The sequence below is a fragment of the Scomber japonicus genome, chromosome 20, assembly GCF_027409825.1.
Source record: "Scomber japonicus isolate fScoJap1 chromosome 20, fScoJap1.pri, whole genome shotgun sequence".
Taxonomy (NCBI): Eukaryota; Metazoa; Chordata; class Actinopteri; order Scombriformes; family Scombridae; genus Scomber; species Scomber japonicus.
The window spans coordinates 3,365,155-3,509,333 of record NC_070597.1 but is presented as its reverse complement, the minus strand read 5'-3'; the positions used below and the strand labels follow the sequence as shown (position 1 = coordinate 3,509,333).

Below are 144,179 nucleotides of genomic sequence, written 5' to 3'. Positions count from 1 at the left end.
TCATCTGACTCCATTGAATCCAAGTCCTCTCTGCTGGATATTGAAGCTTCCCTGAAGGTCAGCTTCATGAGTGGACTGATTGAAGTTGGAGGATCTGCCAAGTACCTGAATGATAAGAAGAAATTCAAGAATCAGAGCAGGGTGACCTTACAGTACAAAACTACCACCAACTTCAAGCAGTTGTCCATGAATAAATTTGCAATCCTGGACGAGCAACAGAAAGTTGATATTGAGAAGAGCTCAGCCACACACGTGGTCATTGGCATCCTTTATGGAGCAAATGCTGTCTTTGTATTTGACAGTGAGAAGTTAGATGCGAGCAATGTTCAGGAGATCCAGGGCCACATGGAAGCTGTGATAAAGAAGATACCATCATTTGATATTCAGGGGAAAGTTGACATAAAGCTGACTGAAGAAGAAAAAGCCCTGACAAACAAATTCTCCTGCAAATTCTTTGGAGATCTCATTCTTGAAAGCAACCCTGCAACATTTGAAGAGGCAGTGAAGACCTATGTAGACCTTCCAAAGCTCCTGGGAGAAAATAGAGAGAACGCTGTTCCACTTAAGGTCTGGATGATGCCGTTGAAGAATTTGGATTCTAAAGCTGCTGAGCTGAAGGCTGAGGTCAGCACTGGATTAGTGAAGAACGTTGAAAATAATGTCGAAGATCTTGGGACGGTCGAAATGAGATTAAATGATTGTCTGGCAGACAGCGTGTCAAAGAACTTTCCACAGATTCGTAAAAGTCTGATAAGGTTCCAAAAACAGCGTAATAATTACACATCTGGACTCCAAGAGGCCATAGCGAAGACAGTCATCTCCATCCATGAAGGAAAAGAAGATGAGAGCTCACTGAAGAAACTCTTGGAAGACAGAGACAAGTCACCATTCAGTCATGAAAAACTAAGCAAGTGGCTGGATCAAAAAGAGAGAGAGATCAATGTCATTGGGTCCTGTGTAGACATGATGAAGGGAACAAACACAAAGATCGTCCCAAATCAGTCAGAGTTGGATGAAGAGGTTCTTGCTCCAGGTGTAGAAGATGCTCTGTGCTTTGTCTTCACCTCTCTGGAAAGTGATGACAGTTGCCTTAAAGCGATGCAGAACTACTCACGTTCACTTGAATTAAGAAGTTCTGATGAAGAACCCTGGTACTTCTCAAATGAAGTGTTAACCAAAATTAGAGAAAAAGCCAAAGCTTTCCATGATCTTGCCAAACCTCTCAAGGACAGCAGCACTGTCCGTTTCATTGCAACAGCCATAGCAAATGAGAAACACAAAGGAGCGACCATCTACCATTACAATGAGGGCATTCTGGTCACTGATGACTTTTCAAAGCCTCCCGTCCCTCTTGTGGAGAAGATCAAAGACAAAAGTGTTTTAATGTGGTGTAAGTAATTTTTCATGCATTTTCTTTACTTTAATACTTTTTTAGTTAAGCATTAACCATAAACTGTTTTAAAGAAATGGACGTAACATTTGTGAAGTCACCCATTGGTTTGTGGACTGCTGCTCGGAAGCCAGTAGTTTCCAATCTGGGCAGTGCCATCTTGAAAATTTCAGGTGCATGCTGGGAAAAAAACAACATGGATTCTACTTATATGGGCATGAGGCGGGGCCATGGGCGAAGCGGGGAGGTTGCTATGGTTGCAAGGGCTGGATCTCGAGGACATTGGTCAATCAACCTGTCAATCAGGACGTAGCCACATCCTAATGCATACCCTGCTTTATCGTCACATATAAAATCAGGGAGGCCACAATGTCCCAAATGAACATCATACTGCATTGAAGAAGGCTTTAAACTAGCGATTGAGACCATAAACACATTTTGAAAACGTTTACTGAGGTTAGAAATCAAGTGAGAAGTTGATGAATTCTCCATTGACTTGTATAGAGACGGTCGCCCCCTGGTGGTCTTTTGATAGAATGCAGCTCTAAGTTACTTCCGCTTTGGCCTCATTTCAGAGGACCGGAACCGGTATTAACTTAATATTAAGTATTTTATATGTAATTTGTTCAAGAACATACTGTACATACAGTTTCCCATGTGGTATATGAAGTAGTGAAAACAGTAGTTAACTACATATTCACAATCCGATATGTATCTAGATACATGGAGTACGATATGGATTCAAGAACGATATATTTTGAAATGGAATGAATTGGTTTGATACAATTCAATTTGATGGGATATGACGTCATCTGATGTAATCTGAAAGTAGACATTCATTTTACATTATGAATTAAAATAAGTTAATCCTATAAATGTGGCATTGCTTACCTTCAAACAGATACATTTTATAAAAGACCAGGGAACAAGTATTTTTGTTATTTTTGACATGTATCAGTTCAGAACCATGTCAATGTGTTTATGACCTTAATATATTGCATGTTGAGAACTTTGCAAAGCCCCTCTGACAATGAAAACAAACTAAATATTCAATCTTCATTATTGGCACAAATTAACAAAGAAACTAGTAAAGGAGGTGAAAGGAATAAAACATTTTCTGTGTAGGTTCAGATCAGGGGCGGTTTTTGCTATGGGCAATGTGAGCAACCGCCCAGGGTGCAATCTACTTTGGGGCGCATGAGCGCCCTCAAAAAAAAAAAGAAAAAAAAGTGCGTCCTCAAAAAAAACAAAAAAAAACCGCCAGTTTTCTAGACTAATACCACTCATTTCCACATCAAGTTGGTGCAGTGGGCGATGAGGAACCCCTACTATCACGTCAACTTGCTGCTGAGAGGTTGTGTGTGTCAGAAGAAAAGGCAAAGGGGAGGGGGCGGGGTATCAGCGTGTGCCTGCAGAGGCTGTGAGCAGGTTGTGAGTGAGTCTCACTCTCAGAGGAAAAGCAAAGGGGGGATGTGATGATTGTGATCCCAGGCCACACAGCACAAACTGCTGCTTCCAAATAAATAGTAATACATTTATAAAATTAATACATGTAAGTTATTGGGTGAAAATGCAATAAATAAATAAATAAAATGCCCCCCCCGATCTGAACCAGAGGCGGTCCTCTGGTTCAGAGAATGAGCTGCTGGGGTAGAAAATGATAATAACACAATTTAAAAATACATCCCTTGTCTCATTTTGTAATGTCATATGTGCTCAACCAACAGAAGAAAATTAAGGCAAATTCTGTATCCAACCTGACATTTCATGAAAAACTTAAAAATCTGCAACTATCAATTTTGGAAACAGACAGATGACTATTTATTTGAATGCAGCTTTGCTCCTCTCTCACCGCGGTCTGATGCTGTAAATTGGAGCAGGATGACACAAAGACGTGATCTGTTTAGATAGGTTTGTCTCTCTTTATTATACAAAGACGCTGAAACTTTGTTCTCTATTATAATCTAAAAAACAACAAAGTCAGTGAATCATTCAGGCTTCAGATCTGAGGCCTGTACTACGAAGCTGGATTTTCTCTTATCGAGGCAACTTCAGGGTTAACCCTGGGTTTTCGTACTACGAAGTTGGTTCAATTCTTACCGGGGTAAATCACCATGGTAACTTATGCTGAACGGCTAACCTGCTCCTGGGTTCAATTACCGAGTTGATAACCAGCTTTGTAGTACCGCTTATCCTAGATTGCGAATGTCTGGGTAAGTCAACCCAGGTAACGGAGAGATATCCTGGGTATGTTAATCCAGCTTCGTAGTACAGGCCTCCGCACTAATACTGTGTGTTACTGCCACAGTGCTTTTACACACCACTCATCAACAAGGTAGCAATACATTGCTTTGAATATATAGCCAACACACTGCTATATATAGCAACACAGTTTTTTACTATACCATTTACCATGTTGACATATATGTATAAAAATGATGGTGTGAATATCATTATTATGAGTGCTTTTGTAAACTTCTGTGGATGGTGATGATGATGAAGAGTAACAGATTGTGTTTTGCTCTCTCCATCAGATGCCTGTGATCTCTCCCTGGACCCAAACACAGTAAACTACAACCTTACTCTATCTGATGACAACAAGAAGGTGACATATGGGGCAAAGCAGGACTATCCTGATAACCCAGAGAGGTTTGATGTTTACCCTCAGGTGTTGTGCAGAGAGGGGCTGAGTGGGCGCCATTACTGGGAGGTAGAGTTCAGTGAGGATTATAATGAAGAAAAAGCTGTAGGTGTTGCATACAAACAAATTGGCAGGAAAGGGAACAAGTACATTCATTTAGGAAGTAATGCTCAGTCTTGGTGTTTTGGTATTTTGGCTGTCAAATCAAAGCTCTTTTCAGCACACAATGATAAGTGGTGGACTGGCCCTATTCCCTCTACTGGCTTCAAACGTGTTGGAGTGTATCTGGACTGGCCTGGTGGCACTCTGTCCTTTTACAATGTCTCCTCTAACAAACTGAGTCACCTCCACACCTTCAGGGCTCATTTCACACAGCCTCTTTACCCTGGCTGCCGCATTCTCACCAAAACCGGATCTCTGTTCTTTCGCCCCGTTGACTAAGAACAGTGACAAAGTGTTGAACTGTCTTTAAACTCACCAACCATGGTGGAGTGTAACTTACTTAGTATATTTACTCAAGCGTTGTATTCTCTCTGTACTTCTACTTTACCACATATCAGAGGGAGATATTATACTTTTTAACCCTGTACATTTATTTAGATCTCTTCTATAGTCACTGGCTACTTTTAAGATTTAATATTTGACGCATAAAACATATGATCAGTTTGTAAAATATTTGTTATTGAAAAGACTACCCAATAGAAACTCAAGTGTCTCTTTTTTATTTAGAAATTGCTCTTATTTTGGTTGAATTTCATGATAACCAGACTCCACATTTGGGAGAGATAACATGATTTTTTATTTTTTATTTAAAACTTTACATTAGCAGCATTAGTTTAGACTTGAATAATACATTTAAATATTTTTTCAATTTTGAAGTCATATCATACTATAATGATATGTGACTATTTCTTATTTCTAAGTTCATTTGATATATGTGGTTTAACTGTCTTCCGCTTTTATCAATATGAAATGAATATTTGCTACATTACACATTGATTAGCTCATGCAAAGCAGTTATGTTTGTATCTACTAATATATAATAATGAACAAGGAGAAACATTGAGTAGCTGAAGCGCCTGTATCTTAATATTATAACTGTTCATTTATCTTTATCTTCATTTACAAGAGGTGTATTAATGCATGTGAAGTTGGGGAAGGGGAAGGAAAGAGGAGGGAAATGTTTTTGGTCTTTACTTTTAAACATGGTTAGACATTAAGTAACTCAGATAGTGGTGAGAGGTGACAAAGTTTTATCTTTTGTTTTTTAATGTTCAATTGTTGCTGTTTTGTTTTTATGCACACAAAAAAATAAAAGAAGAAAAAGCAAAAAAAGTGAATGCATTTAAAGGATCTATATTACCAAATATCAACAATGAATGACAAAGTGATGATTCCAGTTTTATGTTTTAATCTTTCTAACACAAGTATAATGTACCACTCAGGAAACCTCTGCTAGTCTTTGTTTATCTGGTTGTGGTTCTGGACCTTCTGCTCTGAGCCTGACCAAGAGTCCATTTACTCACTGTGGTGATCTGATGCTGCAGTCACAACATTGGCTTTAACATGGTGTTTGGATTTTGAAAATGTTGCTGATGTTTATAGAGCTGAACATCTGCTGGATTGTAATTTAATAACATTTCTGTAACACCTGTTGGACATCTGTAAAACACCAATAAAGTTGAGTCCTGAGTTGACCACTGTGTGCAGTTTGGTTATTTGCTGTTTGTTGGGGAAATACAGTTTGGAGTAAAAGCCAGTGGACCAGTCCAGATACAAAATACATTTTTGTATCTGGACTGGTCCACTGGCTCAGACCAGAGTGTCCTGTAACACAATGACACACTTCTACACCTTACACACCAAATGCACTGAGTCTGTTTATCCAGTTATGCAGATCTGGTTGAAATCAAATAATCTTGTCCTGAGTTTTAAATAGGAGCAGTAAGAGCACAAACATTTTGTACATAGTTTTTGGTTCATTTTCTACTTTGTGGGGCTTTTTTAGTGCCACAGGTTTGCAGCTCCGAGGCACTCCTCTCCAGCAGTAATGCTGCAGAGGAGTGCCTCGGGGCTAAGCACTCTCATAATCTTCTCCATACTTATTATTTTTTCCGCCAAATTCCAGCAAATAACTCGTCCACAGCTTTGAGAAAACCCTGACAATATATAGATCAAAACGTGTGGCTCGATTGGGAAAGAGGTGCTATGAATTTTGGTGTTGAAATTCCAATTTTTCCAAAAGTTATTAGGAATAATTCTCCATTGGAAATGAATGGGAACCCACAAAATTTCCCCTTAATTTCACCTTTTTTCAGAGTCACCTTGCTCTCTCATACCTGCACATGGAAATGTGATTCAAACTCTAAAACAGAGTAAAACTTGTGCTCTCTCCAAAATACGAAACTGTTTTTACATAACATGTAAACTTTTTAAACTATGAGCAGTCAAACGAGGAGTGGAAATCACTTTTTCTTCAAAGTTAGAGTGGAAGCGCCAGAGTGCGAGAACCAGTAAAAAATAACCTTAATTTTTATTTTTAACTCGAGCTCATGGCCAAACCGTAAAAATGAGACAAATAATTTTTTAAGTCAAAATGTAGACATAGGTGTTGGGATTCATAAAATGTGACGTTGACAGGCGGGGTCTGCACAAAATTTAAACGGGGGGCCGAGACCGGCAGCGATACCTGTCTCGCTCCCCATTGACCCTAATGTAAACGTCTTTTTTTTAAAAAAGAATCTCACTCTGTGTTCGCACTGAGCTTACTTGCTTATTTTAAGGAATATCTGAATAAAGTAAACACTGTCAGAATCTGCTGGCCTCTGTGTCTCTCACGGTGTTTTCGGTTTTTGGACAGGAGTTTTGTCAGTATTGTCACAGGGACCTTGTCAGAAGCCAAATTCTGGGGACATTTTGAGAATTTTTCCCTAGCAGATTCTCTTATCGCCATAGCAACCATAGGGCCTTAGCTGCCCATAACAACCATAGGGCCTTAGAAACTTTGATACAATGTAACAGTAAATCTATAAGCTATACAAGCTGTACACTTATATCAAAGTTTAATTTCTATAGTGTTGTCCCATGAAAGGATATAATAAAATATTTGCAAAAAAGTGAGGGGTGTACTCACTTTTGTGAGATACTGTATATACACTGCAGCTTGATGAGTAGATGAGGATCAGTTAAATATGATTGACTGGGTGTGGAATGTGATGCAGGTGAATGGAGGCGGAAGTCAGCAACCAGAGAGAGAAGGATCCGCCCACAACAGCAGCCTGACACATAACACAGAGACTGACAAGGACAGAGAAACATTGGGGAAGGCGAAACACAAGAACACACGAGGAAATGTTAGATGTGGACGGAGCATCCATGACAATCACAGACTGCTTGGGAACTGGCACTACAGTGTATGTCTTTAGGCAGGTGGGAACAGTGTAGTGAGATAGGGAAATAATGCAGATATTTGTAAATACCTTTGTTAATTCCACAGCACAGTTTCTGAGGACCCATCCTGGGATGCCATCCAGGCCACCTGCGTTCCGTACATTAAATGTACGGCGTGTGCATGTGATGTCCACAGTCTGTATGATGAGGCAGCTGGCGTCTATGGATGGAGCAGTGGTCGTGACAGCAGTGGTCAGGTTGGTGTTGTTTTGTTTTCTGATGTGCTGTACACCTTGCCATGCATGACGGAGGCTTGAGTTATCATAGTGACCATCACCCTCCTCTTGTAGGCTGCTTTAACATCTCTCTTCAGTTCCGACCAGACAACACTGTTGTGTTACTGCACTGGTAATCCCTGTTGTAGGCCTTCAGCAGGAGTCGGACGTCTTTTGTAATCCATGGCCTGCTGTTGAGGAATACATGGATTTGTCTTGTAGTGGTCACTGTGTCCACATGGCTTTTTATGTAAAACAGAACAGTGGAAATGTCAGTGTCATCATTCTTCAATATGGTCCAGTCAGTGCGAATGAAGGAGTCCACAAGCTGTTCAGAAGCTCCATCTGAGCACACTTGTATCACCCTTGCAGTTGTTTTGACTGTGTTGATAACAGGTCTGTATGCTGGGGTTATAAACGGGGAGATGTGGTCAGACTGACCTAGGTGTGGAAGAGGAGAGGCTTTAAACTCATGCTTAATGTTGCTATAAACATGGTTGAGAGTGTTTTTTCCTCTTATGGTGCACTGGACATGCTGATAGAATTTGGGCAGGACAGTCTTCAGGTTTGCATGCAACCAAGTTTTTCAGTTATGATTGATGTGGTTCATCATGAACACAATTTTCTGCCGAAGTGTAGAACAGTTTGGATAATTATACCTATTTATTTTATTTCTGTACTTCAGTTTTTCTTATGAGCCAGAAGTTTTTACAGTTTAGAGTAACCGACTCTTCATAATTATAATAACCTAAATTATATTTTGCAGCTATATCCGTACATTTTCTCATGATAAAGTTTCACTCTGCATCTCCCACCATACATGGGTATTATGTTTTCTACTTGTTCCTCTTTTTGGAGGTTTGATACTTTGTGCATGTGCTCACGTAGACTGTGACTGAATATGGAAACTAAGGGGGGATGGGGCTGTACAAAAGTGAGAGATGTCAAGTGTTTGTGGTTTCTGAAAGATGCACATATTCAACAGGAGGAGAGACAGAGCTGAGGTCAAATGTGTGACAGAAACTTTATCAAGTTCAAGTCTCACATGATTTGCGTTGCATTTACCATGCAGGTGTTGAACAGTTGCACTGCCGAGAAAGCATGAGATGTAATAATCATTAAACATATGTGTATAATTTACATTTTTATGTGAACAATGTGTAAAAGCGCCATTTTCAGTAACTTAATTTAATTACAATACTATCTTTTGAGTCCCTTTAGTGTGGATATAACTACCTGTAATTCTCTGTTTATAGAATTTACAATACAATTTTAAATGTCTCAGCTCTTATGGGATACCTTTACTGATTGATGTGGTGTTTTTACAAATCATATTACAACAGTATTTTACTTACAGTAGAGTACTTTATTTTTACATCACAGAAAGTCAACATAGCATAGCATGTAGTTTACATTTTGCATGACGTTTCAGTCTTTTTCTCCCCATTTAGTTTGTTAATGCCAAGATCGATGAAAACACAAACCTCAGTCTGAGCCCTTCTTTCTTTTAGGAACCTGTGTTTTCTCCTCCTCTGCCTCCTCACCTCTCTGCATCAAGGAAGAACAGTAGGTTAGTACTCCGTTACTCACGTGCTTCGTCATTAATCCGACGGTTAGTTATCATGATTTAAAAAACAACACACAACTGCTCCAAAAATACACGCTGTCCCTTAACGTGCAAGTGACCATTTAACCACAGACCGATCTTTATCTAACCAAGTGGCTTTTGTAAAGCTGGTCAAATACAGGAAGATAATACAACGACGACAGTAAAGGCAACACGTCATTATCAGACACTGATCATGTTTGTCACCAGATAAAACGGACTGTTTATATTCGCCTTACTGGGGTCTTTCGTTAAATTTGACGTCATGTTTAACATAGGAGGATTTAATAATCACGTTATAAACATCGTGCCGACTTGCGGTGTTTCCTCATGGGGCGAAAAACCCTAACAAACTTATTTAACTTACTTCACAGAAGGAAAAAGAAGCACTGAAGTGTGTATTTCCGGAGTGGTTTGTTACACATACTTGTTACTAACTAGTAACGTCAGTTTATGTGAGATAAACACAGCCAGCCTTTAAATGAGAGAGTTATGAGAATCACCAGGAGCTCGTTTATAACACATCAGCTGTTCCTCTTACCTGTACAAGTCTCTTCCTCGTGAATGAATGTTGTGCCCCTCTCGTGCTCGTGCAGGATCACGTCCAACCTGGTAACTTCATCTCAGGGAGGAAGGGGCGAGGAGAGACAGCTCTCTCTTATGAATGTGGGCTGCAGTACCCTTCCTAAACGCTTGCTGTCAGAATTACATATTCAACATTCCCATGTCCTGTTGATAGGAAATGCTGATTTTGACACACATACTGTACAACTGGCGACATATTAAAAAAAAAGGCTGAGTCAAGAGTATAAAGCTAACTTTAAAGTTAGTTTAAAGTTCCTAACTTGATCATTAACATAATTTGGGCACCATTAGGTTTCTTTTCAAAGATATTGACTGTTGTTAGATAGTGTTAAGAAGTAATGTTCCCATGTCACAGTTGCAAGAAGGCATACTAAAAAAGATATCAAGTGAGTTTCAATATAAAGTTGTGAGATGTATGGCATACTTGTGACATACTTGTGTTATTTTCTATTTCAATCTGAAGAAATGAATCATGACATCTATGCTGTGCTGGAGGTGTGTCAAGGGGCGAGTCCAGAGAGGGCTGGATCATCTACTAGAATATAAGTCACCATATGAAACCAGAACAGACAGATCAAACTGGCAGCTCCAGTTCAAAGCCACACTGAAATGATCTGAGCTACACAACTTTTCCAGGTAAGGACAAACTGGTGGAGAGACAGGGAGAGAAAGTTGCAACATTGATTGAGACAGTTTTAACAAATGTAGATGTAGATGAAATATGGCATTAATTTTATGTTTTCCTCAGGTTGACAACATGACAACCTCTAATCCAATAGAGATGGCTGCCCTGGGTCGACCTTTCACCTTGGGGATGCTCTATGATACTTGTAAAGGTGTACTGGTCCCAGGTAAAACATTACTCATATTACATTACACTGCAAGCTGTATAACATAACAGGTCCATACTTTTTGTTTCAAGCTGTTTTGATGTACTCGTGAGTAATCGAGTATTTCCATGTGATGCTACTTTCTACATCTCAGAGGGAGATATTGTACTTTCTACTCCACTTCATTTATTTGACAGCTTTAGTTACTTTTCAGATGAAGATTTGACACAATGGATAATATAGCAGGCTTTTAAAATACAACACATTATTAAAGATGAAACCAGTGGTTTCCAACCTTTTTGTCCTTTGACATTTCACAAAAAGCAATGTGTAGTTACGTTCACATGCCTGGTTTCAAACTACATATGCCTGATATCAAGGCAGGCATGCGTTCATAAGTAACGTTATCATTAAACAAACATAAGTGAGTGAGACATTACTATTATTGTTATTATTATCATTATTATTATTATTATTGTTATGTAGGAATCAGTCATACGTTTACAACTAAATCTTATTTAAATCCCATCACACACAAAATAAAACTTCTGGCCATTACTAATTCATTATTAAGCACATACACTATATGGCAATAAAGGTAAATATAGATTACAAAATGTTTTTAACTTTAAAAGCATTTTAAGCTGAAGTTATCATTAAGTCCATCTGAGGCCTGTACTACGAAGCTGGGTTAACATACCCAGGATATCGCTCCGTTACCTGGGTTGATTTACTCAGACATTCACAATCTAGGATAAGTGGTACTATGAAGCTGGATATCAACTCGGTAATTGAACCCAGGGTTTTCCAATCTGGATCACTGTGCTCACATAAAGGGGAGGAGCCTGCAGCATCTGACCAATCACAAACATGCAGAAACCCTGCAGAGCAGATTACTTTACCATGGAGGAGCAGACAATTATAATACAGATAATTATTCAAACATCATCCAGACCAAAAGCAACTGCTGCTGCAACAAAAGGCAGGAAGGAGTGCTGGCAGAAAATTGCCGACTCTGTTAATGTGTAAATACTTGATATTAATTTATATAAACGGACAGCACTCTGATGACTCAATGTCACTTTATTTCGGGCAGAGCACTTTCTCGCTGCCCTTCGTAGCGACATTAAGTTAGTTTAATATTCAACATTCAAAATACAAACCTATTATGACCCATGACCCTAACCCTAACCCATTTGAGTGAATGATGTCAAACCAACTGTATAACATACAGAATAATATCCCTCATGTGCCTCAAGGATTATTTTTTAAATATATATTTTGGTCAATTAAAAAATATGAATAGAATTCTGCTTTTCTGCAGTTTTGCAGCGATTACTCTCAAGATGTTCTTATTGAGACTTGTTGTCAGGTTTCCTGACACAAGTTCTGAAACTGGAGTGGTGGTGAGGTTATTTATTTATTTATTTATTTTAATTGTAAATTAAAATATTTTTGAGGCACATGAGGATATCCCTCATGTGCCTCAAGGCTTATTTTTCAAAGTAAGAAGTGAACCCAGGGTTAACCCTGAAGTTACCTTGATAAGAGAAAATCCAGCTTCGTAGCACAGGCCTCTGGTGTCACGGTATTGAATGTTTATATCCAAAAGATTTCTCTCTGGGACAGTTTCTTCACCTCCTCTAGTGGACATCATGACTTTCTCAATCCCATATAATTTTAATGAAGAGGGTGAACTATGATTTGCTTCAGCATAATGATTTCCAATTTATTTTTGTCTAATCTGTGCAGTTTTGGCAGCTGCAAAAGTCATGCAATTTTTTGTGAATTGCCATGTTTTCTCAGCTTTGGTTTTTACTCATTTTAATAGACTGGTGATGGTTTTTATTTTCTACAGGTTTCACGTTGTGGGATACCAAAACTTTACAAGAGAACACAGTTGAAACCTCTCAGCGCTGTAGTGACTTTCACATTACAGCATCTGACTCCATTGAATCCAAGTCCTCCCTGCTGGATGTTGAAGCTTCTCTGAAGGCCAGTTTCTTGTTTGGACTGATTCAAGTTAAAGGATCTGCCAAGTACCTGAATGATCAGAAGAAATTCAAGAATCAGAGCAGAGTGACCTTACAGTACAAAACTACCACCAACTTCAAGCAGTTGTCCATGAATAAATTTGCAATCCTGGACGAGCAACAGAAAGTTGATATTGAGAAGAGTTCAGCAACACACGTGGTCATTGGCATCCTTTATGGAGCAAATGCTGTCTTTGTATTTGACAGTGAGAAGTTAGATGCAAGCAGTGTTCAGGATATCCAGGGCAGCATGGAAGCTGTGATAAAGAAGATTCCATCATTTGATGTTGAGGGAAGAGTTTCGATCAAGCTGACTGAAAAAGAAAAAGCCCTGACAAACAAATTCTCCTGCAAATTCTTCGGGGATCTCATTCTTGAAAGCAACCCTGCAACATTTGTAGAGGCAGTGAAGACCTATGTAGAGCTTCCAAAGCTACTGGGAGAAAATAAAGAGAACGCTGTTCCACTGAAGGTCTGGATGATGCCATTGAAGAATTTTGATTCTAAAGCTGCTGAGGTGAAGGGTGAGGTCAGCACTGGATTAGTGAAGAACGTTGAAAATACTTTCGAAGATCTTGGCACGGTAGAAATGAGATTAAACGATTGTTTGGCAGACAGCGTGTCAAAGAACTTTCCACAGATTCGTAAAAGTCTGAGAAGTTTCCAAAGACAGCGTAATAATTACACATCTGGACTCCATCAGGCCATAGCGAAGACAGTCATCTCCATCCGTGAAGGCAAAGAAGATGAGAGCTCATTGAAGAAACTCTTGGAAGACAGAGAAAAGTCACCATTCAGTCATGAAAAACTAAGCAAGTGGCTGGATCACAAAGAGAGAGAGATCAATGTCATTGGATCCTGTGTAGACATGATGGAGGGAACAAAGACAAAGATTGTCCCAAATCAGTCACAGTTGGATGAAGAGGTTCTTGCTCCAGGTGTAGAAGATGCTCTGTGCTTTGTCTTCACCTCTCTGGAAAGTGCTGACAGCTGCCTTAAAGCGATGCAGAACTACTCACATTCACTTGAATTAAGTACTGATGAAAAACCCTGGTACTTTTCAAATGAAGTGTTAACCAAAATGAGAGAAAAAGCCAAAGCTTTCCATGATCTTGCCAAACCTCTCAAGGACAGCAGCACTGTCCGTTTCCTTGCAACAGCCATAGCAAATGAGAAACACAAAGGAGCGACCATCTACCATTACAAGGAGGGTATTCTGGTCACTGATGACTTTTCAAAGCCTCCCGTCCCTCCTGTGGAGAAGATCAAAGACAAAAGTGCTTTAATGTGGTGTAAGTCAATTTTCATGCTTTTTCTTTACTTTAATGCTTTTTTAGTTATTTATTAACCACAGACTGTATAAAAGAATTGGATGTAACATCCGTGACATCTCCAATTGGTTTGTGGACTGCTGCTCAGATAGTTTCAAATCTGGGCAGCGCCATCTTGAAAATTTCAGGTGCATGCCGGGAAAAAAAGAACACAGATTCTACTTATATGGGCATGAGGCGGGGCCATGGGCGGAGCCATGGGCGGAGTGGGGAGGTTGCTATGGTTGTGAGGGCTGGATCTCGAGGACATTGGTCAATCAACCTGTCAATCAGGACGTAACCACGCCCTAATGCATACCCTGCTTTATCGTCAAATAAAAACTAGCGATTGAGACCATAAACACATTTTGAAAACGTTTACTGAGGTTAGAAATCAAGTGAGAAGTTGGTGAATTCTCCATTGACTTGTATAGAGACGGTCACCCCCTGGTGGCCTTTTGATAGAATGCAGCTCTAAGTTACTTCCGCGTTGGCCTCATTTCAGAGGACCAGAACTCCCCGCCTGGTATTAACTTAATATTAAGTATTTTATATGTAATTTATTCAAGAACATACTGTACATACAGTTTCCCATGTACTATATGAAGTAGTGAAAACAGGAGTTAACTACATATTCACTAGTGTTGTGCATCTGTCCAATATAACACAAGCCGATATGTATCTAGATACATGGAGTACGATATGGATTCAGGAACAATATATTTTTAAATGGAGCGATTTGGTTTGATACAATTCGATTCGATGGGATATGATGTCATCTGATGTAATCTGAAAGTAGACATTCATTTTACATTATGAATTAAAATAAATTAATCCTATAAATGTGTATATTTTATAAAAGACCAGGGAACAAGTATTTTTGTTATTTTTGACATGTATCAGTTCAGAACCATGTCAATGTGTTTATGACCTTAATATATTGCATGCTGAGAACTTGCAAAGCCCCTCTGACAATGAAAACAAACTAAATATTCAATCTTCATTATTGGCACAAATTAACAATAAAACATTTTCTGTGTAGGTTCAGATCAGAGAATGAGCTGCTGAGGTAGAAAATGATAATAACACAATTTAAAAAGACATCCCTTGTCTCATTTTGTAATGTCATATGTGCTCAGCCAACAGAAAAGAATTAAGGCAAATTCTGTATCCAACCAGACTACTACTATTTTGAAAACTTCAAAATCTGCAACTATCATTTTAATTTTGGAAACAGACAGATGACTATTTATTTGAATGCAGCTTTGCTCCTCTTTCACCGTGGTCTGATGCTGTAAATTGGAGCAGGATGACACCCAGAGGTGATCTGTTTAGATAGGTTTGTCTCTCTTTATTATACAAAGATGCTGGAACTTTGTTCTCTATTATAATCTAAAAAACAGCAAAGCCAGTGAATCATTCAGGCTTCAGATCTGAGGCCTGTACTACGAAGCTGGATTTTCTCTTATCGAGGCAACTTCAGGGTTAACCCTGGGTTTTCGTACTACGAAGTTGGTTCAATTCTTACCGGGGTAAATCACCATGGTAACTTATGCTGAACGGCTAACCTGCTCCTGGGTTCAATTACCGAGTTGATAACCAGCTTTGTAGTACCGCTTATCCTAGATTGCGAATGTCTGGGTAAGTCAACCCAGGTAACGGAGAGATATCCTGGGTATGTTAATCCAGCTTCGTAGTACAGGCCTCCGCACTAATACTGTGTGTTACTGCCATAGTGCTTTTACACACCACTCATCAACAAGGTAGCAATACATTGCTTTAAATATATAGCCAACACATTGCTGTATATAGCAACACAGTTTTTTATACTATACCATTTACCATGTTGACATATACGTATAAAAATGGTGGTGTGAATATCATTATTATGAGTGCTTTTGTAAACTTCTGTGGATGGTGATGATGATGAAGAGTAACAGATTGTGTTTTGTTCTCTCCATCAGATGCCTGTGATCTCTCCCTGGACCCAAACACAGTAAATTACAACCTTATTCTATCTGATGACAACAAGAAGGTGACATATGGGGCAAAGCAGGACTATCCTGATAACCCAGAGAGGTTTGATGTTTACCCTCAGGTGTTGTGCAGAGAGGGGCTGAGTGGGCGCTGTTACTGGGAGGTAGAGTTCAGTGAGGATTATAATGAAGAAAAAGCTGTAGGTGTCGCATACAAACAAATTGGCAGGAAAGGGAACAACCACATTCATTTAGGAAGTAATGCTCAGTCTTGGTGTTTTGGTATTTTGGCTGTCAAATCAAAGCTCTTTGCAGCACACAATGATAAGTGGTGGATTTGCAGTATTCCCTCAACTGGCTTCAAACGTGTTGGAGTGTATCTGGACTGGCCTGGTGGCACTCTGTCCTTTTACAATGTCTCCTCTAACAAACTGAGTCACCTCTACACCTTCAGGGCTCATTTCACACAGCCTCTTTACCCTGGCTGCCGCATTCACACCAAAACTGGCTCTCTGTTCTTTCGCCCTGTTGACTAAGAACAGTGACAAAGTGATGAACTAAGTCTGTCTTTAAACTCACTTCACCATGGTGGAGTGTAACTTAGTATATTTACTCAAGCATTGTATTTTCTCTGTACTTCTACATTACCACATATCAGAGGGAGATATTATACTTTTTAACCCCGTACATATTTTTAGATCTCTTCTATAGTCACTGGCTACTTTTTTAATATTTGATGCGTAAAACATATGATCAGTTTGTAAAATATTTGTTATTGTAAAGATCCTAACCCTACCCAATAGAAACTCAAGTGTCTCTTTTTTAATTTAGAAATTGCTCTTATTTTGGTTGAATTTCATGATAACCAGACTCCACATTTGGGAGAGATAACATGATTTTTTATTTTTTATTTAAAACTTTACATTAGCAGCATTAGTTTAGACTTGAATAATACATTTAAATATTTTTTCAATTTTGAAGTCATATCATACTATAATGATATGTGACTATTTCTTATTTCTAAGTTCATTTGATATATGTGGTTTAACTGTCTTCCACTTTTATCAATATGAAATGAATATTTGCTACATTACACATTGATTAGCCCATGCAAAGCAGTTACGTTTGTATCTACTAATATATAATAATGAACAAGGAGAAACATTGAGTAGCTGAAGCGCCTGTATCTTAATATTATAACTGTTCATTTATCTTTATCTTCATTTACAAGAGGTGTATTAATGCATGTGAAGTTGGGGAAGGGGAAGGAAAGAGGAGGGAAATGTTTTTGGTCTTTACTTTTAAACATGGTTAGACATTAAGTAACTCAGATAGTGGTGAGAGGTGACAAAGTTTTATCTTTTGTTTTTCAATGTTCAATTGTTGCTGTTTTGTTTTTATGCACACAAAAAAATAAAAGAAGAAAAAGCAAAAAAAAGTTAATGCATTTAAAGGATCTATATTACCAAATATCAACAATGAATGACAAAGTGATGATTCCAGTTTTATGTTTTAATCTTTCTAACACAAGTATAATGTACCACTCAGGAAACCTCTGCTAGTCTTTGTTTATCTGGTTGTGGTTCTGGACCTTCTGCTCTGAGCCTGACCAAGAGTCCATTTACTCACTGTGGTGATCTGATGCTGCAGTCACAACATTGGCTTTAAGATGGTGTTTGGATTTTGAAAATGTTGCTGATGTTTATAGAGCTGAACATCTGCTGGATTGTAATTTAATAACATTTCTGTAACACCTGTTGGACATCTGTAAAACACCAATAAAGTTGAGTCCTGAGTTGACCACTGTGTGCAGTTTGGTTATTTGCTGTTTGTTGGGGAAATACAGTTTGGAGTAAAAGCCAGTGGACCAGTCCAGATACAAAATACATTTTTGTATCTGGACTGGTCCACTGGCTCAGACCAGAGTGTCCTGTAACACAATGACACACTTCTACACCTTACACACCAAATGCACTGAGTCTGTTTATCCAGTTATGCAGATCTGGTTGAAATCAAATAATCTTGTCCTGAGTTTTAAATAGGAGCAGTAAGAGCACAAACATTTTGTACATAGTTTTTGGTTCATTTTCTACTTTGTGGGGCTTTTTTAGTGCCACAGGTTTGCAGCTCCGAGGCACTCCTCTCCAGCAGTAATGCTGCAGAGGAGTGCCTCGGGGCTAAGCACTCTCATAATCTTCTCCATACTTATTATTTTTTCCGCCAAATTCCAGCAAATAACTCGTCCACAGCTTTGAGAAAACCCTGACAATATATAGATCAAAACGTGTGGCTCGATTGGGAAAGAGGTGCTATGAATTTTGGTGTTGAAATTCCAATTTTTCCAAAAGTTATTAGGAATAATTCTCCATTGGAAATGAATGGGAACCCACAAAATTTCCCCTTAATTTCACCTTTTTTCAGAGTCACCTTGCTCTCTCATACCTGCACATGGAAATGTGATTCAAACTTTAAAACAGAGTAAAACTTGTGCTCTCTCCAAAATACGAAACTGTTTTTACATAACATGTAAACTTTTTAAACTATGAGCAGTCAAACAAGGAGTGGAAATCACTTTTTCTTCAAAGTTAGAGTGGAAGCGCCAGAGTGCGAGAACCAGTAAAAAATAACCTTAATTTTTATTTTTAACTTGAGCTCACGGCCAAACCGTAAAAATGAGACAAATAATTTTAAGTCAAAATGTAGACATAGGTGTTGGGATTCATAAAATGTGACGTTGACAGGCGGGGTCTGCACAAAATTTAAATGGGGGGGGCCGAGACCGGCATTGACCCTAATGTAAACGTTTTTTTAAAAAAAAAGAATCTCACTCTGTGTTCGCACTGAGCTTACTCGCTCATTTTAAGGAATATCTGAATAAAGTAAACACTGTCAGAATCTGCTGGCCTCTGTGTCTCTCACGGTGTTTTCGGTTTTTGGACAGGAGTTACGGTATTGTCACAGTTTGCAATTGTTCGGGACCTTGTCAGAAGCCAAATTCTGGGGACATTTTGAGAATTTTTCCCTAGCAGATTCTCTTATCGCCATAGCAACCGTAGGGCCTTAGCTGCCCATAACAACCATAGGGCCTTAGAAACTTTGATACAATGTAACAGTAAATCTATAAGCTATACAAGCTGTACACTTATATCAAAGTTTAATTTCTATAGTGTTGTCCCATGAAAGGATATAATAAAATATTTGCAAAAAAGTGAGGGGTGTACTCACTTTTGTGAGATACTGTATATACACTGCAGCTTGATGAGTAGATGAGGATCAGTTCAATATGATTGACTGGGTGTGGAATGTGATGCAGGTGAATGGAGGCGGAAGTCAGCAACCAGAGAGAGAAGGATCCGCCCACAACAGCAGCCTGACACATAACACAGAGACTGACAAGGACACTGAAGCTTTGGGGAAGGCGAAACACAAGAACACACGAGGAAATGTTAGATGTGGACGGAGCATCCATGACAATCACAGACTGCTTGGGAACTGGCACTACAGTGGATGTCTTTAGGCAGGTGGGAACAGTGTAGTGAGATAGGGAAATAATGCAGATATTTGTAAATACCTTTGTTAATTCCACAGCACAGTTTCTGAGGACCCATCCTGGGATGCCATCCAGGCCACCTGCGTTCCGTACATTAAATGTACGGCGTGTGCATGTGATGTCCACAGTCTGTATGATGAGGCAGCTGGCGTCTATGGATGGAGCAGTGGTCGTGACAGCAGTGGTCAGGTTGGTGTTGTTTTGTTTTCTGATGTGCTGTACAACTTGCCATGCATGACGGAGGCTTGAGTTATCATAGTGACCATCACCCTCCTCTTGTAGGCTGCTTTAACATCTCTCTTCAGTTCCGACCAGACAACACTGTTGTGTTACTGCACTGGTAATCCCTGTTGCAGGCCTTCAGCAGGAGTCGGTCGTCTTTTGTAATCCATGGCCTGCTGTTGAGGAATACATGGATTTGTCTTGTAGTGGTCACTATGTCCACATAGCTTTTTATGTAAAACAGAACAGTGGAAATGTCAGTGTCATCATTCTTCAATATGGTCCAGTCAGTGCGAATGAAGGAGTCCACAAGCTGTTCAGAACCTCCATCTGAGCACACTTGTATCACCCTTGCAGTTGTTTTGACTGTGTTGATAACAGGTCTGTATGCTGGGGTTATAAATGGGGAGATGTGGTCAGACTGACCTAGGTGTGGAAGAGGAGAGGCTTTAAACTCATGCTTAATGTTGCTATAAACATGGTTGAGAGTGTTTTTTCCTCTTATGGTGCACTGGACATGCTGATAGAATTTGGGCAGGACAGTCTTCAGGTTTGCATGCAACCAAGTGTTTCAGTTATGATTGATGTGGTTCAACATGAACACAATTTTCTGCCAAAGTGTAGAACAGTTTGGATAATTATACCTATTTATTTTATTTCTGTACTTCAGTTTTTCTTATGAGCCAGAAGTTTTTACAGTTTAGAGTAACCGACTCTTCATAATTATAATAACCTAAATTATATTTTGCAGCTATATCCGTACATTTTCTCATGATAAAGTTTCACTCTGCATCTCCCACCATACATGGGTATTATGTTTTCTACTTGTTCCTCTTTTTGGAGGTTTGATACTTTGTGCATGTGCTCACGTAGACTGTGACTGAATATGGAAACTAAGGGGGGATGGGGCTGTACAAAAGTGAGAGATGTCAAGTGTTTGTGGTTTCTGAAAGACGCACATATTCAACAGGAGGAGAGAGAGAGCTGAGGTCAAACGTGTGACAGAAACTTTATCAAGTTCAAGTCTCACATGATTTGCGTTGCATTTACCATGCAGGTGTTGAACAGTTGCACTGCTGAGAAGGCATGAGATGAAATAATCATTAAACATATGTGTATAATTTACATTTTTATGTGAACAATGTGTAAAAGCGCACAGATGAGCAGCTTTTATTGAGCTGTGACAGTGACACACAGTATAAGCACAGATCTGAAGAATAAAAGATTCACTGACTTTGTTTTTTCACTGGATGGAACAGAGGATGATGCGTCCGGGGACAGTGAGCTTGGTGAGACTTCCTAAGATTTGGCCGCAATATTTGTGCACAGCAACAGATCTGATTAATCTTTTTTTTTAGTCACAGTTACACACTTAAATATGTAAAGTTACTGTGTTCTTGAAATGACTGCTGCTGAGGGAACATGGTCAGAGACTTCAGGGTCTCTGCGGCTCCAGAGATCATAACTGCTGAACTACAGCCTTCTATAAACTCCACTCATGTTTCGTCTGCTACCCCCCAACATCCAGCACCAGCACAACCTATAGATCCATTTCACACATTATAATAAATGTATGTTTTCATATAAAGTCAGAGTTGTTGTTAATTGATTTTCCATCTCTAGTGTGTGTCTTCATGTTCATTCAGTGAGCAGCAACTGTTATTTGGTGGTTTTGGTGGTTGTGTCTGAAGTGTTTTGGGGCCACCAAAGTCCTAGGGCCGGCCTTGACCTCAGTGGTACTAATTTGAGACTTTATAAGCAAAAGTATAATGAGAAGTCAAAGCCAGCTGTCTAAAAATATGACTTGTGGAAAATAACATGGATGTGGATATTTAGCAGACCTGTAGACTGTACCTACTTGTTTCATGTGATTGCCTAATAATAAAAATCCCCATCTCAGGGCCCAATTCTGTTTTATCCATGGACTACTGGCTTTGACCTCAACATGGTGGTTTTTGTGTGTTAAGACTGACCACATCTTGACAGCAGAGGAATTACCTCCAATTCAAGAATCCACAGCTATACTGATGGTCTCTTATTATTATTATAGTGAATACTTTATGTTGTTTCAATGGTTCAGCTCTTACCAAACCAACCATTAGTACCACCACCTCTGTGCATAATAGGCTACTACAGAAAGTGTTATGTATAATGAGAAGACTCAAAAGTCACAATTTACATGTTTTCGTCACTATGTACATGATCCATTCATGAGACTATACAAGACAAATACCAGAAGATATAGTTCATACACTCACTCTAAAAACTGAGAAAATATTGTATCCGGCCAAATTAAAATCTTCAGGCTCACATTCTCTACAAGAGACTGACTGGCAGAGGAACGCCCAGATGAGGGACACTGATGAGCCCACAAGGCTTGACCTGCTTCTCCCTGTACCAACCAAAGTCAGCAGAGGTCTTTATACGTAGCACCTTTCTTTTTCTTGGGCTTAATGAAACACAAGGCCTGATTGTATGTATGACATCAATTAACCCACAGACACAAACTACTACCCTTTCTTTACTACATCACTCTGTGCTAAAGAACTAGTCCACAGAACAAAGCAAAAAATGCAAAAAATTGCAGTCTCAGTGCTAGCTTTCCAGACAGACTGAGGAGCAGCAATGCCACTCAGCGTTGGAGTGGATTCTATTGTGTGTAAAATGTTTGATTATATCTATATAAGATTTTATAAATAAGGCCCCTTCACTTTTTGACACTTCTTACTGTTATTTTAGTCATGCGCCGCAAATTACTTCTAAGAAATAGTTCACTCATCACTACTCTAACTCTGTCACAACCATTTTCAGTAACTTAATTTGATTACAATACTATCTTTTGAGTCCCTTTAGTGTGGATATAACTACCTGTATTTCTCTGTTTATAGAATTTACAATACAATTTTAAATGTCTTCTTTCTTTCATCCGCTCTTATGGGATACCTTTACTGATTGATGTGGTGTTTTTACAAATCATATTACAACAGTATTTTACTTACAGTAGAGTACTTTATTTTTACATCACAGAAAGTCAACATAGCATAGCATGTAGTTTTACATTTTGCATAATGTTTCAGTCTTTTTCTCCCCATTTAGTTTGTTAATGCCAAGATCGATGAAAACACAAACCTCAGTCTGAGCCCTTCTTTCTTTTAGGAACCTGTGTTTTCTCCTCCTCTGCCTCCTCACCTCTCTGCATCAAGGAAGAACAGTAGGTTAGTACTCCGTTACTCACGTGCTTCGTCATTAATCCGACGGTTAATGACGAAGCACGATGATTTAAAAAACAACACACAACTGCTCCAAAAATACACGCTGTCCCTTAACGTGCAAGTGACCATTTAACCACAGACCGATCTTTATCTAACCAAGTGGCTTTTGTAAAGCTGGTCAAATACAGGAAGATAATAAAACGGCGACAGTAAAGGCAACACGTCATTATCAGACACTGATCATGTTTGTCACCAGATAAAACGGACTGTTTATATTCGCGTTACTGGGGTCTTCCGTTAAATTTGACGTCATGTTTAACATAGGAGGATTTAATGATCACGTTATAAACATCGTGCCGACTTGCGGTGTTTCCTCATGGGGCGAAAAACTTATTTAACTTAGTTCACAGAAGGAAAAAGAAGCACTGAAGTGTGTATTTCCGGAGTGGTTTGTTATACATACTTGTTACTAACTAGTAACGTCAGTTTACGTGAGATAAACACAGCCAGCCTTTAAATGAGAGAGTTATGAGAATCACCAGGAGCTCGTTTATAACACATCAGCTGTTCCTCTTACCTGTACAAGTCTCTTCCTCGTGAATGAATGTTGTGCTCCTCTCGTGCTCGTGCAGGATCACGTCCAACCTGGTAACTTCATCTCAGGGAGGAAGAGGCGAGGAGAGACAGCTCTCTCTGATGAATGTGGGCTGCAGTACCCTTCCTAAACGCTTGCTGTCAGAATTACATATTCAACATTCCCATGTCCTGTTGATAGGAAATGCTGATTTTGACACACATACTGTACAACTGGCGCCATATTTAAAAGAAAGCCTGAGTCAAGAGTATAAAGCTAACTTTAAAGTTAGTTTAAAGTTCCTAACTTGATCATTAACATAATTTGGGCACCATTAGGTTTCTTTTCAAAGATATTGACTGTTGTTAGATAGTGTTAAGAAGTAATGTTCCCATGTCACAGTTGCAAGAAGGCATACTAAAAAAGATATCAAGTGAGTTTCAATATAAAGTTGTGAGATGTATGGCATACTTGTGACCTACTTGTGTTATTTTCTATTTCAATCTAAAGAAATGAATCATGACATTTATGCTGTGCTGGAGGTGTGTCAAGGGGCGAGTCCAGAGAGGGCTGGATCATCTACTAGAATATAAGTCACCATATGAAACCAGATCAAACAGATCAAACTGGCAGCTCCAGTTCAAAGCCACACTGAAATGATCTGAGCTACACAACTTTTCCAGGTAAGGACAAACTGGTGAGAGACGGGGAGAGAAAGTTACAACAATGATTGAGACAGTTTTAACAAATGTAGATGAAATATGGCATTAATTTTATGTTTTCCCTCAGGTTGACAACATGACAACCTCTTATCCAATAGAGATGGCTGCCCTGGGTCGACCTTTCACCTTGGGGATGCTCTATGATACTCGTAAAGGTGTACTGATCCCAGGTAAGACATTACTCATATTACATTACACTGCAAGCTGTATAACATAACAAGTCCATACTTTTTGTTTCAAGCTGTTTTGATGTACTCGTGAGTAATCGAGTATTTCCATGTGATGCTACTTTCTACATCTCAGAGGGAGATATTGTACTTTCTACTCCACTACATTTATTTGACAACTTTAGTTACTTTTCAGATGAAGATTTGACACAATGGATAATATAGCAGGCTTTTAATACAACAAAATAGGATTCAAGGATACTTTATTATCCAACAACATATGCATGGACATGAGGAGGTATGAAATTAAGAACTGAGGCCCGGTCAAGACAAGAGCAAATAAAATGACAATATAGAAATAGATAAATAACAATAGAAAATAAATAAATTATCAGATAAAATTACATTAAAATTGTGGTTCCCAGCACCATTTAGCCAATATTGCACATGTGCAGGGTTTTAAAGGGACCAACAGAGTTCAGCAGCCTAACAGGTTGTGGATAGAAGCGGTTGTTGAGTCTGGTGGTTCTGCTCCTGATGCTCCTACACCTCTGGCCTGAGGGGAGAGGGGCAAACAGTAAGTGTATGGGGTGTGTGGTCCTTTATGATGCTGGAGGCCCTTTTCCTGCATCTGGCAATGTAAATGTCCGTGGTGGTGGGTAGGCTGGCTCCCACAATTCTCTGTGCAGCTTTCACCACCCTGTGCAGGGCCTTCTTCTCTGCAGTAAAGCAGCTCAATATGTCTCATAAAGAGCAGTGTAGTTAGGTTCACATGCCTGGTGTCAAGCTACATGCCTGATATTAGGGCTGGGCGATATGGATAAAATCATATATCACGATATTTTAGACCAAATACCTCAATATCGATATTACAACAATATTGTAGAGATGACTGTCGATGCTTTCACAAAATATTTACACGATGAAATCTTTGATAAATAATCATCAGTAATGTAGATATAATGAAAAAGTGGGTAAAAGGTCAATAACAGAATGGCTAGAACAGTCTGTTAAGTTCAGAAAATTACATATTTTACTGTAATGCAACATTTAAATCAAGAAAAGACAATTCTGATGACATATCACGATATCACGATATCAAAAATTGAAGACGATATCTTGTCTCATATCATGATATCGATATAATTTCAATAGATTGCCCAGCCCAACCTGATATCAAGGCAGGCATGCGTTCATAAGTAACATTAATGTTTTTTCATTTCTTTATAGCACCTTCCTCTTATGCACCTGCCACTACTCAGGTGTGCAGAGATTCCTTTCTTCATTTTTTAGACAACCAAAAATTAAAGACGAAGAATCAGAAAAAGTGTTAGTTAGCTGGATTCATGAGATCACACGAGAATCCTCATAGCATGCTGACGATCTGAACCACTGGTGGTTCAGTTATGGACACAAGTGCACAACTTGGAGCCTGATAATACGTATTGCAATATCTCATGATGTTGTTGTAATGTCCATAAGCAGGCCATTATAAGTTATGGTCTCTGTGACTGTGTTGTAGTCTGTTTGCACCCCCTGCTGGTAGAAGGTTCATACATCAGCTACGTGGTTAGGCATTTATGTTGAGTCAGGAAGCGGTCTGCCATGTGTAAACAAACCCTGCCAGGCTTCACTGAAGCTACTGTTCACTACAGTTGATGTCTGTCCATTTATTGATGAGTATTGAGTGTGTTCTGCACAGTGGCTGTTTAGGTAATACATTTGCATTATGATAGTCAAGTGAAGCCCTCTCTATATCAATGATACTCATTTCACCATCTCAAACTGCTTCTTGTGAAATAATGTTGCTTTGGAAATGTCTGTTCAATCCCTCACTGATTTTATTTTTTTATCAGTTGAAGTCATTACCATGTCTCTCCTCTGGCATTTGAAATGTGAACTATAGTTTAAATAATTAAAGACTATTTTAAGTATGCGTTTATTGTAATTGATTATTAATATTATTATTATTATCATTATTATTATTATTGTTGTTATTCATATTATTATTATTATGCAGGGACCAGTCATAAGTTTACAATTAAATCTGATTTTCATCATACACATAATAAAACTTTTGGCCATTACTAATTCATTATTAAGCACATACACTATATGGCAATAAAGGGACATATAGATTACAAAATTTCTCTCTGGGACAGTTTCTTCAGAGCATCACCTCCTCTCGTGGAAATCATGACTTTCTCAATCCCACAACGATGATTTGCTTCAACATAATGATTTCCAATTTCGTTTTGTCTCATTTGTGCAGTTTTTGCAGGTGCAAAATTCTTTTTATGAATAACCTGACAGCATTCAAATTCTGTGCCATGTTTTCTAAGCTTTGGATTTTACTCATTTTAATAGACTGGTGATGTTTTCTGTTTTCTACAGGTTTCACGTTGTGGGATACCAAAACTTTACAAGAGAACACAGTTGAAACCTCTCAGCGCTGCAGTGACTTTCACATTACATCATCTGACTCCATTGAATCCAAGTCCTCTCTGCTGGATATTGAAGCTTCCCTGAAGGTCAGCTTCATGAGTGGACTGATTGAAGTTGGAGGATCTGCCAAGTACCTGAATGATAAGAAGAAATTCAAGAATCAGAGCAGAGTGACCTTACAGTACAAAACTACCACCAACTTCAAGCAGTTGTCCATGAATAAATTTGCAATCCTGGACGAGCAACAGAAAGTTGATATTGAGAAGAGCTCAGCAACACACGTGGTCATTGGCATCCTTTATGGAGCAAATGCTGTCTTTGTATTTGACAGTGAGAAGTTAGATGCGAGCAATGTTCAGGAGATCCAGGGCCACATGGAAGCTGTGATAAAGAAGATACCATCATTTGATATTCAGGGGAAAGTTGACATAAAGCTGACTGAAGAAGAAAAAGCCCTGACAAACAAATTCTCCTGCAAATTCTTTGGAGATCTCATTCTTGAAAGCAACCCTGCAACATTTGAAGAGGCAGTGAAGACCTATGTAGACCTTCCAAAGCTCCTGGGAGAAAATAGAGAGAACGCTGTTCCACTGAAGGTCTGGATGATGCCGCTGAAGAATTTGGATTCTAAAGCTGCTGAGCTGAAGGCTGAGGTCAGCACTGGATTAGTGAAGAACGTTGAAAATAATGTCGAAGATCTTGGGACGGTCGAAATGAGATTAAATGATTGTCTGGCAGACAGCGTGTCAAAGAACTTTCCACAGATTCGCAAAAGTCTGAAAAGTTTCGAAAGACAGCGTAATAATTACACATCTGGACTCCAAGAGGCCGTAGCGAAGACAGTCATCTCCATCCATGAAGGAAAAGAAGATGAGAGCTCACTGAAGAAACTCTTGGAAGACAGAGAAAAGTCACCATGCAGTCATGAAAAACTAAGCAAGTGGCTGGATCACAAAGAGAGAGAGATCAATGTCATTGGGTCCTGTGTAGACATGATGAAGGGAACAAACACAAAGATTGTCCCAAATCAGTCAGAGTTGGATGAGGAGGTTCTTGCTCCAGGTGTAGAAGATGCTCTGTGCTTTGTCTTCACCTCTCTGGAAAGTGCTGACAGCTGCCTTAAAGCGATGCAGAACTACTCACGTTCACTTAAATTAAGAAGTACTGATGAAGAACCCTGGTACTTCTCAAATGAAGTGTTAACCAAAATGAGAGAAAAAGCCAAAGCTTTCCATGATCTTGCCAAACCTCTCAAGGACAGCAGCAGTGTCCGTTTCCTTGCAACAGCCATAGCAAATGAGAAACACAAAGGAGCGACCATCTACCATTACAATGAGGGCATTCTGGTCACTGATGACTTTTCAAAGCCTGTCGTCCCTCCTGTGGAGACGATCACAGACAAAAGTGCTTTAATGTGGTGTAAGTCATTTTTTATGCATTTTCTTTACTTTAATACTTTTTTAGTTAAGCATTAACTTACCATTAAGTCTTTTATACTTAATTTATCCAAATACTATTATGTTGTATTTAAAATATGTTCATAATTATCTATGCTGTAGCTTTTAAGAGCATACATACAGTTTCGCATGTACTAATATGAAGTTAACTACATATTCACTAGGGCTGTGCATCTCTCCAACAAACACAACCCGATATGTATCTAGATACAAGGAGTACGATACAATGCTATAAATGTGGCATTGCTTACCTTCAAATAGATATATTTTATATATTTTACAACCATAATACATTGCATGTTGAGAAATTTACAATTGGCAAATATTAACAAAGAAACTAATAAAGGAGGTGAAAGGAATAAAACATTTTCTGTGTAGGTTCAGATCAGAGAATGAACTGCTGAGGTAGAAAATGATAATAACACAATTTAAAAGGACATCCCTTGTCTCATTTTGTAATGTCATAAGTGCTCAACCAACACAAGAGAATTAAGGCAAAATCTGTATCCAGCCTGACATTTCAAGTAGAAGAAAGATGCTGTAAATTGGAGCAGGATGACACCCAGAGGTGATCTGTTTAGATAGGTTTGTCTCTCTTTATTATACAAAGATGCTGGAACTTTGTTATTATAATGTAAAAAAACCAACAAAGTTAGCAGATCATTCAGGCTTCAGATCCGTGCTCATAGTGTGTGTAACTGCTGCAGTGATGCACTTTTACACACCACTCATCAACATGCTGCTGCGGGTCAGTTTGGTCTGTAAATACTGAAACATCACAACAACTAGTGTCTGAAATAGTTCTGATCAACACACTGAATCAGCACCAACCTTCTGCTTTTCTTTTTATTTCTTTGACAACGTACAGCAGTAATATCAAAAATCTCAGTCGTAAATGCATCTTGAGCAAGCAGCGCGTGCTTGACACTGCTGTTTACAGGATGTTATAGTTCATATAGTGGATGCTCACATCGTTATTATAGTTCATACTATTTTACACTCCTTACAAATTGAAGAGTAACAGATGTGGTTTGTTCTCTCTATCAGACGCCTGTGATCTCTCCCTGGACCCAGAAACAGTAAATGACAACCTTATTCTTTCTGATGACAACAAGAAGGTGACACGAGCAGCAAAGCAGGACTATCCTGTTAACCCAGAGAGGTTTGATGATTGCCCTCAGGTGTTGTGCAGAGAGGGGCTGAGTGGGCGCCATTACTGGGAGGTAGAGTTGACTGAGGATTATAATGAGGATAAAGGTGTAGGTGTCGCATACAAACAAACTGGCAGGAAAGGGAAAGAACACATTCATTTGGGAATGAATGCTCAGTCTTGGTGTTTTGGTGTTTATGCTTTCAAATCAAAGCTCTTTTCAGCACACAATGATAAGTGGTGGTCTGGCCCTCTTCCCTCAATTGGCTTCAAACGTGTTGGAGTGTATCTGGACTGGCCTGGTGGCACTCTGTCCTTTTACAATGTCTCCTCTAACAAACTGAGTCACCTCTACACCTTCAAAGCTCATTTCACAAGGCCTGTTTATCCTGGCTGCTACATGTTCACCGGAACTGGCTATGTGTTCTTTCGCCCCGTTGACTAAGAACAGTGACAAAGTGATGAAGTGAGTCTGTCTTTAAACTCACTTCACCTGTGGCAAAGTCCACAGTTGGGTTAGGTATGATTTTTATTTTTGCTTTTACCTTAACTACTTAAAACTTCACATTAGAATTAGTTAAGATTTAAATAATTGCATTTAAATCATTTGATAATTTTGAAGTCATCCAATTATAATGTAATTATGTGTGAATATTTTTTGATTCCAAGTAGATTTTTTGTGAGTGTAATAGCTACATGGTAAATAACATTATGTCACCAACATGGTGTCTACAGGAAATCTGATTATGTTTTAGAGAAACATGATATATGTGGTTTAACTGTCTTCTACTTTTCTCAATAAGAAATTAATATTTGCTACATTACACATTGATTAGCTCAAGCAATGTACTTAATTGGAGAAACATTGAGTAGATGAAGCGCCTGTAGCTTAATATTATAACTGTTCATTTATCTTTATCTTCATTTACTAGAGGTTTCATTTATGCATATAAAGTTGGGGAAGGGGAAGGAAAGAGGAGGGAAATGTTTTTTGTCTTTACTTTCAAACATGTTTGGACATTAAGTAACTCAAATAGTGCTGAGGGGTGACAAAGTTTTATCTTTTGTTTTTTAATGTTCAGTTGTTGCTGTTTTGTTTTTTATGCAAAAATAATAATAATTAAAAAGAAGAAAAAGCAAAAAAAAGTTAATGCATTTAAAGGATCTATATTACCAAAATATCAACAATGATTGACAAAGTGATGATTCCAGTTTTATGTTTTAATCTTTCTAACACAAGTATAATGTACCACTCAGGAAACCTCTGCTAGTCTTTGTTTATCTGGTTGTGGTTCTGGACCTTCTACTCTGAGCCTGACCAAGAGTCCATTTACTCACTGTGGTGATCTGATGCTGCAGTCACAACATTGGCTTTAACATGGTGTTTAGATTTTGAAAATGTTGCTGATGTTTATAGAGCTGAAGATCTGCTGGATTGTAATTTCGTAACATTTCTGTAACACCTGTTGGACATCTGTAAAACACCAATAAAGTGGAGTCCTGAGTTGAACACTGTGTGCAGTTTGGTTATTTGCTGTTTGTTGGGAAATTACAGTTTGGAGTAAAACAGAAATGTATTTTGTATCTGGACTGGTCCACTGGCTCAGACCAGAGTGTCCTGTAACACACTGACACACCAAATGCACTGAGTCTGTTTATCCAGTTATGCAGATCTGGTTGAAATCAAATAATCTTGTCCTGAGTACGTTTTAAATAGGAGCAGTAAGAGCACAAACATTTTGCACATAGTTTTTGGTTCATTTTCTACTTTGTGGGGCTTTTTTAGTGCCACAGGTTTGCAGCTCCGAGGCACTCCTCTCCAGCAGTAATGCTGCAACATGTGACTGTCAGGTGACCTGGGTCTTTGTGTATTTAAGTAATGTTGTGTTCATTTCATTTTAAACAATTTTGTGTTCCCCGTCAACAATTTTAACATTAAGACATAAACACTGTAATAATACATATATTATCACTACTTCTTTTGTTAGGTTCTTTTATCAACTTAAGTTTTTGTGAACATTACAAGTTTTGAACTTGTACTTATTTGTGGCCTGTATGCCTCACTGATCTGAGCTTATACATCTTGAATTCAAATTCTAAAAAGCGTAATTTCTGGATTATTTTGACTAAAAGAAATAATCAGATGAAACATAGCACACTGTTTATGTAGTAGGTTGAAAACATTTATGTATACAAGCACGCTCCATATATTTTGTTAATAATTAAACTATTCTAACAATTTTTTAAAAATATATATATACATTTTTCGCCTTTAATGTACAGGTAAGCAAGTAAGGAAACTGGAGGCGGAAAGGGGGGAATGACACGCAGGATAGGACTCCTCGGCGCGGGATTTGAACCGGGGTCGCTTGCAGCGAGGACTATAGCCTCAAACACATGAGGCAGGTGCTCTACCCACTGAGTTAAACATCGCCACCATTCTCACATTTATTCAAATAACTAACATTTTACAAAGACATTCAGGTACATTCATACGGTTTTACATCAAAGTAATACACGTTTACGCCATTAGATGGTGCTCTAGTACGGCTGTGGATCCATTAGGGAGACTGAAGCTACCCAGCTCAGCTCATGCGCAGCTCAGAAATAAACAAGTTCAGGCCAGGGGTGGATTGGCCATTGGGTACGGAAGCGCATTGCATTCACTGGTTAAAAAAAAAATAGACACCTTATGGAGAAAAGATCTCGTAATTACGAGATAAGAAAAAGGTGCCACATTAGGCGTTACACTGTACAGTGGGGGTCGACTGATTATCACCCAAATTGATGATTGATTAATTGATTGTTTTTATCAGTCGGTTGCTTTTATAAAAAGTGAAATCTGGACAAATAAAACAAAGATTACCTGTATAGAGTAAAAATAATCATAAATAAATAACATTATATTCTGCCTTTGTGTTTTCACAGCTATTGAAATGCAGCTTGTTTTCCTACTGTCACTCATCTTTGTGTTTGCACACTCCTCTCTCTCTGCTCCTCTCTCTCTCTCTCTCTCTGCTCCTCTCTCCCGAGGAGCAGAGAGAGAGTAATACGAGATAAGGTGTCTATTTTTTTTTATCCAGTGAATGCAATGCGCTTCCGTAATAATAGGCCAATGACTGCCCGTTTTTTATTTTGTATTTGTTAATTTATGTTTTGCTGCGCCTTGCCATGGTAACTCTCCCGGCCCAGGGTCAGAGACATGCACCGGCCCACAGAGCTCCCCTGCAGCCTGCAGACACAGCAGAGGCCCATTGGCTTGTCTGTCTAAAGAATACCTGGTCCAAGGGCCCTATGCTACAGAGACCCAGGAGTCCCACCCACGCATGTTCTAGACCTCCCTCGTCCAATCACCTTTAATGATAAGCAGTCATGATGAGAGAGCGAGGGAGAGAAACAACAACACACCAGCACACGAAAAACAAAGCGGGAATTACAAAATGGAAAATACGGGTTTAAAAACGAAAAGGCGGAGCTGAAAAACGGAGAAAAGAAAAGAAAAGCTCTCGCGACCGATGCTGCTAAGAGCAATAAACTGTCAGAAGTGTTTGCTGCGGGGCCAGCGTGGCCAGCGTGGCCACAGCTAGCAGCAGGATCCTCTCAGCAGCAGGTGTGTCAGAGTGAGGCTCCCGCTGCCATGGTGGTACAGCAGCAGGTTGAGGAAGACTCTCCACCATGTGGAAGTGGTGATACAGTCTTCAGCAGGTGTGATCCTGCCAGCATGGTGTGGATAAACACTCATTAAATGTTCGGAACGGTTACTTAACTGTCTATGAACTTTACTTGACATAATAAATAGCAAACTCTGCATAGTGTGGTGTGTTACAACTAGGCCTAAATCTAGTTATCTAAAGTACTGGAAAACAATCATATTCATATACTATCCTGATTAATTGATTAGTTGCTTTTATTAACCACTATTTTCATCAAAGGATGAAACACATAATAGCAAATCTGCAAGCTTACAACTCACATGTTGCAATGTGAGGTGGTTTGAGCATGTAGATCTGCTACTTTCACAATTTTTCTTCTACCTATAATGACTTCCCCCAAATCAGGTCACCAGAGTTAAAGTGTTTTAAGTGTGAACATGCACCTTTCTTTGTGCCCACAGTCCAATGTGTTCATGAAGGACATTGATCTAACAACATAACACATATGTAGTCTATGATGCTTTACATGTTTGTTTCAGTCAGTGTTTATGGTTTATAGCTCGTTCAACAGTTTCACATTATACAGTTAAAACTAATTCAAGCCTATTCAAGTCTCCAGAATATAAGGGATATTGTTCAGTATACTACTGTTATTAAGGTTGTGTGTGTTTAAATGTACATCAACGTGAGTTGGCACAGTATCTGCGCACGGATTGTAGTGGGCCGGTCTGGACCAACAAGTCCAGGGCCAGGCCAGGCCAGTCCAGGCCTGGTTCAGGCAATAGTAAAACGCTATCTTTGGTCCTCTCTCTATAATCCACAGGTACGGTAAAACTCGTTTTTCTGAATTCAGCATTGTTCAATATATAATGTGAATGTGTTAGAAATTGTTTGGTAATGTTGTGACATGACTTTGAGACATGTAGTATGTTTAGTAAGCTCGTTTTGTAGTTAATTGTACCGACGTGCATCGGCGGGTTAAATCGTTTTTCACTTTCGTTTTTACTGTAGTTTTGTAAGTATGAGTCTAATTCTTCTGTAGTGTTGTAGTTTTTAACGAGACCGGTCAAGACCACCGCGGATAGGCTTTTTGTCCATGCCTTACTGATAAGAGTGAAAAAGGACCCTCTCAAAAACAGCTAATAACTTCATATCATTGGTAGTGTAAAGATTTCCCCCAGCTACAGCTGTTGCCCGGTGTCAGTGTCAGAGTGACTGGCACACAGAGTTTGGACACAACAGGAGGAAAGCGACAGTGTGCCAACTCGGCTATAATTAAATGTGGTTTATAAATAGGGCGTATTTAGTCATTGGGGCTCTCCACATTCTCCTACTGCACGGACAAAAGTTTTATTCTCACCTCAACACAAGGTCTTCAATGTGGGCAGCAGCAAGTAAGTTCAGCCTGGATATTGTTGTATCTCGTGTCACTAAAAAAGGAAGACATCACAAAAGATAACAATGTCAATTATGAGAACAAACATTTTAACAGTATAATTTTATCAAATTTACCTTTTGTCTTTCTTTCCTTCTCCCTTTTTTCTTTGTGATGTTTTCTTCATCTCCCTTTCTCTGTCTTCCTGTCCCTTTTCTAATTTTTTCTCCTTTGTGTTCTTCCACTTTTTCTTTCCTTTCCTCTTGTACCATCAGGTCGTATTTGTTTGTTTGTTGTTTTTTAATATTTATTATCCTTTACTTTTATTAATATTTTGAATCAACTAAAAAATGTGAATTTGAGAAAATTCTCCTATTTCCTAGCTAGCTAGATAAAGTCCTTAAAATCTTTCTGGAGGATTATTATCAAACAAGTGAATCATCTCTTTGCTTTTACTGTAATTGATATGAACATTCATCAGCATTTAATATAGTTTACCATTTCGACCGCTTTAACCCTCCTGTTGTGCTCCCGGGTCAAATTGACCCTATCTCTTTTGACTGTTCCTCACTTCCTTCCTCTTTTCCTCCTTCCTTCCTTCCTTCCTTAATCATTCCTTCCTTGCTCATTTCCTTCCTTCCTTACTTCCTTCCTCTTTTCCTCCTTCCTTCCTTCCTTCCTTCCTTCTTTCCTCCTTTCCTTCCTTCCTTCGTTCCTTCCTCATTTCCTTCCTACTTTCCTTCCTCATTTGCTTTTATCTCACTTCATTCCTTCCTCATTTCCTTCCTTCCTTCCTCTTTTCCTTCCTTCCTTCCTTCTTTCCTCCCTTCCTTTGTTCCTTCCTCATTTCATTCTTTCCCCACTTCCTTCCTTCCTTCGTTCCTTGACCTGAGCACAACAGGAGGGTTAATACTCACATCTTCGTGATGAAAAGGGCCACTTGTGTCACTCTCCACTTCACCTCCTCCTCGGCTGACACTGACAGCAAAATCTAAATACTTTTGGATTACTTTTAGCTTACTTCAAAATGGTCTAGTTGAACAGGTTTATCTGGGACACTGATTTTAGTTAACACTTGCTTTACAGAACAATCTTATTTCTGTCTTAAGAGAAAAAGTTATGCAAATACACAAAACACAAATGTGGTCCGTTTTGTCCTGCAACTGATACTATTTAAAGAAAAATGACATCCAAGAGTCAACATTCATCAGTTTCTTTTACCATTATTAATTTCCACAGCTCAGAAATTAGGGAAATTAGAATTAAAATTTTTATTCTTAAATATTGATGAATGAAGAAAAAAATTGGGCTCCAGCAGCAAGTTCACACCTTCCAGGAAGTAGTGCTGTTGGCTAAATCTGTCACAATAGCACAGTTAAACCACTAGATGGAGACAAAGACCGTGTTTGCATTGAGGACAACGAGGCAGGTTATCTGCAATTCATCTTCCATGGAAGTTGTATATATGACTACTTGTATATCCGTGCTTGTTTAACTTCCCTGAGACATTTTTAAGTTATGGGGGGCGCTGTTGCCCCTGTCGGCGGGGGCTCTCGGGTTTAAGAGATTAATAGTTAACGGGTTAATTTCTCTGTTGTCACTCGTATTTTGTATTTTAAACACGTAACGCCATTACATGTAATCCGTTACTCCCCAACCCTGGGCTTGTTGAGTACCTAGATTGGGTGTCACTGTGAAAAAGGTCGACCTCTTGTTTACTTTCCTCTCGCCTTCTCCTCTTCTCCGCTCCATTTTTCTCAACTCAAAACGTCTCAAAACCGCGCCAACAAGTTTTTTTTGTTACAGTCTTCCTCAATCAAGCTTGCACATGCGCAGTAACATGGAATAGTCCATTGCATGAGAAGGGAGGGAGGAGCAGTCAAAACCATCATGATAGATAGCATTTTTATGTATTTTTAAGTGCTAAGACTAAAAACAATAATAATTACTTTAAATCGAAGAACCCTTTATTAATCAGTTTTTATGAGATGTTTGGGGCCCCTGGAAATCTCAGGGCCCCAGGCAATTGCCTGTGTTTGCCTAATGGTAAGTCTGCCTCTGTTTATAAGCAAACTTAAATAAAAAGAAAACTCACATTTTGATGTTTTATTATGATTTTCCTTCGATATATATGGTCTTGGTCTCGTCTCGGCCTCAACCTCTAAAAGTCTTGGTCTTGTCTCGGTCTCAACCTCTAAAAGTCTTGGTCTTGTCTCGGTCTCTGTACTCTCTGGTCTCTGTAATGTCTTGGTCTCGGTTGGTGCGGTCTTGACTACAACAGCACCAGATAAGGAGAAACAGGGTGACAATATTTTTTCTTTATATTTTAACTTGTATATTTACAAGACCAATAAGCTGACTGTGCATCTCTGTCTTGATTTTGCCCTCTCTGTCTGTGTATGTGATACTAACTTCAGATGATTAATCAAATACTGAAGGTTTTTTAATCTGTGTTGTATCATGTTCACCAACAGGTTCAAAAACATGCCTGAAGAAACCGTGAATGTAGCTGCGCTGGGTCGACCTTTCACCCTGGGGATGCTGTATGACGCTCGGCAGGATAAACTAATCCCAGGTAAAACTTGATGAACAGTGATGTAATTACTTATTCTGCCTATCTGAAATCTACTGACAAGAATTTAAAATCAGCTTAAGTGAAAGTTTAATTCTTTAGTCAGTCTAAAGATTTGATTTGATAGCACATAACTGCTCTTCACTGACGTGACTGTATGTGCATAACGTGTTCAGAGCAGACAGCGCGTCACTGATCACCAAAACACGTTCAATACTGAATCAATCAGAGAAATCTCAGACTCAGTCTTCACACAGCCAGCGGGCCAGGCAGTGTTTCACCAGAGACTTTTTCTGAGAATGTTACAGCACCGTGAATTTCGCAATATTTACATCTGCAATCTGTAGCTGAGAGCAACACACAGTCACAACTGTTTCACAACTGGCTGCAGCATCATACAGCATAACATCATTCACATCAGATCAATCAGGATCTAACTGTGATTAATGAGAGCACAGTTAACACCAACTCTCTGAACACGCTAATATCTCCACCTAACTGCTTATAGGAATTTGCACTGGTCTTTGTCTATTAGATGTTTTTTGCAGCTGTTATTTGCATAGAAGTTGTTTTGTTTTTTTTGCACCGAGAGGTACATGAAAAAACATAACTTTTTGTTATCTTGATTGAATATCCTGTGTTGCGTTAACCTCTGTGTTAGTTTGGTTGACTTGGATTTGATAATTGTTTTAACTGCTTCGAGTAGTTGAGCTTGCAAATCTATTTTAGCTTTATTAAAAGTATATTTTCATTTGAATTAAATGAATTTATTGAACTTATCCAACATTTCTTTTAACTTAATTGTTCATTTCAACATAAATAACACTTTACCTGAGTTAAAATAGATTTGTATTTTGTATATTATTAAACTCCATTTCCAGATGTTCAGACTAAATTTTTTTTAAAAATGTAACAAAATAAGTATGACAGTAACCTTTAATTAATTGCTAGAGCAAGTTTGTTTCAAAGGGGAAATATGACACCAGCAACTAAAATGCAACCAGTAAAACATTTATTGGTGCAGATATTTTGTCAGTCAACAATTAAAACTCATTAAAATGCAAAGACAACACTTTGAATTCAAGAATAAGAACAAATTCTCTTAATGATCTCCTTTTACAAGCAAAATATTTTTGGTTCATTTGCTATTCCAAATGCGCATTGTATATTTATTCATATTGTCATCAAAGGTTAAACACAGCTCTGGACAGAGGGCACATGGAGTCGTGAGTGTGGACTTTACTAATTAATTCACTTTAAACTGAGGAATTCAGGAAAAAACATAACTGAAAGCTGGATTCTACTTGTTGTTTCGGTTTACCACATTTCAGATCAAAGATTCAAAGATCCATTAGCTTTACATGTGGCTAAATGTTAAAAACATCTTGTTTTCTGCTGTAATACATGATTGATGTTTAATTTCTACAGGTTTCAACTTGTTGGATCACAAAACTCTACAAGAGAACACAACTGAAACCCCTAATCCCAGCAGTGAGTTTCAGATTACAGCATCTGACTCCATTGAATCTAAGTCTTTTTTGCTGGATGTTGATGCTTCTCTGAAGGTCAGTTTCATGAGTGGACTGATTGAAGTTGGAGGATCTGCCAAGTACCTGAATGACCAGAAGAAATCCAAGAATCAGAGCAGAGTGACGTTTCAGTACAAAACTACCACCAAGTTCAAGCAGTTGTCATTGACTTCTCTTGGAAACACACAAAAATCAGATGTTATTAAGAAAGGTCTTGCAACACACGTGGTCACTGGCATCCTTTATGGAGCAAATGCTTTCTTTGTATTTGACAGTGAGAAGTTAGACACTAGCAGTGTTCAGGAGATCCAGGGCAGCATGAAAGCTGTGGTAGAGATGATTCCATCATTTGATGTTGGGGGGAAAGTTTCGATCAAGCTGACTGAAAAAGAAAAAGACCTAACAAAAAGATTCTCCTGCAAATTCTTCGGGGATCTCATTCTTGAAAGCAACCCTGCAACATTTGAAGAGGCAGTGAAGACCTATGTAGAGCTTCCAAAGCTACTGGGAGAAAATAGAGAGAATGCTGTTCCACTGAAGGTCTGGATGATGCCGCTGAAGAATTTTCATTCCAAAGCTGCTGAGTCAAAGGGTGAGATCAGCAGTGTAATATTGAAGAAAGCTGAAGATACTCTAGAAGATCTTAGGCAGATAGCAATGAGATGCAACGATTGTCTGGCAGACACAGTGTCAAAGAACTTTCCAAAGATTCACAAAAATCTGAGAAGTTTCCAAACACAGTGTAATAATTACACATCTGCACTTCAGCAGGCCATGGCGAAGACACTTCCCTCCATCCGTGAAGGCAAAGAAGATGAGAGCTCACTGATGAAACTCTTGGAAGACAGAGACAAGTCACCGTTCAGTCATGAAAAATTAAGCAAGTGGCTGGATCACAAAGAGAGAGAGATCAATGTCATTAGGTCCTGTGTAGACATGATGGAGGGAACAAACACAAAGATAGTTCCAAATCAGTCAGAGTTGGATAGAGAGGTTCTTGCTCCAGATGTAGAAGATACTCTGTGCTTTGTCTTCACCTCTGTGGAAAGTGATGACCCCTGGCTTAATGTGATGACTACACACTACTGCTCAAATGAAGTGTTCACCAAAATGAGAAATAAAGCCAAAGCTTTCCATGATCTTGCCAAACTTCTCAAGAACAGCAGCAGTGTCCGTTTCCTTGCAACGGCCATAGCAAATGAGAAACACGAAGGAGCGACCATCTACCATTACAAGGAGGGCATTCTGGTCAATGAGGATTTTTCAAAGCCTGCCGTCCCTCCTGTGGAGAAGATCACAGACAAAAGTGCTTTAATGTGGTGTAAGTAATTTTTTCATGCATTTTATTTACTTCAGTAAAAGAAGAATAACAATAAAGATAATAACATAAAAATAAAGTATTTTATGTTATTTGTTTACAATATTTTGATAATTATCTATGCTGCAGCTTTTAAGAATAGACATACAATTTTATATTTACACACTAGTGTTTAAAAGTTGGGAATCCCTCAGAAGTATAGATATTAGTAGACATAGTATAGACACATTGCTAAAGTTACAAATTTCACTATCACTATACTGACATATCAGTATTAGAAAATGTGCATGCTCTTGTAAACTGCTGTGAATGATGATGACGATGAAGAATAACAGATTGTGTTTTGTTCTCTCCATCAGATGCCTGTGATCTCTCCCTGGACCCAAACACAGTAAACAACAACCTTATTCTATCTGATGACAACAAGAAAGTGGCACGAGGAGCAGAGCAGGACTATCCTTATCACCCAGAGAGGTTTGAGGTTTCCTATCAGGTGTTGTGCAGAGAGGGGCTGACTGGGCACCATTACTGGGAGGTAGAAATGAGTAATGGTTATAAAGAAGATAAAGCTATAGGTGTCGCATACAACCAAGTTGTCAGGAAAAACGATGGTAACAAATTTTTAGGAACTAATGATAAGTCATGGTGTTTTGGTGTCAATATGGGTCGAAATGTACCAGCACTTTTTTCAGGGCATGACGGAGCGTTTTACCATTACCCTCTTCCCTCTACTGTCGTTAAACGTGTCGGAGTGTATCTGGACTGGCCTGGTGGCACTCTGTCCTTTTACAATGTCTCCTCTAACAAACTGAGTCACTTCTACACCCACACAGCTAAGTTCGCACAGCCTCTTTACCCTGGCTGCTACATTCACGGTGAAACTGGCTCTCTGTTCTTTTGCCCTGTTGACTAAGAACAGTGACAAAATGATGAAGTGAGTCTTGATCTGTCTTTAAACTCACCAATCATGGTGGAGTGTTACTAAGTATATTTACTCAAGCGCTGTATTTTCTCATATTATCTTTGTACTTCTACTTTACTACATATATAGATAGAGAGATATTATACTTTTTAACCCCGTACATATTGTACTGGCTACTTTTAAGATTTAATACTTGATGCATAAAACATATGATCAGTTTGTAAAATATTCTTTGTTATTGGAAATACAACCCAACAGAAACTCAAGTGTCTCTCTTTTAATTTAAAAATTCACCACTCACTCACTAAGCTCAGTTTCCCCAGTTGGGTTAGGTATGATTTTTATTTTTGCTTTTACCTTATTAAAACTTTACATTAGCATTAGTTTAGACTTGAATAATTGTATTTAAATCATTTGTTAATTTTGAAGTCATCTGATTATAATGTAATTATGTGTGAGTATTTTTTAATTTTAAAGTTGATTTTGTGGGTGTAGTAGCTACATGGTAAATAACATTATGTCATCAACATGGCGTCTACAGGAAATACTGTATAATCTGATTATGTTTTAGAGAAACATGATATATGTGGTTTAACTGTCTTCTACTTTTATCAATAAGAAATTAATATTTGCTACATTACACATTGATTAGCTCAAGCAATGCACTTAATTTTGTATCTACTAACAAGGTGAAACATTGAGTAACTGAAGCGCCTGTAGCTTAATATTATAACTGTTCATTTATCTTTATCTTCATTTACAAGAGGTGTCATTTATGCATGTGAAGTTGGGGAAGAGGAAGGAAAGAGGAGTGAAGTTTTTTTTGGCCTTTACTTTCAAACATGGTGGACATCTGTAGAACACCAATAAAGTCCTGAGTTGAACACTGTGTGCAGTTTGGTTATTTGCTGTTTGTTGGGGAAATACATTGGCTCAGACAGAATGTCCTGTAACACACTGACACACTTCTACACCTTACACACCAAATGCACTGAGTCTGTTTATCCAGTTATGCAGATCTGGTTGAAATCAAATAATCTTGTCCTGAGTACGTTTTAAATAGGAGCAGTAAGAGCACAAACATTTTGCACACAGTTTTTGCTTTTGGATTTTTGGTGTTGAAATTCCAATTTTTCCCAAATTTATTAGGAGTAATTCTCCATTGGAAATGAATGGTAACCCACAAAATTTCCCCTTAATTTCCCCTTTTTTCGGAGTCACCTAGCTCCCTTATACCTGCACATAGAAATGTGATTCAAATTTTAAAACGGAGGAAAACTTGTGCTCTCTCCAAAAATACCAAACTGTTTTTACATAACATGTAAACTTTTCAAACTATGAGCAGTCAAACGAGGAGTGGAAATCACTTTTTCTTCAAAGTTAGAGTGGGAGCAGCAGTTAGCTTGAGTGCGAGAACCAGTAAAAAATAACCTTAATTTTTATTTTTAACTCGAGCTCACGGCCAAACTGTAAAGAGAAGACAAATAATTTTAGGGGGGGGGGGCCGAGACCGGCAGCGATACCTGTCTCGCACCCCATTGACCCTAATGTAATCATCTTTTTCTTTCAAAAGAATCTCACTCTGTCTTCGCACTGAGCTTACTCGCTCATTTTAAGGAATATATGAATAAAATAAACACTGTCAGAATCTGCCGGCTTCTGTGTTTCTCACTGTGTTTTCGGTTTTTGGACAGGAGTTACGGTTTTCTCATAGTTTGCAATTGTTCGGGACCTTGTCAGAAGCCAAATTCTGGGGACATTTTCCCAAGCAGGTTCTCACATCGCCATAGCAACCATAGGGCCTTAGCTGCCCATAGCAACCTGTTGCTGGGCAGAAACTGAGCTACTTTTTTGTGATTGGCTAATTCCTGTCTGTCTGTTTTGCCAGTTAACTGAGCTAGCAGCTTAATTTTGATCTAAACAAAATGCAGAGCTGTAAAATGTACTTGAATCTGTGTTCTTTACTTTGTTTTTTCAATATTTTATCTTTAATAAAAATGATATTCATAATGTACTGGTTTCAACCTGGTGCTCCATATGATCAATGCATTATTTACACAGTGCAGTTAGATGTTAGCCTGGCTAACGCCAGACCCTACCACAATTGAGGTAGGGTCTGGAGAGGAGCCGTTCATTTCCTCTTATTTCAGGCGGGATCAACCAATGTCGATTAAATGCTTCTGTACACTACTGAAGCTTGTCCAAAAAGGCCAAACATAATCACCAGAGTCAGTTTGTCCGTCAAAAATAATGCATTTATCAAGAAAACGCGAACCAAGAATCTCCAACTAAGGCTGATGGGTGAGCCAAAATTAACAAAAAGAAGGGAAGACCCCCAGACCAGCCCACATAGGGCCGTAGGATCTGGGCTCTTCCCTCTAACCTAAAACAGATGAAAAACAGGACTACCAGTCCCATCAAGCCAAGAAAAAACTAAAAGAGGCAAACTAAAAAAAACTGTTGCTGATATTGGTTCAGGTCCCTCCCCTGTCCTCTTTACAGGTGCTGCAACAATCATATCAATAAATATGTATATAAATATGAATAACATGTCATGTAAAACTGGTCCAGCAGGGGAGAGTATGTTACACTGACACCCACTTTGTGCAAAAGTTTTTTTCATGCATAAAAAAGTGACAAAAACACAACTAAACACTGAAATGATCGATCTTGCCAAAACATCAAGAACTTTTGTGATGTATTTTTGTGGTTCTGGACAAAACCATTAAACTCACATATAGATTAAGCACATAACATAGATGTTTTCTTTATCATAACATTAAGAATGGTCATTTTGCATTTTAGTGTATACTTAAGTTAGACCCTTTATTTAAAGAGTAGCCAGGCAGAAAAGTTGTGTTTTGCTGCCCTCTCTTTGTTGAAAGTTTTTAGTCTGTTTCACCTCTGTCAGAAGTCAGACCTGTACTATGATGCACCTGTAACCACACCCAGCAGTGAATACACCTGTACATGTTTATAGCAAGGTGAGAAGTGAACCACTGGAGGTCAGCAAACACACTGTAAATGTTTGGGTTATTAATACTGAGGCAAAATGTGATCTCATACAGTTTTTTTCCATTAATTGGAAATGATGTTAGAAACATTAGTACCAGTGCATATTTCATGCAGTCTGATTACTTCTCCATATATTGCTTATTATTTACTTCAGGTCACAGTTTTCCATCCACATCACAGCAGCTGTAACATCTGCTGCATAAAGCTTACATCAGCTGAAAAGTCATATCATGAACTTGGAGGGGGGTGGCGTCTGAGAGCACCTGACGTCAGTGGGAATTCCCACTGATGTAAACTCTTGTTTCACAGCCTTATTTTTATCCTCATAGTGTGTATCTGAGACGCAGAGGCTGTAGACAACTGTCTGCAGGCGATTTGAGACACAAACGTTTTTTCTGAGTACTTCATTCGATACCCATCATGTGACTAGAAGCATGAAATTGCTTTAACCTTTGTGTCGTCCTCCCAGGTCAAATTGACCCCGTCTGTTTTGACTGTTCCTTCTTTCCTCCCTTCCTTCCTCCTGTCTGTCCTTCCTCCCTCCCTCCTTCTCTCTTTCTTTCCTTCCTTCCTTCCTCCCTCCTTCCTTCCTTTCCTCCCTCCCTTCTCTCTTTCTTTCCTCCCCCTACCTTCCTCCCTTCATCTGTCCTTCTGTCCTTCCTTTCTTCCTTCCTCTCTCCCTCCCTTTCTCCCTCCCTCCCTCCTACCTTCCTTCTTTCCTCTGTCCTTCCTTCCTTCCTTAGTTCTTTCCTTCTCTCCTTCCTTCCTCCCTCTTTTCCTTCCTTCTTCCTGCCTCGCTTCCTTCCTTCCTCCTTCCTTTCCTTCCTTCCTTCCTTCCTTCCTCCCTCCTTTCCTTCCTTCTTCATCCCTTCCTTCATTGACTCTCCTGTAGTCCCCGGTGGTGGAAGAGGTTACCTCTCACTCTTTAAGAAAAGCCTAAAGATCAAGATCCTTCCTGAGCAACTCTGCACTTTGGAAAAAGGGAAATCTTCAGATCCACTATATGCATTGCCTCTGTGCACTTCCTGTCTGTCAGACTTTAACTTAACTTTATGGCACTTACTTGGATTGTTTTTGCCTGACTAGATCCCAGCTTGTGTTGTATCAATCGTGCTGTTGATCAGAATTAAACACAATTTGACAAGCAGATCATCTTGGTAGCATTATGTAGGAGCAGATATTAATTTAAGTGGTCTTTAAAGTTTTCTGTTTTTCACTCATACGGTCCTCATGGGCCACAAGCTTTTAGAGGTTCAGAGTATCCAACTTTTCATAATTTAAACCTAAAAGATGTGTTAAGTTAGCTATATTTGTTGCTTATGCAGTTAAATCTACTCTATATTACAACAAATCATGGTATAATGTGTGTCTGTGCCTCAGTCTGTGGATTTATCTGTCTGTTAACTTGCAAATATGAAAATATTCTCATGATAAGTTAAGAAGAAGTAAGAACTCTGCATCTCCCACCATACATGGGTATTATGTTTTCTACTTGTTCCTCTTTTTGGAGGTGTGATGCTTTGTGCCTGTGCTCACAGAGACTGTGACTGAAAATGGAAACTAAGGGGCGGTGGTTGTACAAAACTGAAAGATGTCAAGTGGTTGTGTTGTACTAAAGATACACATATTAAAGAGGAACAGAGAGAGAGCTGATGCCAAATGTGTGACAGAGACTTCATCAAGTTCAAGTCTGAGATGATTTGACTCGCATTTATTATGCAGGTTCAACAGTTGCACTGCCGAGAAGGCATGAGATGAAATAAACATTAAACATATGTGTATAATTGACATTTTTATATGAACAAAGGATCAAATGAGGACTGTACATGTGATGTGAAAGGAGTTGCATGTTGTGATGAAGCCACACTACATGATCAGACTCTGCAGCTCACAGTTTGAACTCTTTGTTTTGGTTTGACACATTTAGAGACTTACTGGCAGGGACGGACTGGGACTAGACACGGCCCTGGACTTCCTCCCCAATAGGCCCACCACCCAGCCTAAATGATGTATTTGTTAGCTATATATCTTGCTTATGCAGTTCAATCTGCTCTATATTCCAACAAATGATGGTATAATGTCTGTCCAGCCTCAGATTTATCTGTCTGTTAACTTCCTGCATGTTCCACTCCCACCTCTCAGATAAGAATCATGATGAAAGTTCTCAGGACATACAGTCTTTGATGTGCTTTTTTTTTTACGAGGCAGTGTGTGTTGTATGTCCATTCATATGAGGTCCTGTGACATGTGTGTACCCAAGAACCTGAAACTAGAGACTCATTCCACCTCCTCTCCATTTATGTTCATGTTATTTCTCCTCAAATCAATTCTCAGCTCTTTGGTTTTTTGGGTGTACAGAGCCATGTTGTTTTCAGCACAGCAGTCTGTCAGCCTCGCTATAGACGAACTCCTCTCCTCCAGTGATCAGTCCCATCACTGTTGTGTTATCTGCAAACTTAACAATAGTATTTGTGTTATGAGCCCTGTGGATCTCCTGTGCTGAGTGAGAGAGTGGAGAAGTAGTGAGGGCCCATCCTGAATAATTGTGGCTGGTTTCTTTAAAAATCCAGTATCCACAGGACGATGCTATGATGGAGGCCTAGATCAGACATCTTGTGGAACAATCCGCTGGGGATGATTGTGTTAAATGCAGAGCTGTAATCCACAAACAACAGTTGTGCATATGCTCCTTCTTGTTCCAGGTGGTGCAACACAGTGTGAAGGGCAATGGAGATGGCTTCATCCATTGACCTGTTGGTTCTGTAAGCGTACTGGTGAGGGTCCAGAGTAGGAGGGAGAGCATCTTTGATGTATTTGATGATGATGAGTCATGTTTATTGGTGTTAAAGCCATTGGCCTGTGGTTGTTGAGGAAGGTTATTACTGTTACAGCGAACTGAGGGACCCAAGCACAGGACACCAAGACGGGAGTAAGGATGGGGGAAGTCCAGGCAGGGAAAACAACTGGGGGCAAAGTGAAATCAGGCAATGATTGAATCCAGTGAAGATACAGACGGGTGGATGGTGGAGAACTTCTCTGGTCACTGGCAGACAGTATGGCATGCAAATGATCCAGGCCACAAGGAAGGAGAAATAAGTTGATGTGTCAGATAACATGAACACAAGAAATTCATTTGGCCAAGAGCTACAATACAACTGTGGCAAGTACAATAAACTGGCGATGAGTGGTTGAAGATATGGGGTATATATACACTGCAGCTTGATGAGTAGATGAGGAGCAGGTGAATATGATTGACTGGGAGTGGAATGTGAAACAGGCGAATGGAGGCGGAAGTCAGCAACCAGAGAGAGAAGGATCCGCCCACAACAGCAGCCTGACACATAACACAGAGACTGACAAGGACACTGAAGCTTTGGGGAAGGGGAAACACAAGAACACACTAGGAAATGTTAGATGTGGACGGAGCATCCATGACAATTACAGACTGCTTGGGAACTGGCACTACAGTGGATGTCTTTAGGCATGTGGGAACAATGCAGTGAGATAGGGAAATAATGCAGATATTTGTAAATACCTTTTTTAATTCCACAGCAGAGTGTCTGAGGACCCATCCTGGGATGCCATCCAGGCCACCTGCCTTCCGTACATTTAAATATACGGAGTGTGCGTGTGATGTCCACAGTCTGTATGATGAGGCAGCTGGCGTCTGTGGCTGGAGCAGTGGTCGTGACAGTCCTTGTGCTGTCCCCCTCATGACCAAAGAAGTGGTTGACCTGCTCTGCCAGTGAGGCACTGCTGCTGTTGGCGGTCAGGTTGGTGTTGTTTGGTTTTCTGATGTGCTGTACACCTTGCCATGCATGACGGAGGCTTGAGTTATCATAGTTACCATCATCCTCCTCTTGTAGGCTGCTTTGGCCTCTTTTCAGTTCCGACCAGACAACACTGTTGTGTTACTGCACTAGTAATCCCTGTTGCAGGCCTTCAGCAGGAGTCGGATGTCTTTTGTAATCCATGGCCTGCTGTTGAGGAATGCATGGATTTGTCTTGTAGTGGTCACTGTGTCCACATGGCCTTTCATGTAAAATAGGACAGTGGAAGTGTCAGTGTCATCATTCTTCAATATGGTCCAGTCAGTGCGAATGAAGGAGTCCAGAAGCTGATCAGAAGCTCCATCTGAGCACACTTGTATAACCCTTGCAGTTGTTTTGACTGTGTTGATAACAGGTCTGTATGCTGGGGTTATAAACGGGGAGATGTGGTCAGACTGACCTAGGTGTGGAAGAGGAGAGGCTTTAAACTCATGCTTAATGTTGCTATAAACATGGTTGAGAGTGTTTTTTCCTCTTATGGTGCACTGGACATGCCGGTAGATTTTGGGCAGGACAGTCTTCAGGTTTGCATGCAACCAAGTGTTTCAGTTATGATTGATGTGGTTCAACATGAACACAATTTTCTGCCAAAGTGTAGAACAGTTTGGATAATTATACCTATTTATTTTATTTCTGTACTTCAGTTTTTCTTATGAGCCAGAAGTTTTTACAGTTTAGAGTAACTGACTCTTCATAATTATAATAACCTAAATTATATTTTGCAGATATACCTGTACATTTTCTCATGATAAAGTTTCACTCTGCATCTCCCACCATACATGGGTATTATGTTTTCTACTTGTTCCTCTTTTTGGAGGTGTGATGCTTTGTGCCTGTGCTCACAGAGACTGTGACTGAATATGGAAACTAAGCGCAGGGGGTGAGGGGGTTGTACAAAACTGAAAGATGTCAAGTGGTTGTGTTGTACTAAAGATACACATATTAAAGAGGAACAGAGAGAGAGTTGATGCCAAATGTGTGACAGAGACTTCATCAAGTTCAAGTCTGAGATGATTTGACTTGCATTTACTATGCAGGTTCAACAGTTGCACTGCCGAGAAGGCATGAGATGAAATAAACATTAAACATATGTGTATAATTGACATTTTTATATGAACAAAGGATCAAATGAGGACTGTACATGTGATGTGAAAGGAGTTGCATGTTGTGATGAAGCCACACTACATGATCAGACTCTGCAGCTCCCCTCAGCTCACAGTTTGAACTCTCTGTTTTGGTTTGACACATTTAGAGACTTACTGGCAGGGACGGACTGGGACTAAACACGGCCCTGGACTTCCTCCCCAATAGGCCCACCACCCAGCCTAAATGATGTATTTGTTAGCTATATATCTTGCTTATGCAGTTCAATCTGCTCTATATTCCAACAAATGATGGTATAATGTCTGTCCAGCCTCAGTCCATAGATTTATCTGTCTGTTAACTTCCTGCATATGGGGGGGCTGTACAAAACTGAGAGATGTCAAGTGTTTGTGGTCTATGAAAGATGCACATATTCAACAGGAGGAGAGAGAGAGCTGAGGTCAAACGTGACAGAAACTTTATCAAGTTCAAGTCTCACATGATTTGCGTTGCATTTACCATGCAGGTGTTGAACAGTTGCACTGCTGAGAAGGCATGAGATGAAATAATCATTAAACATATGTGTATAATTTACATTTTTATGTGAACAATGTGTAAAAGCGCACAGATGAGCAGCTTTTATTGAGCTGTGACAGTGACACACAGTATGAGCACAGATCTGAAGAATAAAAGATTCACTGGCTTTGTTTTTTCACTGGATGGAACAGAGGATGATGCGTCCGGGGACAGTGAGCTTGGTGAGACTTACTATGATTACTAAGAATATTTGTGCACAGCAACAGATCTGATTAATCTTTTTTTTTTACTCACAGTTACACACTTAAATATGTAAAGTTACTGTGTTCTTGAAATGACTGCTGCTGAGGGAACATGGTCAGAGACTTCAGGGTCTCTGCGGCTCCAGAGATCATAACTGCTGAACTACAGCCTTCTATAAACTCCACTCATGTTTCGTCTGCTACCCCTAACATCCAGCACCAGCACGACCTATAGATCCATTTCACACATTATAATAAGTGTATGTTTTCATATAAAGTCAGAGTTGTTGTTAATTGATTTTACATCTCTAGTGTGTGTCTTCATGTTCATTCAGTGAGCAGCAACTGTTATTTGGTGGTTTTGGTGGTTGTGTCTGAAGTGTTTTGGGGCCACCTAAGGCCGGCCTTGACCTCAGTGGTACTAATTTGAGACTTTATAAGCAAAAGTATAATGAGAGGTCAAAGCCAGCTGTCTAAAAATATGACTTGTGGAAAATAACATGGATGTGGATATTTAGAAGACCTGTAGACTGTACCTACTTGTTTCATGTGATTGCCTAATAATAAAAATCCCCATCTCAGGGCCCAATTCTGTTTTATCCATGGACTACTGGCTTTGACCTCAACATGGTGGTTTTTGTGTGTTAAGACTGACCACATCTTGACAGCAGAGGAATTACCTACAATTCAAGAATCCACAGCTATACTGATAGTCTCTTATTATTATTATAGTGAATACTTTATGTTGTTTCAATGGTTCAGCTCTTACCAAACCAACCATTAGTACCACCACCTCTGTGCATAATAGGCTACTACAGAAAGTGTTATGTATAATGAGAAGACTCAAAAGTCACAATTTACATGTTTTCGTCACTATGTACATGATCCATTCATGAGACTATACAAGACAAATACCAGAAGATATAGTTCATACACTCACTCTAAAAACTGAGAAAATATTGTATCCGGCCAAATTAAAATCTTCAGGCTCACATTCTCTACAAGAGACTGACTGGCAGAGGAACGCCCAGATGAGGGACACTGATGAGCCCACAAGGCTTGACCTGCTTCTCCCTGCACCAACCAAAGTCAGCAGAGGTCTTTATACGTAACACCTTTCTTTTTCTTGGGCTTAATGAAACACAAGGCCTGATTGTATGTATGACATCAATTAACCCACAGACACAAACTACTACCCTTTCTTTACTACATCACTCTGTGCTAAAGAACTAGTCCACAGAACAAAGCAAAAAATTGCAGTCTCAGTGCTAGCTTTCCAGACAGACTGAGGAGCAGCAATGCCACTCAGCGTTGGAGTGGATTCTATTGTGTGTAAAATGTTTGATTATATCTATATAAGATTTTATAAATAAGGCCCCTTCACTTTTTGACACTTCTTACTGTTATTTTAGTCATGCGCGGCAAATTACTTCTAAGAAATAGTTCACTCATCACTACTCTGACTTTGTCACAACCATTTTCAGTAACTTAATTTGATTACAATACCATCTTTTCAGTCCCTTTAGTGTGGATATAACTACCTGTATTGCTCTGTTTATAGAATTTACAATACAATTTTAAATGTCTCAGCTCTTATGGGATACCTTTACTGATTGATGTGGTGTTTTTACAAATCATATTACAACAGTATTTTACTTACAGTAGAGTACTTTATTTTTTCATAAGTCAACAGAGCATAGCATGTAGTTTACATTTTGCATAATGTTTCAGTCTTTTTCTCCCCATTTAGTTTGTTAATGCCAAGATCGTTGAAAACACAAACCTCAGTCTGAGCCCTTCTTTCTTTTAGGAACCTGTGTTTTCTCCTCCTCTGCCTCCTCACCTCTCTGCATCAAGGAAGAACAGTAGGTTAGTACTCCGTTACTCACGTGCTTCGTCATTAATCCGACGGTTAGTTATCATGATTTAAAAAACAACACACAACTGCTCCAAAAATACACGCTGTCCCTTAACGTGCAAGTGACCATTTAACCACAGACCGATCTTTATCTAACCAAGTGGCTTTTGTAAAGCTGGTCAAATACAGGAAGATAATAAAACGGCGACAGTAAAGGCAACACGTCATTATCAGACACTGATCATGTTTGTCACCAGATCAAACGGACTGTTTATATTCGCGTTAGTGGGGTCTTCCGTTAAATTTGACGTCATGTTTAACGGAGAAATCACTTTTAATGAGATCACATTATAAACATCGTGCCGACTTGCGGTGTTTCCTCATGGGGCAAAACACTTATTTAACTTAGTTCACAGAAGGAAAAAGAAGCACTGAAGTGTGTATTTCCGGAGTGGTTTGTTATACATACTTGTTACTAACTAGTAACGTCAGTTTATGTGAGATAAACACAGCCAGCCTTTAAATGAGAGAGTTATGAGAATCACGAGGAGCTCGTTTATAATACATCAGCTGTTCCTCTTACCTGTACAAGTCTCTTCCTCGTGAATGAATGTTGTGCTCCTCTCGTGCTCGTGCAGGATCACGTCCAACCTGGTAACTTCATCTCAGGGAGGAAGGGGCGAGGAGAGACAGCTCTCTCTGATGAATGTGGGCTGCAGTACCCTTCCTAAACGCTTGCTGTCAGAATTACATATTCAACCTTCAAAAACATTCCCATGTCCTGTTGATAGGAAATGCTGATTTTGAAACACATACTGTACAACTGGCGCCATATTTTAAAAAAAAAGCCTGAGTCAAGAGTATTAAGCTAACTTTAAAGTTAGTTTAAAGTTCCTAACTTGATCATTAACATAATTTGGGCACCATTAGGTTTCTTTTCAAAGATATTGACTGTTGTTAGATAGTGTTAAGAAGTAATGTTCCCATGTCACAGTTGCAAGAAGGCATACTAAAAAAGATATCAAGTGAGTTTCAATATAAAGTTGTGAGATGTATGGCATACTTGTGACCTACTTGTGTTATTTTCTATTTCAATCTAAAGAAATGAATCATGACATTTATGCTGTGCTGGAGGTGTGTCAAGGGGCGAGTCCAGAGAGGGCTGGATCATCTACTAGAATATAAGTCACCATATGAAACCAGATCAAACAGATCAAACTGGCAGCTCCAGTTCGAAGCCACACTGAAATGATCTGAGCTACACAACTTTTCCAGGTAAGGACAAACTGGTGGAGAGACAGGGAGAGAAAGTTACAACAATGATTGAGACAGTTTTAACAAATGTAGATGAAATATGGCATTAATTGTATGTGTTCCCTCAGGTTGACAACATGACAACCTCTTATCCAATAGAGATGGCTGCCCTGGGTCGACCTTTCACCTTAGGGATGCTCTACGATACTCGTAAAGGTGTACTGATCCCAGGTAAGACATTACTCATATTACATTACACTGCAAGCTGTATAACATAACAGGTCCGTACTTTTTGTTTCAAGCTGTTTTGATGTACTCGTGAGTAATCGAGTATTTTCATGTGATGCTACTTTCTACATCTCAGAGGGAGATATTGTACTTTCTACTCCACTACATTTATTAAACAGCTTTAGTTACTTTTCAGATGAAGATTTGACACAATGGATAATATAGCAGACTTTAATACAACAAAATAGGATTCAAGGATACTTTATTATCCAACAACATATGCATGGACATGAGGAGGTATGAAATTAAGAACTGAGGCCCGGTCAAGACAAGAGCAAATAAAATGACAATATAGAAATAGATAAATAACAATAGAAAATAAATAAATTATCAGATAAAATTACATTAAAATGGTGGTTCCCAGCACCATTTAGCCAATATTGCACATGTGCGGGGTTTTAAAGGGACCAACAGAGTTCAGCAGCCTAACAGCTTGTGGATAGAAGCGGTTGTTGAGTCTGGTGGTTCTGCTCCTGATGCTCCTACACCTCTGGCCTGAGGGGAGAGGGGCATACAGTAAGTGTATGGGGTGTGTGGTCCTTTATGATGCTGGAGGCCCTTTTCCTGCATCTGGCAATGTAAATGTCTGTGGTGGTGGGTAGGCTGGCTCCCACAATTCTCTGTGCAGCTTTCACCACCCTGTGCAGGGCCTTCTTCTCTGCAGTAAAGCAGGTCAATATGTCTCATAAAGAGCAGTGTAGTTAGGTTCACATGCCTGGTGTCAAGCTACATGCCTGATATTAGGGCTGGGCGATACGGATAAAATCATATATCACGATATTTTAGACCAAATACCTCAATATCGATATTACAACAATATTGTAGAGATGACTGTCGATGCTTTCACCAAATATTTACACAATAAAATCTTGAATAAATAATGAGGTCTGCAAAAAATACGGTCTGCCGCGACAGTAAACTCAACTAATTCTGTGTCTGTATCTGTGTGTATGTGTTGTGTGCATGTGTCTGTGAGGGAGATCAATATTGTGTGTGTCTCTGTCTGTGTATGTGTGTATGTGTATGTGTTGTGTGTGCATGTGTCTGTGTATGTGTTGTGTGTGCATGCGTTTGTGAGAGAGATAAATATTGTCAAATAAAATGTTAAAACGGTGTGAAAACTGTCTTCAAAATATCAAGTTGAATGTGCAATGAGATCAGAGATGGTGTGTGTGCAATTTTCACTGTCTCCCGCAATTTAATTGCAACAAAAGTGCTTAAAACATTGCAACATTTACCGCAATTTTTTTTTAAATGCTGCCGCAAAATCAGGCATTTTAGGCAACAATCAGAAAAAAATCCTGCGAAATCCTGGAGGGACTGAATTTCAATAGATTGCCCAGCCCAACCTGATATCAAGGCAGGCATGCGTTCATACGTAACGTTAATGTTTTTTTATTTCTTTATAGCACCTTCCTCTTATGCACCTGCCACTACTCAGGTGTGCAGAGATTCCTTTCTTCATTTTTTAGACAACCAAAAATTAAAGAGGAAGAATCAGAAAAAATGTTAGTTAGCTGGATTCATGAGATCACACGAGAATCCTCATAGCATGCTGACGATCTGAACCACTGGTGGTTCAGTTATGGACACAAGTGCACAACTTGGAGCCTGATAATACATATTGTTACGTATTCTTGCAATATCTCATGATGTTGATATAATGTCCATAAGCAGGCCATTATAAGTTATGGTCTCTGTGGCTGTGTTGTAGTCTGTTTGCACCCCCTGCTGGTAAAAGGTGCGTACATCAGCTACGTGGTTAGGCATTTATGTTGAGTCAGGAAGCGGTCTGCCATGTGTAAACAAACCCTGCAAGGCTTCACTGAAGCTACTGTTCACTACAGTTGATGTCTGTCCATTTATTGATGAGTATTGAGTGTGTTCTGCACAGTGGCTGTTTAAGTAATACATTTGCATTATGATAGTCAAGTGAAGTCCTCTCTATATCAATGATACTCATTTCACCATCTCAAACTGCTTCTTGTCAAATAATGTTGCTTTGGAAATGTCTGTTCAATCCCTCACTGACTTTATTTTTTATCAGTTGAAGTCATTACCATGTCTCTCCTCAGGCATTTGAAATGTGAACTATAGTTTAAATAATTAAAGACTATTTTAAGTATGCGTTTATTGTAATTCATTATTAATATTATTATTATCATTATTATTATTATTGTTGTTATTCATATTATTATTATTATTATGCAGGGACCAGTCATAAGTTTACAATTAAATCTGATTTTCATCATACACATAATAAAACTTCTGGCCATTACTAATTCATTATTAAGCACATACACTATATGGCAATAAAGGGACATATAGATTACAAAATTTCTCTCTGGGACAGTTTCTTCAGAGCATCACCTCCTCTCGTGGAGATCATGAATTTCTCAATTCCACATAATTTTAATGAAGAGGGTAAACGATGATTTGCTTCAACATAATGATTTCCAATTTCGTTTTGTCTCATTTGTGCAGTTTTTGCAGGTGCAAAATTCATGCAATCTTTTTATGAATAACCTGACAGCATTCAAATTCTGTGCCATGTTTTCTCAGCTTTGGATTTTACTCATTTTAATAGACTGGTGATGTTTTCTGTTTTCTACAGGTTTCACGTTGTGGGATACCAAAACTTTACAAGAGAACACAGTTGAAACCTCTCAGCGCTGCAGTGACTTTCACATTACATCATCTGACTCCATTGAATCCAAGTCCTCTCTGCTGGATATTGAAGCTTCCCTGAAGGTCAGCTTCATGAGTGGACTGATTGAAGTTGGAGGATCTGCCAAGTACCTGAATGATAAGAAGAAATTCAAGAATCAGAGCAGAGTGACCTTACAGTACAAAACTACCACCAACTTCAAGCAGTTGTCCATGAATAAATTTGCAATCCTGGACGAGCAACAGAAAGTTGATATTGAGAAGAGCTCAGCAACACACGTGGTCATTGGCATCCTTTATGGAGCAAATGCTGTCTTTGTATTTGACAGTGAGAAGCTAGATGCGAGCAATGTTCAGGAGATCCAGGGCCACATGGAAGCTGTGATAAAGAAGATTCCATCATTTGATATTCAGGGGAAAGTTGACATAAAGATGACTGAAGAAGAAAAAGCCCTGACAAACAAATTCTCCTGCAAATTCTTCGGGGATCTCATTCTTGAAAGCAACCCTGCAACATTTGTGGAGGCAGTGAAGACCTATGTAGAGCTTCCAAAGCTCCTGGGAGAAAATAGAGAGAACGCTGTTCCACTGAAGGTCTGGATGATGCCACTGAAGAATTTGGATTCTAAAGCTGCTGAGCTGAAGGCTGAGGTCAGCACTGGATTAGTGAAGAACGTTGAAAATAATGTCGAAGATCTTGGGACGGTCGAAATGAGATTAAATGATTCTCTGGCAGACAGAGTGTCAAAGAACTTTCCACAGATTCGCAAAAGTCTGAAAAGTTTCGAAAGACAGCGTAATAATTACACATCTGGACTCCAAGAGGCCATAGCGAAGACAGTCATCTCCATCCATGAAGGAAAAGAAGATGAGAGCTCACTGAAGAAACTCTTGGAAGACAGAGAAAAGTCACCATTCAGTCATGAAAAACTAAGCAAGTGGCTGGATCACAAAGAGAGAGAGATCAATGTCATTGGGTCCTGTGTAGACATGATGAAGGGAACAAACACAAAGATCGTTCCAAATCAGTCAGAGTTGGATGAGGAGGTTCTTGCTCCAGGTGTAGAAGATGCTCTGTGCTTTGTCTTCACCTCTCTGGAAAGTGCTGACAGCTGCCTTAAAGCGATGCAGAACTACTCACGTTCACTTGAATTAAGAAGTTCTGATGAAGAACCCTGGTACTTCTCAAATGAAGTGTTAACCAAAATGAGAGAAAAAGCCAAAGCTTTCCATGATCTTGCCAAACCTCTCAAGGACAGCAGCAGTGTCCGTTTCCTTGCAACAGCCATAGCAAATGAGAAACACAAAGGAGCGACCATCTACCATTACAATGAGGGATTTCTGGTCACTGATGACTTTTCAAAGCCTCCCGTCCCTCCTGTGAAGACGATCAAAGACAAAAGTGCTTTAATGTGGTGTAAGTCATTTTTCATGCATTTTCTTTACTTTAATACTTTTTTAGTTAAGCATTAACTTAATTAGAAGTATTTCATATGTAATTTGTTCAAGAACATACACACTGTACAGGTTCCTATAAATTATATGAAGCAGTGAAAAAATAAAACAGCACATTCACTAGGGGTGTGCATCTCTCCAATGTAAGACGATCCGATATGTATCTAGATACAAGTAGTACGATAGATTAGTAACGATATATTTTAAAATGGAATGGTGAGATTAGATTCGGCATAATTCGATGGGATATGATGTAATTTGATACAGTTCTCTGTTTAAAGCAGACATTAATATACATTATAAATTAAAATAAGTAAATCCCATGAATGTGGCATTGCTTACCTTCAAACATATATATTTTATAAAAGACCAGGAAACAAGTATTTTTGTTGTTTTTGACATGTATCAGTTCAGAAACATGTCAATGTGTTTATGACTGTAATATATTGCAGGTTGGGAACTTTGCAAACAGGGATGGGCAGTATTTCTAATACATGTAATTAAAAACATAAAATACAAAATACTATTTTGTAAACTGCCTTGGGGAAAGAAGTGTTTTGTAGTATTTTGAAAATACAAAAATACAGTATTTTATTTTGGTTGCAAAGCCCCCCTGACAATGAGGACAAACTTAATCAATCTTCATTATTGGCACATATTAGAGCCACAGAAACTAGTAAGGAGGTGAAAGAAATGAAACATTTAGAGATTGTTCTGTGTAGGTTCAGATCAGAGAATGAGCTTCTGAGGTAAAAAAAAAATATAATAACAGAATTTAAAAGGACATCCCTTGTCTCATTTTGTAATGTCATAAGTGCTCAGCCAACACAAGAGAATTAAGGCAAAATCAGTATCCAGCCAAACCTCTTCCAAACTTTGGGTTTCAAAGTTAAAGCTGCATCATGTCTTTCCCTTGCAAGCAGAGCACTATTAGTTTTAGTTTTATGGGAGAGTGAGAAAGTGAGAGAGAGGAGAGAGAGCTGCAGACGGAGCTTTCAGCAGCTGCATTAAACCAATTCATAACTTTGTAATCGGGCCAACACATTGCTGAAAAATTTAGTTTTTTACTACACCATAACCATGCTGACATACATATTAAAAATGATGGTGTGAATATCATTATTATGAGTGCTTTTGTAAACTTCTGTGGATGGTGATGATGATGAAGAGTAACAGATTGTGTTTTGTTTTCTCCATCAGATGCCTGTGATCTCTCCCTGGACCCAAACACAGTAAACTGCAACCTTACTCTATCTGATGACAACAAGAAGGTGACATATGGGGCAAAGCAGGACTATCCTGATAACTCACAGAGGTTTGATGTTTGCCCTCAGGTGTTGTGCAGAGAGGGGCTGAGTGGGCGCCATTACTGGGAGGTAGAGTGGAGTGATGGTTATTATGAAGATAAAGCTGTAGGTGTCGCATACAAACAAATTGGCAGGAAAGGGAACAACCACATTCAATTAGGAAGTAATGCTCAGTCTTGGTGTTTTGGTTCCAAATCAAAGCTCTTTTCAGGACACAATGAGAAGTGGTGGTTTGGCGATCTTCCCTCAACTGGCTTCAAACGTGTTGGAGTGTATCTGGACTGGCCTGGTGGCACTCTGTCGTTTTACAATGTCGCCTCCAACAAACTGAGTCACTTCTACACCTACCATGCTCATTTCACACAGCCTCTTTACCCTGGCTGCCGCATTCACACCAAAACTGGCTCTCTGTTCTTTTGCCCTGTTGACTAAGAACAGTGACAAAGTGATGAAGTGAGTCTTGATCTGTCTTTAAACTCACCAACCATGGTGGAGTGTAACTAAGTAAATTTACTCAGGCGCTGTATTTTCTCATATTATCTTTGTACTTCTACGTTACCACATATAAGAGGGAGATATTATACTTTTTAACCCCGTACATATTGTACTGGCTACTTTTAAGATTTAATATTTGATGCGTAAAACATATGATCATTTTGTAAAATAGGAAAGATAACCAAACAGAAACGCAAGTGCCTCTCTTTTGAATTTAAAAATTTATCTTGCTTTTGTTAAATTTCATGATAACCAGACTCACCACTCACTCACTAAGCTCAAAGTTTCATTTGTCTGACAAAGTCTTATCTTTTGTTTTTTAATGTTCAGTTGTTGCTGTTTGGTTTCTTATGCACACAAAAAAAGCAAAAAGAAGAACAGTAAAAAAAAAAAAAAGATAATGCATTTAAAGGATCTATATTAGGGAGTAACAGTCTCTTGCTTTTTTTAATTTCATGATAACCAGACTCACCACTCACTCACTAAGGGCAAAGTTTCTTCTGTGGCAATGTCCACAGTTGGGTACGGTAACATTATTTTTAGTTTAGCTTTTTTGCCTTATTAAAACTTTACATTAGCATTAGTTCAGACTTGGATAATTTCATTTGAATATTTAGTTGATATTGAAGTATTTGATAATAATATGATTATGTGTGAATATAATAATTTTTATTTCCAAGTAGATTTTTTGTGAGTGTAATAGCTACATGGTAAATAACATTATGTCACCAACATGGTGTCTACAGGAAATCTGATTATGTTTTAGAGAAACATGATATATGTGGTTTAACTGTCTTCTAATTTTATCAATAAGAAATTAATATTTGCTACATTACACATTGATTAGCTCATGCAAAGTGCTTAATTGGAGAAACATTGAGTAGCTGAAGCGCCTGTAGCTTAATATTATAAATGTTCATTTATCTTTATCTTCATTTACAAGAGGTTTCATTTATGCATATAAAGTTGGGGAAGAGGAAGGAAATGTTTTTTGTCTTTCAAACATGGTTGGACAATAGTAGTGAGGGGTGACAAAGTTTTATGCTTTGTTTTTTAATGTTCAGTTGTTGCTGTTTTGTTTTTTATACACACAAAAAAATTACAAAAAAAGAAAAGCAAAAAAAAAGTTAATGCATTTAAAGGATCTATATTACCAAAATATCAACAATGAATGACAAAGTGATGATTCCAGTTTTATGTTTTAATCTTTCTAACACAAGTATAATGTACCACTCAGGAAACCTCTGCTAGTCTTTGTTTATCTGGTTGTGGTTCTGGACCTTCTGCTCTGAGCCTGACCAAGAGTCCATTTACTCACTGTGGTGATCTGATGCTGCAGTCACAACATTGGCTTTAACATGGTGTTTGGATTTTGAAAATGTTGCTGATGTTTATAGAGCTGAACATCTGCTGGATTGTAATTTCGTAACATTTCTGTAACACCTGTTGGACATCTGTAAAACACCAATAAAGTGGAGTCCTGAGTTGACCACTGTGTGCAGTTTGGTTATTTGCTGTTTGTTGGGGAAATTACAGTTTGGAGTAAAACTTGAATAAAACATAAAGAATAGCAGAGTTTTAACATGTATTTTGTATCTGGACTGGACCACTGGCTCAGACAGACTCTCATCTAACACACTGACACACCTCTATACCTTCCACACCAAATGCACTGAGTCTGTTATCCAGATCATCTTGTCCTGAGTACATTTTAAATAGGAGCAGTAAGAGCACAAACATTTTGCACACAGTTTTTGGTTGCTAAGTCATAGGAAGAACCATTCACTTTCTTTATTAATGATCTGTGTTTTCCATTAAAGATGCCTGTTAATATTTTATTCTTCATCCATGCTGATTTTGATGCAAAGTCTACTTCTCAAAAAAGGTTGTGGTCAAATATAAAAATTCAAATAACTAAAACTGCAACAATCAGGCTGATTAAAAGCACTAGAAATAAGCACATATGAATAAAATGTCATGCAAAGTTGGTCCAGCAGGGGGAGTATGTTACACTGACACCCAACCAAATAATACAAATTAATACAAAAAAGGGAACAAAGACTGTTAAACTGTCACAATGTACTGTATGTTAATGACATGTATTTCTTTTACCCTGTTACAAGTTTGAATTTAAATATTTGTGGTATTAATCTTGAAGGTGAACACTCATCTGATAACACTTCGGATATGAATAGTCTTTGTTTCTATTTCCTCTTTGTCTTTTCTCAGTTTAGTTGTTTGTTTTTGTTATGGCTCCATGGTTTATGTGACATTTTACTTACAAATAACAAACAAACAAACAAACAATGTAATCTGATTATTTTATATTTTTTAATCATCACTGTAATTCATAAGATAATGATCTATCAGTATACTGTAAAATGGTTTGTATGAGGATATTGAATAAGTATGAGGATATTGAATATTTGCTACATTGCTACTGTTTTTGTAATTTCTTTTAATAAACACAGGTCAAACTTGTATATTTGCATATATAAAAATGTGTATCAGCTGCACAAATATTTTTAAAAATGCATTTTATATAGTAAATGTTTATACTGTGGGACATATTAGGTAAAGTCTGGCTAAAATAAATGTGTATATGGTGTTTTTACAGCTCTCAAATGTAAGAATTGGTCAAATTTGACCCTGAACAATATGTAAGGGTTAATATTTTAAATGTAAAGGAGGTTCGACTTCGAGTCAAAGGACAAAGACATTAATGGTGAGTGGTGATGAAGTTTTGCCTTTTGTTGGTTTTAAGGTTTAGTTCTCACTTTAACTTTATCATGTCATTAACTTAGTGTCAATTGTGCAAAATGTTTTTCATTCATAAAACAAAAACAACAACATAAAAACCATCATGACATTTTTGTAAGTGTGGACAAAACTCCATTAAGCTCCTTGCACGATCACAAATAGGACACACATGCACAAAACAACTGATCATTTTGCATTTTAGTGTAGACTGAAGTTAGACCCTTTATTTAAAGAGTAACCAGGCTGAAAAGTAGTGTTTTGCTGCCCTCTCTTTGTTGAAAGTTTTTAGTCTGTTTCACGTCTGTCAGAAGTCAGACTTGTACTATGATGCACCTGTAACCACACCCAGCAGTGAATACACCTGTACATGTTTGCAGCAAAGTGAGAAGTGACCACTGGAGGTCAGCAAACACACTGTAAATGTTTGGGTTATTAATACTGAGGCAAAATGTGATCTCATACAGTTTTTCCATTAATTGGAAATGATGTTAGTACCAGTGCATATTTCATGCAGTCTGATTACTTCTCCATATATTGCTTATTATTTACATCAGGCCACAGTTTTTCATCAACATCACAGCAGCTGTAACACCTGCTGCATAAAGCTTACATCAGCTGAAAAGTCATATCATGAACTTGGAGGGGGGTTGCGTCAGAGAGCAGGTTCGTCATTTGCTTCAATGAACCACACCTGGGCCCGGTGTGATTCTGTATAAGTCTGGCTGTTCCACAGCGTTTGTGGCTCTCTTCCCGTCGCACTACAGAGCGGCTGTTTTGTTTTTGTTTGCTGACACACATACGCATCCATTCATGCCTACACCACTAAATAATTAGAAATATGGCCTAAATTTCTGTATTATTAACAGCAATGTAGTTTCATTTATAGATAAGACAAACATAAAGCTGTATTTATATCTGCAATCATAAACTAGAAAAATAAAAACAAAAGGAATACAAAGACTGATATGTAGTTTCAGTCACCAAAAGAAACATTTGTGTAGGGAGCTCCGACTGATGTTCAGCACAGCATCTTTACTGATGGTCACCTTTAAATCAGAATGCAAGAACATGTTTGTATTTTTTGTTTCTTACATTTGTCGTACTTTTTTTGTTAGGTAGAATTTACGAGAGGGATTCACCAAACACTCGTATCACCATGAAATAGTTGTAAAAGACCCTCTTAAACATGATGAATCCCACCTGTTCTAAATGAACACGCATTCCAGAGAAGAGTGAATTAACATGAATGACGCCCTCAAAATACCATATGAGGTCAGGCGTTAAACAGAATTAAACACAATTTGACACACAGATCATCTTGGTAGCATTATATAGGAGGAGATACAAGTCAAAGTGTTTTTTAAGGTTTCTCAGTTATGATTGATGTGGTTCAACATGAACACAATTTTCTGACAAAGTTTAAAACAGTTTGGATAATTTTACTTATTTTATTTTTATTTTATTTTACTTATTACTCTGATGCTTCGTGACTGTGCTTATGTAGACTGTACTTGAATTTGGGAACTAAGCAGGGAGATCTGTGCAAAGCTGAAAGGTGTCGTGTTCTGATTTGAAGAAAGCAAGGTGGACGGTTATTGAGCGTTCAAAAGACAATGTGTTTATTTGACAAAACAAAGAATTATACGCAGCTGCGGACTTGGTCTACTTCACTCGAGAGATCTGCAGAAGAAGCCCTGACATATGCAATATTAATTCCCTTTACAGTTTGGGGTGATGCTATGTGCCACTACCTCATTGGCTCACACTTGTTGCTATCCAGTTGCATGTGGGACTTTCCATACTGTAGATGTACGTGACATTTCTTTAATTAATTGATGACTCATGTCTGGAGTTATCAGTTTTAGAACATGTGTTCAGTTTCAGCTTCTCCTTTAATCACCACACAGGAACCATAAATCCTAAAGAGGTGCAAAGAAGATGTGTAAATTGTGTAGCTGCTGGCTCGCATTGTTTTCCTCCTTCTTCTATATCATCAGCAGCATTTGGCCTTTAATACTTAGCTTGGAATAGAATTCATGTTTTTCACTTCTATATTCTTGGTTTGAACTAGAGGTCTTAAACTTGATGAACTTCTAGAGTCAGCAACACATAGCATCTCTCCAAACCGCACTGACTCTACATTTTTGATTATACAAGCAAATATTTGTCAGTATTGTGTTGTGTGATTAAAGTTAATTAGCAAAAGAGTATAAAACCTTACAAAGGTAACAAGAAGTTGTGGTTTGTGAAAGATGTATATAAGCTTTTTGTTTCTTTTTTTAAGTTTAAGTGATTTTTTTATCTGGTTGTCATGTTTTTATCTTTTTCAAAACACAAATGGAGTGGCGCCTGTTATCTTATATGTAATATATAATGACAATTGAGATGTGGTCAGACTGACCTAGATGTGGATGAGGAGAGGCTTTAAACTCATGCTTAATGTTCAATTAATCAATCAATCTTTATTTATAAAGCGCCATATCACAACAGAGTTATCTCAAGGCTCTTTCCACATAGAGCAGGTTCTAACCCGAACTCTTCAGGTTTTAACTTTAAAGAGACCCAACATTCCCACATGAGACACAGTGGAGAGAAAAAACTCCCTTTTAACAGGAAGAACCCTCAGAACCAGACTCAGAGTGGGAGAACATCTGCCTCCACTGGTTGGAGTAGAGAGGAGAGAAAGGAAGGAGAGGAGAGAGAGAGAGAGAGAGAGAGAGAGAGGAAGAGGAGGAGAGAGAGAGAGGAAGGAGAGGAGAGAAGCACATTGAAGGTCCGGGACTGGAATCTGTCATCTGGACGTCTACAGGCCCAGATTACCTGTGAGACCAGAAAGCACAGACAACTCCGGGGAAGAAGTTTAGCTTATTGAATGCATTAATAGAACATGAATGTTAATGGATATAGATGGATGGATAGAGAGAGAGAGGGAGGAGGAGAGAGGAGCCCAGTGCATCATGGGAGTCCCCCGGCAGTCTAAGCCTATAGCAGCATAAACTAAGAGCTCTAGGAGCCCTAACTATAAGCTTTATCAAAAAGGAAAGTTTTAAGCCTACTCTTAAATGTAGGGAGGGTGTCTGCCCCCCCGGACCAAATCTGGAAGATGGTTCCACAGGAGAGGAACCTGATAGCTGAAGGCTCTACCTCCTGTTCTACTTTTAGAGATACTAGGAACCACAAGTAGACCTGCATGCTGGGAGCGCAGTCTTCTAGTAGGTACATAAGGTACTATCAGTTCTTTGAGATATGATGGGGCCTGACCATTGAGAGCTTTGAAGGTGAGGAGGAGGATTTTAAATTCTATTCTGAATTTTACGGGAAGCCAATGCAGTGAAGCCAAGATGGGAGTAATATGATCTCTCTTTCTAGTTTTTGTCAGAACACGAGCAGCTGCATTCTGGACCGGCTGGAGAGTCTTTAGAGACTTATTAGGACAGCCTGATAATAGTGAATTACAGTAGTCCAGCCTAGAAGTAACAAATGCATGGACTAGTTTTTCAGCATCATTTTGAGACAGGATTCTAATTTTTGCAGTATTACACAGATGAAAGAAGGCAGTCCTTGAAATATGTTTTATGTGGGAATTAAAGGACAGATCCTGATCAAATATAACTCCTAGGTTCCTTACAGTGGAGCTGGAGGCCAGAGTAATGCCATCCAGAGTAGTTATATCACTAGATAATGTATTTTCAAGGTGTTTAGGGCCAAGCACAATAACTTCAGTTTTTTCTGAGTTTAATAACAGGAAGTTACAACTCATCTAGGCCTTTATGTCCTTAATGCATGTTTGTAGTCTAGTTAATTGGTTAATTTCATTTGGCTTTATTGATAGATATAATTGAGTATCGTCTGCATAACAATGAAAATTTATTGAGTGTTTCCAAGTAATGTTTCCTAAAGGAAGCATATATAGGTTTTTTGTTGCAGAAGGAATCACATCTCCCGACATATGAGAATTATGTTTTTCTACTTGTTCCTCTTTTTGGAGGTTTGATGTCTTGTGCCTGTGGAAACTAAGCAGGGGGGGGGGGGGGGGCTGTACAAAACTGAAAGATGTCAAGTGGTTGTGGTTCATGAAAGATGCACATATTCAACAGGAAGAGAGAGAGAGCTGAGGTCAAACGTGTGACAGAAACTTTATCAAGTTAAAGTCTCACATGATTTGAGTTGTATTTACTATGCAGGTTGAACAATTGCACTGCTGAGAAAGCGTGAGATGAAATAAACATTAAACATATGTGTATAATTGACTTTTTTATGTGAACAAAGGATCAAATGAGGACTGTACATGTGATGTGAAAGGGGTTGCACGTAGTAGTGATGAAGCCACAGTAAATTATTATCAGACTCTGCAGTTCCCCTCAGCTCCAATCAGCCTTTAACACAGTTTGAATATACTATAATAGGCCCACCACCCAGCCACGTACAGCCACTAACAGGTTTGTCCTGATATCTCCTGACTATATTATACCAAATATTATACCAATATTACACCAAATAAGTTATTTTTTAGCAGAAAGTAACATCACAAAACCAATGGTGATGATTGGGACTGTGTTTATTAAAGTAGCCTAAGCCTTCAATTAAAAATATTTACAGGGGCATTGCATTGACCTACAAATTAACATGGGGATTACAAACAAATTCTATTGAACATAACTATATTGAGAGTGTTACAGAGGCTCTTTATTCATATTCAAATAATATCAAGGTGGCCAATTTAATGTTGGGGCAGTAAAAGACTCTTCAATGGGTAATTGTTCGCTGCAATTCTGTCTATGGCAAGGCACATTCTTCCTTATAATAATGAAGCTGTATACAAAAAAAAACAGACTTGTAACCTATGTAGGGCTAAGTGTCAGCTCATAGCTCACCACGCAAATGACAGAGAAAGAAACAGCACTCAGACTGAAGACAGTGAGTCCCCAAACTTTTGGTTAAATGTGGAGCTTTATTTAGCCCATTGCCCCACTCGTGAGCATGTCAAGAGTGTTACCAATGGATGCTTTAGGTTTTACAGTTTCATTCAACACCATGGTCTTCTATCTACCTGCAGAAGTGAGCTCACTATAACAACGAGATGAAATCAGAGTCACTCCATGATTATTTTTAAATGCGTTTATTGATTTTTTCATATTAGCTAGACAGCAAGATTTAATGGCTTAATTCTGACAGCACTAAAGGGCTTTCCTCATCATATCACGCAAACCCAGTTGATAAAAGCTGACTAAAAGAGAGGAGTCAATGGTAACCTGAATAAATGTAGTCTACTGTTTGTGTCCTTGTTACTTACCAATCCCTCTGCTGCCTGTCATCATGATCAGCCTGTAGATGCTCATCAGGTTCAACTTCCACCTGCTCCTCAACACTTTTTCTGGGCGATTCAGTGCTTTGTCTGACGTCTAGGACTGTACATTACTGCTGCTGCTGGCAGTTGCACTGTAGCCAAACATTTGTGTGAGCTTTTTACATTTCTGGCCTCCTACAAATGTCATCTTGTCCGAGGGCGTTCATCACAACTGCTTCAAACTTGCTGACTTAGCACACCCTGCTGCACAAAAGTTCTGAACAATTTTTTATTACTTGACTGGTTTGGATTTTAAAAGCCCTCAAAGGTCAAGTGCCCAAAAACTCTTGCCAAAACGCACCAAAACACTCCCATAGACAATGAATGGGAGGACAGTCTAATGCCATTTTGACCCTAAATTTGACCAACTAAACATGCTCCAGGACAGACCAAATTCACCAAGCACATGAGGCCTGGCCATTAATTTGATAAAATGGAAAAATTAACCCCAAAAGTGCAGATATGTGCTCTCTAGCGCCACCTAGAAACACTAAAACGGCCACTACGCCTGATAAGCCTACAAATCACGTGCTGATACCCCTGACCTAAATCCAACAGGACGTGCAAATTTTGCCTTTAAATGTATGATTTTCAACAATTTTTCAGGCTTTTCAAAATATATACATTATTCCTGCATACTTTCAGCGACAGACTCCATTCAAACTTCAAAATGATGTGTGTAATTTGGTCTTGCTATGTTTTATACTTTTTGATCTGCACCTGCATGTGCACCTTGTTCCTCTCCCATTTAGGTTGCTGCAGGGGAGAGGATGAGTTGTTAACTACCATGGCAACGACTGTGTGTGTATGCAGCTAGCACAAGTTGAAGCACTGAATTTGTTTGCCACTCCTCTGATATCTGTGCAGTCTGTCAACTATTTCAATGACATTGCTGTCAAAGTCTAGATCAAGCACAAATTACAAGAGCATGACCTACAAACATATCTACAAGTATCACTGGAAATAATTTCCTCTCCCATTTGACTCATGGAAGTGTTGGCAGTTCATTTCAGTTGCTCATTCTAAGGCTGTGTCCACACTGCAAGCCAAAATCCTCTTTTTTGCCAATCTAGATTGGAACCAGATGGCTCTTATGAAGTCTGAACAGTCAGAAATCACATGAGATCCAGATGGAAACCACCTTTGGGAGGAAATTTGGACAGATGTGTCTGAGTCTGAACATCCAAACACTCATATCAGATTTGACTGTCCGTGACGTCTCTCTACGTCTCTACGCTACGTCACTCTATGCGACACCAGACCCGCTTATTCCAGTTGTTGTTGCTCGGTGATATCACTGGAGGACTTATTCCAGTTGTTGTTGCTAGGTGATATCACTGGAGGACTTATTCCAGTTGTTGTTGCTAGGTGATATCACTGGAGGCAACGGAGGACGTAAACATCAGTCCATGGACAGAGGACCAAACCAAGTTCTTAATCTTTGGGGAGATGGCTCGGTTCAAGCGAAGCTCAAAGGTTTGTTGTTGCTGTCGCTGTTATATAACATCACACAATACATGATGACACCTCCGCCCCAACGACATTGCTGTGGCAACCTGTCAGATTGGTCATTCTGATTTGGACACTTGCTAAAAACAGTGTGGACAGTCAGGACTAAAAATTAGATTTGAGAAGGAATTAGATGTGAACGCAGCCTAAATGTCTACACAGACAGACAGAGGGAGAGAGAGAAAGAGCATCAAACTTTGACCAGTTCATGTGGGTCATGGCTGCAACGTTCAAAATAAAAGCCTGATAGCAAAAATATGTAAATACAAGATGTATAGGTCAAAGTCTTCTATATGTGAGTCATTTACAATTAGTGTCAGGTCTGTTGCTAAAACTATGCTGTAGGAATACACATTCAAAAAGGTGTGGGTTTCATCAGTATCTTCATTGAAATGAACTAGTTTGTATGCATTACCACATCGACACATCACATCTTTGTCGCTGTCTTGGCCTGTCTGTGTGTATGTGTGTGTGTGTGTGTGTGTGATGTATATCTACTTATTGCAGAGTCCGATAAATGCCAGAGTCAGAAGGCATCTAAATGCCCCCAACAGAAACCTTTCCACTTCACTACAGCTCGACGTGCGCAAGGGTGCGAGGTCCCGCCCAACGCTGCTTGTAGCTTTAATTTATTTTATTTGTTTTTCACTCATACAGTTCTCATGGGCCACACGCTTTTAGAGTTCAGAGTATCCAGCTCTTCATAATTTAAACCTAAATGATATATTAGTTAGCTTTGATTGTTGCTGTTAAATCTGCTTTATATTCCAATAAATGATGGTATAATTTGTGTCCAGTCTGTGGATTTATCTAACTAATTTAACTTCCAGCATGTTCCACTCTCGCCTCTCAGATAAGAATCATAATGAAAATAAAGGTTTTGAATTTGTTTTCACAGGAAATGTATGCCCCTAAAAATAATGATGAGGTGACAGAGACAAGTACAACATGTACTAAATATGTCCTCATGCATGGTAAACACCTGTAGTTACGCTTTTGACCTATCAAGGAGGAGATGTAGCCATGAAAATGGATTAATATTCTAACTTTTTGATTCTGTAACTGTAGTAATAACTAAGTTGAAGGTTTATGTTGCTGAAGCAGAAGGAATCACATCTCCCACCATAAATTAGAATTTTCTTTTCTACTTCGTCTTTTTGGAGGTTTGATGCTTCGTGACTGTGCTTACCTAGACTCTAATTGATTGTGGGAACTAAGCAGGGGGATCTGTGCAAAACTGAAAGGTGACAAGAAGTTGTGGTTTGTGAAAGATGCACATAAGCTTTGTTAGAATTGACTGGAAATTCAACATGAGGAAGAAAGGATAAAAGCTTTGTGCCGGTGCTCACGTAGACTGACCGAATATGGAAACTAAAGAGAGCTGAGGCCAAACGTGTGACAGAAACTTTATCAAGTTCAAGTCTCACATGATTAGAGTTGTATTTACTATGCAGGTTCAACAGTTGCACTGCCGAGAGGGCATGAGATGAAATAATCATTAAACATATGTGTATAATTGACATTTTTATCTGGATCAAATGAAGACTGCACGTCATGTGAAAGGGGTTGCAAGGTGATGATGCCACAGTAAATGATCAGACAGGCAGTTCCACTCAGCTCCAATCAGCCTTTTATACAGTTTGAACTCATTGTTTTGGTTTGACACATTTAGAAACTGAACTGAATAAAGTGAAACAGCTAAATAGATTCATATTTGTAGACATGGGCAAAGACACCACTCCAAACTGAAGCTAAGCTGTGTATAACGAGACCTGGTCTAAAACTCATATAAGTCTGGACTGTATGGTAAGTGTGTGACAGAGACAGACATTAAATGATCACCTGCAGTTTTCTGTGGTAGTCTCAGTAATATTTTTGTGAAAGTGTACTGAAGTGGCATCACATGACCTGGTTAAAATACGCTTGAATCAAAAGAAAAAATGTTTTAAATGCGGCTGCAGGAACAATATAAGTTGTGTAGCATCTGATACTCTCCAAAAAGAATCTTAAAAGCTAATTCTGTTTTTGGAAATCTGTATTAGCTGTTGTATATGAATACAATAACAATACTGCCAAATCTGATGATTATGGTTCCTCTGACAATGCAATCAAGAAATTCAGAAACTGTGTTACAATAGTGTTACCGTGTTAAAATGCCCAGTGTTGTGTACTGTCTGAAGTTTAGGCTGAACAAGATGATGATGACTTATATTTAAAAGATGTGTGGGCTGAGAAAGAGAGCTGGAACTGGTTTCAGTCCTCCGTCATGAGTTCAGAGGTTTTAGTTCAGATGATGTTATTATATTGTAAAGAGATCAGGTGGTTGAGGCCAGCAGCATTAGTATCATTAATGTTGAAACAAGATCTTGAATATCTGATCATTTTTAGCACACTGATAAAATATGTAGATAATCTGTTGATTTGCTCACCAACATTAGATGATTGTTATTGAAGTTCAGTCAAACTGTTTCAGAGATTAGCAGAGGAGGGCATTAGACCTTGTAGACTAAATGGCAATATTGTACATAACCAATCTCATTTCAACAATAATGTAGCCTACATAAGCAGCCATAATCAAAGGCCAGGCACATAGGAAGGAAATTATGACCTCATGCGAGGTACAAATACAGCAGATGCAGCTTAGATGCAGTTAACAACCAAAAGTCCAGTGGCTATCTTGACACCACTAGGGTCATTGGAGCTATTCACCTTAAGACGTAATTATAATGCAACACAATGGCCCAAAAAGTAAAACAGCATCTGGCAGCAGAGGGGAGTGACAATGGATGAGAAGCAATGGTGGAGATCACATGAAGGATTGTTGGTTGCACTTGTGTCATTGTTAACTATGCTGATTTCTGACTCGGTAATAAAGAAAAATGTGAAATGTGTTCTCAAAACAACGTAAGAAAATGAATAATAACTTCAGTAGATCACAATCCAGTGCCAGAGGGTCCATCCAAACATGTTTGTATATTTAAATATTTAGCCATAAACTATGTGGACATGTTAAATGCTAGTGGTAATCGATCATTTGAGCAGAATCCCTGACTCACTTACTAAACAAATGTTTTTTCTAACGTAGATGGTGCCAGGAAACCGATCACAGGAGAAACTGATATTGGAGAAAGTTGTGCTGATACCAAAGGTCCATTTATTTTTATATACATATATAAAAAAATACATTCAGATTTACAAAGATAGCTGATGAGCTGGAGGGTGGGTTTGTGGTAGGGAGGGGAAATAACACAATATGTAGAAGGGACAGCATATAGTAGTTTGAATGTACACACTATGAAACCATATTTGTATATATTTTCTGACATTTTGTAATGTAAAAAGCTAATTAAGAAGAAAAAACTTCTTAATTATGTTTGACTGATATCAGACATCTGATTGTGTATAAATGAATATCTTGTTTGGTTTTGTGGAATAGGCGACATTGGCAGTTGCCTGGGATTATAGACTACAAGCTGTTGACTGTGTGAAGGACTGCCCATAACTTCTGATGTCTCTGGTCTATATGTGATGTAACAGGACAAACTGCAGCAGTTATTACTTATTAAAATAAGATTGCAGCCATATCAGGAGGCATGTCAGGGGAGGAGTCAGTGGGAGACAGAACAGGATTTAAGTAACTTCACAGTATCACAGACCATCAGACTGGAAGCTCCAGGTAGAAGTCAAGAAGACTCTGATCTACACAACTACACCAGGTAAGGAGAAAAAGGGTGAGAATGTTTTTTCTTTATATTTTAACTTGTATATTTACAAGACCAATAAGCTGTCTGTGCATCTCTTTCTTGGTTTTGCCCTCTCTGTCTGTGTATGTGATACTAACTTCAGATGATTAATCAAATACTGAAGGTTTTTTAATCTGTGTTGTATCATGTTCACCAACAGGTTCAAAAACATGCCTGAAGAAACCTTGAGAGTAGCTGCGCTGGGTCGACCTTTCACCCTGGGGATGCTGTATGACACTCGGCAGGATAAACTAATCCCAGGTAAAACTTGATATAGACAACAATGCAGTAATAAAATGACTTACTCTGAATGTCTGAGATCTACTGACAATAATGTCAAATGAGTTCAAGTGACTGAAAAGCTAAATTGATTAATCAGACCGAAGATTTCATTTCAATGCTGCCCACAAGAAAGTGAATTGACCGTCAGCAGGACTTTCAGACTATTGTGTTTCTATTGGAAGTCAATTTGAGACTTGGGAGCACAGAAACTGTTTTTTCCCGCATTTGTTATTCATTGTTTAACTATAACTGCTACATTACTCAAAATTCAATACAGAAAGCTTATTTTTATATTTTCATTTTACCAGTCCAGTTTGCAGACAGGAGGATGCACTGTGTACGAGTATATCCCTCATTATTCATTTTAATATCTTTAACAATTCTTAACTTGCCAATAATGTAATAAAAGTCCTGAACCAATAACGTAATAACTTTTTGCCAATAATGTAACAAGTTATTGCATTTGTAAAGGATTTTTTCCCCCAGGCCGATGACCTAATGTTGACCTAATGCAAATGTTTTTGCAATGGGGCAGAAAATATATGTTTAACAGTTAAAAGTGATTTCCAATATTTTTAAAAATTCACAGAAAAAACAAAACCGGAAAAACAAATTAATGAATTACACACAACTTTCGATGTAGGGTACACAGACCTTACTAATATATTAACTTTGAACTGAGGAATCCAGAAAAACAGAATGTTTGTACTCCCCAGTAGGGCAGAGTGATATGGCTAATAAATAATATAGCAATGTTTTTAGGCTGTAATGTGAACTACTGTAAACTACTAAACTACTACATAAACTACAGTTTACAGTACTTTTATAATAAAGTACAGTTATAATAAATTAAATAAAGTACTATTATGAAAGAAGTATTAGTTAAATACAGTACTGTAATAATGGTGTTAAATTAAGTACTTTTAGCCCAGACAGATGACTTGTTTGTTGAAAAAACAGGCAACTCCAGCAACACAACAAGTCATCCACGGGTAATGTTGATAATTGCCTTTCAACAGTTTTCCCCTCTGTTCATTCCAGTGCTAGAGTTGGCCTTCCTTTTTGAATTATAAATTGTTTCTCTGTAAAAGCCTGCATTGAAAAAAGCAACACTATTAAGTTGGCCAAGAAATAACAATCTTATTTCACTGCTGTGCTGACTGGTGGTTAAGCTACCGGCAAAGACAGCGTTGGCCTTCAAGAAGCCAACAGCGATCATTTTTTTGTTCTGGCCCACTATAAATCAAAGTCTAATTGGTTAATTCACTCGTCACTTCCTACAAACATACACTGCCATGGCCTTCTGTCCTGGCAATGAAGTCCTAACCAATGAGTGAGTAGCTCTAAGCTCTTTTCTGCCTAGAGACAGCAAGCAAAAAAAATAAAAATGAAATTGGATAACTTAATTTAAATGTTTTCAGGACAGTAACCCTTTCATTTCTGAAGCGAATTTGTTAGCAAATTAGGCCAAATTAGAATTACAAGAGAATAATTATATTGACGGATGAAAGAAAGGCCATCAGGGTTCCTCTCTGATAGAGGTAAATAAGTACTATTATAGTTAAAGAAGGTTTGTAATAGAGTGAAATGATGTAGTCTTATAGAAATAACATACTGTTGTAAGAGTATTATTTAAGTTACTGTTATAAGAGTTCAATTAAATGTTATAGATAATAGATATAAGAAAAACTACTGTATTATCAGTTATGTTAGTGTTATAATATAGTTAAATAAAGTGTTGTTATAATAGAGTTAATAAGTTGCTGTTATTAGAGTTAAAATATGAAATAGAATAAATACTACTGTTGCTTTTATTCTGAAGTTCCCAGGAAGTGCAGTCGCTAAGCATTTTTTTAGCTTCCGGTCAGAACGACAGTTAGCTTTTTGTGTCTGTGAGAGAAACAAAAACCCAAAATGAGTCTCTCGCTGACATTTTGTCTTCCTTGCAATATAGTCATTTTCTTCATCGCGTGTAGAAAAGGCAGAAATACATTGAGTATATTCAATTATTTAATTTCTGCAGGTCCTTCATTGTGGGATCGTAAAACTCTACAAAAGAACACAGATGACACCTCTCAGCGCAGCTGTAACTTTCACATTACAGCATCTGACTCCATTGATTCCAAGTCCTCCCTGCTGGATGTTGAAGCTTCTCTTAAGGCCAGTTTCTTGTGTGGACTGATTGAAGTTGGAGGATCTGCCAAATACCTGAATGACCAGAAGAAATTCAAGAATCAGAGCAGGGTGACATGTCAATACAAAACTACCACCAATTTCAAACAGTTGTCCATGACTAAACTTGCAAACCTGGATGAACAACAGAAAGGTGTTATTGAGAAGAGCTCAGCAACACACGTGGTCACTGGCATCACCTATGGAGCAAATGCTTTCTTTGTATTTGATAGTGAGAAGTTAGATGCTAGCAGTGTTCAGGAGATCCAGGGCAGCATGGAAGCTGTGATAAAGAAGATTCCATCATTTGATATTCAGGGGAAAGTTGACATAAAGCTGACTGAAGAAGAAAAAGCCCTGACAAACAAATTCTCCTGCAAATTCTTCGGGGATCTCATTCTTGAAAGCAACCCTGCAACATTTGAAGAGGCAGTGAAGACCTATGTAGAGCTTCCAAAGCTACTGGGAGAAAAGAAAGAGAACGCTGTTCCACTGAAGGTCTGGATGATGCCGCTGAAGAATTTGGATTCCAAAGCTCCTGAGGTGAAGGCTGAGGTCAGCACTGGATTAGTGAAGAACGTTGAAAATAATGTCGAAGATCTTGGGACGGTAGAAATGAGATTAAACGATTGTCTGGCAGACAGAGTGTCAAAGAACTTTCCACAGATTCGCAAAAGTCTGAGAAGTTTCCAAAGACAGCGTAATAATTACACATCTGCACTTCAGCAGGCCATAGCGAAGACACTTCCCTCCATCCGTGAAGGAAAAGAAGATGAGAGCTCACTGAAGAAACTCTTGGAAGACAGAGAAAAGTCACCATTCAGTCATGAAAAACTAAGCAAGTGGCTGGATCACAAAGAGAGAGAGATCAATGTCATTGGGTCCTGTGTAGACATGATGGAGGGAACAAACACAAAGATCGTTCCAAATCAGTCAGAGTTGGATGAAGAGGTTCTTGCTCCAGGTGTAGAAGATGCTCTGTGCTTTGTCTTCACCTCTCTGGAAAGTGCTGACAGCTGCCTTAAAGCGATGCAGAACTACTCACGTTCACTTGAATTAAGAAGTACTGATGAAGAACCCTGGTACTACTCAAATGAAGTGTTAACCAAAATGAGAAAAAAAGCCAAAGCTTTTCATGATCTTGCCAAACCTCTCAAGGACAGCAGCAGTGTCCGTTTCCTTGCAACAGCCATAGCAAATGAGAAACACAAAGGAGCGACCATCTACCATTACAATGAGGGCATTCTGGTCACTGATGACTTTTCAAAGCCTCCCGTCCCTCCTGTGGAGACGATCAAAGACAAAAGTGCTTTAATGTGGTGTAAGTAATTTTTTATGCATTTTCCATTCCATAATTCCATAATGTTAGTTAACTTACTATTAAGTTTTTTGTTTTTTTTGTTCAAATACGTATGTAATGTTGTATTTAAAATATGTTCATAATTATCTATGCCGTAGCTTTTAAGAACATACATTCAGTTTCCCATATACAATATGAAGTAGTGAAAACAGAAGTTAACTCACCAGGGGTGTGCATCTCTCCAATATAACACGATCTGATATGTATCTAGATACATGGAGTACAAAATGGATTCAGGAACAATATATTTTAAAATCAAACGATTCGGTTCGATACAATTTGGTAGGATTTTGATAAGATACGATTCAGTTCGATGGGATATGATGTAATATGATACAGTTCTTTGTTTAAAGCAGACATTACTTTTACATTATGAATTAAACTAAGCCAATCCTATAAATGTGGCATTGCTTACCTTCAAACAGATATAGTTTATAAAAGACCAGGGAACAAGTATTTTTGTTATTTTTGACATGTATCAGTTCAGAACCATGTCAATGTGTTTATGACTTTAATATATTGCATGCTGAGAACTTTGCAAAGCCCCTCTGACAATGAAAATAAACTAAATATTCAATCTTCATTATTGGCACAAATTAACAAAGAAACTAGTAAAGGAGGTGAAAGGAATAAAACATTTTCTGTGTAGGTTCAGATCAGAGAATGAGCTGCTGAGGTAGGAAATGATAATAACACAATTTAAAAGGACATCCCTTGTCTCATTTTGTAATGTCATATGTGCTCAACCAACACAAGAGAGTTAAACTCTGTGTAAAGTAAGAATAAATATGTGTTCTGAGTTTGACATACTACAGAAAAGTGTGTTGTTAACCACCCTGCCAAATTTGAATGATTAAAAAAAATCGCCAAATATATGAAATTAGGCTTCAAAGTTGTGTAAAACTCTCTTTCTCTGCTCCCAAATGCTGAAGCCCCGCCCCCTACCAGGTGACTTTGATTGTCACCTGTCAATCAAAGTCACCATCTCTACCAGAAACATGGACGCTATGTCTGAGAGCTTTCTGCTGCTAACTGGCTAACTGTAGACTGTAGTAGTAGTAGTTTGTGCTGAATGTATTTCTACCTCTACAGCAGCAGGGGCGGGTTTATGCTAATCACTAAATCCTGAACACAGAAATGTTGAAACACAGTTTGTGAAGCCTAGCTCCACAATTCAAATCTAAATGGTTGAAATGCTTTTTATACCTTTTTTAGAAATACATTTATGACCTATTTAATGTGTTTAGAAGAAAATGTCTGAATTCACTTTAAGGCAAAATCTGTATCCAGTCTGACATTTTCAATAAAACTTAAAAACCTGCAAATATCATTTTAATTTTGTATACAGAGAGATGACTATTTATTTTAGTATTGCTCCTCTCTCACCGCGGTCCGATGCTGTAAATTGGAGCAGGATGACACCCAGAGGTGATCTCTTTAGATACGTTTGTGTCTCTTTATTATACAAAGATGCTGGAACTTTGTTATTATAATCACCAAGAAGCTGCACAGGTCAGTTCATTTGATCATGTTCTCCCTCAGATAACCGATCATCATCTCAGAGTCAGATGAGAGGCTAACGAGATGACCAGCTGGCTTTTCACATGTCTGTAACGTTGCAGCAGATTTAAAAAAAACACGTGTTATTTCGATAAACTTACCACATATTGGAAATCTACATAGTTACTTTCTCACCTGAAAAAATATAAAATCTTAATAAAATGACTTATTAGCAGTCCCACTATGAAAATTGGTTGGTTACGTTAAAAAAATAATCACGTGAGAAGGATGAGCTCGCAAATGGGAAGGTTCAAATGCAAATCATTTGGTGCAACTTTGCAGATCAGAAGTTACAAGTGCAAACTCTGAGATGCATTTTCACAAGTTGTGAATTACACATTTTACAAGTGCAAACTGTGGTCTGCTCTCCTTTGGAATTATGGCACTATAGTTCCTTCATAGCAACCATCTCTGAACTGTTCTGCTTTTCTTTTATTTCTTTGACAACGTACAACAGTAATATCAATGATCAATTTTCTTCAGTCGTAAATGCATCTTGAGCAAGCAGCGTGTGCTTGATACTGCTGTTCACAGGATGTTATAGTTCATATAATGGATGCTCACATCGTTATTATAGTTCATACTATTTTACACTCCTTTCAAATTGAAGAGTAACAGATGTGTTTTGTTCTCTCCATCAGATGCCTGTGATCTCTCCCTGGACCCAGAAACAGTAAATTACAACCTTATTCTTTCTGATGACAACAAAAAGGCGACACGAGCAGCAAAGCAGGACTATCCTGATAACCCAGCAAGGTTTGATGTTTACCCTCAGGTGTTGTGCAAAGAGGGGCTGAGTGGGCGCCATTACTGGGAGGTAGAGTTGACTGAGGATTATAATGAGGATAAAGGTGTAGGTGTTGCATACAAACAAATTGGCAGGAAAGGGAAACAACACATTAATTTGGGAATGAATGCTCAGTCTTGGTGTTTTGGTGTTGATGCTGTCAAATCACAGCTCTTTTCAGGACACAATAATAAGTGGGTGTCTTTCCCTCTTGCCTCAATTGGCTTCAAACGTGTTGGAGTGTATCTGGACTGGCCTGGTGGCACTCTGTCCTTTTACAATGTCTCCTCTAACAAACTGAGTCACCTCCTCACCTTCAGGGCTCATTTCACAAGGCCTCTTTACCCTGGCTGCTACATTAGGTGTGAAACTGGCTCTGTGTTCTTTTGCCCCGTTGACTAAGAACAGTGATAAAGTGATGAAGTGAGTCTTGATCTGTCTTTAAACTCACCAATCATGGTGGCGTGTAACAGTAAATTTACTCAGGCGCTGTATTTTCTCATAGTATCTTTGTACTTCTACGTTACCACATATAAGAGGGAGATATTATACTTTTTAACCCTGTACATATTGTACTGGCTACTTTTAAGATTTAATACTTGATGCATAAAACATATGATCAGTTTGTAAAATATTCTTTGTTATTGGAAATACAACCCAACAGAAACTCAAGTGTCTCTCTTTTAATTTAAAAATTCACCACTCACTCACTAAGCTCAAAGTTTCCCCAGTTGGGTTAGGTATGATTTTTATTTTTGCTTTTACCTTATTAAAACTTTACATTAGCATTAGTTTAGACTTGAATAATTGCATTTAAATCATTTGTTAATTTTGAAGTCATCTGATTATATTGTAATTATGTGTGAGTATTTTTTAATTTAAAGTTGATTTTGTGGGTGTAGTAGCTACATGGTAAATAACATTATGTCATCAACATGGCGTCTACAGGAAATACTGTATAATCTGATTATGTTTTAGAGAAATATGATATATGTGGTTTAACTGTCTTCTACTTTTATCAATAAGAAATTAATATTTGCTACATTACACATTGATTAGCTCATGCAAAGCAGTTATGTTTGTATCTACTAATATATAATAATGAACAAGGAGAAACATTGAGTAGCTGAAGCGCCTGTAGCTTAATATTATAACTGTTCATTTATCTTTATCTTCATTTATAAGAGGTTTCATTTATGCATATAAAGTTGGGGAAGAGGAAGGAAAGAGGAGGGAAATGTTTTTGTCTTTCAAACATGGTTGGACAATAGTGGTGAGGGGTGACAAAGTTTTATGCTTTGTTTTTTAATGTTCAGTTGTTGCTGTTTTGTTTTTTATGCACACAAAAAAAATTAAAAAGAAGAAAAAGCAAAAAAAAAGTTAATGCATTTAAAGGATCTATATTACCAAAATATCAACAATGATTGACAAAGTGATGATTCCAGTTTTATGTTTTATTCTTTCTAACACAAGTATAATGTACCACTCAGGAAACCTCTGCTAGTCTTTGTTTATCTGGTTGTGGTTCTGGACCTTCTGCTCTGAGCCTGACCAAGAGTCCATTTACTCACTGTGGTGATCTGATGCTGCACTCACAACATTGGCTTTAACATGGTGTTTGGATTTTGTAAATGTTGCTGATGTTTATAGAGCTGAACATCTGCTGGATTGTAATTTCGTAACATTTCTGTAACACCTGTTGTACATCTGTAGAACACCAATAAAGTGGAGTACTGAGTTGATCACTGTGTGCAGTTTGGTTATTTGCTGTTTGTTGGGAAATTACAGTTTGGAGTAAAACTTCAATAAAACATAAAGAATAGCAGAGTTTTAACATGTATTTTGTATCTGGACTGGTCCACTGGCTCAGACAGAGTCTAACACACTGACACACCTCTACACCTTCCACACCAAATGCACTGAGTCTGTTTATCCAGAGCTGGGTGAAATCAAATCATCTTGTCCTGAGTACATTTTAAATAGGAGCAGTAAGAGCACAAACATTTTGCACACAGTTTTTGGTTGCTAAGTCATAGGAAGAACCATTCACTTTCTCTATTAATGATCTGTGTTTTCCATTAAAGATGCCTCTTAATATTTTATTGCCATTTCTTCATCCATGCTGATTTTGATGCAAAGCCTGCTTCTCAAAAAAGGTTGTGGTCAAATATAAAAATTCAAACAACTAAAACTGCAACAATCAGGCTGATTAAAAGCACCAGAAATAAGCACATATGAATAAAATGTAATGCAAAGTTGGTCCAGCAGGGGGAGTATGTTACACTGACACCCAACCAAATAATACAAATTAATACCAAAAAAGGGAACAAAGACTGTTAAACTGTCACAATGTACTGTATGTTAATGACATGTATTTCTTTTACCCTGTTACAAGTTTGAATTTAAATATTTGTGGTATTAATCTTGAGGTGAACACTCATCTGATAACACTTTGGATATGAATAGTCTTTGTTTCTATTTCCTCTTTGTCTTTTCTTAGTTTAGTTGTTTGTTTTTGTTATGGCTCCATGGTTCATGCAACATTTTATCTACAAAAAACAAACAAATAAACAATGTAATCTGATTATGTTTTATTTTTTAATCATCACTGTAATTCATAAGATAATGGTCTATCAGTATACTGTAAAATGGTTTTATGAGGATATTGAATAAGTATGAGGATATTGAATATTTGCTACATTGCTACTGTTTTTGTAATTTCTTTTAATAAACACAGGTCAAGCTTGTATATTTGCATATATAAAAATGTGTATCAGCTGCACAAATATTTTTAAAAATGCATTTTATATAGTAAATTTTTATACTGTGGGGCATATTAGGTAAAGTCTGGCTAAAATAAATGTGTATATGGTGTTTTTACAGCTCTCAAATGTAAGAATTGGTCAAATTTGACCCAGAACAATATGTAAGGGTTCATATTTTAAATTTAAAGGAGGTTCGACTTCGAGTCAAAGGACAAGGACATTAATGGTGAGTGGTGATGAAGTATTGCCTTTTGTTGGTTTTAAGGTTTAGTTCTCACTTTAACTTTATCATGTCATTAACTTAGTGTCAATTGTGCAAAATGTTTTTCATGCATAAAACAACATAAAAACCATCATGACATTTTTGTAAGTGTGGACAAAACTCCATTAAGCTCCTTGCATGATCACAAATAGGACACACATGCACAAAACAACTGATCATTTTGCATTTAAGTTAGACCCTTTATTTAAAGAGTAACCAGGCTGAAAAGTTGTGTTTTGCTGCCCTCTCTTTGTTAAAAGTTTTTAGTCTGTTTCACCTCTGTCAGAAGTCAGACCTGTACTGTGTTGCACCTGTAACCACACCCAGCAGTGAATACACCTGTACATGTTTATAGCAAGGTGAGAAGTGAACCACTGGAGGTCAGCAAATATAACATTTTCAGAGTGTTAAGTTACACTCTGAAAATCAAAATGTGGTCTGATGTAGTTGTCTCCATTCACTGGAAGTGTTAGAAACATTAGTGCCAGTGATGATTAAAATAACGGAAAATGTAATCAAACAAATGTGTAGCTTATTATTTATATCAGGTCACAGATTTTTATCCACATCATCTACACCAGCTGTAACACCTGCTGCATAGAGCTTACACCAGTTGCAAAGTCATATCGAGTATATTTAACTTATTATTTAAAACAGTGGGGATCATCATTCTTAGGGTAATTAGTTTTCCATTTCCATCTTTGGAAATTAAAGCAAAGAAAACAATCCAAAAATACATATAGACAATGTTATTCCTCTGTTGGGGAGGAATGAATAAAATATAGCCCCATTGATCATTTGGTATGTGCATATTGTTTTAAGATACAATTGAACATTTTTTAAACTGTCCTTTAAGTGAAAAAATATATGAAATAGGACCCTGACAAAACACGCCACATTAACCCAGAACCCTCAGTCTGCAGTTTATTACAATAATAGTCACTCTTAGTTTTAGAATGACACACTTCAATTCAAGCCAGGATGAATCAATTACTGAGTTGATGAGTAATAATGTTAATATGGAAAATTGAAAAACTTAAGTCAGTTTATAATACACACATATGTCTGTGTTGGAAGTAATAGTTCTCTCATGTGTTTTGGATTGCTTTTTGTATTAATTCAAAAGACTGTAGGCCTACATGTGTCAGTCTTATTCCCACAAAGTGTGTGGTGTGTTTTCAATTTCTTTTTCCAACTATGAATGATTCCTTTCTCACTTATATGGAAGGCAATGCAAGCATACAGCAGGTGACTTGAATGTACTGACACAGTGTCCTAACATATGTAGAAAAGGTTGGTTAAGCTATTACATTAAACTGGCTAAAACAACTCTGCTCTGCTTATACAGTACATGAGAAAAACAAAACTTTACCTATGACCTATTACCTATGCATTCGTGTTTATCTATAATAAAACACATAGGTTACAGTATATTGTTGTCATCAGGTTTTTGTCCATTCTTTCATCTCAGTACTTATACAATATCAGAACCCATTAGCTATTGGCAGGTGATGTATAGCCTGCATTCATTGCTGTACAGTGTGAACACAAGGATGTACTAAGAGAGCTGGATACAGCGTTGGAGGCATGTTCCATTCTTGCACATTCCTGAAGAGAACAGAGTTAACTCAAAAAGAAAGATTAGACATTGTAATGGAAAATGTATGTAAACTCTAACTTTGACAAAAAGAGAATCACAAGATACTTTCTGCTTGTCATGAAAATTGTTTTCTAACTCTGTGTGCAACCAAACTGCAGAACTTTATGTCCTGTTCTATCTCTGCAACTATGTATTTCCTGCTTTCATTACCAGTAACTTGTGTTTTAGTGTTTGCTAACCTAGCTATCCATTCCTTCAGCTTGAGGTGATCATGCTTGAGCACTGATTGATTGACGACTCCCTGACATGCATGAGGCGAACGAAATGATTCTTAGAGCGGGGGGGGGGGGGGGGGGGGGGGGGTAGCCCGAATGTATTAAAAGTGTTGCTATCTTAGATTCAGTGGACTTTCGTGTACAATGCCTTGTGTGCTGTATCACTGAACTTCCTCTGGCAAGATTAAATCATTAACAAAGCTGTGAACTACTGAAGCCATTACTAAACTCATGTTTTTCCTCTTTCACCATTAATTAAGGAAATCTCCACAACAGGGCTGTCTGTCCTGGCTGCCAACTCATGCCAGTTTAAACCTGCCAAGCATAAACTGCCAAAGGTGTTTATCATTGCAGTAACAGGAAACTAGATGAACAAAATAATTGTTTTCACACTCATCTGAATTTTCTGTGTTTTATATAACAGCTACAACATTAAGAACCACCTGTCTGTTCATTGATCATTTGAGTATGTGCATATTGTTTTAACTAATGAATAATTAGCATTGCAGTCACGTGAACGCAAATAATTACAAATATACTAACAATAAACTTGCATACCTCATTGGCCGCATGAACTAAAGGGGTAATAAAATGAACCTCCAGACTTCTAAATATTCACACTTCAACACAGCAAGCAACCCTTCAATGACCATCCTCTCAGCCAAAACCGAACTTTTTTCACCTGTGGTCCTGCTCAGTGCGCAACCAACCAAAACAGTCCCACCCACAACAATATAAAGAAGTTTTGTTCCACTATTAAAATATTACACAGCTCTTTTAATATATGTTTTATGTGTATATCCTAACTTATATTCATGTTAATAAGCAAAATAAATATATTTTTAAACAAACAGATTATTCTAATTTTTAACTTAAATTATTAAATGAACTTAAATTGTATGACTAACTCTGATGACAGCTACAACATCCTTACCGTAGCATTACCTACTGTGTAGCTAGTAGGTTACCATGGTTACACCTACTGTATTCCTGCGAAATGACTCGTAATGCTATGAGCAGAATTTATCCATCTGTCCGGTAACATCTGGACAGTCTGAAGAGCCGCATAATTAAATTATATCTTCCGCATTGAAGTTAGCGGATAGCTAACCGGAAGTTAGTTTCTCAACCAGCAGACGTACATTCATCCAGCCAGTTCAGGAAAGAAGAAAGTTCCACAGACTGAAGATAATGTGAACTACAGAGATTTATATGGCAGTGATAGGCGTAATCAGTATTGTGTTAACTCATTTGGGAAGGGCTTAAATGTAATGGTTTATCATTTATATGTAAAAATACCGCACTGCAGTGTGAAGAGCTGGCAAAATATAAAGTCCCACTGATCGTGTGGCTCCACCTAGTGGTTGTGGCCCTAAACAACCGCATAGACCGTTTATGTCCACGGCCGGCCCTGGAAACCAAACTGTTCTTGACTTGGCACCTTTATCCCACACAGTCAAGAGTTTTGAAACCCACAACTTTCACACTTTCACACACACACTGCTTCTGGCAACACATGTAGTTTCAAGATAACGCATGATCTGGTCTTTTGGCTGTGTAGTCTTCTTTGTGGGCTATATTGCTGTTGAGCCTCCCCACCCCTCTTTTCCCTCATTTCCAGGGCGGTGCTCCACTATTCATAATTGTTATTAATGACATTATTGATTTTCATAATTAATAATTATCTTTGATAATCATTTATTATTGCTGACAGCCAAACCTGTAACCAAAATTCCAACCAAAATTCCCTATGTGATGCAGAATATCAATGGAAATTATAATATATAATATATGATATAGATAATATAGTTGTGCAATATTCATTTGAGCATAATTTTGTAAAATAATATTCCAATAGCAAAACTCTTTATTTTCAACACAACTAGTCTGCCAGATGAGTAGCTGCACTTACAAATAAGTGCATTGTGGTAAGAATGTATGTATATTTTTTATACAAAGTTTGTTTCTCTTCTTCAGTTTTTCTTTATTTGCTCTATTGCAAAATAATTTAAGTTATGTAGTAGACGTGCACATCTGGAATAAAAAGCAGGCGCTGAACCAAATAACTAAATCTGTACCAGCAGAAAAAGCTTCTGCTCTTCAGACTAAATACAGAATGTATAGTCGCCATTTTAAATACCAACCGCTGCCCACTCCTTCACACTTCCTCAGTCATGTTCGTTCTGCAAATTACAAATGTGGAAACTTCCACAGAACACAGATGTGCCTTTCGCAATCAGGATTGCTACAAACACAGTTGCTGCAGTTATTTCAATAAAGCCAAACACAACACATCCACTCTCTGATATATTGGCATTGAAGCCATAAAATGATTGACTCTATACTCCTGAAAAGAGAACTATTATGGCTCTTCACACTGAACACTCTGACACCTAAAGGTGTAAAAGAAGATTTTAACATTTGACTATTCCTGTGACTGTTAAGTCGTGCGGTTGGGAAATATTCCTGTAACTGTTAATTTGTGTGGTTGGGAAATATTCCGGTGAATGTTTACTGATCATGTTTGTGAAATAGACTGTGCTCCTACCACATCCTCTTTTTCATTTATGACATTCTGCTCCTTTACACGCTATGGGCCTGTTTGTTTTTGTGATTTTATATGTATTTGGCTCTAAAATATTTAAATGAAGGATATCTTTTTCAGAATATATATATATATATATATATGATATACAGAGGCCATATACGGTCTACAGTAGTAGACCGTAGTACTATAAAACAAAACTATAAAACAAAAGAAAGGATGTATATCCTGCGCCCGGGCAGTGATGAACCCCCAAAAACCTCCAATTATTTGAGACGTGCTCGTGTGGATCTTAGATCGTTGAGTCTGAGCAGATATAGCAGTAATACGTTAATGAGGTGTTAATAGTGATAAGTCCAAGATACAAACAAAACGGCACGGGTCGAAGTGCGATGGTGACACGGTGAATTCTGAGCATCCAAGGAAACTGAAAAAATGCTAATATGAACATCACTTTGAGGGTCAGGGCGATGTGAGGAGTTTGGTATCCTGAGCGAATGGTGTGTATGCAAGTGGACAGCAGTTCGGCGGTAAGAGAAAGCTGTTTGGCTGGTTCTTGGCTGAGGAGACCAGAGAGAAGTGACTTACTTGGGGATGGTTTACGGCTGGGCTGGGATTACCTGTGATTAGTTTGGAGAAAAACTAGTACCGCTGAGGTAGGATTTGATAGTAGGTGTTCTTATGCTCATGGCAGAAATAGCATAGGTGATGCAGCAGATGACGGCTGTGTGATAGAACGAGGGGGAAATGATGTGTCGGTCATGACAGTGTTGGAAATTATTTCAAGCTGTCCAGTAGGAGGAGAGTGTAGAAGATAAGTTGTTAATATTGTAGTTTTGGAATTCGATGATCAGGAGTATTAAAGATGGATTTACAGATTGAAAGTCAGTGCAGAATATGGAGGAACTGGAGTTGGCAGCAGTTTGGCATGCAGAGCCATGTTTCTGAACTTCTGGAACATAAAATGAGAGAGAGAGAGTCAGCGATGGTATTATGATGGCCTGGGACGTGGGCGATTGAAGAGGAGTTGGAGCGACATTTGTTAATGATTTCAACGACTGAGATTATCAGAATGTATAAGAATGAATTAACTTGGGGCGCGCAGGTGGTCGAGTGGTTAGAGCGCATTCCACATATGCAGCCGACCCCGGTTCGAATCCCGATCGGAGGTCCTTTGCTGCATGTCACCTCCCTCTCTCTCCCATGTTTCCTGTCGATCTACTGATTAATAAAGGCGTCTATGCCAACAAAATCTTAAAAAAAAAAAAAAAAAAAAAGAATGAATTAACTAGACTATTTGTGTCCCCATAGAACGACGGCGGCTACTATGGGGTAGATTTCGAAGAGGTGGAGGAAGCAACCTGGTAATTGTCCATGAGTTCTCGGGGCCAATCTGATGCTAACCATCTACTGTTGCAGAAACCCCCAAAATCAGCAGAAGGAGTGGCATCAGTGTAACTAGATGTCAAGGGAGTTGGTCATCATAAAAGGAGGACATACCGTTCCAGCTAGAGAGGAGATGGAACCACAAGCGAAGCTCGGCAAGGCATGATTGGTTCAGTGAGAAGGAAGACAGAAGCGATGGGACTGAAGATGCAATAGACAGCAGGTGGCTCTAAGAGGCATCAATAATTAAATAGTTATGGTGACGAAATAGGACAACATATATGTTACTTTGAACGTGTGACGGGGCATTGATAATGAAATGGTAGAAGTGATGAGATAGGACGAAGTGTAGGTAACGTTAAACATGTGAAAGGGGCGTTGATAATGAAATGGTGAAGTGACGAGAGAGAACGACAGGTAGTTTACGTTAAACGTGTGAAAGGGGGTGGTCTCAGCTGACCATTTGGTGGAGAACGATGCATGGTTCTGTCTGATGAAGTTGCGGGAGTAGCACTTGGGGGCAATGACATCCTGGTGTCACTGCCCGGGACAAATGAGCTGCAGGGATCAGTGTAGTCAAATATGGGTTATCCTGGTACCTCGATGATGAGACAGCGAGGTGCTGGAGTCCCGATGGCGGATGTTCCGGTTGAAGCAGAGTGCTGGCAGCTCTCGGTGCCAGGAGTCTTGACTAGAGCAGGCTTCTGTGGCAACTAGAGCAGGATGTCCATGATAAAAGCTGCCTGCTGTCGAACTAGGCAAGCCAAGGTTGGATTGAGTAAACGGCGGGGTCACTGACATCAACATCCTGGCCGAATTGAAGTGGTGCAGATGTAGTGAAAAACAGCAGGTGTCATTGGTATCCTGGTGCTGATGTTCTGGCCTAAGCCGAGTGCTGTGATTGGAATGAAGAGACGGCATGGGTTGTAGGCATCCCGGTGCCCGATGTTCTCGTTGGAACAAAGTGCTGTGGTTGGAGTAAAGAAAACAGCATGGGTTGCAGGCATCCCGGTGCCTGGTGTCCATAACTAAGCAAAGTGCTGCTGTTAGATTTAAGGAAACAGCATGGTCACAGGCATCCCGGTACCTGATGTCCCTGTCTAAGCAAGCACTGTGCTGCTGTTAGATTTAAGGAAACAGCATGGTCACAGGCATCCCGGTGCCTGATGTCCCTGTCTAAACGAAATGCTGTGGCTGGAGTAAAGAAAACCACATGGGTCGCAGGCATCCCGGTGCCTGATGTACACAACTAAGCGAAGTGCTGCTGTTGGATTTAGAAAACAGCATGGTCACAGGCATCCCGGTGCCTGATGTCCCTGTCTAAACGAAGCGCTGTGGTCGTAGTGAGGAAATGGCATGGTTGCTGGTATCACTGTGTCCGATGTTCTGTCTAAGCAGAGCACTGTGGTTGGAGTTAGAAAACCATATTGGTCACAGGCATCCCGGTGCCTGATGTCCCTGTCTAAGCGGAACACTGTGGTTGGAGTACAGCACACTGCATGGGTTTGTGGATCCACTGGTTTGTGGACTGCTGCTAGGAAGCAAATGGTTTCTAATCTGAATCTGACGCTGAGTAAACAATGAAGCTTTAGTTTAATGTGGCTGAGGTTGATAGGGAATGCATCCTATGCAGGAACCATTGGCAGTTCGGTCGTTGATGTTGGGGTCTGTTTGTGGATGTAAAGATGGCGGGACAGAGAGCGTGAGTTCGGTGTGGTGGAGAATTATCTGGACTGTTGAAGCGGCTGAGGAGGGGAGAGTTGAAGCTGCTGCTCCAGTGGCTTTGTCCGTTGCTTCCCTGGTTTTTTTCCCTCGCTAGTAGAGGAGAAGAAACCCCAGATCTACCGGTAGTGTCACATCAGGGGAGTATGAGTTGAAGAGCCTGCGGGGCCGGCATGTGCCCAGCGGGACGCTCGGCTACAGTCTGCTGCTGGGTGACGAGAGGAGAACTGGTTTCCCACAAATCTTCAGTCAAGTCGGACGGGTTGATCTGCAGTTTGTGATTCGTGGTGAACTCGCTCTTGGAGTAGTCTTCGTAGCATTAATTCAAGTTTTGTTGATGCAATTATGCGGGAAGTACAATCTGTTTCTGGGATGACCATGAAAGCCTGACATCTGAAACTCGAAAGCGAGAGTGAATGAGGGGGAAGCTGTTAGGTCTGTTTATATATGTAATTGGTGTGTGTTCCCACTCTTGAAACTGTGCTTGTCAAGCTTCAATAAGGATGATTGGATCACAGGCCATTTGAAACATCTCTCAATCTGAATGTATAAATTTAAAAAAGACTGAAAGGACCTGAACAGAGTTACCTATATAATATGCTGGTGAGACCAACCGCTGCCCACTCCTTCACACTTCCTCAGTCATGTTTGTTCTACAAATTACAAATGTGGAAACTTCCACAGACCACAGATGTGCCTTTTGCAATCAGGATTGCTACAAACACAGTTGCTGCAGTTATTTCAATAAAGCCAAACACAACACATCCACTCTCCAATATATTGGCATTGAAGCCATAAAATGATTGACTCTATACTCCTGAAGAGAGAACTATTATGGATCTTCACACTGAACACTCTCACACCTAAAGGTGTAAAAGAAGATTTTAACATTTGACTATTCCTGTGACTGTTAATTCGTGTGGTTGGGAAATATTCCTGTGAATGTTTACTTACCATGTTTGTGAAATAGACTGTGCTCCTACCACATCCTCTTTTTCATTTATGACATTCTGCTCCCTTACACGCTATGGGCCTGTTTCTTTTTGTGATTTTATATGTATTTGGGTCTAAAATATTTAAATGAGGGATATCTTTTTCAGAATATATATATGATATACAGAGGCCATATACAAATCTAGCCATATTAATATTATGATGGCTACATGTCCCGATCTTTTGTTATTGTGTTCTGAGGAACCATAGCCTTCTATATACGCTGCTTCCCCTCAACACACAGTACCAGCACTACCTATAGATCCATTTCACACATTTTAATAAACTTTTGTTTTCAAATAAAGTCAGAGAGTTGTTGTCAATTCATGTTCCATCTCTAGTGTGTGTGTTCATGTTCGTTCACTTATGAGCAGCGTGTGTGGTTTGGTGGTTGTGTCTGAAGTGTTTCGGGGCCACAAAAAGAATTTTGTTCAGGGCCACCAAAATCCTAGGGCCAGCCCTGTTTATTACACAAAGTTTGTTTCTCTTTTTCAGTTTTTCTGTATTTGTTCTTTTGCAACATAATTCTCAAATAAGTTATGAAGTAGACGTGCACATCTTGAATAAAAAGCAGGCGCTGGACCAAATAACTAAATCTGTAAGGGCAGAAAAAGCTTAACACACTGTATCTCCCTTTGCAGATACAGTATAATTTAATAGGATACCACAAGTTACATTTTGAGCCATCTGCTCTTCAGACTAAATACAGAATGTATAGTCGCCATTTTAAATATCCAAAGACACAAAGTCACCTGTCAGTCACATGATGTACCAGTCCCACTCTATATTTACAAGTGTAAAAAAGATCATAAAGACCAAAGTAGCAGTACTATAAAACAAAAGAAAACATGTGATATATGACCCCCAAAGCACATTCTGCCATATAGCCATCATAATACTTTAAGGACCAATCAGCTGTTCTCAAGGGGCTATAAGGATGATTGGATCACAGGCCATTTGAAACATCTCTCAATCTGAATGTATAAATTAAAAAAAGACTGAAAGGACCTGAACAGAGTTACCTATATAATATGCTGGTGAGACCAACCGCTGCCCACTCCTTCACACTTCCTCAGTCATGTTCGTTCTGCAAATTACAAATGTGGAAACTTCCACAGAACACAGATGTGCCTTTCGCAATCAGGATTGCTACAAACACAGTTGCTGCAGTTATTTCAATAAAGCCAAACACAACACATCCACTCTCTGATATATTGGCATTGAAGCCATAAAATGATTGACTCTATACTCCTGAAAAGAGAACTATTATGGCTCTTCACACTGAACACTCTGACAGCTAAAGGTGTAAAAGAAGATTTTAACATTTGACTATTCCTGTGACTGTTAAGTCGTGCGGTTGGGAAATATTCCTGTGACTGTTAATTCTTGTGGTTGGGAAATGTTCCTGTGACTGTTTACTGATCATGTTTGTGAAATAGACTGTGCTCCTACCACATCCTTTTCTTCATTTATGACCTTCTGCTCCCTTACACGCTATGGGCCTGTTTGTTTTTGTGATTTTATATGTATTTGGCTCTAAAATATTTAAATGAAGGATATCTTTTTCAGAATATATATATATATATATATATATGATATACAGAGGCCATATACGGTCTACAGTAGTAGACCGTAGTACTATAAAACAAAACTATAAAACAAAAGAAAGGATGTATATCCTGCGCCCGGGCAGTGATGAACCCCCAAAAACCTCCAATTATTTGAGACGTGCTCGTGTGGATCTTAGATTGTTGAGTCTGAGCAGATATAGCAGTGATACGTTAATGAGGTGTTAATAGTGATAAGTCCAAGATACAAACAAAACGGCACGGGTCGAAGTGCGATGGTGACACGGTGAATTCTGAGCATCCAAGGAAACTGAAAAAATGCTAATATGAACATCACTTTGAGGGTCAGGGCGATGTGAGGAGTTTGGTATCCTGAATGAATGGTGTGTATGCAAGTGGACAGCAGTTCGGCGGTAAGAGAAAGCTGTTTGGCTGGTTCTTGGCTGAGGAGACCAGAGAGAAGTGACTTACTTGGGGATGGTTTATGGCTGGGCTGGGATTACCTGTGATTAGTTTGGAGAAAAACTAGTACCGCTGAGGTAGGATTTGATAGTAGGCGTTCTTATGCTCATGGCAGAAATAGCATAGGTGATGCAGCAGATGACGGCTGTGTGATAGAACGAGGGGGAAATGATGTGTCGGTCATGACAGTGTTGGAAATTATTCCAAGCTGTCCAGTAGGAGGAGAGTGTAGAAGATAAGTTGTTAATATTGTAGTTTTGGAATTCGATGATCAGGAGTATTAAAGATGGATTTACAGATTGAAAGTCAGTGCAGAATATGGAGGAACTGGAGTTGGCAGCAGTTTGGCATGCAGAGCCATGTTTCTGAACTTCTGGAACATAAAATGAGAGAGAGAGAGTCAGCGATGGTATTATGATGGCCTGGGACGTGGGCGATTGAAGAGGAGTTGGAGCGACATTTGTTAATGATTTCAACGACTGAGATTATCAGAATGTATAAGAATGAATTAACTAGACTATTTGTGTCCCCATAGAACGACGGCGGCTACTATGAGGTAGATTTCGAAGAGGTGGAGGAAGCAACCTGGCAATTGTCCATGAGTTCTCAGGGCCAATCTGATGCTAACCATCTACTGTTGCAGAAACCCCCAAAATCAGCAGAAGGAGTGGCATCAGTGTAACTAGATGTCAAGGGAGTTGGTCATCATAAAAGGAGGACATACCGTTCCAGCTAGAGAGGAGATGGAACCACAAGCGAAGCTCGGCAAGGCATGATTGGTTCAGTGAGAAGGAAGACAGAAGCGATGGGACTGAAGATGCAATAGACAGCAGGTGGCTCTAAGAGGCATCAATAATTAAATAGTTATGGTGACGAAATAGGACAACATATATGTTACTTTGAACGTGTGACGGGGCATTGATAATGAAATGGTAGAAGTGATGAGATAGGACGAAGTGTAGGTAACGTTAAACATGTGAAAGGGGCGTTGATAATGAAATGGTGAAGTGACGAGAGAGAACGACAGGTAGTTTACGTTAAACGTGTGAAAGGGGGTGGTCTCAGCTGACCATTTGGCGGAGAACGATGCATGGTTCTGTCTGATGAAGTTGCGGGAGTAGCACTTGGGGGCAATGACATCCTGGTGTCACTGCCCGGGACAAATGAGCTGCAGGGATCAGTGTAGTCAAATATGGGTTATCCTGGTACCTCGATGATGAGACAGCGAGGTGCTGGAATCCCGATGGCGGATGTTCCGGTTGAAGCAGAGTGCTGGCAGCTTTCGGTGCCAGGAGTCTTGACTAGAGCAGGCTTCTGTGGCAACTAGAGCAGGATGTCCATGATAAAAGCTGCCTGCTGTCGAACTGGGCAAGCCAAGGTTGGATTGAGTAAACGGCGGGGTCACTGACATCAACATCCTGGCCGAATTGAAGTGGTGCAGATGTAGTGAAAAACAGCAGGTTTCATTGGTATCCTGGTGCTGATGTTCTGGTCTAAACCGAGTGCTGTGATTGGAATGAAGAGATGGCATGGGTTGCAGGCATCCCGGTGCCTGGTGTCCATAACTAAGCAAAGTGCTGCTGTTAGATTTAAGGAAACAGCATGGTCGCAGGCATCCCGGTACCTGATGTCCCTGTCTAAACAAGCGCTGTGCTGCTGTTAGATTTAAGGAAACAGCATGGTCGCAGGCATCCCGGTGCCTGATGTCCCTGTCTAAACGAAATGCTGTGGCTGGAGTAAAGAAAACCACATGGGTCGCAGGCATCCCGGTGCCTGATGTACACAACTAAGCGAAGTGCTGCTGTTGGATTTAGAAAACAGCATGGTCACAGGCATCCCGGTGCCTGATGTCCCTGTCTAAACGAAGCGCTGTGGTCGTAGTGAGGAAATGGCATGGTTGCTGGTATCACTGTGTCCGATGTTCTGTCTGAGCAGAGCACTGTGGTTGGAGTTAGAAAACCATATTGGTCACAGGCATCCCGGTGCCTGATGTCCCTGTCTAAGCGGAACACTGTGGTTGGAGTACAGCAAACCGCATGGGTTTGTGGACCCACTGGTTTGTGAACTGCTGCTAGGAAGCCAATGGTTTCTAATCTGAATCTGACGCTGAGTAAACAATGAAGCTTTAGTTTAATGTGGCTGAGGTTGATAGGGAATGCATCCTATGCAGGAACCATTGGCAGTTCGGTCGTTGATGTTGGGGTCCGTTTGTGGATGTAAAGATGGCCAGACAGAGAGCATGAGTTCGGTGTGGTGGAGAATTATCTGGACTGTTGAAGCGGCTGAGGAGGGGAGAGTTGAAGCTGCTGCTCCAGTGGCTTCGTCCGTTGCTTCCCTGGTTTTTTGCCCTCGCTAGTAGAGGAGAAGAAACCGCAGATCTACCGGTAGTGTCACATCAGGGGAGTATGAGTTGAAGAGCCTGCGAGGCCGGCATGTGCCCAGCGGGACGCTCGGCTACGGTCTGCTGCTGGGTGACGAGAGGAGAACTGGTTTCCCACAAATCTTCAGTCAAGTCGGACGGATTGATCTGCAGTCTTCGTAGCATTAGTTCAAGTTTTGTTGATGCAATTATGCGGGAAGTACGATCTGTTTCTGGGATGACCATGAAAGCCTGACATTTGAAACTCGAAAGCGAGAGTGAATGAGGGGGAAGCTGTTAGGTCTGTTTATATATGTAATTGGTGTGTGTTCCCACTCTTGAAACTGTGCTTGTCAAGCTTCAATAAGGATGATTGGATCACAGGCCATTTCTTCAACATTTCTCAATCTGAATGTATAAATTTAAAAAAGACTGAAAGGACCTGAACAGAGTTACCTATATAATATGCTGGTGAGACCAACCGCTGCCCACTCCTTCACACTTCCTCAGTCATGTTCGTTCTACAAATTACAAATGTGGAAACTTCCACAGACCACAGATGTGCCTTTTGCAATCAGGATTGCTACAAACACAGTTGCTGCAGTTATTTCAATAAAGCCAAACACAACACATCCACTCTCCAATATATTGGCATTGAAGCCATAAATTGATTGACTCTATACTCCTGAAGAGAGAACTATTATGGATCTTCACACTGAACACTCTCACACCTAAAGGTGTAAAAGAAGATTTTAACATTTGACTATTCCTGTGACTGTTAAGTCGTGTGGTTGGGAAATATTCCTGTGAATGTTTACTTACCATGTTTGTGAAATAGACTGTGCTCCTACCACATCCTCTTTTTCATTTATGACATTCTGCTCCCTTACACGCTATGGGCCTAGTCTGAAGAGCAGAAGGCTCGTAACATAAATATACCTGCATTGGGAGCTGCAGTGTGCAGACTTTTTACAGGTTTTGTTTTTTTGGTCAACCTATTGCTTTTCATTCCAGATGTGCACGTCTACTTCATAACTTTCTAAGAATTATTTTGCAAAAGAACAAATAAAGAAAAAACGAAAAAGAGAAACAAACTTTGTGTAATAAACAGGGCCGGCCCTAGGATTTTGGTGGCCCTAAACAAAATTCTTTTTGTGGCCCCGAAACACTTCAGACACAACTACCAAACCACACACGATGCTCATAAGTGAACGAACATGAACACACACACTAGAGATGGAACATGAATTGACAACAACTTTATTTGAAAACAAAAGTTTATTAAAAAGCTTTTATAGCACTGAAACTGTTGTTATGATTGAATAATTAAAACAGGTAAAACAATTACAACAAAAATGTTGTGATTATAATATCATTGATTCAAAAACTATCATCTTGATTATTTTTGACTCAGACATTTCATCAAATACAAGGGAGTTGTTCACGTTTGTGTAATAGCAAGATTAGAATAAGATTGCATCAGGAAGGATGTCGGGGGAGGAGTCAGTGGGAGACAGAACAGGATTTAAGTAACTTTACAGTATCACAGACCATCAGACTGGAAGTTCCACGTCGAAGTCAAGAAGACTGTGATCTACACAACTACACCAGGTAAGGAGAAACGCGGTGAAAATATTTTTTCTTTATATTTTAACTTGTATATTTACAAGACCAATAAGCTGTCTGTGCGTCTCTGTCTTGGTTTTGCCCTCTCTGTCTGTGTATGTGATACTAACTTCAGATGATTAATCAAATACTGAAGGTTTTTTAATCTGTGTTGTATCATGTTCACCAACAGGTTCAAAAACATGCCTGAAGAAACCGTGAAAATAGCTGCGCTGGGTCGACCTTTCACCCTGGGGATGCTGTATGACGCTCGGCAGGATAAACTAATCCCAGGTAAAACTTGATGAACAGTGGTGTAATACAAGTACTTATTCTGCCTATCTGAAATCTACTGACAAGAAGTTAAAATCAGCTTAAGGAAAAGTGTAATTCTTTAGCCAGTCTAAAGGTTTGATTTGATAGCACATAACGGCTCTTCACTGACATGACTGTGTGCGCATAACGTGTTCAGAGCGGATAGCGCGTCACTGATCACCAAAACACATTCAATACTAAATCAATCAGAGAAATCTCAGACTCAGACTTCACACAGTGGGCCAGGTGGCAGTGGCGTGCACAGACTTTTTGAAGGGCAGGGGCGAAAAGAGAAAAAAAGGGCACCTACAGCACGTTCTCGCCACTGAAGAGGGCATTTTACTGCGTGTTTCTGCCACCCAAGAAGGCACCTAAGCCTGGTTTTGGCTCCCAAGAGGGCACTTAAGCGTGCACTTTTCAACAATTGGGCCACGAGAGGGGGGCGACCCTTATTCATTTCCCCAGTCTTTCTTGAACCCACACCTTCTCTTTTTAATTGATGGCGGTGCCTCAGCCTCTTTCTCCATTTTTCGATTTGGAAAGCAGGGCGTCTTAAAGTTCCTTCCCAGTGTGTCTGGTATGAACGTGTGGGCTGTCATGACAACAAGGAAAAAGTTTACAAAACTTTGTCAGCAGTTCAACTGTAGCCTACAAATCCGTCTAGCTAACCTGACCCAGGCAGAACAAACGTCAATCATTTCATTGGATCATTTGCTAGTGACGATAGAGTCTGTGGGCCACATCATAGGTCCACACGCTAGGTAGAGGCCACTGATTGGCTGAGGTTATGGCTTCAGCTGGCGTCCTCCTCACCATGGTAACCATCACTAGGCTGCCTGGGGCTCCAGGATATAGAGCGACCAACTTTTTTTTGAGCAAGCATTGATTATGCGTGACACGGTATCAATTTGCGGGACGCATGAATTGGGCTTCAAACGCTGTGCGTGCACGCGCTATGTGGGACGGGTGGTCACTCTACCTTGTGCACACCACTGTCAGGCGGTGTTTCACCAGAGACTTTCAATTGCGCAGCATTTACATCCATAATCTGCAGCTGAGAGCAACACACAGTCACAACTGTTTCACAACTGGTTGCAGCATCATACAGCATAACATCATTCACACCGGATCAATCAGGATCTAACTGTGATTAATGTTCTATGTTCTGCTGCACATCCACACAGATCAGCTGTTACACACAGACTCAGGTTTATATGTGGGCTTGTTTAAGCTGAGTTTATGGATGCTGCATTAAATATCAATTCAATATCATTGAAGCAGAGAGAGAGAGAGATTAACCAACTCTCTGAACACACCAATATCGCCACCTAACTGCTTGTAGGAATTTGCACTGGTGTTTGTCAATTAGAGTTCTTTTTGCAACAGCTGTTATTTGCATAGAAGTTTGTAAATTTTCCACCACAATTTGATGTTCTAACATTACTTTTTGTTACCTAGATAGATAGATAGATAGATAGATAGATAGATAGATAGATAGATAGATACTTTATTGTCCCCGAAGGGAAATTTGTCTTGGACTCTAAGTGCTGAGACAGCTCCCACCATAGTAAAAAGGAACAAAGAAAGTAAAAGTAAAGTTGCACATTTGCACAACAATAATACAATATAAATGACAGAATTGCACATTTGTGCAATTGTGATTGAATATCTGGTGTTGCGTTAACCTCTGTGTTAGTTTGGTTGACTTGGATTTGATAATTGTTTTAACTGCTTCGAGTAGTTGAGTTTACAAATCTATTTTAGCTTTATTAAAAGTATATTTTCATTTGAAGTAAATAAATGTATTGAGTTGTGCATTTCAACATAATTAATGGGGCCTGTTGTAATAACTTTGCCTGAGTATACATAGATTTTTAACAAACAACAATTGTTGAGACTAAATTTAAAAAATGATTTAACAAAATAATTATTACAATAACCTCTAATTAATGGCTAGAGCAAGTTTGTTTCAAAAGGGAAATATGACACCACCAACTAAAATGCAACCAGTAAAACATTTATTGGTGCAGATATTTTGTCAGTCAATAATTAAAACTCATTAAAATGCAAAGACAGCACTTTGAATTCAAGAAGAACAACAAATTCTCTTAATGATCTCCTTTTACAAGTAAAATTTGCTACTCCAAAATGCGCATTGTATATTTATTCATATTGTCATCAAAGGTTAAACACAGCTCTGGACAGAGGGCACATGGAGTCGTGAGTGTGGCCTTTACTAATTAATTTACTTTAAACTGAGGAATTCAGGAAAAAAAACATAACTGAAATCTGGATTCTACTTGTTGTTTCGGTTTACCACATTTCAAATCAAAGATTCAAAGATCCATTGGCTTCACATGTGGCTGAATGTTAAAAACATCTTGGTTTCTGCTGTAATACATGATTGATGTTTAATTTCTACAGGTTTCAACTTGTTGGATCACAAAACTCTACAAGAGAACACAACTGAAACCCCTAATCCCAGCAGTGAGTTTCAGATTACAGCATCTGACTCCATTGAATCTAAGTCTTTTTTGCTGGATATTGATGCTTCTCTGAAGGTCAGTTTCCTGAGTGGACTGATTGAAGTTGGAGGATCTGCCAAGTACCTGAATGACCAGAAGAAATCCAAGAATCAGAGCAGAGTGACCTTACAGTACAAAACTACCACCAACTTCAAGCAGTTGTCATTGACTAAACTTGCAATCCTGGACGAGCAACAGAAAGGTGTTATTGAGAAGAGCTCAGCAACACACATGGTCACTGGCATCCTTTATGGAGCAAATGCTTTATTTGTATTTGACAGTGAGAAGTTAGATGCTAGCAGTGTTCAGAAGATCCAGGGCAGCATGGAAGCTGTGATAAAGAAGATTCCAGAAGTTGATATTGAGGGGAAAGTTGACATCAACCTGACTGAAGAAGAAAAAGCCCTGACAAACAAATTCTCCTGCAAATTCTTCGGGGATCTCATTCTTAAAAGTAACCCTGCAACATTTGCAGATGCAGTGAAGACCTATGTAGAGCTTCCAAAGCTACTGGGAGAAAAGGGCGAGAATACTGTTCCACTGAAGGTCTGGATGATGCCGCTGAAGAATTTGTATTCTGAAGCTGCTGAGGTGATAAGTGAGATCAGCACTGTAATACTGAAGACAGCTGAAGATACTGTCGAAGATCTTAGGCAGATAGCAATGAGATGCAACGATTGTCTGGCAGACAGCGTGTCAGAGAACTTTCCACAGATTCGCAAAAGTGTGAGAAGTTTCCAAAGACAGTGTAATAATTACACATCTGCACTTCAGCAGGCCATGGCGAAGACAGTCATCTCCATCCGTGAAGGCAAAGAAGATGAGAGCTCACTGAAGAAACTCTTGGAAGACAGAGACAAGTCACCATTCAGTCATGAAAAACTAAGCAAGTGGCTGGATCACAAAGAGAGAGAGATCAATGTCATTGGGTCCTGTGTAGACATGATGGAGGGAACAAACACAAAGATCGTCCAAAATCAGTCAGAGTTGGATGAAGAGGTTCTTGCTCCAGGTGTAGAAGATGCTCTGTGCTTTGTCTTCACCTCTCTGGAAAGTGCTGACAGCTGCCTTAAAGCAATGCAGAACTACTCACATTCACTTGAATTAAGAAGTTCTGATGAAGAACCCTGGTACTTCTCAAATGAAGTGTTAACCAAAATGAGAGAAAAAGCCAAAGCTTTCCATGATCTTGCCAAACCTCTCAAGAACAGCAGCAGTGTCCGTTTCCTTGCAACAGCCATAGCAAATGAGAAACACAAAGGAGCGACCATCTACCATTACAATGAGGGCATTCTGGTCACTGATGACTTTTCAAAGCCTGCCGTCCCCCCTGTGGAGACGATCACAGACAAAAGTGCTTTAATGTGGTGTAAGTCATGTTTCAATCATTTTATTTACTTTAATACTTTTTTAGTTAAGTATTAACTTAATATTAAGTATTTTATGCTTAATTTGTTCAAGAACATACATACAGTTTCCCATAAACTACTGTATATAATGCGGTGAAAAAAGAAAACCACACATTCACTAGGGGTGTGCATCTCTCCAATGTAAGACGATCTGATATATATCTAGATACAAGTAGTACGATACGGATCAGTAACAATATATTTTAAAATGGAATCGGATACAATTCTTTGTTTAAAGTAGATATTAATATATATTATTATGTATTTGTGCCCATCCCTGGTTGCAAAGCGCCCCTGACAATGAAAACAAACTTAATCAATCTTCATTATTGGCAAATATTAGAGCCACAGAAACTAGTAAGGAGGTGAAAGAAATAAAACATTTAGAGAATGTTCTGTGTACGTTCAGATCAGAAAATGAGCTTCTGAGGTAAAAAAATATAATAAGAGAATTTAAAAGGACATCCCTTGTCTCATTTTTTAATGTCATAAGTGCTCAGCCAACACAAGAGAATTAAGGCAAAATCGGTATCCATTTTTAATACGTTAGATATACATTGCTTTGAATATATAGCCAACACATTGCTATATATAGCAACACGGTTTTTTACTATACCATTTACCATGTTGACATATACGTATAAAAATGGTCGTGTGAATATCATTATTATGAGTGCTTTTGTAAAGTGCTGTGGATGGTGATGACAATGAAGAATAACAAATTGTGTTTTGTTTTCTCCATCAGATGCCTGTGATCTCTCCCTGAGTCCAAAAACAGCAAACTACTACCTTATTCTTTCTGATGACAACAAGAAGGTGACACGAGGAGCATGGCAGGACTATCCTGATAACCCAGCAAGGTTTGATGTTTGCCCTCAGGTGTTGTGCAGAGAGGGGCTGACTGGGCGCCATTACTGGGAGGTTGAGTGGAGTGATGGTTATAAAGAAGATAAAGCTGTAGGTGTTGCATACAAACAAATTGGCAGGAAAGGGAATAAACCCCGAATTTATCTTGGGCAAAACGATCAATCATGGGTTTTTGGTGTCAATGCAGAATCAAAGCTCTTTGCAGGGCACATATTTGATTGGTGGTATGGCTCTCGTGTCTCAACTGGCATCAAACGTGTTGGAGTGTATCTGGACTGGCCTGGTGGCACTCTGTCCTTTTACAATGTCTCCTCTAACAAACTGAGTCTCCTCTACACCTTCAGTGCTCATTTCACAGAGCCTGTTTACCCTGGCTGCTACATTTACATCGGAAATGCCTCTCTGTTCTTTTGCCCTGTTGACTAAGAACAGTGATAAAGTGATGAAGTGAGTCTTGATCTGTCTTTAAACTCACCAACCATGGTGGAGTGTAACTAAATATATTTACTCAAGCGCTGTATTTTCTCATATTATCTTTGTACCACTGTATCTTTGTATCTACTTTACTACATATCAGAGGGAGATATTATACTTTTTAACCCCGTACATATTGTACTGCCTACTTTTAAGATTTAATATTTGATGCGTAAAACATATGATCAGTTTGTTAAATATTCTTTGTTATTAGAAAGACAACCAAACAGAAACGCAAGTGCCTCTCTTTTGAATTTAAAAATTCACCACTCACTCACTAAGCTCAAAGTTTCCCCAGTTAGGTATGATTTTTATTTTTGCTTTTACCTTATTAAAACTTATTAGACTTACTAGAATTAGTTTAGACTTGAATAATTGCATTTAAATCATTTGTTAATTTTGAAGTCATCTGATTATATTGTAATTATGTGTGAGTATTTTTTAATTTAAAGTTGATTTTGTGGGTGTAGTAGCTACATGGTAAATAACATTATGTCATCAACATGGCATCTACAGGAAATACTGTATAATCTGATTATGTTTTAGAGAAACATGATATATGTGGTTTAACTGTCTTTTACTTTTATCAATATGAAATGAATATTTGCTACATTACACATTGATTAGCTCAAGCAATGAACTTAATTTTGTATCTACTAACATATAATAATGATGAAGGTGAAACATTGTGTAGCTGAAGCGCCTGTAGTTTAATATTATAACTGTTCATTTATCTTTATCTTCATTTACAAGAGGTGTCATTTATGCATGTGAAGTTGGGGAAGAGGAAGGAAAGAGGAGGGAAGTTTTTTTGGTCTTTACTTTCAAACATGGTGGACATCTGTAGAACACCAATAAAGTCCTGAGTTGAACACTGTGTGCAGTTTGGTTATTTGCTGTTTGTTGGGGAAATACAGTTTGGAGTAAAACGGATATAAAAATGTATTTTGTATCTGGACTGGTCCACTGGCTCAGACAGAGTGTCCTGTAACACACTGACACACCAAATGCACTGAGTCTGTTTAGCCAGTTATGCAGATCTGGTTGAAATCAAATAATCTTGTCCTGAGTACGTTTTAAATAGGAGCAGTAAGAGCACAAACATTTTGCACATAGTTTTTGCTTTTGGATTTTTGGTGTTGAAATTCCAATTTTTCCCAAATTTATTAGGAATAATTCTCCATTGGAAATGAATGGTAACCCACAAAATTTCCCCTTAATTTCACCTTTTTTCGGAGTCACCTAGCTCCCTTATACCTGCACATAGAAATGTGATTCAAATTTTAAAACAGAGGAAAACTTGTGCTCTCCAAAAATACCAAACTGTTTTTACATAACATGTAAACTTTTCAAACTATGAGCAGTCAAACAAGGAGTGGAAATCACTTTTTCTTCAAAGTTAGAGTGGGAGCAGCAGTTAGCTTGAGTGCGAGAACCAGTAAAATATAACCTTAATTTCTATTTTTAACTCGAGCTCACGGCCAAACCGTAAAAAGGAGACAAATAATTTTTTGTCAAAATGTAGACATAGGTGTTGGGATTCATAAAATGTGACTTTGACAGGCGGGGTCTGCACAAAATTTAAACGGGGGGGGGGCGAGACCGGCAGCAATACCTGTCTCGCTCCCCATTGACCCTAATGTAATCGTCTTTTTTTTCAAAATAATCTCACTCTGTGTTCACACTGAACTTACTCGCTCATTTTAATGAATATCTGAATAAAATAAACTCTGTCAGAATCTGCCGGCTTCTGTGTCTCTCACGGTGTTTTTGGTTTTTGGACAGGAGTTACGGTTTTCTCACAGTTTGCAATTGTTCGGGACCTTGTCAGAAGCCAAATTCTGGGGACATTTTGAGAATTTTTCCCAAGCAGATTCTCACATCGCCATAGCAACCATTGGGCCTCAGCTGCCCATAGCAACCGTAGGGCCTTAGCTGCCCTTAGCAACCTGTTGCTGGGCAGAAACTGAGCTACTTTTTTGTGATTGGCTAATTCCTGTCTGTCTGTTTTGCCAGTTAACCGAGCTAGCAGCTTAATTTTGATCTAAACAAAATGCAGAGCTGTAAAATGTACTTGAAACTGTGTTCTTTACTTTGTTTATTCAATATTTTATCTTTAATAAAAATGATATTCATAATGTACTGGTTTCAACCTGGTGCTCCATATGATCAATGCATTATTTACACAGTGCAGTTAGATATTAGCCTGGCTAGGAGCCGTTCACTTCCTCTTATTTCAGGCGGGATCAACGAATGTCGATTAAATGCTTCTGTACACTACTGAAGCTTGTCCAAAAAGGCCAAACATAATCACCAGAGTCAGTTTGTCCGTCAAAAATAATGCATTTATCAAGAAAACATGAACCAAGAATCTCCAACTAAGGCTGATGGGCGAGCTAAAATTAACAAAAAGAAGGGAAGACCCCCAGACCAGCCCACATAGGGCCGTAGGATCTGGGCTCTTCCCTCTAACCTAAAACAGATGACAAACAGGACTACCAGTCCCATCAAGCCAAGAAAAAACTAAAAGAGGCAAACTAACAAAATCAACAGAGAGCACACAAACAGTTGCTGACAATGGGAGAGAGAGAGAGAGAGATAGTGGCAAGGCAAGGCAGTTTTATTTATATAGCGCATTTCATACAGAATGGCAACTCAATGCGCTTTACATAAAACAGAAACATTAAAACATACAATTAACCCCCCACCCCCCCCCCATAATAAAAACAAAGTACAGAAAAATGGAAAGACATACATAAAATGCTAGAATTGAGCATTAAATATAAGATTGCAGCATAAAATAATAAATTAGCTTTAAAATTTTTAAAAGGGCATAGAGTGCAAATTAAAGATTAAAATGTAAAGTGCTTTAAAAGAGCTCAATCATAAGCTCAGGAAAAGAGAAATGTTTTTAACCTGGATTTAAAAATGATTTCAGTTCTGCTGGTAGTTTGTTCCAGTTGTGTAAAAGCTGCTTCACCATGTTGAGTTTGAACTCTGCGCTCAACTATCTGACCTGAGTCAGTAGATCTCAGAGCTCTGGGCTCAACTATCTGACCTGAATCAGTAGATCTCAGAGCTCTGGGCTCAACTATCTGACCTGAATCAGTAGATCTCAGAGCTCTGGGCTCAACTATCTGACCTGAGTCAGTAGATCTCAGAGCTCTACTGGGTTTATATTCTACTAACATGTCATTCATGTATTCTGGACCTAAACCATTCAGTGATTTGTAGACCAGGGTTAGGGTTAGCCAGTGTAAAGACTTTAGAACTGGAGTAATGTGCTCTGATCTCTTTGTTCTGGTTAAAACTGGAGCTGCAGCGTTCTGAATGAGCTGCAGCTGTTTAATGCTTTTTTGTGGGAGTCCAGTCAGAAGACCGTTACAGTAGTCGAGTCTACTTGAGATGAAAGCATGAATCAACTTCTCTTGATCTGTTTGGTTAGTGGTTCAGGTCCCTCCCCTGTCCTCTTTACAGGTGCTGCAACAATCATAATAATAAATATGTATATAAATATGATTAACATGTCATGTAAAACTGGTCCAGCAGGGGGGAGTATGTTACACTGACACCCATCCAAATAACACAAGGGAACGTACTGTATGTAATAGCATGTATTTTTTTTTTTTACCCTGGTACACATTTGAATTTAAATATTTGTGGTATTAATCTTGAGGTGAATGGAAAACTATGAATACTCTTTGTTTCTGTTTCCTCTTTGTCTTTTAAAAGTTGAATTTTGCTGCCCTCTCTTTGTTGAAAGTTTTTAGTCTGTTTAGTCGAGTACAGTCAGACCTGTACTGTGATGCACCTGTAACCACACCCAGCAGTGAATACACCTGTACATGTTTGTAGCAAGGTGAGAAGTGAACCACTGGATGTCAGCAAACACAACATTTTCAGAGTGTTAAGTTGCACTCTAAAAATCAAAATGTGTATTTTTCAAAGATATTTGTAAAATAGAAGAATGGAGTAATTTTCCCATGTCATTTGGTTAAATGTTAACAAGTTGCATCTCTGGTCATTTTCAACCTTTGTTATATTAAACAAAGATCATTTACGTTGTGCTGTAGATGTGTCTGGGGAGCGCTGGATCATCTACTAGAATATAAGTCACCATATGAAACCAGAACAAACAGATCAAACTGAAATGATCTGAGCTACACAACTTTTCCAGGTAAGGACAAACTGGTGGAGAGACAGAGAGAGAAAGTTGCAACATTGACTGAGGCAGTTTGAACAGATGTAGATGAAATATGGCATTAATTTTATATTTTCCCTCAGGTTGACGACATGGCCTCTGATTCAATAGCGATGGCTGCCCTGGGTCGACCTTTCACCTTAGGTGTACTGATCCCAGGTAAGACATTACTCATGTTATATTACACTGAAAGCTGTAAATAACTTAAAAGTATATTTACTCAAGTATTTAAGTACAGTTTTGATGTACTCGTGAGTAATTGAGTGTTTCCATGTGATGCTACTTTCTACATCTCAGAGAGAGATATTGTACTTTCTACTCCACTACATTTATTTGACAGCTTTAGTTACTTTTCAGATGAAGATTTGACACAATGAATAAGCTCTCCTCTAATACAACACATTGTTAAAGATGAAACCAGTGGTTTTATAGTAACTTTGATTGATTACCTAAACTCAGTAATCTTAAAATATGAGACGGAGAACAGAAGCCGTCGAACAGCCAACTGGGATCTTTATTCAGCAACAGATACAAACAGCAACGAACGGCAAAACAGCCCCGAGGCACGCCCTTACAGACCTTTTATACCATTGATTGCGTATGGTGTGGTGTGTCATTGTGTGCGTGCACCAGGTCAAGTTGACCTGGCATGTTCAGGCTAATTCTCAGTTCCTGGAATTCTATTCTCAAGTGACGGTGGCCAGATTTCCCTGGAAATATTAAACATGGTGAAAAACAACTCCTTATAAGGAGTTGATGGAATAAACATGGTAAGGCCTGTTGAGCAATCTACTAACCTTTCGCCTCTACTGGTGTTTTTCCTCGTTCTCCTTTCTCCTTTTACACACAAATGTAGGATTTGCTCCTACATAATCCCTCCTCTTTATGATTTTATCATAAATGTTCGCCGAGATTATGTATGATAAATGTGTCTATGTAGGTGTGGATATTATGGATATGTGACAATGTGAGTACAGCCAGTGTTCCTCACTCTCCTGGATATATGTTGTGAATTTTCTTAACATGAACATACGTACGTATGCACGTAGGAAGCACATATATGAAGTATGGTGATATATGGCTTTACATGATAATGGCACACATGAAATACTGGAACATATTTCAACATCTGACCCTCATGATGAAGGCGAAAAACCTGATCGGCTGTTGAGTTCAGGAAAATTCCTCCATCGCTCCCGTCCCACCGGGCAGCCTATTCCAAATTATTGGACTTCTGACAGATGTTCAAATATGCTATTAATGAATTAACAACATAACTTTAGACTGAAATGTAACATGAATCCATTTTCCACATTTTAGTGGGGTTGCAGGGCTCACTTTGTTATATTGCAACCCAAGGCACACATTCAATATACCAAATACAACTCAAAAATGCAAAAATGAATATGGGATACAGAACATAAATCACACACAGTTGATTGCATGATATAATGACAATGATATTGTATTCTGATCATAGTCTCTTGTTATATGTGTGGTATGTGGTTATAGTGTATCTCTTTTCCGTCCAAAGAGTACATCAGCCATTGTTCATTTTCCTCATTTTACCTCACGGTTCATCCCTCTCATCCAAACTGTTTTTGTCCTTCATGTAGTCAGGAGTTGGGAATAAGTCCGGTATTCCCTCCCCCCTTTGCGTCAGAAGGATTCTGCGCACAAGTTGCTCAGGAGGCATCATACTTAGCATTTTTGCTCCTTGTATGTCCGCTGCAAGGTTCAGCTTCTCGTCCATAGCTCTCATACACCATCTCTTCAGGATAGGCACGATGCAACATGTCAATAAGAAAACCAGAATCAGTACTATCAGGGCACTCATCCCTATTTTAGCCAAAACGGCTCCCCATTTTCCAAATATGTTTTCTAGCCCATCCCACTTAAAGCTTTCACCCTTACCAGCATTGTCAGTCATCTCAGATTTTAACATTTCAAGCTTTTTCATTGCAACAGAAAATGTTCCGTCAGCTGCAGTGTTATTTTAAATATATGTGCAACATAACGTTCCAAACATTTTACATACTCCCCCCTTTTCTGCTAACATCCAATTTAGTACTTGTCTATTTTGCCATGCCATGGCACTAGTTTCATGCAGTTGTTGACCTAGTTGCTTAAGGACTTCAGTGGTGTAATTAACATATCTCTGTTGGTTGTAATAAATGTAATTGATCCAGTTCACATTTTTATTAATTGTTATCCATTGAAGTATAGACTCCAGTCCTGCTCTAACTTCGTTTTGAGCCTTGAACTCCTCTGGAATACCTGTAGGTAGTCCTATTTTATTGAGATAAATTTGTTCATCTGATGTTATCTGTCTCTTCTGTCTGTGTAGTTCGTCACTGACTCTGTTAATCTCTAACACCTCTTCCACTCCCTCATAGGTGATTACCACTGGTACTTTCATACGGACTAGCGTACACAATCCTATCCAACGGAGAGGCAGAGTGTTCCTTAAAATGTTATCTCCACACATCCAATAGCTGTCTGCAACTGCACGCGCCTGGTTTCTCAGTAACGGCAAAGTCATGGTTAAATTTTTGCAGATTGGGTTAAGTGGCTTAGGATTCTCAAACCAAACAGTTGTGCTCAAAAATTTTGGTGTAATTTTGGCCTGTGGAAACCACGACACCACCCAAGTCACTGCACAATTAACAGAGGTGTTACCTACTTCAACACCTCCACTGCTTCCTGTATGTCCTCCATTGGCATAGCATTCATATTCTGCATTTTCGTCAACTTTATAATTGGTTGGAGGCTCTTTCTGAGAGGTGGATATTTCAAATTTCTTGCATTGATCATTGATCCTGTTCGTGACGCCATTTATATAGTAACTTTGATTGATTACCTAAACTCAGTAATCTTAAAATATGAGACGGAGAACAGAAGTCGTCGAACAGCCAACTGGGATCTTTATTCAGCAACAGATACAAACAGTAACGAACGGCAAAACAGCCCCGAGGCACGCCCTTACAGACCTTTTATACCATTGATTGCGTATGGTGTGGTGTGTCATTGTGTGCGTGCACCAGGTCAAGTTGACCTGGCATGTTCAGGCTAATTCTCAGTTCCTGGAATTCTATTCTCAAGTGACGGTGGCCAGATTTCCCTGGAAATATTAAACATGGTGAAAAACAACTCCTTATAAGGAGTTGATGGAATAAACATGGTAAGGCCTGTTGAGCAATCTACTAACCTTTCGCCTCTACTGGTGTTTTTCCTCGTTCTCCTTTCTCCTTTTACACACAAATGTAGGATTTGCTCCTACAGTTTCCAACCTTTTGACACCTAACAAAAAGCAGGGTGTAGTCGGACTCACATGCCTGATATCAAGCTATATATGCCTGATATAAAGGCAGGCATTTATTAATAAGTAACGTTGTTACTCATTAAACAAATATAAGTGTGCGAGACAATGTGCAGGAGCCTTTTTCATTTCTTTATAGCACCTTCCTCCTATGCACCTGCCACTACTCAGGTATGCAGAGATTCCTTTCTTTTTATTTTGGAGAACCAAAATTTAAAGAAGAACAATCAGAAAAAAAGTCCAAAACCCTTAAAATAGATTATCAGAACATTGTGTTGTCTTCTTTTCTCTCCCTTCAATCATCTCATGAAAAAGACAGGCACTTTAAAAATCTCCTCAGGTGATTGGGGGAACCATCTGTCTGTCACTGTCTGTCACTGTCTCACCTTGTGAGGCAGCTGGATTCATGAGATCACATGAGAATCCTGATAGTATGCTGGTGATCTGAACCACTGGTGGTTTGGTCACGGACACAAGTGCACAACTTGGAGCCTGATAAGACAGACTCTTGCAATATCTCATGATGTTGTGATCTTGTGAATCCAGCTGCCTCACAAAGTAACATCATTGCATGAAACTCATAGAAATGTTTTTAAATCAAAGAACCAGACTGCACAGTTTACACACCAGGTGTTGTATAAGAGTATTGAGTGTGTACTGCACAGTGGCTGTTTAGGTAATACATTTGCATTATTATAACCATGTAGAGTCCTCTCTATATCAGTGATACTCATTTCACCAAATCACACCAGTCCTTGTGAAATAATGTTTTGGAGATGTCTGTTCATTCCCTCACTGATTTAGTTTTTATCAAGTGAAGTCATTACCAAACCTCTCCTCAGTTATCTTAGATTTGAACTAGCAAGCAAAACTAGCTGCATAAATATATTTTTAAGGGGAGATAACAACAGACCCTTAGTACTCTACCAAAACAATAATTCATGTTAACTGACATTGTGCCGTACAGCTGTTAGCAGCAACAACAGTTGTGTCTTATATCTTGTAGAAAGAAAATATAAGACACAAATGACTCTTCAAAGCAGAGTCATTTCATGTGTGTTAAAGCATTAAATTAGTTAAGCAGTAAAATGCAATGTGCTTTAAAGTCATATAAAACCATCAAACACAATTCAATACTGAAAACATAACCCCAAAAACATCCTGTACCTCATAGACATGTTTATGTACTACTAAATGGATTTAGTTAATATCTTACAAAGGAAAGTTTATTGCTGCCTGGATGATGCTTTTTCTAATCTGTATGATACGACATTGTTGTACTCATTGTATTCTCTTGAACTCCTAGGTAGGTAGTTAAAGTGCTGGACTTTCACCCCAAAGAGTGAGTTTTAAGTCCTGTGTCAGAAACACTTTCCAAACCTTTACCAATTCTTTGAGTTGCCTTAATTGACCTCTAAAAATATTTAGTTGCCAAAAATGGATAATTTATAAAAGCAAATTAAATATGGAACATTATGCTGATGCATTCATTAAAAACATGGCCATGTCCTGTTGATAAGAAATTCTGATTTTGACACACATGCACCTGATGCTATATTTTAAAAAGCCTGGATTCAAGTATGAAACTAACTTTAAAAATCTCCTATTCTCAATCATGAACATAATCTGGGCACCATTAGATATTTTTCAAAGATATTTGTAAAATAGAAGAATGAAGTCATTTTCCCATGTCATTTGGTTAAATGTTAACAAGTTGCATCTCTGGTCATTTTCAACCTTTGTTATATTAAACAAAGATAATTTACATTGTGCTGTAGATGTGTCTGGGGAGGGCTGGATCATCTACTAGAATATAAGTCACCATATGAAACCAGAACAAACAGATCAAACTGAAATGATCTGAGCTACACAACTTTTCCAGGTAACGACAAACTGGTGGAGAGACAGAGAGAGAAAGTTTCAACATTGACTGAGGCAGTTTGAACAGATGTAGAATGAAATATGGCATTAATTTCATATTTTCCCTCAGGTTGACGACATGGCCTCTGATTCAATAGAGATGGCTGCCCTGGGTCGACCTTTCACCTTGGGGATGCTCTACGATGCTCGTAAAGATGTACTGATCCCAGGTAAAACATTACTCATGTTATATTACACTGAAAGCTGTAAATAACTTAAAAGGGTGGGTGAATATAACAAAGTATATTTACTCAAGTATTTAAGTACAGTTTGAGGTACTTGTGAGTAATCGAGTATTTCCATGTGCTGCTACTTTCTACATCTCAGAGGGAGATATTGTACTTTCTACTCCACTACATTTATTTAACAGCTTTAGTTACTTTTCAGATGAAGATTTGACACAATGAATAAGCTCTCCTCTAATACAACACATTGTTAAAGATGAAACCAGTGGTTTTATAGTAACTTTGATTGATTACCTAAACTCAGTAATCTTAAAATATGAGACGGAGAACAGAAGTCGTCGAACAGCCAACTGGGATCTTTATTCAGCAACAGATACAAACAGTAACGAACGGCAAAACAGCCCCGAGGCACGCCCTTACAGACCTTTTATACCATTGATTGCGTATGGTGTGGTGTGTCATTGTGTGCGTGCACCAGGTCAAGTTGACCTGGCATGTTCAGGCTAATTCTCAGTTCCTGGAATTCTATTCTCAAGTGACGGTGGCCAGATTTCCCTGGAAATATTAAACATGGTGAAAAACAACTCCTTATAAGGAGTTGATGGAATAAACATGGTAAGGCCTGTTGAGCAATCTACTAACCTTTCGCCTCTACTGGTGTTTTTCCTCGTTCTCCTTTCTAATACACACAAATGTAGGATTTGCTCCTACAGTTTCCAACCTTTTGACACCTAACAAAAAGCATGGTGTAGTCAGACTCACATGCCTGATATCAAGCTATATATGCCTGATATAAAGGCAGGCATTTATTAATAAGTAACGTTGTTACTCATTAAACAAATATAAGTGTGCGAGACAATGTGCAGGAGCCTTTTTCATTTCTTTATAGCACCTTCCTCCTATGCACCTGCCACTACTCAGGTATGCAGAGATTCCTTTCTTTTTATTTTGGAGAACCAAAATCTAAAGAAGAACAATCAGAAAAAAAGTCCAAAACCCTTAAAATAGATTATCAGAACTTTGTGTTGTCTTCTTTTCTCTCCCATTAATCATCTCATGAAAAAGACAGGCACTTTAAAAATCTCCTCAGGTGATTGGGGGAACCATCTGTCTGTCACTGTCTGTCACTGTCTCACCTTGTGAGGCAGCTGGATTCATGAGATCACATGAGAATCCTGATAGTATGCTGATGATCTGAACCACTGGTGGTTTGGTCACGGACACAAGTGCACAACTTGGAGCCTGATAAGACAGACTCTTGCAATATCTCATGATGTTGTGATCTTGTGAATCCAGCTGCCTCACAAAGTAACATCATTGCATGAAACTCATAGAAATGTTTTTAAATCAAAGAACCAGACTGCAAAGTTTACACACCAGGTGTTGCATATAGGAGTATTGAGTGTGTACTGCACAGTGGCTGTTTAGGTAATACATTTGCATTATTATAACCATGTAGAGTCCTCTCTATATCAGTGATACTCATTTCACCAAATCACACCAGTCCTTGTGAAATAATGTTTTGGAGATGTCTGTTCATTCCCTCACTGATTTAGTTTTTATCAAGTGAAGTCATTACCAAACCTCTCCTCAGTTATCTTAGATTTGAACTAGCAAGCAAAACTAGCTGCATAAATATATTTTAAGGGGAGATAACAACAGACCCTTAGTACTCTACCAAAACAATAATTCATGTTAACTGACATTGTGTCGTACAGCTGTTAGCAGCAACAACAGTTGTGTCTTATATCTTGTAGAAAGAAAATATAAGACACAAATGACTCTTCAAAGCAGAGTCATTTCATGTGTGTTAAAGCATTAAATTAGTTAAGCAGTAAAATGCAATGTGCTTTAAAGTCATATAAAACCATCAAACACAATTCAATACTGAAAACATAACCCCAAAAACATCCTGTACCTCATAGACATGTTTATGTACTACTAAATGGATTTAGTTAATATCTTACAAAGGAAAGTTTATTGCTGCCTGGATGATGCTTTTTCTAATCTGTATGATACGACATTGTTGTACTGATTGTATTCTCTTGAACTCCTAGGTAGGTAGTTAAAGTGCTGGACTTTCCCCAAAGAGTGAGTTTTAAGTCCTGTGTCAGAAACACTTTCCAAACCTTTACCAATTCTTTGAGTTGCCTTAATTGACCTCTAAAAATATTTAGTTGCCAAAAATAGATAATTTATAAAAGCAAATTAAATATGGAACATTATGCTGATGCATTCATTAAAAACATGGCCATGTCCTGTTGATAAGAAATTCTGATTTTGACACACATGCACCTGATGCTATATTTTAAAAAGCCTGGATTCAAGTATGAAACTAACTTTAAAAAGCTCCTATTCTCAATCATGAACATAATCTGGGCACCATTAGATATTTTTCAAAGATATTTGTAAAATAGAAGAATGAAGTCATTTTCCCATGTCATTTGGTTAAATGTTAACAAGTTGCATCTCTGGTCATTTTCAACCTTTGTTATATTAAACAAAGATCATTTACGTTGTGCTGTAGATGTGTCTGGAGATTGCTGGATCATCTACTAGAATATAAGTCACCATATGAAACCAGAACAAACAGATCAAACTGAAATGATCTGAGCTACACAACTTTTCCAGGTAACGACAAACTGGTGGAGAGACAGAGAGAGAAAGTTTCAACATTGACTGAGGCAGTTTGAACAGATGTAGAATGAAATATGGCATTAATTTTATATTTTCCCTCAGGTTGACGACATGGCCTCTGATTCAATAGCGATGGCTGCCCTGGGTCGACCTTTCACCTTGGGGATGCTCTACGATGCTCGTAAAGATGTACTGATCCCAGGTAAAACATTACTCATGTTATATTACACTGAAAGCTGTAAATAACTTAAAAGGGTGGGTGAATATAACAAAGTATATTTACTCAAGTATTTAAGTACAGTTTGATGTACTTGTGAGTAATCGAGTATTTCCATGTGCTGCTACTTTCTACATCTCAGAGGGAGATATTGTACTTTCTACTCCACTACATTTATTTAACAGCTTTAGTTACTTTTCAGATGAAGATTTGACACAATGAATAAGCTCTCCTCTAATACAACACATTGTTAAAGATGAAACCAGTGGTTTTATAGTAACTTTGATTGATTACCTAAACTCAGTAATCTTAAAATATGAGACGGAGAACAGAAGTCGTCGAACAGCCAACTGGGATCTTTATTCAGCAACAGATACAAACAGTAACGAACGGCAAAACAGCCCCGAGGCACGCCCTTACAGACCTTTTATACCATTGATTGCGTATGGTGTGGTGTGTCATTGTGTGCGTGCACCAGGTCAAGTTGACCTGGCATGTTCAGGCTAATTCTCAGTTCCTGGAATTCTATTCTCAAGTGACGGTGGCCAGATTTCCCTGGAAATATTAAACATGGTGAAAAACAACTCCTTATAAGGAGTTGATGGAATAAACATGGTAAGGCCTGTTGAGCAATCTACTAACCTTTCGCCTCTACTGGTGTTTTTCCTCGTTCTCCTTTCTAATACACACAAATGTAGGATTTGCTCCTACAGTTTCCAACCTTTTGACACCTAACAAAAAGCATGGTGTAGTCAGACTCACATGCCTGATATCAAGCTATATATGCCTGATATAAAGGCAGACATTTATTAATAAGTAACGTTGTTACTCATTAAACAAATATAAGTGTGCGAGACAATGTGCAGGAGCCTTTTTCATTTCTTTATAGCACCTTCCTCCTATGCACCTGCCACTACTTAGGTATGCAGAGATTCCTTTCTTTTTATTTTGGAGAACCAAAATCTAAAGAAGAACAATCAGAAAAAAAGTCCAAAACCCTTAAAATAGATTATCAGAACTTTGTGTTGTCTTCTTTTCTCTCCCTTCAATCATCTCATGAAAAAGACAGGCACTTTAAAAATCTCCTCAGGTGATTGGGGGAACCATCTGTCTGTCACTGTCTGTCACTGTCTCACCTTGTGAGGCAGCTGGATTCATGAGATCACATGAGAATCCTGATAGTATGCTGATGATCTGAACCACTGGTGGTTTGGTCACGGACACAAGTGCACAACTTGGAGCCTGATAAGACAGACTCTTGCAATATCTCATGATGTTGTGATCTTGTGAATCCAGCTGCCTCACAAAGTAACATCATTGCATGAAACTCATAGAAATGTTTTTAAATCAAAGAACCAGACTGCAAAGTTTACACACCAGGTGTTGCATATAGGAGTATTGAGTGTGTACTGCACAGTGGCTGTTTAGGTAATACATTTGCATTATTATAACCATGTAGAGTCCTCTCTATATCAGTGATACTCATTTCACCAAATCACACCAGTCCTTGTGAAATAATGTTTTGGAGATGTCTGTTCATTCCCTCACTGATTTAGTTTTTATCAAGTGAAGTCATTACCAAACCTCTCCTCAGTTATCTTAGATTTGAACTAGCAAGCAAAACTAGCTGCATAAATATATTTTTAAGGGGAGATAACAACAGACCCTTAGTACCCTACTAAAACAATAATTCATGTTAACTGACATTGTGCCGTACAGCTGTTAGCAGCAACAACAGTTGTGTCTTATATCTTGTAGAAAGAAAATATAAGACACAAATGACTCTTCAAAGCAGAGTCATTTCATGTGTGTTAAAGCATTAAATTAGTTAAGCAGTAAAATGCAATGTGCTTTAAAGTCATATAAAACCATCAAACACAATTCAATACTGAAAACATAACCCCAAAAACATCCTGTACCTCATAGACATGTTTATGTACTACTAAATGGATTTAGTTAATATCTTACAAAGGAAAGTTTATTGCTGCCTGGATGATGCTTTTTCTAATCTGTATGATACGACATTGTTGTACTGATTGTATTCTCTTGAACTCCTAGGTAGGTAGTTAAAGTGCTGGACTTTCCCCAAAGAGTGAGTTTTAAGTCCTGTGTCAGAAACACTTTCCAAACCTTTACCAATTCTTTGAGTTGCCTTAATTGACCTCTAAAAATATTTAGTTGCCAAAAACGGATAATTTATAAAAGCAAATTAAATATGGAACATTATGCTGATGCATTCATTAAAAACATGGCCATGTCCTGTTGATAAGAAATGCTGATTTTGACACACATGCACCTGATGCTATATTTTAAAAAGCCTGGATTCAAGTATGAAACTAACTTTAAAAAGCTCCTATTCTCAATCATGAACATAATCTGGGCACCATTAGATATTTTTCAAAGATATTTGTAAAATAGAAGAATGAAGTCATTTCCCATGTCACAGTTGCATTAACATATAGAAGAAAAATATCAAATGAGTTTCCATATCATGAAGTTGTAATGTGTATGACATACACATTTTATTTTCTATTTCAATCTAAAGATATGAATCATGACATTTATGCTGTGCTGGAGGTGTGTCAAGGGGCGAGTCCAGAGAGGGCTGGGTCATCTACTAGAATATAAGTCACCATATGAAACCAGAACAGACAGATCAAACTGGCAGCTCCAGTTCGAAGCCACACTGAACTTACCTGAACTACACAACTTTTCCAGGTAAGGACAAACTGGTGGAGAGACAGGGAGAGAAAGTTGCAACATTGACTGAGGCAGTTTGAACAGATGTAGATGAAATATGGCATTAATTTCATATTTTCCCTCAGGTTGACGACATGGCCTCTGATCAACTAGAGATGGCTGCCCTGGGTCGACCTTTCACCTTAGGGATGCTCTACGATGCTCGCAAAGATGCACTGATCCCAGGTAAGACATTACTCATGTTACATTACACTGAAAGCTGTAAATAAGTTAACAAGGTCCATACTTTTTGTTTCAAGTAGTAGCGGAATATAATAATACCGATTTTTTTACATCAGCCTTAGCCGATGACCGATATGTGCTGCCGATTTTTTTGAGCCGATATTTGAAGCCGATATTGCTTTTTCTCCCTCCATTTAAATGATAAAAATGCCATAATGATAACAAATGTTACACAAGTCTCAATTTAACCAAGAAAAGAAACATTTATTCACGAAATTAACAAATTAACAATTGTATTGCAGAACATAAATAGATAAAAATAAGAACATAAATATGTAAGCATAAATAAAATAATTACAATATTGCACACACTAGCAATAAGCACCATAATCTTTTTAAGTAAAGTGCACTAGGTAATCTTGTAATGACACAAGAGTGTAAGTAATGTGTAGCCAGAAATACAAAAAAACAACAATTTAAAAAGAAATGTGCATAATCTGTATATTAACCCACATCAAGTACCTGAGTATTCGTTACCCCCCCCCACCCCACCCCTCACTAAAAGTTCTTAGTACTCCCAGTTTAAGAGCTGCAGGTTGTATTGCAGGAAACAGAGACGCTCTGCAGGGTTCAATTTCTTATCAGCCATTTCTTTAAAAAGAAGAAACAAAAACACAAATTCAGTATATTGTTATCTAGTGCTTTCATCTTAAATTCATTATATCACCCCAATATTATGTGCAGATCATTTGGGTGCATGAGGGTAACAGTAGTGTGCAAGGGTCAAAAGGCTTTCATCAACATCTACAACACAGCCCTGATGATACATTGTTTGCTGATGGATACTATTACAAGCCAAATAGACATAATCTGGTTATCACAAAATGTAAAATAAAATGTTACTAGGTTAATTAGGTTCATTGTGAACTAATTTTAATATTTTTTTAAGAAAACAATAAACTCTAAAAAGTAGTCGAAATAAATTTTTTAATTTGTAAAAGAAGACTGCCATGGTTTCCATCTTTTCTACATAAAATAAAATGTTTTATTCTGCCGCCTATTATGCAAAGACAACAAACTAGTAGGATGGTAAAATAACGTTGATGTCAGATGCACTTTAAACAACAGATTGTTAAGTTCTGCTCTAAAAACAAGCAACATGTTGCACCTATGTTTGTTGCATTATCAACTTTAACACGAATAAATATTCAACCACACATAAACCATTTCTCCCATCATACTTCTAAAAGCTCTTCGAGACATGGAGCAGCTCACACACACACCTGTGATGTCTGCTCCGTCCCGCTCTCAGTCAGAGTGAGAGAGAGACAAACACACATGCATTTGGCATTTGTGTTTTCACTTTCAAAGTGTAAGGCAAGGCAGTTTTATTTATATAGCGCATTTCATACACAATGGCAACTCAATGTGCTTTACATAAAAAAGAAACATTAAAACATACAATTACCCCCCCATAATAAAAACAAAGTACAGAAAAATAGAAAGACATACATAAAATGCTGGAATAGAGCATTAAATATAAGATTGCAGCATAAACTAATAAATTAGCTTTAAAATCATTAAAAGGACATAGAGTGCAAATTAAAGATTAAAATGTAAAGTGCTTTAAAAGAGCTCAATCATAAGCTCAGGAGAAGAGAAATGTTTTTAACCTGGATTTAAAAATGATTTCAGTTCTGCTGGTAGTTTGTTCCAGTTGTGTAAAAGCTGCTTCATCATGTTTAGTTTGAACTCTGGGCTCAACTATCTGACCTGAGTCAGTAGATCTCAGAGCTCTGGGCTCAACTATCTGACCTGAGTCAGTAGATCTCAGAGCTCTGGGCTCGACTATCTGACCTGAGTCAGTAGATCTCAGAGCTCTGGGCTCGACTATCTGACCTGAGTCAGTAGATCTCAGAGCTCTGGGCTCAACTATCTGACCTGAGTCAGTAGATCTCAGAGCTCTGGGCTCAACTATCTGACCTGAGTCAGTAGATCTCAGAGCTCTGGGCTCAACTATCTGACCTGAGTCAGTAGATCTCAGAGCTCTGGGCTCAACTATCTGACCTGAGTCAGTAGATCTCAGAGCTCTACTGGGTTTATATTCTACTAACATGTCATTCATGTATTCTGGACCTAAACCATTCAGTGATTTGTAGACCAGTAGCAGAACTTTAAAATCTATTCTATAGCTGACTGGGAGCCAGTGTAAAGACTTTAGAACTGACTGGGAGCCAGTGTAAAGACTTTAGAACTGACTGGGAGCCAGTGTAAAGACTTTAGAACTGACTGGGAGCCAGTGTAAAGACTTTAGAGCTGACTGGGAGCCAGTGTAAAGACTTTAGAACTGACTGGGAGCCAGTGTAAAGACTTTAGAGCTGACTGGGAGCCAGTGTAAAGACTTTAGGGCTGACTGGGAGCCAGTGTAAAGACTTTAGAACTGACTGGGAGCCAGTGTAAAGACTTTAGGGCTGACTGGGAGCCAGTGTAAAGACTTTAGAGCTGACTGGGAGCCAGTGTAAAGACTTAAGAACTGACTGGGAGCCAGTGTAAAGACTTTAGAACTGACTGGGAGCCAGTGTAAAGAATTTAGAGCTGACTGGGAGCCAGTGTAAAGACTTTAGAACTGACTGGGAGCCAGTGTAAAGAATTTAGAGCTGACTGGGAGCCAGTGTAAAGACTTTAGAACTGACTGGGAGCCAGTGTAAAGACTTTAGAACTGACTGGGAGCCAGTGTAAAGACTTTAGAACTGACTGGGAGCCAGTGTAAAGACTTTAGAACTGACTGGGAGCCAGTGTAAAGACTTTAGAGCTGACTGAGAGCCAGTGTAAAGACTTTAGAACTGACTGGGAGCCAGTGTAAAGACTTTAGAGCTGACTGGGAGTCAGTGTAAAGACTTTAGAACTGGAGTAATGTGCTCTGATCTCTTTGTTCTGGTTAAAACTCGAGCTGCAGCGTTCTGAATGAGCTGCAGCTGTTTAATGCTTTTTTGTGGGAGTCCAGTCAGAAGACCGTTACAGTAGTCGAGTCTACTTGAGATGAAAGCATGAATCAACTTCTCCTGGTCTGTTTGAGACATAAAACCCTTCACTCTGGATATGTTCTTAAGCTGATAGAAGGCTGTTTTGGTGATTGATTTGATATGACTGCTGAGGCAATAACACCGGTAATTTATAGGTTAAAAATACTTTAAAGTGTGAAAACTTACCGATCTCTTACGGGAGCCGCGTTGTTGTTGTTGGCAGTCTTCCAGCTGCACGCTGCCAGTAAGGGAGGGGCGTGCGCTTCACGTGCTCTCCAGCACCTCCAACAACACAGGGCTTCCGGTAAACGTGGCTATCTGTAAATTTCCCGGCCGATGCCGATACCAGTAAAAAACGCGAATATCGGTGTATCGGTTGACCCTTACTTGTGAGTGATCGAGTATTTCCATGTGATGCTACTTTCTACATCTCAGAGGGAAATATTGTACTTTCTACTCCACTACATTTATTTAACAGCTTTAGTTACTTTTCAGATGAAGATTTGACACAATGAATAAGCTCTCCTCTAATGCAACACATTGTTAAAGATGAAACCAGTGGTTTCCAACCTTTTGACACCTAACAAAAAGCAGGGTGTAGTCAGACTCACATGCCTGATATCAAGCTATATATGCCTGATATAAAGGCAGGCATTTATTAATAAGTAACGTTGTTACTCATTAAACAAATATAAGTGTGCGAGGCAATGTGCAGGAGCTTTTTTAATTTTTTAATTGCACCTTCCTCCTATGCACCTGCCACTACTCAGGTATGCAGAGATTCCTTTCTTTTTATTTTGGAGAACCAAAATCTAAAGAAGAACAATCAGAAAAAAAGTCCAAAACCCTTAAAATAGATTATCAGAACTTTGTGTTGTCTTCTTTTCTCTCCCATTAATCATCTCATGAAAAAAGACTTCACAGGTGATTGTGACAGTGACATCTGTCTGGCAGCTGGATTCATGAGATCACATGAGAATCCTGATAGTATGCTGATGATCTGAACCACTGGTGGTTTGGTCACGGACACAAGTGCACAACTTGGAGCCTGATAAGACAGACTCTTGCAATATCTCATGATGTTGTGATCTTGTGAATCCAGCTGCCTCACAAAGTAACATCATCATTGCATGAAATGTTTTTAAATCAAAGAACCAGACTGCACAGTTTACACACCAGATGTTGTATAAGAGTATTGAGTGTGTACTACACAGTGGCTGTTTAGGTAATACATTTGCATTATTATAACCATGTAGAGTCCTCTCTATATCAGTGATACTCATTTCACCAAATCACACCAGTCCTTGTGAAATAATGTTTTGGAGATGTCTGTTCATTCCCTCACTGATTTAGTTTTTATCAAGTGAAGTCATTACCAAACCTTTACTCAGTTATCTTAGATTTGAACTAGCAAGCAAAACTAGCTGCATAAATATATTTTAAGGGGAGATAACAACAGGCCCTTAGTACCCTACTAAAACAATAATTCATGTTAACTGACATTGTGTCGTACAGCTGTTAGCAGCAACAACAGTTGTGTCTTATATCTTGTAGAAAGAAAATATAAGACACAAATGACTCTTCAAAGCAGAGTCATTTCATGTGTGTTAAAGCATTAAATTAGTTAAGCAGTAAAATGCAATGTGCTTTAAAGTCATGTAAAACCATCAAACACAATTCAATACTGAAAACATAACCCCAAAAACATCCTGTACCTCATAGACATGTTTATGTACTACTAAATGGATTTAGTTAATATCTTACAAAGGAAACCTTATTGCTGCCTGGCAAAACTTTTTCTAATCTGTATGATACGACATTATTGTACTGATTCTCTTGAACTCCTAGGTAGGTAGTTAAAGTGCTGGACTTTCACCCCAAAGAGTGAGTTTTAAGTCCTGCGTCAATAACACTTTGGTTCAGGTTAAGCAATAACTGTTCATTTGATTAAATGTTAACATGTTGCATCCCTTGTCATTTTCAACTTTATTAATATTAAACAAAGGTGGAAATCTTCTTTCTGAACCTTTACCAACTGATTTAAATCCCATCACACACAAAATAAAAGTTCTGGCCATTATTGATTAATTATTATGCACATACACTATATGGCTATAAAGGGGCATTAATGGCGCTTTTCCACTACACAGTTCCAGCATGACTCTACTCGGCTCGGCTCGACTCAACTAGTCGAGTCGCGCTGGTGCCTGGTACCTGCTACTTTTGTAGTACCTGCTCTGCTGAGGTTCCAAGCGAGCCGAGCCGATACTAAAATGTGACGTCAACAGACTACCGGCATAATGATTTGCTATTTCTTTTGGTCTTATTTGTGCAGTTTTGGCAGCTTCAAGAGTTATGCAATCTTTTTGTGAATTTGCGTGACAGCATTCAAATTCTGTGCCATAGTTTCTCAGCAAAGTTTAATATATAAAGAGTTTTAAGGAGTAGCCACAATATAACTACTGCTATGTGATAGCAATAATACTGTAATATTAACAGGCACAGCACATTTAACAGACAGCTACAACTGTGGCTACAGTGGTGATATACTGTCACAACTTGTCAGCTCAGAGACTGGAAATTGTTCATTGAGTAGGAAGTTTAGCTGTATGTACTACTGTTCATGTTCATCTTGAAGTTTGGTTTTTACTTATTTTAATAAATGTTTTTTTAAATTTTCTACAGGTTTCACATTGTGGGATACCAAATGTTTACAAGAGAACACAGTTGAAAACTCTCAGCGCAGCAGTAACTTTCAGGTTACATCATCTGACTCCATTGAATCCAAGTCCTCCCTGCTGGATGTTGAAGCTTCTCTTAAGGCCAGTTTCTTGTGTGGACTGATTGAAGTTGGAGGATCTGCCAAGTACCTGAATGATCAGAAGAAATTCAAGAATCAGAGCAGAGTGACATGTCAATACAAAACTACCACCAAGTTCAAGCAGTTGTCCATGACTAAACTTGCAATCCTGGACGAGCAACAGGAAGTTGATATTGAGAAGAGCTCAGCAACACACGTGGTCACTGGCATCCTTTATGGAGCAAATGCTGTCTTTGTATTTGACAGTGAGAAGTTAGATGCTAGCAAAGTTCAGGAGATCCAGGGCAGCATGGAAGCTGCGATAAAGAAGATTCCATTATTTAGCGTTGAGGGGAAAGTTTCGATCAAGATGACTGAAGAAGAAAAAGCCCTGACAAACACATTCTCCTGCAAATTCTTCGGGGATCTCATTCTTGAAAGCAACCCTGCAACATTTGAAGAGGCAGTGAAGACCTATGTAGAGCTTCCAAAGCTACTGGGAGAAAAGGGCGAGAACACTGTTCCACTGAAGGTCTGGCTGATGCCGCTGAAGAATTTGGATTCCAAAGCTGCTGAGCTGAAGGCTAAGGTCAGCACTGGATTAGTGACAGAAGCGGAAGATACTCTTGAAGATCTTAGGCAGATAAAAATGAGATGCAATGATTGTCTGGCAGACAACGTGTCAGATAACTTTCCACAGATTCACAAAAGTCTGAAAAGTTTCCAAAGACAGCGTAATAATTACACATCTGCACTTCAGCAGGCCATGGCGAAGACAGTCATCTCCATCCGTGAAGGCAAGGAAGATGAGAGCTCACTGAAGAAACTCTTTGAAGACAGAGACAAGTCACCATTCAGTCATGAAAAACTAAGCAAGTGGCTGGATCACAAAGAGAGAGAGATCAATGTCATTGGGTCCTGTGTAGACATGATGGAGGGAACAAACACAAAGATCGTCCAAAGTCAGTCAGAGTTGGATGAAGAGGTTCTTGCTCCAGGTGTAGAAGATGCTCTGTGCTTTGTCTTCACCTCTCTGGAAAGTGCTGACAGCTGCCTTAAAGCGATGCAGAACTACTCACATTCACTTGAATTAAGAAGTTCTGATGAAGAACCCTGGTACTTCTCAAATGAAGTGTTAACCAAAATGAGAGAAAAAGCCAAAGCTTTCCATGATCTTGCCAAACCTCTCAAGAACAGCAGCACTGTCCGTTTCCTTGCAACAGCCATAGCAAATGAGAAACACGAAGGAGCGACCATCTACCATTACAATGAGGGCATTCTGGTCACTGATGATTTCTCAAAGCCTGACGTCCCTTCTGTGAAGATGATCAAAGACAAAACTGCTTTAATGTGGTGTAAGTCATTTTTTATGCATTTTCTTTACTTTAATACTTTTTTAGTTAAGTATTAACTTACCATTAAGTATTTTATGCTTAATTTGTTCAAGAACATACATACAGTTTCCCATAAACTATATGAAGCGGTGAAAAAAGAAAACCCTATATTCACTAGGGGTGTGCATCTCTCCAATGTAAAACGATCTGATATATATCTAAATAGTATGTATCTAAGTAGTACGATACGGATTAGTAACGATATATTTTAAAATGGAATGGTGCGATTAGATTAGGTATAATTAGATGGGATATAATGTAATCTGATATAGTTCTTTGCTTAAAGTAGACATTAATATACATTATAAATTAAAATAAGTCAATCCCATGAATGTGGCATTGCTTACCTTCAAACAGATATATTATATAAAAGACCAGGGAACAAGTATTTTTGTTATTTTTGACATGTATCAGTTCAGAACCATGTCAATGTGTTTATGACTGTAATATATTGCATGCTGAGAACTTTGCAAACAGGGATGGGCAGTATTTCTAATACATGTATTTAAAATACATATTTAAAATACAAAATACTATTTTGTAAACTGCCTTGGGGAAAGACGTATTTTGTAGTATTTTGAAAATACAGAACAAAAAAATACAGTATTTTATTTTGATACATTTTTAAGGTGAGTATTTGGTGTTTTATTTGGAAATACATTTAGATGTATTTGTGCCCACCCCTGGTTGCAAAGCCCCCCTGACAATGAGAACAAACTTAATCAATCTTCATTATTGGCAAATATTACAGCCACAGAAACTAGTAAGGAGGTGAAAGAAATAAAACATTTAGAGAGTGTTCTGTGTACGTTCAGATCAGAAAATGAGCTTCTGAGGTAAAAAAAATATATAATAACAGAATTTAAAAGGACATCCCTTGTCTCATTTTTAATGTCATAAGTGCTGAGCCAACAGAAGAGAATTAAGGCAAAATCGGTATCCAGCCAAACCTCTTCCAAACTTTGGATTTCAAAGTTAAAGCTGCATCATGTCTTTCCCTTGCAAGCAGAGCGCTATTAGTTTTAGTTTTATGCGAGAGTGAGAAAGTGAGAGAGAGAGGAGAGAGAGCTGCAGACAGGAGCAGACGGAGCTTTCCGGGGGTGTGTGTACCGATGCACTCGCAGCCTTTCTTTCAAAATCGATTTTCTAATTCCAATCAGGTATTTGTTACATCCCTTAAATTCACATTTATACACTAGCATTGAAAAGTCGGTGATCACTCAGAGGTTTACATGTTTTCAATAGATATTGACACTTTTTTTCAACAAGGTGGCATTACATTGATTTGAATATATAGCCAACACACTGCTGAAAAAGAGTTTTTTTACTACACCATAACCATGCTGACATACGTATTACATGGTGTGAATATCATTATTATGAGTGCTTTTGTAAAGTGCTGTGGATGGTGATGATGATGAAGAGTAACAGACTGTGTTTTGTTCTCTCCATCAGACGCCTGTGATCTCTCCCTGGACCCAAACACAGCAAACAACAACCTTATTCTATCTGATGGCAACAAGAAGGTGACACGAGGAGCATGGCAGGACTATCCTTATCACCCAGAGAGGTTTGATGTTTCCTTTCAGGTGTTGTGCAAAGAGGGGCTGACTGGGCACCATTACTGGGAGGTTGAGTTGAGTGATGGTTATAAAGAAGATAAAGCTGTAGGTGTTGTGTACAAACAAACTGTCAGGAAAGGGAAATACATTTTTTTAGGAACTAATGCTCAGTCTTGGTGTTTTGGTGTCAATATGGGTCGAAATGTACCAGCACTTTTTTCAGGGCACAATGATAAGTGGGACCATTACCCTCTTCCCTCTACTGTCGTCAAACGTGTCGGAGTGTATCTGGACTGGCCTAGTGGCACTCTGTCCTTTTACAATGTCTCCTCTAACAACCTGAGTCACCTCTACACCCACCATGCTCATTTCACAAGGCCTCTTTACCCTGCCTGCTACATTAACAGTCAAACCGGCTCTCTGTTCTTTTGCCCTGTTGACTAAGAACAGTGATAAAGTGATGAAGTGAGTCTTGATCTGTCTTTAAACTCACCAATCATGGTGGAGTGTAACTAAGTAAATTTACTCAGGCGCTGTATTTTCTCATATTATCTTTGAACTTCTACTTTACTACATATCAGAGGGAGATATTATACTTTTTAACCCCTTACATATTGTACTGGCTACTTTTAAGATTTAATATTTGATGCATAAAACATATGATCAGTTTGTAAAATATTCTTTGTTATTGGAAATACCATCCAACAGAAACTCAAGTGTCTCTCTTTTGAATTTAAAAATGTATCTTGCTTTTGTTAAATTTCACCACTCACTCACGAAGCTCAAAGTTTCGTCTGTGACAAAGTCTTATCTTTTGTTTTTGAATGTTCAGTTGTTGCTATTTTGTTTCTTATGCACACAAAAAAAAGCAAAAAGAAGAAAAGCAACAAAAAAAGGTAATGCATTTAAAGGATCTATATTAGGGAGTAACAGTCTCTTGTTTTTTTTTTAATTTCATGATAACTAGACTCACCACTCACTCACTAAGGGCAAAGTTTCTTCTGTGGCAATGTCCACAGTTGGGTACGGTAACATTATTTTTAGTTTAGCTTTTTTACCTTATTAAAACTTTACAGTAGCATTAGTTTAGACTTGAATAATTGCATTTAAATCATTTGTTAATTTTGAAGTCATCTGATTATATTGTAATTATGTGTGAGTATTTTTTAATTCCAAGTTGATTTTATGGGTGTAGTAGCTGCATGGTAAATAACATTATGTCACCAACATGGCGTCTACAGGAAATCTGATTATGTTTTAGAGAAACATGATATATGTGGTTTAACTGTCTTCTACTTTTATCAATAAGAAATGAATATTTGCTACATTACACATTGATTAGCTCAAGCAATGCACTTAATTTTGTATCTACTAATAAGGTGAAACATTGAGTAGCTGAAGTGCCTGTAGCTTAATATTATAACTGTTCATTTATCTTTATCTTCATTTACTGGAGGTTTCATTTATGCATATAAAGTTGGGGAAGAGGAAGGAAAGAGGAGGGAAATGTTTTTTGTCTTTCAGACATGGTTGGACAATAGTGGTGAGGGGTGACAAAGTTTTATCTTTTGTTTTTTAATGTTCAGTTGTTGCTGTTTTGTTTTTTGTATACACACAAAAAAAATTAAAAAGAAGAAAATCCAAAAAAAAAAGTTAACGCATTTAAAGGATCTATATTACCAAAATATCAACAATGAATGACAAAGTGATGATTCCAGTTTTATGTTTTAATCTTTCTAACACAAGTATAATGTACCACTCAGGAAACCTCTGCTGGTCTTTGTTTATCTGGTTGTGGTTCTGGACCTTCTGCTCTGAGCTTGACCAAGAGTCCTTTTACTCACTGTGGTGATCTGATGCTGCAGTCACAACATTGGCTTTAACATGGTGTTTAGATTTTGAAAATGTTGCTGATGTTTATAGAGCTGAAGATCTGCTGGATTGTAACTTCGTAACATTTCTGTAACACCTGTTGAACATTTGTAAAACACCAATAAAGTGGAGTCCTGAGTTGAACACTGTGTGCAGTTTGGTTATTTGCTGTTTGTTGGGGAAATACAGTTTGGAGTAAAACAGATACAAAAATGTATTTTGTATCTGGAGTGGTCCACTGGCTCCTGTAACACACTGACACACCAAATGCACTGAGTCTGTTTATCCAGTTATGCAGATCTGGTTGAAATCAAATAATCTTGTCCTGAGTACGTTTTAAATAGGAGCAGTAAGAGCACAAACATTTTGCACATAGTTCTTGGTTCATTTTCTACTTTGTGGGGCTTTTTTAGTGCCACAGGTTTGCAGCTCCGAGGCACTCCTCTCCAGCAGTAATGCTGCAGAGGAGTGCCTCGGGGCTAAGCACTCTCTTAATCTTCTCCATACTTATTATTTTTCCACCAAATTTCAGCGCGTAACTCGTCCCACAGCTTTGAGAAAACCCCGACAATATATACATCAAAACGTGTGGCTCGATTGGGAAAGAGGTGCTATGAATTTTGGTGTTGAAATTCCAATTTTTCCCAAAGTTATTAGGAATAATTCTCCATTGGAAATGAATGGGAACCCAAAAAATGTCCCCTTAATTTCACCTTTTTTTGGAGTGACCTAGCTCCCTTATACCTGCACATAGAGATGTGATTCAAACTTTAAAACGGAGGAAAACTTGTGCTCTCTCCAAAATACCAAACTGTTTTTAAATAACATGTAAACTTTTCAAACTATGAGCAGTCAAACAAGTGGTGGAAATCACTTTTTCTTCAAAGTTAGAGTGGGAGCAGCAGTTAGCTTGAGTGCGAGAACCAGTAAAAATAACCTTAATTTCTATTTTTAACTCGAGCTCACGGCCAAACCGTGAAAAGGAGACAAATAATTTTAGTTCAAAATGTAGACATAGGTGTTGGGATTCATAAAATGTGACGTTGACAGGCGGGGTCTGCATAAAACTTAAACGGGGGGGCCGAGACCGGCAGCAATACCTGTTTCGCTCCCCATTGACCCTAATGTAATCGTCTTTTTTTTTCAAAAGAGTCTCACTCTGTGTTCACACTGAGCGTACTCGCTCATTTTAAGGAATATCTGAATAAAGTAAACACTGTCATAATCTGCCGGCTTGTCAGAAGCCAAATTCTGGGGACATTTTGAGAATTTTTCCCAAGCAGATTCTCACATCACCATAGCAACCATTGGGCCTTAGCTGCCCATAGCAACTGTAGGGCCTTAGCTGCCCTTAGCAACCTGTCGCTGGGCAGAAACTTAGCTACTTTTTTGTGATTGGCTAATTCCTGTCTGTCTGTTTTGCCAGTTAACCGAGCTAGCAGCTTAATTTTGATCTAAGCAAAATGCAGAGCTGTAAAATGTACTTGAATCTGTGTTCTTTACTTTGTTTTTTCAATATTTTATCTTTAATAAACATGATATTCATAATGTACTGGTTTCAACCTGGTGCTCCATATGATCAATACATTATTTACACAGTATAGTTAGATGTTAGCCTGGCTAGGAGCCGTTCATTTCCTCTTATTTCAGGCGGGATCAACAAATGTCGATCAGATGCTTATGTACACTACTGGACAAACTTACAGCCAATCATATCAACGATACACAATGGTGTATTCAGAGCCTGTAGGGAGCAGCGCAAACACATCCTTTTTATGAAGGAAAAATCATGTAGCGCAAGTTTTTGTTCTATTTTCAAAGTGAACTTGCCTTCCAATTTATTTAGCACACAATCTACTGTTGCTTTGAACGGTTGCTGCACCTCGGTGGCCGCCATGCTGGACGGAAACAGAGTCACTCTTTTGAAGTTTGATTTAAACAGAAAACAAGCAAAGAAAACCTGACTGACCAATCTTAAATAGAGAGACATGGCTGAGTGTTACGTCTCTTCTGGAGTGGCTTGTCCAAAAAGGCCAAACACAATCACCAGAGTCAGTTTGTCCGTCAAAAATAATCAATTTATCAACAAAACCGCGAACCAAGAATCTCCAACTAAGGCTGATGGGCGAGCCAAAATTAACACAAAGAAGGGAAGACCCCCAGACCAGCCCACATAGGGCCATAGGATCTGGGCTCTTCCCTCTAACCTAAAACAGATGACAAACAGGACTACCAGTCCCATCAAGCCAAGAAAAAACTAAAAGAGGCAAACTAACAAAATCAACAGAGAGCACACAAACTGTTGCTGACAATGGGAGACAGAGAGAGAGAGATAGTGGTTCAGATCACTCCCCTGTCCTCTTTACAGGTGCTGCAACAATCATATTAATAAATATGTATATAAATATGATTAACATGTCATGTAAAACTGGTCCAGCAGGGGGGAGTATGTTACACTGACACCCATCCAAATAACACAAGGGGACCTACTGTATGTAAATAGCATGTATTTCTTTTACCCTGTTACAAGTTTGAATTTAAATATTTGTGGTATTAATCTTGAGGTGAATGGAAAACTATGAATAGTCTTTGTTTCTGTTTCCTCTTTGTCTTTTCTTAGTTTAGTTGTTCATTTTTGTTATAGCTCCATGGTTTATGCAACATTTTATCTCCATGGTGCCATCTTTGTGCAAAAGTTTTTTTCATGCATAAAAAAGTGACAAAAACACAACTAAACAACAACACTGAAATGATCGATCTTGCCAAAACATCAAGAACTTTTGTGATGTATTTTTGTGGTTCTGGACAAAACCATTAAACTCACATATAGATTAAGCACATAACATAGATGTTTTCTTTATTATAACATTAAGAATGGTCATTTTGCATTTTAGTGTAGACTTAAGTTAGACCCTTTATTTAAAGAGTAACCAGGCTGAAAAGTTGTGTTTTGCTGCCCTCTCTTTGTTGAAAGTTTTTAGTCTGTTTCACCTCTGTCAGAAGTCAGACCTGTACTATGATGCACCTGTAACCACACCCAGTAGTGAATACACCTGTACATGTTTATAGCAAGGTGAGAAGTGAACCACTGGAGGTCAGCAAACACAACATTTTCAGAGTGTTAAGTTACACTCTGAAAATCAAAATGTGGTCTGATGTAGTTTTCTCCATTCACTGGAAGTGTTAGAAACATTAGTGCCAGTGATGATTAAAATAACTGAAAATGTAATCAAACAAATATGTAGCTTATGTTGCTTATTATTTACATCAGGCCACAGATTTCTATCCACATCATCTACACCAGCTGTAACACCTGCTGCATAGAGCTTACACCAGTTGCAAAGTCATATCGAGTATATTTAACTTATTATTTAAAACAGTGGGGATCATCATTCTTAGGGTAATTAGTTTTACATTTCCATCTTTGGAAATTAAAGCAAAGAAAACAATCCAAAAATATATATAGACAATGTTATTCCTCTGTTGGGGAGGAATGAATAAAATATAGCCCCATTGATCATTTGGTATGTGCATATTGTTTTAAGATACAATTGAACATTTTTTAACCTGTCCTTTAAGTGAAAAAATATATGAAATAGGACCCTGACAAAACACGCCACATTAACCCAGAACCCTCAGTCTGCAGTTTATTACAGTAACAGTCACTCTTAGTTTTAGAATGACACCATTCAATTCAAGCCAGGATGAATCCATTACTGAGTTGATGAGTAATAATGTTAATATGGAAAATTGAAAAACTTAAGTTAGTTTATAATACACACACATTTCTGTGTTGGAAGTAATAGTTCTCATGTGTTGTGGATTGGTTTTTGTATTAATTCAAAAGACTGTAGGCCTGCATGTGTCAGTCTTATTCCCAAAAAGTGTGTGGTGTGTTTTCTTTTTCCAACTATGAATTATTCCTTTCACACTTATACGGAAGGCAATGCAAGCATACAGCAGGTGACTTGAATGTACTGACACAGTGTCCTAACATATGTAGAAAAGGTTGGTTAAGCTATTACATTAAACTGGCTAAAACAACTCTGCTCTGCTTATACAGTACATGAGGAAAACAAAACTTTACCTATGACCTATTGCCTATGCATTCGTGTTTATCTATAATAAAACACATAGGTTACAGTATATTGTTGTCATCAGGTTTTTGTCCATTCTTTCATCTCAGTACTTTTACAATATCAGAACCCATTAGCTATTGGCAGATGATGTATAGCCTGCATTCATTGCTGTACAGTGTGAATACAAGGATGTACTAAGAGAGCTGGATACAGCGTTGGAGGCATGTTCCATTCTTGCACATTCCCGAAGAGAACAGAGTTAACTCAAAAAGAAAGATTAGACATTGTAATGGAAAATGTATGTAAACTCTAACTTTGTCAAAAAGAGAATCACAAGATACTTTCTGCTTGCCATGAAAATTGTTTTCTAACTCTGTGTGCAACCAAACTGCAGAACTTTATGTCCTGTTCTATCTCTGCAACTATGTATTTCCTGCTTTCATTACCAGTAACTTGTGTTTTAGTGTTTGCTAACCAAGCTATCCATTCCCTCAGCTTGAGGTGATCATGCGCTGTCCTTGAACACTGATTGGTTGACGTCTCCCTGTCATGCATGAGGCGAACAAAGAACAATGGGTTGTTTCTTAGAGCGCGGGGGGGGGGGGGGGGGGGGGGCTGCCAATTCATGCCAGTTTAAACCTGCCGAGCATAAACTACCAAAGGTGTTGTTCATTGCAGTAACAGGAAACTAGATGAACAAAAGGATCATGTGTTCTCCCCATACACAAAAAAATTTACAGAATCCGCAAAGATTGACAAAATAATTGTTTTCACACTCATCTACTAAATCTTCTGTGTTTTATATAACAGCTACAACATTAAGAACCACCTGTCTGTTCATTGATCATTTGGGTATGTGCATATTGTTTTAAGATACAATTGAAAAATTTTGAACCTGTCCTTTAAGTGCTGTTTACATAAACACATATGAAATAGGACCCTGACAAAACACGGCACATTAACCCAGAACCCTCAGTCTGCAGTTTATTACAATAACAGTCACTCTTAGTTTTAGAATGACACACTTCAATTCAAGCCAGGATGAATCCATTACTGAGTTGATGATTAATACTGTTGATATGGAAAATTGAAAAACTTAAGTTAGTTTATAATGCAGTAATACACACACATTGCACACACATTTCTATGTTGGAAGTAATAGTTCTCTCATGTGTTTTGGATCGGTTTTTGTACAGTATTAATTCAAAAGACTGTAGGCCTACATGTGTCAGTTTCCATTCCATACATAGGTCACAGTATATTGTTGTTATCAGGTTTTTGTCCATTCTTTCATCTCAGTACTTTTACAATATCAGAACCCATTAGCTATTGGCAGGTGATGTATAGCCTGCATTCATTGCTGTACAGTGTGAACACAAGGATGTACTAAGAGAACTGGGTACAGCGTTGGAGGCATGTTCCATTCTTGCACATTCACGAAGAGAACAGAGTTAACTCGAAAAGAAAGATTAGACATTGTAATGGAAAATGTATGTAAACTCTAACTTTGTCAAAAAGAGAATCACAAGATATTTTCTCCTTGTCATGAAAATTGTGTTTCTGACTCTGCGTGCAGCCAAACTACAGAACTTTATGTCCTGTTCTATCTCTGCAACTATGTGTCTCCTGCTTTGATTGCCAGTAACTTGTGTTTTAGTGTGTGCTAACCAATCTATCCATTCCTTCAGCTTGAGGTGACCATGCACTGTCCTTGAGCACTGATTGGTTGACGTCTCCCTGTCATGCATGAGGCAAACAAAGAACAATGGGTTGTTTCTTAGAGCGGGAAGGGGGGGAGGGGGGGTAGCCTGAATGTATTATAAGTGTTCCTTATCTTAGATTCAGTGGACTTCCCTGTACAATGCCTTGTGTGCTGTATCACTGAACTCCCTCTTGCAAGAATGAATCATTAACAAAGCTGTGAACTACCGAAGCCATTAATGAACTCATGTTTTTCCTCTTTTACCATTAATTAAGGAAATCTCCACAACAACATCTAAAAGCCTGTCTGTCCTGGCTGACAACTCATGCCAGTGTAAACCTTCCGTGCATAAACTGCTGAAGATGTTTATCATTGCAGTAACAGGAAACTAGATGAACAAAAGGATCATGTGTTCTCTCCATACACAGAAAAATGTACAGAGCATATTTTTCCTCTGGATGTTTGAACTTCCCTATGCAGAAAAATGTACAGAATCCGCAAAGATTGACAAAATAATTGTTGTCACACTCATCTCCTAAATCTTCTGTGTTTTATATAAAAGCTACAACATTAAGAACCACCTGTCTGTTCATTGATCATTTGGGTATGTGCATATCGTTTTAAGATACAATTGAAAAATTTTTAACCTGTCCTTTAAGTGCTGTTTACTTAAAAATATATGAAATAGGACCCTCGCAAATCACGGCACATTAACCCAGAACCCTCAGTCTGCAGTTTATTACAATAACAGTCGCTCTTAGTTTTAGAATGACACACTTCAATTCAAGCCAGGATGAATCCATTACTGAGTTGATGAGTAATGCTGTTGATATGGAAAATTGAAAAACTTAAGTTAGTTTATAATGCAGTTTTGGATCAGTTTTTGTATTAATTCAAAAGACTGTAGACCTATATGTGTCAGTCTCATTCCCACAAAGTGTGTGGTGTGTTTGGTGTGGCGGGGGAAGCCTGTCTGCCCTGGCTGCCAACTGATACCAGTTTAAACCTGCCGACCATAAACTGCTAAAGGTGTTTATCATTGCAGTAACAGGAAACTAGATGAACAAAAGGATCATGTGTTCTCCCCATACACAAAAAAATTTACAGAGCATATTTTTCTTCTGGATGTTTGAACTTCCCTATGCAGAAAAATTTACAGAATCCGGAAAGATTGACAAAATAATTGTTTTCATACTCATCTACTAAAGTTTCTGTGTTTTTATATAACAGCTACAGCATTAAGAACCACCTGTCTAACCTTGTTGGGCTAGTATTAGGTCCCCATGCTCATCAGTGAGCTAAGGTTCACCTATGCTCTGTCCCAGTCATCTAGCCATCCTTATATACCATAGACACTGGATAGATACTTTTGACCATTTTTTCTTTTTCCACCACATCAATTTCAAGACCTGACTGTGTACTTGCTGCCTAATACATACAACCTCTTGACTGGTGTCATTTTAACAAGATATAAATGTTATTTACTTCACTTGTCACTGGTTTTAATGTGGCTGATTTGTGACATGTATATAATGTTTAATTACAGAGTGATATATATACTTGGAGCTTAATTGATTCCAAAACATTTTACCGTGAACATAACCCTGGCAGTCACTTTAGTCAATACAACATTATTAGGAAAACTGTTTTTGTTGTATAAATGTAATCAGTAGGTGATACGTTAATATTTAAAGAGGGGGGTGGCCCAATGGCACTGCAGGATTATCATATAGGCCTTAACCAATTAACAATTATACATTTAATTTGATAGAGCTGCTATAATGCTAAATACATATTTTGTCTGGGCTCATTCTTCAACTGGATGTGGACATTAAGCATTTTAAGCATGCTTATTTTTCAAAATACAACTTAGTTTTGATGGTATGAAATTTAACTGGAATTAAACAACTGTAGCAGCAAGACAGTGGCAGGTACCAGGTTTGGTCGCAGCTCTACTATCATATGCAATACTACAACAGCATTTTTTAATGAAACCTGTCACAACAGTTGTGCAACCAACCTGCTAATTTGATCCATGATTCACGATAAACATTTTGGTTTTGGTAAATATGCTGTCACTATCACACTACTTTACCCCTGCTGGAACCACAAATACACCAAGCCCAGAGCTACAAATCAAAATCAAAATAATGCTTTGATTATTTGCCATCTGCCTGTTTAACTGGAGACGTACACCAATGCCAAGCCCAAACCTGACAAACCAGAATCAAACCAAAAACAGCAGCAAGGCCATTAGTCAGAGGAGCAACAATCCAGTATTACAGGTACGCACGCTTTGCAGAGAATTTCACCCTTCTTACAATACTCAAACTAACCTTGGTGGTAGTGTCTGATCCTTTATATATCTGAGGTTTGTGCAAAGAGTCAAAGAGCAAACTATTCTTAACATAACTAAACAATCCCTCTGCTGCTGTACTCTTTCTGCTACTATGGGATGGAGAGAAGGGATGGCAGGTTAATAAAATATAGTAATAGCTGCAATAATGGAAGTTCTCTTTAAGTATTGATGTTGATATAAGTATTTGAAATTGTGTTTAAAGCCATACTATTGACCAAGATGTCTATGTATTTGTATGTATGTGTATGTCTGTGGTGTTTTCTTTTTTAAGACATGCAGAGAGAGAGGCTTCAGGAATGTGTGTGTGGGCGGTGATGGTAGGATAATCTCTTTATATGTGTGTGTGTGAATTCAATCTGAGGTGGACAGGGGAGTGAAGTCTATCGATAGGTCCTGACGTCCGAAGGAGAAACCAAGATCTGTCTTAACTTTCTTTGGGTGAATGTTAATGGATTTTTCTTTGTCCAAGAGAGAGACCGTGTCCAATTTTTTAATCTCAGGCCAGATGATATTCAGCCATATGTCTGCTACAATGGCATTAATTTTATGTTTTCCCTCAGGTTGACGACATGGCCTCTGAGCAACTGGAGACGGCTGCCTTGGGTCGACCTTTCACCTTAGGGATGCTCTACGATGCTCGCAAAGATGCACTGATCCCAGGTAAGACATTACGCATATTACATTACAGTGAATGCTGTATATAAGTTAATAAGGTGCATATTTTTTGTTTCAAGCAATGGTGGAATATAACAAAATATATTTACTCAATTACTTAAGTACAGTATTGAGGCACACGTGATTAATTCAGTATTTCCATGTGATGCTACTTTCTACATCTCAGAGGGAGATATTGTACTTTCTACTCCACTACATTTATTTGACAGCTTTAGTTACTTTTCAGATGAAGATTTGACACAATGGATAATATAACAAGCTTTTAAAATACAACACATTGTTAAAGATGAAACCAGTGGTTTCCAACATCTTACAAAAAGCAGTGTGTAGTCGGCTCACATTTCAGATGTCTATGAGTTGTTAACAGCTCCACCAAACTTATCTTTCCATCTGAGCTTCTCACATGGTTCATTTCAATAATTGTTCAAATGATCCAATATTTAACAAAAAAAAAACAAAGAAAAGCTATAAAAAAGTCCAAAACCTTAAAGTAGATTATTTTAGAGTAGATTATTATAGATTATTATCTTTCTCTCCCATTAATCATCTCATGAATCTGAACTGATCTGAACCCCTGGTGGTTTGGTTACACAACTTGGAGCCTGATAAGACAGACTCTTGCAATATCTCATGATGTTGTGATCTTGTGAATCCAGCTGCCTCACAAAGTAACATCATCATTACATGAAACTCATAGAAATGTTTTTAAATCAAAGAACCAGACTGCACAGTTTACACACCAGATGTTTTATAAGAGTATTGAGTGTTTACTGCACAGTGGCTGTTTAGGTAATACATTTGCATTATTATAACCATATAGAGTCCTCTCTGTATCAGTGATACTCATTTCACCAAATCAAACCAGTCCTTGTGAAATAATGTTGTTTTGGAAATGTCTGCTCATTCCCTCACTGATTTAGTTTTTATCAAGTGAAGTCATTACCAAACCTCTCCTCAGTTATCTTAGATTTGAACTAGCAAGCAAAACTAGCTGCATGAATATATTTTTAAGGGGAGATAATAACAGGCCCTTAGTACTCTACCAAAACAATAAATCATGTTACCTGATATTGTGTTGTACAGGTGTTAACAGCATGGTCTTTGTTGTGCTCGAATGCATTGTGCACTTGCTGTCAGACTGTAGTTTTTCTTTTCATGTTCTTATTAGGCCTGCATGCATCACATTTTCTTTGACTTTCAATCTAATAGAAATAGGAAATAGAAGGGATTAGCTGTGCTTCTTAATGTATCTAAGTATCTAAATTAGAATTCCCCTCCACTGAACAATGTGCTTTGCCTGTTTCGTCACTAAGATTTTTGCACTTCCCTGTGCAGACAGATGTTGCATACCAAGTTTGCCAGTGGAAAACAATTTTAATTTTTCAATCAATCAATCAATCTTTATTTGTATAGTGCCAAATCACAACAAAGTCATCTCAAGGCTCTTTACACATAGAGCAGGTTCTAAACCAAACTCTTCAGGTTTTAACTTTAAAGAGACCCAACATTCCCACATGAGCAAGCACTTGACAACAGTGGCAAGAAAAAACTCCCTTTTAACAGGAAGTAACCTCAGAACCAGACTCAGAGTGGGAGAACATCTGCCTCGACCGGCTGGGGTTGAGAGGAGAGAAAGGAAGGATAGAGGAGAGAGGCACAATGAAAATCAACAATGAAGCTAGAGGGTCTGGGACTGGAATGTGTCATCCGGACGTCTACAGGCCCAGATTACCTGTGAGACCAGAAAACACAGACAACTCCGGGGAAGAAGTTTAGCTTATTGAATGCATTAATAGAACATGAATGTTAATGGATATAGATGGATGGATAGGGAGAGGGAGGGAGGAGGAGAGAGGAGCCCAGTGCATCATGGAAGTCCCCCGGCAGTCTAAGCCTATAGCAACATAAACTAAGAGCTCTAGGAGCCCTAACTATAAGCTTTATCAAAAAGGAAAGTTTTAAGCCTACTCTTAAATGTAGGGATGGTGTCTGCCCCCCCGGACCAAATCTGGAAGATGGTTCCACAGGAGAGGAGCCTGATAGCTGAAGGCTCTGCCTCCTGTTCTACTTTTAGAGATACTAGGAACCACAAGTAAGCCTGCATGCTGGAAGCACAGTGTTCTGGTAGGTACATAAGGTACTATCAGCTCTTTAAGATATGATGGAGCCCGATCATTAAGAGCTTTGAAGGTGAGGAGAAGGATTTTGATTTTTTTTCTATTCTGAATTTTACGGGAAGCCAATGCAATGAAGCCAAAATAGGAGTAATATGATCTCTCTTTCTAGTTTTTGTCAGAACACGAGCAGCTGCATTCTGGACCAGGTGGAGAGTCTTTAGAGAACTGTTAGGACAGCCTGATAATAATGAATTACAGTAGTTATTTTTTTGGGGGGGAGGGGTTGCATTAATGTACTTGAGGGAAAGTGGTTTGTGATATTCCATCGGGCGGGGGGTTGGGAGACAGTCGTGGTTATAGTGTGACTATAATATTACATCTTGTAGAAAGAAAAATATCATACACAAATGAGCCATTAAAGCAGAGTAATTTCACGTATGTTAAAGTATTAAATTAGTTAGGCAGAAAATGTAATGTGCTTTAAAGGCACATACAACCATTAAACACAATTCAATACTGAAAACATAACCCCCAAAAAATGTATTTAGTAAATATTTTACAAAGGAAAACTTATTGCTCCCTGGATCATATTTCTTGGCAATGTTTTTCTAATCTATGTGGAAGATGTTTATCAATCAATCAATCAATCAATCTTTATTTGTATAGCGCCAAATCACAACAAAGTTATCTCAAGGCACTTTACACATAGAGCAGGTTCTAAACCGAACTCTTCAGGTTTTAACTTTAAAGAGACCCAACATTCCCACATGAGCAACAGTGGGCGGCTATCTGCCTCGATCGGTTGGGGTTGAGAGGAGAGAAAGGAAGGATTTATTGAGTAGGAGGATTAGCTGTATGTACTGCTGTTCATGTTCATCTTGAAGCTTTGGTTTTTACTTATTTTAATAAATTGGTGATGTTTTTTTTATTTTCTACAGGTTTCACATTGTGGGATACCAAAAGTTTACAAGAGAACACAGTTGACACCTCTCAGCGCAGCAGTAACTTTCACATTACAGCATCTGACTCCATTGAATCCAAGTCCTCTCTGCTGGATGTTGATGCTTCTCTGAAGGCCAGTTTCCTTGGTGGACTGATTGAAGTTAAAGGATCTGCCAAGTACCTGAATGATCAGAAGAAATCCAAGAATCAGAGCAGGGTGACGTTTCAGTACAAAGCTACCACCAACTTCAAGCAGTTGTCCATGACTAAACTTGCAAACCTGGATGAACAACAGAAAGGTGTTATTGAGAAGAGTTCAGCAACACACATGGTCACTGGCATTCTTTATGGAGCAAATGCTTTCTTTGTATTTGACAGTGAGAAGTTAGATGCTAGCAGTGTTCAGGAGATCCAGGGCCACATGGAAGCTGTGATCAAGAAGATTCCAGGATTTGATGTTGAGGGGAAAGTTGACATCAAGCTGACAGAAGAAGAAAAAGCCCTGACAAACAAATTCTCCTGCCAATTCTACGGGGATCTCATTCTTGAAAGCAACCCTGCAACATTTGTAGAGGCAGTGAAGACCTATGTAGAGCTTCCAAAGCTACTGGGAGAAAAGAAAGAGAACGCTGTTCCACTGAAGGTCTGGCTGATGCCGTTGAAGAATTTGGATTCTAAAGCTGCTGAGCTGAAGGCTGAGATCAGCAAAGAAACAGTGACAGAAGTTGAAGATACTCTTGAAGATCTTCTGCAGATAGAAATGAGATTAAACGATTGTTTGGCAGACAGCGTGTCAGAGAACTTTCCACAGATTTGCAAAAGTCTGATAAGGTTCCAAAGACAGCGTAATAATTACACATCTGCACTTCAGCAGGCCATGGCGAAGACACTTCCCTCCATCCGTGAAGGCAAAGAAGATGAGGGCTCACTGAAGAAACTCTTGGAAGACAGAGAAAAGTCACCATTCAGTAATGAAAAACTAAGCAAGTGGCTGGATCACAAAGAGAGAGAGATCAATGTCATTAGGTCCTGTGTAGACATGATGAAGGGAACAAACACAAAGATCGTTCCAAATCAGTCAGAGTTGGATGAAGAGGTTCTTGCTCCAGGTGTAGAAGATGCTCTGTGCTTTGTCTTCACCTCTCTGGAAAGTGCTGACAGCTGCCTTAAAGCGATGCAGAACTACTCACGTTCACTTGAATTAAGAAGCACTGATGAAGAACCCTGGTACTTCTCAAATGAAGTGTTAACCAAAATGAGAGAAAAAGCCAAAGCTTTCCATGATCTTGCCAAACCTCTCAAGGACAGCAACAGTGTCCGTTTCCTTGCAACAGCCATAGCAAATGAGAAACACGAAGGAGCGACCATCTACCATTACAATGAGGGCATTCTGGTCACTGATGACTTTTCAAAGCCTCCCGTCCCTCCTGTGGAGACGATCACAGACAAAAGTGCTTTAATGTGGTGTAAGTCATTTTTCATGCATTTTCTTTACTTTAATACTTTTTTAGTTAAGCATTAACTTAATTAGAAGTATTTCATATGTAATTTGTTCAAGAACATACATACTGTACAGGTTCCTATAAACTATATGAAGCAGTGAAAAAATAAAACGGCACATTCACTAGGGGTGTGCATCTCTCCAATGTAAGACGATCCGATATATATCTAGATACAAGTAGTACGATACGGATTAGTAACGATATATTTTAAAATGGAGCGATTAGATTCGATATAGTTCGATAGGATATGATGTAATCTGATACAGTTCTTTGTTAAAGTAGACATTAATATATATTATTATGTATTTGTGCCCATCCCTGGTTGCAAAGCCCCCCTGACAATGAAAACAAACTTAATCAATCTTCATTATTGGCACATATTAGAGCCACAGAAACTAGTAAGGAGGTGAAAGATATAAAACATTTAGAGAGTGTTCTGTGTACGTTCAGATCAGAGAATGAGCTTCTGAGGTAAAAAAAAAATATATAATAACAGAATTTAAAAGGACATCCTTTGTCTCATTTTTCAATGTCATAAGTGCTCAGCCAACACAAGAGAATTAAGGCAAAATCGTTATCCATTTTTAATACGTATGTCAGCATGGTGGTATGAATATCATTATTATGAGTGCTTTTGTAAACTTCTGTGGATGGTGATGATGATGAAGAGTAACAGATTGTGTTTTGTTCTCTCCATCAGATGCCTGTGATCTCTCCCTGGACCCAAACACAGTAAACTACATCCTTACTCTATCTGATGACAACAAGAAGGTGACACGAGGAGCATGGCAGGAATATCCTGATAACCCAGCAAGGTTTGATGTTTGCCCTCAGGTGTTGTGCAAAGAGGGGCTGACTGGGCGCCATTACTGGGAGGTAGAGTGGAGCGAGGATTATAATGAATATAAAGCTGTAGGTGTTGCATACAAACAAACTGGCAGGAAAGGGAATAAATCTATCTATCTTGGGCAAACCGATCAATCATGGGTTTTTGGTGTCGATACACAATCAAAGCTCTTTGCAGGGCACATACTTGATTGGTGGTCTGGCCCTTGTCTCTCAACTGTCTTCAAACGTGTTGGAGTGTATCTGGACTGGCCTGGTGGCACTCTGTCCTTTTACAATGTCTCCTCTAACAACCTGAGTCACCTCTACACCTTCAGGGCTCATTTCACAGAGCCTGTTTACCCTGGCTGCTACATTAACAGTCAAACCGGCTCTCTGTTCTTTCACCCTGTTGACTAAGAACAGTGACAAAGTGATGAAGTGAGTCTTGATCTGTCTTTAAACTCAACAATCATGGTGGAGTGTAACTAAGTAAATTTACTCAGGCACTGTATTTTCTCATATTATCTTTGTACTTCTACGTTACCACATATCAGAGGGAGATATTATACTTTTTGTTATACTTATTGTACTGGCTACTTTTAAGATTTAATATTTGATGCGTAAAACATTTGATCAGTTTGTAAAATATTCTTTGTTATTGGAAAGATCCTAATCCTACCCAACAGAAACTCAAGTGCCTCTTTTTGAATTTAAAAATTTCTCTTGCTTTTGTTAAATTTCATGATAACCAGACTCACCACTCACTCACTAAGCTCAAAGTTTCGTCTGTCTGACAAAGTCTTATCTTTTGTTTTTTAATGTTCAGTTGTTGCTGTTTTGTTTCTTATGTACACAAAAAAGCAAAAAGAAGAAAAGTAAAAAAAAAAAAAAGATAATGCATTTAAAGGATCTATATTAGGGAGTAACAATGAAAGTTTTGCCTGTGGCAATGTCCACAGTTGGGTTAGGAATGATTTTTATTTTTGCTTTTACCTTATTAAAACTTTACATTTGCATTAGTTTAGACTTGAATAATTGCATTTAAATCATTTGTTAATTTTGAAGTCATCTGATTTTAATGTAATTATGTGTGAGTAATTTTTAATTCCAAGTTGATTTTGTGAGTGTAGTAGCTGCATGGTAAATACCATTATGTCACCAACATGGCGTCTACAGGAAATCTGATTATGTTTTAGAGAAACATGATATATGTGGTTTAACTGTCTTCTACTTTTATCAATAAGAAATTTATATTTGCTACATTACACATTGATTAGCTCAAGCAATGCAGTAACTTTTGTATCTACTAATATATAGTAATGATGAAGGTGAAACACTGAGTAGCGCCTGTAGCTTAATATTATAACTGTTCATTTATCTTTATCTTCATTTACAAGAGGTTTCATTTATGCATATACAGTTAGGGAAGAATAAGGAAAGAGGAGGGAAGTTTTTTTTGTCTTTATTTTCAAACATGGTTGGACATTAAGTAACTCAGATAGTGGTGAGGGGTGACAAAGTTTTATCTTTTGTTTTTTAATATTCAGTTGTTGCTGTTTTGTTTTTTATGCACACAAAAAAAAAATAAAAAAGAGGAAAAGCAAAAAAAAAGTTAATGTATTTAAAGGATCTATATTACCAAAATATCAACAATGATTGACAAAGTGATGATTCCAGTTTTATATTTTAATCTTTCTAACACAAGTATAATGTACCACTCAGGAAACCTCTGCTGGTCTTTGTTTATCTGGTTGTGGTTCTGGACCTTCTGCTCTGAGCCTGACCAAGAGTCCATTTACTCACTGTGGTGATCTGATGCTGCAGTCACAACATTGGCTTTAACATGGTGTTTGGATTTTGAAAATGTTGCTGATGTTTATAGAGCTGAAGATCTGCTGGATTGTAATTTCGTAACATTTCTGTAACACCTGTTGTACATCTGTAAAACACCAATAAAGTGGAGTCCTGAGTTGACCACTGTGTGCAGTTTGGTTATTTGCTGTTTGTTGGGGAAATTACAGTTTGGAGTAAAACTTGAATAAAACATAAAGAATAGCAGAGTTTTAACATGTATTTTGTATCTGGACTGGTCCACTGGCTCAGACAGACTCTAACACACTGACACACCTCTACACCTTCCACACCAAATACACTAGTGTGTTTATCCAGAGCTGGGTGAAATCAAATCATCTTGTCCTGAGTAAGTTTTAAATAGGAGCAGTAAGAGCACAAACATTTTGCACACAGTTTTTGGTTGCTAAGTCATAGGAAGAACCATTCACTTTCTTTATTAATGATCTGTGTTTTCCATTAAAGATGCCTGTTAATATTTTATT

General features: G+C 38.6%; 9 protein-coding genes across 9 annotated transcripts in view; all 9 read left to right on the top strand.

The window, feature by feature from the left end:
- LOC128381842 (neoverrucotoxin subunit alpha-like) overlaps positions 1-4,472 on the top strand; it is a 6,834-nt gene extending 2,362 nt beyond the window's left edge. The window contains exons 2-4 of the mRNA XM_053341869.1: positions 1-1,390; positions 3,925-4,218; positions 4,252-4,472. The exon at positions 1-1,390 is cut by the window's left edge and continues 80 nt beyond it. Coding sequence (XP_053197844.1) covers positions 1-1,390; positions 3,925-4,218; positions 4,252-4,472 — 1,905 coding nt within the window. The remainder of the gene's footprint in view (positions 1,391-3,924; positions 4,219-4,251) is intronic.
- A 2,750-nt stretch (positions 4,473-7,222) lies between these two features.
- On the top strand, positions 7,223-16,708 carry LOC128381841 (neoverrucotoxin subunit alpha-like). Its single transcript, XM_053341868.1, has 5 exons — positions 7,223-7,434; positions 7,528-7,678; positions 10,636-10,738; positions 12,576-14,042; positions 16,025-16,708. The coding sequence occupies exons 1-5, from the start codon at positions 7,223-7,225 to the stop codon at positions 16,570-16,572; spliced, it is 2,481 nt and encodes an 826-aa protein (XP_053197843.1). The 3' UTR covers positions 16,573-16,708.
- A 7,708-nt stretch (positions 16,709-24,416) lies between these two features.
- LOC128381840 (stonustoxin subunit beta-like) lies at positions 24,417-29,980 on the top strand. The gene is made up of 4 exons (XM_053341867.1): positions 24,417-24,486; positions 26,878-28,347; positions 29,433-29,726; positions 29,760-29,980. The coding sequence occupies exons 1-4, from the start codon at positions 24,417-24,419 to the stop codon at positions 29,978-29,980; spliced, it is 2,055 nt and encodes a 684-aa protein (XP_053197842.1).
- A 7,067-nt stretch (positions 29,981-37,047) lies between these two features.
- LOC128381839 (neoverrucotoxin subunit alpha-like) lies at positions 37,048-40,895 on the top strand. Its single transcript, XM_053341866.1, has 3 exons — positions 37,048-37,138; positions 38,564-39,985; positions 40,342-40,895. Exons 1-3 carry the CDS (start codon positions 37,048-37,050, stop codon positions 40,893-40,895), a joined length of 2,067 nt encoding a protein of 688 aa, XP_053197841.1.
- Positions 40,896-52,697: 11,802 nt separating this feature from the next.
- On the top strand, positions 52,698-59,194 carry LOC128381434 (stonustoxin subunit beta-like). The gene is made up of 4 exons (XM_053341449.1): positions 52,698-52,744; positions 52,852-52,954; positions 55,626-57,095; positions 58,334-59,194. Exons 2-4 carry the CDS (start codon positions 52,861-52,863, stop codon positions 58,870-58,872), a joined length of 2,103 nt encoding a protein of 700 aa, XP_053197424.1. The 5' UTR covers positions 52,698-52,744; positions 52,852-52,860; the 3' UTR covers positions 58,873-59,194.
- Positions 59,195-72,464: 13,270 nt separating this feature from the next.
- LOC128381837 (stonustoxin subunit beta-like) lies at positions 72,465-80,550 on the top strand. The gene is made up of 5 exons (XM_053341865.1): positions 72,465-72,555; positions 74,600-76,069; positions 78,310-78,737; positions 80,326-80,398; positions 80,540-80,550. The coding sequence occupies exons 1-5, from the start codon at positions 72,465-72,467 to the stop codon at positions 80,548-80,550; spliced, it is 2,073 nt and encodes a 690-aa protein (XP_053197840.1).
- Positions 80,551-96,200: 15,650 nt separating this feature from the next.
- Positions 96,201-101,539, top strand: LOC128381432 (stonustoxin subunit beta-like). The gene is made up of 3 exons (XM_053341448.1): positions 96,201-96,291; positions 98,737-100,206; positions 100,992-101,539. Exons 1-3 carry the CDS (start codon positions 96,201-96,203, stop codon positions 101,537-101,539), a joined length of 2,109 nt encoding a protein of 702 aa, XP_053197423.1.
- A 15,361-nt stretch (positions 101,540-116,900) lies between these two features.
- Positions 116,901-126,211, top strand: LOC128381836 (stonustoxin subunit beta-like). The gene is made up of 3 exons (XM_053341864.1): positions 116,901-116,991; positions 122,697-124,166; positions 125,661-126,211. Exons 1-3 carry the CDS (start codon positions 116,901-116,903, stop codon positions 126,209-126,211), a joined length of 2,112 nt encoding a protein of 703 aa, XP_053197839.1.
- Positions 126,212-136,348: 10,137 nt separating this feature from the next.
- On the top strand, positions 136,349-142,260 carry LOC128381835 (stonustoxin subunit beta-like). The gene is made up of 3 exons (XM_053341863.1): positions 136,349-136,439; positions 139,510-140,979; positions 141,716-142,260. The coding sequence occupies exons 1-3, from the start codon at positions 136,349-136,351 to the stop codon at positions 142,258-142,260; spliced, it is 2,106 nt and encodes a 701-aa protein (XP_053197838.1).
- Positions 142,261-144,179: the final 1,919 nt, after the last annotated feature.

Bases quoted from the DNA above. Each gene is read 5' to 3' on its own strand.
- LOC128381841 (XM_053341868.1), top strand. From the start codon at position 7,223: ATGATTGACTGGGTGTGGAATGTGATGCAGGTGAATGGAGGCGGAAGT. The intron at 7,435-7,527 runs GCACTACAGTGT...TTAATTCCACAG, and splicing joins CACAGACTGCTTGGGAACTG to CACAGTTTCTGAGGACCCAT. The intron at 7,679-10,635 runs GTTGGTGTTGTT...TGTTTTCCTCAG, and splicing joins GTCGTGACAGCAGTGGTCAG to GTTGACAACATGACAACCTC.
- LOC128381840 (XM_053341867.1), top strand. From the start codon at position 24,417: ATGGCTGCCCTGGGTCGACCTTTCACCTTGGGGATGCTCTATGATACT. The intron at 24,487-26,877 runs GTAAGACATTAC...TGTTTTCTACAG, and splicing joins TAAAGGTGTACTGATCCCAG to GTTTCACGTTGTGGGATACC. The intron at 29,727-29,759 runs GTGTTTATGCTT...AGCTCTTTTCAG, and splicing joins TGCTCAGTCTTGGTGTTTTG to CACACAATGATAAGTGGTGG.
- LOC128381839 (XM_053341866.1), top strand. From the start codon at position 37,048: ATGCCTGAAGAAACCGTGAATGTAGCTGCGCTGGGTCGACCTTTCACC. The intron at 37,139-38,563 runs GTAAAACTTGAT...TAATTTCTACAG, and splicing joins GCAGGATAAACTAATCCCAG to GTTTCAACTTGTTGGATCAC. The intron at 39,986-40,341 runs GTAAGTAATTTT...TCTCTCCATCAG, and splicing joins CAAAAGTGCTTTAATGTGGT to ATGCCTGTGATCTCTCCCTG.
- LOC128381434 (XM_053341449.1), top strand. From the start codon at position 52,861: ATGACAACCTCTTATCCAATAGAGATGGCTGCCCTGGGTCGACCTTTC. The intron at 52,955-55,625 runs GTAAGACATTAC...TGTTTTCTACAG, and splicing joins TAAAGGTGTACTGATCCCAG to GTTTCACGTTGTGGGATACC. The intron at 57,096-58,333 runs GTAAGTCATTTT...TTTCTCCATCAG, and splicing joins CAAAAGTGCTTTAATGTGGT to ATGCCTGTGATCTCTCCCTG.
- LOC128381837 (XM_053341865.1), top strand. From the start codon at position 72,465: ATGCCTGAAGAAACCTTGAGAGTAGCTGCGCTGGGTCGACCTTTCACC. The intron at 76,070-78,309 runs GTAAGTAATTTT...TCTCTCCATCAG, and splicing joins CAAAAGTGCTTTAATGTGGT to ATGCCTGTGATCTCTCCCTG. The intron at 78,738-80,325 runs GTCTCCTCTAAC...CCACTGGCTCAG, and splicing joins GCACTCTGTCCTTTTACAAT to ACAGAGTCTAACACACTGAC.
- LOC128381432 (XM_053341448.1), top strand. From the start codon at position 96,201: ATGCCTGAAGAAACCGTGAAAATAGCTGCGCTGGGTCGACCTTTCACC. The intron at 96,292-98,736 runs GTAAAACTTGAT...TAATTTCTACAG, and splicing joins GCAGGATAAACTAATCCCAG to GTTTCAACTTGTTGGATCAC. The intron at 100,207-100,991 runs GTAAGTCATGTT...TTTCTCCATCAG, and splicing joins CAAAAGTGCTTTAATGTGGT to ATGCCTGTGATCTCTCCCTG.
- LOC128381836 (XM_053341864.1), top strand. From the start codon at position 116,901: ATGGCCTCTGATCAACTAGAGATGGCTGCCCTGGGTCGACCTTTCACC. The intron at 116,992-122,696 runs GTAAGACATTAC...AATTTTCTACAG, and splicing joins CAAAGATGCACTGATCCCAG to GTTTCACATTGTGGGATACC. The intron at 124,167-125,660 runs GTAAGTCATTTT...TCTCTCCATCAG, and splicing joins CAAAACTGCTTTAATGTGGT to ACGCCTGTGATCTCTCCCTG.
- LOC128381835 (XM_053341863.1), top strand. From the start codon at position 136,349: ATGGCCTCTGAGCAACTGGAGACGGCTGCCTTGGGTCGACCTTTCACC. The intron at 136,440-139,509 runs GTAAGACATTAC...TATTTTCTACAG, and splicing joins CAAAGATGCACTGATCCCAG to GTTTCACATTGTGGGATACC. The intron at 140,980-141,715 runs GTAAGTCATTTT...TCTCTCCATCAG, and splicing joins CAAAAGTGCTTTAATGTGGT to ATGCCTGTGATCTCTCCCTG.